The 138,791-nt window shown below is 48.0% G+C and overlaps 3 protein-coding genes across 9 annotated transcripts; 1 reads left to right on the top strand and 2 right to left on the bottom strand.

The window, feature by feature from the left end:
* Positions 1 to 18,978: 18,978 nt before the first annotated feature.
* ABCC3 (ATP binding cassette subfamily C member 3) lies at positions 18,979 to 102,565 on the bottom strand. 4 transcript variants are annotated; one of them, XM_072112759.1, is made up of 33 exons: positions 102,500 to 102,565; positions 79,809 to 79,906; positions 47,676 to 47,852; positions 47,476 to 47,601; positions 47,248 to 47,385; positions 47,035 to 47,157; positions 46,891 to 46,952; positions 45,982 to 46,110; positions 45,426 to 45,644; positions 45,154 to 45,331; positions 43,270 to 43,431; positions 43,095 to 43,187; positions 39,487 to 39,690; positions 39,267 to 39,413; positions 37,179 to 37,266; positions 37,035 to 37,101; positions 36,831 to 36,957; positions 36,568 to 36,744; positions 36,022 to 36,189; positions 33,308 to 33,491; positions 31,132 to 31,237; positions 30,905 to 31,052; positions 30,623 to 30,830; positions 30,237 to 30,547; positions 22,909 to 23,108; positions 22,444 to 22,581; positions 22,174 to 22,300; positions 21,825 to 21,926; positions 21,523 to 21,669; positions 21,291 to 21,449; positions 19,614 to 19,780; positions 19,303 to 19,497; positions 18,979 to 19,235 (listed from the first exon to the last, which is right to left on the bottom strand). In XM_072112759.1, exons 2-33 carry the CDS (start codon positions 79,827 to 79,829, stop codon positions 19,124 to 19,126), a joined length of 4,710 nt encoding a protein of 1,569 aa, XP_071968860.1. In that variant the 5' UTR covers positions 79,830 to 79,906; positions 102,500 to 102,565; the 3' UTR covers positions 18,979 to 19,123. The 4 variants fall into 4 exon arrangements, 3 of the variants coding, with proteins under 3 accessions (XP_071968860.1, XP_071968859.1, XP_071968861.1); XM_072112758.1 differs by lacking the exons at positions 79,809 to 79,906; positions 102,500 to 102,565 and adding an exon at positions 71,959 to 72,277; XM_072112760.1 differs by lacking the exons at positions 22,444 to 22,581; positions 79,809 to 79,906; positions 102,500 to 102,565 and adding an exon at positions 71,959 to 72,277.
* An 82-nt stretch (positions 102,566 to 102,647) lies between these two features.
* On the top strand, positions 102,648 to 137,565 carry DHRS7C (dehydrogenase/reductase 7C). Of its 3 annotated transcripts, XM_072112762.1 has the most exons (8): positions 102,719 to 102,740; positions 127,358 to 127,409; positions 129,714 to 129,876; positions 130,284 to 130,396; positions 130,469 to 130,679; positions 135,858 to 135,950; positions 136,023 to 136,178; positions 136,250 to 137,565. In XM_072112762.1, the coding sequence occupies exons 3-8, from the start codon at positions 129,723 to 129,725 to the stop codon at positions 136,456 to 136,458; spliced, it is 936 nt and encodes a 311-aa protein (XP_071968863.1). In that variant the 5' UTR covers positions 102,719 to 102,740; positions 127,358 to 127,409; positions 129,714 to 129,722; the 3' UTR covers positions 136,459 to 137,565. The 3 variants fall into 3 exon arrangements, with proteins under 3 accessions (XP_071968864.1, XP_071968863.1, XP_071968862.1); XM_072112763.1 differs by lacking the exon at positions 127,358 to 127,409 and having other exon boundaries at positions 102,648 to 102,744; positions 129,718 to 129,876; XM_072112761.1 differs by lacking the exons at positions 102,719 to 102,740; positions 127,358 to 127,409 and adding an exon at positions 102,774 to 102,952.
* LOC140065183 (serine/threonine-protein kinase SBK1-like) lies at positions 106,290 to 119,711 on the bottom strand. 2 transcript variants are annotated; one of them, XM_072112755.1, is made up of 4 exons: positions 119,563 to 119,711; positions 112,354 to 112,591; positions 109,346 to 109,548; positions 106,290 to 108,621 (listed from the first exon to the last, which is right to left on the bottom strand). In XM_072112755.1, exons 2-4 carry the CDS (start codon positions 112,523 to 112,525, stop codon positions 107,869 to 107,871), a joined length of 1,128 nt encoding a protein of 375 aa, XP_071968856.1. In that variant the 5' UTR covers positions 112,526 to 112,591; positions 119,563 to 119,711; the 3' UTR covers positions 106,290 to 107,868. The 2 variants fall into 2 exon arrangements, with proteins under 2 accessions (XP_071968856.1, XP_071968857.1); XM_072112756.1 differs by having other exon boundaries at positions 119,558 to 119,701.
* Positions 137,566 to 138,791: the final 1,226 nt, after the last annotated feature.

Raw genomic sequence — 138,791 nt, 5'->3', positions numbered from 1 at the left:
GTAACGAATAAAAGGTCCTACAGACACTGGTATAGAGGTCCTTCCTGGTCTTACTCTCCAATAATGTTTTGTCTCTAGATACTGGGGGAGGAAGCCAGGAGTCCATCGGCCCCTCTTGAGACTGCCGCCTCGCACCCAAGACTCTGCAAAAGGCAATATCCAGTCCCTGACACTACTTACCCACAGGAGACCATTATTTGAGTCCAGGCTTCCAAAATTAACTTTCAGAAACATGGAGTCAAAGAAAACCCTTGGATTTAACATATCCAGCCCACCCTCTCTCCTCTGCAGGTAGGTGATCCCTCTTTTTACTGGGTTCAACCTGTTCCCCCATAAAAGTTGGAAGAACAGGCTAAAGAGCCGAGCGGAGAAAGATTCTGGCAAAGGAAAGACAACAGAGACGTAGAGGAAGACAGGGACCAGGTAAGTCTTCATCAGAGTAACCCTTTCTCTATAGGTCAGCCTCCAGTTCTTCCATCGCTGAACCTTTGCATTTCCGGCTTCCAACTTCTCTTCCCAATTTAGCTTGGCATTATCTTCCCTCCCAAATTTCACCCCAAGGATCTTAATATGGGTGGAGGCCTTGGCGAATTGTGGCAGATCAAAGCCAGGAGCAGTATCCAATGTCCAGAAAGCTTGACTCTTCTCTAGGTTGACCAGAGACCCGGAGGCCTCTGAGTAGCTTCTGATGGCTGCAGATAACATCTCCACCTCACGAGGTTCAGATATCACCACAGTCACATCATCCGCGTAGGCGACTACCTTCAAAGGCAAGCAATGGGGGACCGGCACCCCCTGAAAATCGCACCGCTGCAGTAATCGCAGAAACAAGTCTATGGCAAACACATACAGCAGTGGACTCAGGGGGCAGCCCTGTCGCACCCCTGCCTCTACTTCAAAAGTGTCCCCCTGCCAACCATTGATCAGAGGAAAGCTCTTCGCCTCTCTGTACAAAGTTCTCAGCCAATCTATAAATTGTCCCGGAATACCGTACTTTGATAAAGTAGCCCATAGATAATCGTGATCAACCCTGTCAAAGGCTTTAGCCTGGTCCAGACCTACAACATATCTCCCACACCTCAGAGCTTTACATCTCTCAAACATCTCTCTAATCGAGATGACTGCTCCAGAGATGTTCCGCCCTCTTACCGTGCCGTACTGAGAGCCTGCCAACAGTGCCGGGGACAAACAGACTAATCTAGAAAACAGAATTTTTGCCAGAATTTTCCTGTCGATATTCAAGAGGGCGATCGGCCTCCAGTTCTTGATGTCACTAGGCTCCTTACCTTTAGACAGCAGAATAAGGGAGGACACTCTCATGGATGGAGGCATCAGGTGATCTTCTAGACAATTGGTAAACACATCCACAAGGATCGGGGCTAAGAGGTCTCTGAACTTCTTATAGAATTCAGCTGTAATACCATCAGGACCTGGTGCCTTCTTCAGATGTAACTTATCAATGGCCTCTTTAACCTCCTCCTCTGTTATTCCTGCCGTCAAAGGAGAAAAGTCCAAATCTTTAGTGTCAGGGCCTGGAGTTGCCTCCAAGAATTGAGCCATTTTCTCTTTATCCAAAACCTTCCTCTGAAATAACTCAGCATAGTAGGATCTCACCACCCCCAGGATACCCTCCCGAGATTCCTGCAAAACTCCCTGGGAGTCAGTGAGACCTGTGATCGATTTCTTGGCCACACGTTCCCGGCAATTTTCATACGGATCAGGAGCGCCCAGTTTTCCGTAATCTCTTTCTATAACCAGGGACGTGTAGCGGCTGTACTGATACTGCTTTATTTCAGACTTCAGTCGGTCAATTTTATGTTTGTCCCCCCCTCCCGCCGAATACAGTGACTCCAATTCTCTCCGAAGCTTGAGATACTGGCTGTACTTACTCTTACCCTTCTTCACTGACAGTCTCTTCAAGAGGGACCTGATCTCCTCCTTGACGTTCTCCCACCAGTCAGATATGTTATCATAGAAGTCCTGTCTCTGGAGCTGGTCCTGAAAAAGGGAGTGGATACAATTCTGGACATATACATCATCCAGGACGCTGGAATTAAGCCTCCATAACCCCCGACCAATATCTGAGCGGTTAGAGGCTCCCATACTAAACAATAAGGCCAGGTGATCAGAATATGGGACAACTCTCTCGCTCATCCCACTTACATTCTCTGAGGGACTCACAAAAGCCATATCTATCCTACTGCTCCTGTCAGCACATGTGTAGGTGTACTTAGGTGTCCTACCATCCAGGGTGAATACATCACATAGATCGGCCTGTGATATGATGCTCTTTAGGACTTTGGAGTCTCTGACCACTGCTCTGCCCGAGGACCGGTCACCTGATGTCATGGTAACATTAAAATCACCCGCCATTATCACAGGGATAGAGGTAAATAAATGCTGCTTCACCTCATTGAACAGCTGGATTCTCTCTGTCACTGTCTGTGGGCCATAGATGTTGATCAGCCGGAGCCGCCTACCATGGATGGTCACCTCTAGCACCAGGCACCTCCCCATAGCGACCTCCGTCAGCCTGTGCACCGTCACGTCTGTGGTGTTAAACAGTATGGCGACCCCGGCGTACGGCTCCACAGCCAGTGACCAGTAAGAAGGACCAGACCGCCACTCACGCTCAGCCTCACGGAGATGCCCCAAGGTGGTCAGACGGGTCTCCTGCAGGAAGATGACATCAGCGTTCAGATATCTTAGGTGGTCATATACAGCGTGTCTAGTCCTTCTTACTTTAATGCTGTTGACGTTGCTGGAAGCAACTTTTAGAGAGAACCCAGCCATTACAATGATAAAGAGCAGAGCAGCGACCCCCATCATCATGTGTCAGAGTCATCCTCCCCCTGTCTACCACCTGTCTCCATGTCTGACTCCACAGCGGTATCTTCAGGAGGGGGCTTCTTTTTAGTTGGGGGGTCCCCTATGTCCACCTCACACTCATTGTCAATACGTTCCAGCTCTCGCTCATAATCCCCATCTGACTCTGACAGAGCATCAAACGGGTTGCCAAGGACCATGACCCCAGTATCACCACTGGACTTCCTCCTGGTCTTAGGCTCCGCACTGTACTCCTCAGGCTTTCGGGAGTATTTATCTTTTTTCTTTCTTTTTTTCTTCTTTACCTCCTCATAATCACCAGGTGCTACAGAGGTGGCTGCCTGAGGCTGCTCCTGGGTGACAACCTCCACACTCCCCTGATTGCTGTCTGACCGCTGAGGTTCTTGAGCAGTTTTATTTGAGCCCTGCTGTACTTCCCGCCTAGTCAGAATTTGTCCTGACAGCATGGCCTCCTCCTCTAAGGCGTCTGCCTCCTGGACTATCTCATCATCTGAGAAGTCTCTAGCAATGTTATGCCAGGCCTCCGGGCAATCCTTGTGTGGGTGGCCCATCTCACCACACAGATTACACTTGACCTTCTCACAGCTGGCACTGAGATGGCCGACCTCCCCGCACAGGTTACATTTTACCACTGTACATATTTTAACCACATGCCCGATCTTACCACATCTGAAGCACTTCCGTGGTTGCCCTGGGTAGAAGCAGACGCCTTTCTCTCTACCAATGAAGAAGGAGTTAGGGAGGTGTAGGGTGATATTATTGTACTGTCTCAGCTTTACTAGAACCTTCCACCCTCCAGTCCAGATACCGTCGGCGTCTCTATTCTTGGTGAGGTCAGACACAAGATCACAATGGCGCCTGAGCCACACTAGAATGTCCTGGGGAGGAACCGACTCGTTCCAAAAGATGATATTCACCACTACAGTACCTGGCCTGGATATGGGGACAAACGTGAATTTACACCAGCCGTCCTTGTCCCTGAACCGGGGGAGTTTATCCCAGAACCTGTCCAGACTAGACATAAGCTTAAAGCTGACATCATAGCCCTGTCTGTCTGGAAGGTTTATGACCGCCAGGATGTCATCTGGGGAGAACCCCATTTGGCCGCACAGGAGATCCCGGACCACAAACCTCCTATCCGGGAGATCTTCCTTAGCGCCTCTGACCTTAAAGCGCACCACGTTCCACCTCTTAAACGCCTGCCCTGAGTATTGTGCGCCAGAGGTGAAGGAGGGAGCGCCACGGCTCCAGGCGTTTTTAGGAGGCTCCTGACGGGGCTCACTCTGGGTATTGGGGGGAGGGTCTGAAGTAGAGGGACCTGACTCATCTGGGGGGCTCGATGTTAAAGGGGGGAAGTCACACACATCATCCTGTACAACCCCCTGCCCCCCATCCACCGGTGGCTGCACTTCCCAGATAGACTGAGGGTCCCCTCCATCCCCCAACCCCTCAGCCACATCAATACGTCCAGCAATGTCCCCAGTCTCTGTCACTACAGCCCAATTCTGGGTCACCGCATCACCATGACGCATGGATGGAAGTCCACTGTCTTGCTGCACAGTCTCTGCTGGGACCTGTGGTACTACAGCATTTTTATTCAGGCCTGCTGCGGGGGTCTGCGGCTGTTCTTGTGTCTGTCCCTTCTGGAATGAGAAACTTGCAGGTTTCAATACTTGGGGTGACACTTTGTGGGGTGCATCTGGGGGGACAAGTCCTGCTTGTGCTGCAGGGGCCCGGGGTCCAGGGTTACAGCTCTGCTTCTGCTGGGCAAAGCGCTCCCTGTTCTTATAGGACTCGGCCAGGGGTCCCATCCTCTCCAGAACACAGTCCATGTCCCTGACAACCACCGCCAGCTCCTTACTTAGCGCCTGCAGCTTACTATTGTACAGGGTGCTGCTCTCTGGGTGCGCAGTCCTCAGGCTATACATACAGTCTATCTGCATCTGCAGCATCTGCTTGTGGTGACTTAGCTCCCCCATCCTCCTTACCAGTGCCGGGATCTCCTCCGCCATCAGCAGCTCAGGCGCTCGGGTGGTCTCCTTCACCTGCCGTGCTGGTTGCTGTAGTCCTCCAGGCTGCCTGGGTGTAACCATCTCCTGGCTTGGCTTCTCAGGTTTGCTGCCTGTAATGGCCGGGCCTGAGACTGAGGCTGGATCACTCTGTGCAGAGACACTCTGCGGCTTTGCTGCTGACCTGGTGCGGCCTGTGCAGGCCATGCTGGACACAACCTCTCTCTGCTGCAGGTTTTCTTGCAGGGTTTGTCTTTCCAGGGATCTTCTCCGCTGTCTGGGTGCAGGAGTGGGGGGCTGTGCACCTGCTGCCTGACCTGTACTCAGCTGCTTCATTATCTGTACTCCATGCTGTCCGGGCTGGGATCTGCCTTCACTTTCACTCACTTTCTTTTCTTCTTTCTTCATAACATTAACGTCATTCACAAACTGACTGCTGCTCTGCTGGCGGCTCACTCTGGGATTTACATCCCCATCAGAAGTAGTAAGGGAGATTTCTCCCGGTGTAGGCCTGGAAGCCTGGGGCCTTGCTTGGGGAAGTTCCCCACCCAGGGAGGCCCCGCCCTGGGCTGTCTCCAGGCATCAGGAGACTCAGGAGCACAGCTCACACACAACCTCCCAGCAAGGGGGCAGTATTATAGTAGTTATATTCCTGTACATAGGGGGCAGTATTATAGTAGTTATATTCCTGTACATAGGGGGCAGTATTATAGTAGTTATATTCCTGTACATAGGGAGCAGTATTATAGTAGTTATATTCCTGTACATAGGGGGCAGTATTATAGTAGTTATATTCTTGTACATAGGGGGCAGTATTATAGTAGTTATATTCTTGTACATAGGGGGCAGTATTATAGTAGTTATATTCCTGTACATAGGGGCAATATTATAGTAGTTATATTCCTGTACATAGGGGCCAGTATTATAGTAGTTATATTCCTGTACATAGGGGGCAGTATTATAGTAGTTATATTCTTGTACATAGGGGGCAGTATTATAGTAGTTATATTCTTGTACATAGGGGGCAGTATTATAGTAGTTATATTCCTGTACATAGGGGGCAGTATTATAGTAGTTATATTCCTGTACATAGGAGGCAGTATTATAGTAGTTATATTCCTGTACATAGGGGGCAGTATTATAGTAGTTATATCCTTGTACATAGGGGGCAGTATTATAGTAGTTATATCCTTGTACATAGGGAGCAGTATTATAGTAGTTATATTCCTGTACATAGGGGGCAGTATTATAGTAGTTATATTCTTGTACATAGGGAGCAGTATTATAGTAGTTATATTCCTGTACATAGGGGGCAATATTATAGTAGTTATATTCCTGTACATAGGGGGCAGTATTATAGTAGTTATATTCTTGTACATAGGGAGCAGTATTATAGTAGTTATATTCCTGTACATAGGGGGGCAGTATTATAGTAGTTATATCCTTGTACATAGGGGGCAGTATTATAGTAGTTATATTCCTGTACATAGGGGGCAGTATTATAGTAGTTATATTCTTGTACATAGGGAGCAGTATTATAGTAGTTATATTCCTGTACATAGGGGGCAATATTATAGTAGTTATATTCCTGTACATAGGGGGCAGTATTATAGTAGTTATATTCCTGTACACAGGGGGCAGTATTATAGTAGTTATATTCCTGTACATAGGGGGCAGTATTATAGTAGTTATATTCCTGTACATAGGGGGCAGTATTATAGTAGTTATATTCCTGTACATAGGGGGCAGTATTATAGTAGTTATATTCCTGTACATAGGGAGCAGTATTATAGTAGTTATATTCTTGTACATAGGGGGAAGTATTATAGTAGTTATATTCCTGTACATAGGGGGCAGTATTATAGTAGTTATATTCCTGTACATAGGGGGCAGTATTATAGTAGTTATATTCTTGTACATAGGGGGCAGTATTATAGTAGTTATATTTCTGTACATAGGAGGCAGTATTATAGTAGTTATATTCTTGTACATAGGGGGCAGTATTATAGTAGTTATATTCTTGTACATAGGGGGCAATATTATAGTAGTTATATTCCTGTACATAGGGGGCTGTATTATAGTAGTTATATTCCTGTACACAGGGGGCAGTATTATAGTAGTTATATTCCTGTACATAGGGGGCAGTATTATAGTAGTTATATTCCTGTACATAGGGGGCAGTATTATAGTAGTTATATTCCTGTACATAGGGGGCAGTATTATAGTAGTTATATTCTTGTACATAGGGGGAAGTATTATAGTAGTTATATTCCTGTACATAGGGGGCAGTATTATAGTAGTTATATTCCTGTACATAGGGGGCAGTATTATAGTAGTTATATTCTTGTACATAGGGGGCAGTATTATAGTAGTTATATTTCTGTACATAGGAGGCAGTATTATAGTAGTTATATTCTTGTACATAGGGGGCAGTATTATAGTAGTTATATTCTTGTACATAGGGGGCAGTATTATAGTAGTTATATTCCTGTACATAGGGGGCAGTATTATAGTAGTTATATTCTTGTACATAGGGGGCAGTATTATAGTAGTTATATTCCTGTACATAGGGGGCAGTATTATAGTAGTTATATTCTTGTACATAGGGGGCAGTATTATAGTAGGTATATTCTGGTACATAGGGGGCAGTATTATAGTAGTTATATTCCTGTACATAGGGGGCAGTATTATAGTAGTTATATTCTTGTACATAGGGGGCAGTATTATAGTAGTTATATTCCTGTACATAGGGAGCAGTATTATAGTAGTTATATTCCTGTACATAGGGGGCAGTATTATAGTAGTTATATCCCTGTACATAGGAGGCAGTATTATAGTAGTTATATTCTTGTACATAGGGGGCAGTATTATAGTAGTTATATTCTTGTACATAGGGGGCAGTATTATAGTAGTTATATTGCTGTACATAGGGGGCAGTATTATAGTAGTTATATTCTTGTACATAGGGGGCAATATTATAGTAGTTATATTCTTGTACATAGGGGGCAGTATTATAGTAGTTATATTTCTGTACATAGGGGGCAGTATTATAGTAGTTATATTCCTGTACATAGGGGGCAGTATTATAGTAGTTATATTCCTGTACATAGGGGGCAGTATTATAGTAGTTATATTCTTGTACATAGGGGGCAGTATTATAGTAGTTATATTCCTGTACATAGGGAGCAGTATTATAGTAGTTATATTCCTGTACATAGGGGGCAGTATTATAGTAGTTATATCCCTGTACATAGGAGGCAGTATTATAGTAGTTATATTCTTGTACATAGGGGGCAGTATTATAGTAGTTATATTCTTGTACATAGGGGGCAGTATTATAGTAGTTATATTGCTGTACATAGGGGGCAGTATTATAGTAGTTATATCCCTGTACATAGGGGGCAGTATTATAGTAGTTATATTCCTGTACATAGGGGGCAGTATTATAGTAGCTATATTCTTGTACATAGGAGGCAGTATTATAGTAGTTATATTCTTGTACATAGGGGGCAATATTATAGTAGTTATATTCTTGTACATAGGGGGCAGTATTATAGTAGTTATATTCCTGTACATAGGGAGCAGTATTATAGTAGTTATATTCCTGTACATAGGGGGCAGTATTATAGTAGTTATATTCCTGTACATAGGGGACAGTATTATAGTAGTTATATTCCTGTACATAGGGGGCAGTATTATAGTAGTTATATTCCTGTACATAGGGGGCAGTATTATAGTAGTTATATTCTTGTACATAGGGGGCAGTATTATAGTAGTTATATTCTTGTACATAGGGGGCAGTATTATAGTAGTTATATTGCTGTACATAGGGGGCAGTATTATAGTTGTTATATTCTTGTACATAGGGGGCAGTATTATAGTAGTTATATTCCTGTACATAGGGGGCAGTATTATAGTAGTTATATTCTTGTACATAGAGGGCAGTATTACATTCTTGTCTTTGCGGCATGGAGTTGGATTAATGGATTAGAGAACTCTTAGATACCTGCAAGCTGTTGGTGATAATCTGCACCATTTACTCATTGGGGCAGATTTACTTACTCGGCCCATTCGCGATCCAGCGGCGCGTTCTCTGCGGTGGATTCGGGTCCAGACGGGATTCACTAGGGTAGTTCCTCCGCCGTCCACCAGGTGGTGCTGCTTCACTGAAGAGCATCGGAGCGCACTGGAACACACCGAGCCGGGCTGAGTAAAGGTAAGTGCGTGCCGAGCGACAATCTTTGTTTTTAAATGTTGCGGTTTTTCTGAATCCGTCGGGTTTTCATTTGGCCACGCCCCCCCCCCCCCCCAGTTCCGTCGCGTGCATGCCGGCGCCGATGCGCCACAATCCGATCGCATGTTCCAAAAACCCGGGGCAATTCAGGGAAAATCGGCGCAAATTGGAAATATTAGGGCAACACGTCGGGAAAACACGAATCGGGCCCTTAGTAAATGACCCCCAGTATCTATAAATCCGATGTAACTGGCAGTAATGCAACCCTCTGACAGCCGGTTGTCCAGATGGAGTGGCCTCATCATCCATTGCAAGAGAAGTTGGTTTTTCCAGGTCTGCTCTCTAGAATATTACATCTTTAAGCTGTGTGCAATAAGCTAGAATTTGCTGAAACATGAATCCGCCAGGATGACTCTGCCTCCCTCGCTGCTTTGTCCTAAGGTGGATTACATTTGTCTCACTGCTCCATACCTGTCAATAGGCATGGAGGAGGGGTAAGAATACTGTTCTCTTCACAATACACTTTGTCCTCTCTCACCTTCTCATCTTTTGAGGTCTGCACCATCAGGCTTGGTCACACATCCTCCCTTCATGTGGCTGTAGTACTTGGCTCCCTCACTTTCTATCCTGTAAGATTCCAACCATCATCTCCCCTCTTATAACTCACCTCTCCAGGTCTTTCACAGCTCTCTGATTCTCCCACTTATGATGAGGGAAACATCCCGGACTTGGTCTTCTCTCGTCTTCTACTAATTCTTCCTTCCACTCTCAGACCATAAACTTCTATTTTACTGCCAATAATCTCAGAATCCTATCACCCACCACTCATACAGAACCCACGTGCAATATATACTCACCAACTCACAGACACCTTACAGTCTGCCCTGTCCCCCATCCTCTCTGTCCACTGTCCTCACCAGGCTACTAACCACTATAATCACACTGTCAGAAGCCCTAGATGAGATGGCACAGGCGCAGGCAACCTTGGCACACGAACAAAACTCATTTCCTTGGGCAGTGCTCCAGGATTGCTAAGACTGGCGACCACCTTCCATATTCAATTCAAATAAATCACCCTCATCCACCCAGCTCTGCACAGTACTGCACCTCATCCACGAAACTCTTCACAGTTCTGCACCTCATCCACAAAGCTCTGCACAGTGCTGCACCTCATCCACAAAACTCTGCACAGTGCTGCACCTCATCCACAAAGCTCTGCACAGTGCTGCACCTCATCCACACAGCTCTGCACAGTGCTGCACCTCATCCACACAGCTCTGCACAGTGCTGCACCTCATCCACACAGCTCTGCACAGTACAGCACCTAATCCACAAAGCTCTGCACAGTGCTGCACCTCATCCACACAGCTCTGCACAGTACTGCACCTTATCCACAAAACTCTTCACAGTTCTGCACCTCATCCACAAAGCTCTGCACATTGCTGCACCTCATCCACAAAGCTCTGCACAGTGCTGCACCTCATCCACAAAACTCTGCACAGTGCTGCACCTCATCCACAAAGCTCTGCACATTGCTGCACCTCATCCACAAAGCTCTGCACAGTGCTGCACCTCATCCACAAAACTCTGCACAGTGCTGCACCTCATCCACAAAGCTCTGCACAGTGTTGCACCTCATCCACACAGCTCTGCACAGTGCTGCACCTCATCCACACAGCTCTGCACAGTGCTGCACCTCATCCACACAGCTCTGCACAGTGCTGCACCTCATCCACACAGCTCTGCACAGTGCTGCACCTCATCCACACAGCTCTGCACAGTGCTACACCTCATCCACACAGCTATGCACAGTACTTCACCTCATCCACAAAGCTCTGCACAGTGCTGCACCTCATCCACACAGCTCTGCACAGTACTTCACCTCATCCACAAAGCTCTGCACAGTACTGCACCTCATCCACAGAGCTCTGCACAGTGCTGCACCTCATCCACAAAGGTCTGCACAGTGCTGCACCTCCTCCACAGAGCTCTGCACAGTACTGCACCTCCTCCACAGAGCTCTGCACATTGCTGCACCTCATCCACAAAGCTCTGCACAATGCCGCACCTCTTCAACTTAGCTTTACACAGTGCCGCACCTCATCCACACAGCTCTGCAAAGTGCTGCACCCAGCGTCCGACTCGCCTGCTGTTCCCCAGCACCCGATGCTTGCGGGGCCCCGAGGCCGCGCCTGTCCGATGCCTGCACGGCCGTGCCTGTTGAAAGCCGGGGCGGGCCGGGCCTTGCTGCTGACGGCGCTGCTGCACCTTACCAATGCTGCTAGGGCTCGACGTCTTGTGCTGCGGTGCAAGGAAATACCCCAGTCAGTGATGTGTTGGTAAGTGTAAGACCCTGTGTGTGTCTGTCTATACTGGGGTGTGGGGGGCACTGTCTCTATACTGGAGTGTGGGGGGCCCTGTCTCTATACTGGGGTGTGGGAGGCCCTGTCTCTATACTGGGGTGTGGGAGGCCCTGTCTCTATACTGGGGTGTGGGAGGCCCTGTCTCTATACTGGAGTGTGGGGGGCCCTGTCTCTATACTGGGGTGTGGGAGGCCCTGTCTCTATACTGAGGTGTGGGTGCCCTGTGTCTATACTGGGGTGTGGGGGGCCCTGTCTCTATAATGGGGTGTGTGTGGGGGAAAGCCCTGTCTCTATACTGGAGTGTGGGAAGACCCTGTTTCTATACTGGAGTGTGGGAAGACCCTGTTTCTATACTGGGGCGGGGGGGGGGGGGGCTGTCTCTATACTGGGGTGGGCGGAGGCCATGTCTCTATACTATGATGGGGTGGGTTCTGTGTCTATACTGGGGGATAAGGGGGAGGCCTTGTGTACAGCTACAGTACACATCCATACATGGAGCTACAGCCACAGTACACATTCATACAAGGAGCTACAGCCACAGTACACAGCCATACATGGAGCTACAGCCACAGTACACAGCCATACATGGAGCTACAGCCGCAATACACAGCCATACATGGAGCTACAGCCGCAGTACACAGCCATACATGGAGCTACAGCCACAGTACACAGCCATACATAGAGCTACAGCCACAGTACACAGCCGTACATGGAGCTACAGCCGCAGTACACAGCCATACATGGAGCTACAGCCACAGTACACAGCCATACATAGAGCTACAGCCACAGTACACAGCCATACATGGAGCTACAGCCGCACTACACAGCCATACATGGAGCTACTGCCGCAGTACACAGCCATACATGGAGCTACAGCCACAGTACACAGCCATACATGGAGCTACAGCCGCAGTACACAGCCATACATGGAGCTACAGCCGCAGTACACAGCCATACATGGAGCTACAGCCGCAGTACACAGCCATACATGGAGCTACAGCCGCAGTACACAGCCATACATGGAGCTACTGCCGCAGTACACAGCCATACATGGAGCTACAGACACAGTACACAGCCATACATGGAGCTACAGCCGCAGTACACAGCCATACATGGAGCTACAGCCGCAGTACACAGCCATACATGGAGCAACAGCCGCAGTACACAGCCATACATGGAGCTACAGCCACAGTACACAGCCATACATGGAGCTACAGCCGCAGTACACAGCCATACAAGGAGCTACAGCAAAGTACACAGCCATACATGGAGCTACAGCCGCAGAACACAGCCATACATGGAGCTACAGTCACAGTACACAGCCATACATGGAACTACAGGAGCAGTACACAGCCATACATGGAGCTACAGCCACAGTACACAGCCATACATGGAGCTACAAACACTGTACACAGCCATACATGGAGCTACAGCCACAGTACACAGCCATACATGGAGCTACAAACACTGTACACAGCCATACATGGAGCTACAGCCACAGTACACAGCCATACATGGAGCTACAGCCACAGTACACAGCCATACATGGAGCTACAGACACTGTACACAGCCATACATGGAGCTACAGCCACAGTACACAGCCATACATGGAGCTACAGCCACAGTACACATTCATACAAGGAGCTACAGCAAAATACACAGCCATCCATGGAGCTACAGCCACCATACACAGCCATACATGGAGCTACAGTCGCAGTACACAGCCATACATGGAGCTACAGCTGCAGTACACAGCCATACATGGAGCTACAGCCAAAGTACACAGCCATACATGGAGCCACAGCCGCAGTACACAGCCATACATGGAGCTACAGCCGCAGTACACAGCCATACATGGAGCTACAACAAGAGTACACAGCCATACATGGAGCTACAGCCACAGTACACAGCCATACATGGAGCTATCGCCACAGTACACAGCCATACATGGAGCTACAGCCACAGTACACAGCCATACATGGAGCTACAGCCGCAATACACAGCCATACATGGGGCTACAGCCGCAGAACACAGCCATACATGGAGCTACAGCCGCAGTACACAGCCATACATGGAGTTACAGCCGCAGAACACAGCCATACATGGAGCTACAGCCGCAGTACACAGCCATACATGGAGCTACAGCCAAAGTACACAGCCATACATGGAGCTACAGCCAAAGTACACAGCCATACATGGAACTACAGCCACAGTAAACGGCCATACAAGGAGCTGCAGCCGCAGTACACAGCCATACATGGAGCTACAGCCGCAGAACACAGCCATACATGGAGCTACAGCCGCAGTACACAGCCATACATGGAGCTACAGCCAAAGTACACAGCCATACATGGAGCTGCAGCCAAAGTACACAGCCATACATGGAACTACAGCCACAGTACACAGCCATACATGGAGCTGCAGCCAAAGTACACAGCCATACATGGAACTACAGCCACAGTACACAGCCACACATGGAGCTACAGTCGCAGTACACAGCCACACATGGAGCTACAGCCACAGTACACAGCCATACATGGAGCTACAGCCACAGTACACAGCCATACATGGAGCTACAGCCAAAGTACACAGCCATACATGGAGCCACAGAAGCAGTACACAGCCATACATGGAGCTACAGCCGCAGTACACAGCCATACATGGAGCTACAGCCACAGTACACAGACATACATGGAGCTACAGCCGCAGTACACTGCCATACATGGAGCTACAGCCACAGTACACAGCCATACATGGAGCTACAGCCGCAGTACACAGCCATACATGGAGCTACAGCCGCAGTACACAGCCATACATGGAGCTACTTCCGCAGTACACAGCCATACATGGATCTACAGCCACAGTACACAGCCGTACATGGAGCTACAGCCGCAGTACACAGCCATACATGGAGCTACAGCCACAGTACACAGCCATACATGGAGCTACAGCCACAGTACACAGCCATACATGGAGCTACTTCCGCAGTACACAGCCATACATGGATCTACAGCCACAGTACACAGCCGTACATGGAGCTACAGCCGCAGTACACAGCCATACATGGAGCTACAGCCACAGTACACAGCCATACATGGAGCTACAGCCACAGTACACAGCCATACATGGAGCTACAGCCGCAGTACACAGCCATACATGGAGCTACAGCCGCAGTACACTGCCATACATGGAGCTACAGCCACAGTACACAGCCATACATGGAGCTACTTCCGCAGTACACAGCCATACATGGAGCTACAGCCGCAGTACACAGCCATACATGGAGCTACAGCCGCAGTACACTGCCATACATGGAGCTACAGCCACAGTACACAGCCATACATGGAGCTACTTCCGCAGTACACAGCCATACATGGAGCTACAGCCACAGTACACAGCCGTACATGGAGCTACAGCCGCAGTACACAGCCATACATGGAGCTACAGCCGCAGTACACAGCCATACATGGAGCTACAGTCACAGTACACTGCCATACATGGAGCTACAGCCACAGTACACAGCCATACATGGAGCTACTTCCGCAGTACACAGCCATACATGGAGCTACAGCCACAGTACACAGACATACATGGAGCTACAGCCGCAATACACAGTCATACATGGAGCTACAGCCACAGTACACTGCCATACATGGAGCTACAGCCGCAGTACACAGCCATACATGGAGCTACAGCCGCAGTACACAGCCATACATGGAGCTACAGCCGCAGTACACAGCTATACATGGAGCAACAGCCGCAGTACACAGCCATACATGGAGCTACAGGCACAGCCATAGGCAACATCCCTGCCAATGCAAGGCAGAGGACCGTTACGAATAAACCCCGTATATGTGTGTTCCCCTCATAGTCTCATCAGCTCCTCTGCAGGACACTACAAATATATTCAGGTAATTGTGCAGCGGTAGATACTGCCTGGATAGGCAAGGGTTAAACATTGTCTAATGTTACTATCCAATGATGTTCCACTATTGTAACTGGAGTGTGATTGGAGGAGGAGATCATCTGACCAGGGATTAACTAAACCCTTGGTCAGGGGAGGAGTTAGGGCAGTCACAGTGTGAGTCAGTGAGAGAGAGAGAGAGTTCCAGAAACTTGAGAGAGAGCAGATCTCTCAGGCCCAGCTCTCACCACATGAGAAGCTCCTAGGCCTCAGCAACTACATACAGAGTGACACAGGACAAACAGGACAAAGCTGCAGCTTCCAGGATTGGACACAGCTACATCCCAGCCTGACCCTGCATCCAACTCCTGATGTTCCTCTCCAAGATCACTCCAGTACTGCATCTGTACAGAATCGTTTGGCCTGTTGTTACCGTTGGTTGAATAAAGAACTGTAAGTTACTTTTATGCACAACATTGCCTTTGTCTGGTCCCTGCTACAGCTGTATCACCACCCAGGACGCCCCATCCATCTACCAGGGACATATACTACAGACTCTAAGGGTTGCCCCAGGGAGAACCAGTACATCAGCCTCTCCTCCATATTTCTTGCACACACCACCTGCTGTCCCCATACCTGCCCTCCGGTCCCCATACCAAGCACCGTGACCACAGCGTGCCCTAGACCGCAACCGCCAGCCACTCTGGTATTCTGGGCCCTGGCTGCCTCCATGCCCCAAGAAAAGGCTAGGCCTCGGTGGTGGATGTTGCAAGTGGCGTCACGAACAGGATTTCTACTTCTGTGACTTATGCTGGCACTATAGACTGTCCTTTATTACAAATCTACTGTGCTGCCTAACCCTGTTGCCATCCGGGTTAAGGCCCTAGTGACTTTGTGCTTTTCCACTGTGTTACTACAATGCCACATGCTGTTGAGCTTTGCTCCAGCACTCAGGAGGTTAACCACTGCAACGGACTCTGCCAGCTCTGCTACATCTGGTGCAGCAGTGCCTGAAGTATTGACCTCAGGAGATTGTGGCGCAGCAAGTTGTTCCAGCCCGCCAAAACCTTCACTGGCGGGAAATCCAGATGACTCATCAAGCTCAACTCACACACAGATGGCACGAACCCTGCCTCCTGTGGCGCAGAAGAAAATAGATCCCGCCTCTGGCGGGAAAGACTCTGAGTCCACCCTCTGGCGCGAAGCAGACTTCCAGCCACGCCTCATCGAAGGGCCAGACGTTCTGCGGACTTGGAGCAGAGAAGTCATCATCATGTCAGGTCCTAGGCCATTCCCCTCCGCGGAGCAACCGGAGTTCCTAGAAGCCCTAGAGACCGTCATCGTGGTCTCCGCACAGCCAGTCGGGATCCCCTGTATATAATGATATATGTACAGCTGGTATAACCTGGGGATCTCCTGTATATAATGATATATGTACAGCCGGTATAACCTGGAGATCTCCTGTATATAATGATATGTGTACAGCCGGTATAACCTGGGGATCTCCTGTATATAATGATATTTGTACGGCCGGTATAACCTGGGGATCTCCTGTATATAATGATATATGTACAGCCGGTATAACCTGGGGATCTCCTGTATATAATGATATATGTACAGCCGGTATAACCTCGGGATCTCCTGTATATAATGATATATGTACAGCCGGTATAACCTGGGGATCTCCTGTATATAATGATATATGTACAGCCGGTATAACCTGGGGATCTCCTGTATATAATGATATATGTACGGCCGGTATAACCTGGGGATCTCCTGTATATAATGATATATGTACGGCCGGTATAACCTGGGGATCTCCTGTATATAATGATATATGTACAGCCGGTATAACCTGGGGATCTCCTGTATATAATGATATATGTACAGCCGGTATAACCTCGGGATCTCCTGTATATAATGATATATGTACAGCCGGTATAACCTGGGGATCTCCTGTATATAATGATATATGTACAGCCGGTATAACCTGGGGATCTCCTGTATATAATGATATATGTACGGCCGGTATAACCTGGGGATCTCCTGTATATAATGATATATGTACGGCCGGTATAACCTGGGGATCTCCTGTATATAATGATATATGTACGGCTGGTATAACCTCGGGATCTCCTGTATATAATGATATATGTACAGCCGGTATAACCTGGGGATCTCCTGTATATAATGATATATGTACAGCCGGTATAACCTGGGGATCTCCTGTATATAATGATATATGTACAGCCGGTATAACCTGGGGATCTCCTGTATATAATGATATATGTACAGCCGGTATAACCTGGAGATCTCCTGTATATAATGATATGTGTACAGCCGGTATAACCTGGGGATCTCCTGTATATAATGATATATGTACAGCCGGTATAACCTGGAGATCTCCTGTATATAATGATATATGTACAGCCGGTATAACCTGGGGATCTCCTGTATATAATGATATATGTACAGCCGGTATAACCCGGGGATCTTCTGTATATAATGATATATGTACAGCCGGTATAACCCGGGGATCTCCTGTATATAATGATATATGTACAGCCGGTATAACCTGGGGATCTCCTGTATATAATGATATATGTACAGCCGGTATAACCTGGGGATCTCCTGTATATAATGATATATGTACAGCCGGTATAACCTGGGGATCTCCTGTATATAATGATATATGTACAGCCGGTATAACCTGGGGATCTCCTGTATATAATGATATATGTACAGCTGGTATAACCTGGGGATCTCCTGTATATAGTGATATATGTACAGCCCGTATAACCCGGGGATCTCCTGTATATAATGATATATGTACAGCCGGTATAACCTGGGGATCTCCTGTATATAATGATATATGTACAGCCGGTATAACCTGGGGATCTCCTGTATATAATGATATATGTACAGCCGGTATAACCTGGGGATCTCCTGTATATAATGATATATGTACAGCCGGTATAACCTGGGGATCTCCTGTATATAATGATTTATGTACAGCTGGTATAACCTGGGGATCTCCTGTATATAATGATATATGTACAGCCGGTATAACCTGGGGATCTCCTGTATATAATGATATATGTACAGCCGGTATAACCTGGGGATCTCCTGTATATAATGATATATGTACAGCTGGTATAACCTGGGGATCTCCTGTATATAATGATATATGTACAGCCGGTATAACCTGGGGATCTCCTGTATATAATGATATATGTACAGCCGGTATAACCTGGGGATCTCCTGTATATAGTGATATATGTACAGCCGGTATAACCTGGGTATCTCCTGTATATAATGATATATGTACAGCCGGTATAACCTGGGGGTCTCCTGTATATAATGATATATGTACAGCCGGTATAACCTGGGGATCTCCTGTATATAATGATATATGTACAGCCGGTATAACCTGGGGATCTCCTGTATATAATGATATATGTACAGCTGGTATAACCTGGGGATCTCCTGTATATAATGATATATGTACAGCCGGTATAACCTGGGGATCTCCTGTATATAATGATATATGTACAGCCGGTATAACCTGGGGATCTCCTGTATTATTACATATATAAAGTTGATAAAATAATTTTAAAAAACATTAAAAAAATTGGATTTATTTCCACAGTTTTCAGTATTTTGTACAATATTTAAATAACTTTTTTCTGGTACAAATGTTTGTGGTAATAAAAGTATAAAATATCAGTTCTGTGATTTGTCGGATCGTTGAATGTTTCTTCTCCTCTTACGCTGCCAGTCCGGCGTCTTTGGCCATTCCGTAAAATATTCCCCGGGATGCGATGAGATTGGTCGGAGTGTCGAATTCGGCGATCTGCCCTTTGTCCAGCACCAGGACCCTGGAAGAGATGATGAGAGGTCAGATGATGTCCACTGGACCGGTACCAGGTCCCCCCCCTCACTTACCTGGTGTAGTCCATGATGGTGTTGAGGCGGTGAGCGATGGTCAGGACCGTGCAGTCCTCAAACTGAGTCCTGATGGTCATCTGGATGAGGTCATCGGTCTCCAGGTCAATGGCGGCGGTGGCTTCATCCAGGACCAGGATCCGTGTCTTGCGGAGCAGAGCACGAGCCAAGCAGACGAGCTGACGCTGACCGACACTGCGGGGGGGAGAGAGGAGGCCATGTAACAGAGCGCCACCACCTGGTGAAGGTCATAGAGCGCTGGTGTGACCCCTCTGAGGGTCGGAGGGTCCAGCAGACGCCCTGTCCCGTACCTGAGGTTCTCGCCGCCCTCGGAACATTCGTAGTCCAACTTCTCGGTTTGGCCGGTGACAAACTTCTTCAGATTTGACAGCTCCAGCGCCTTCCAGATCTCGTCATCGGAATATCGGTCAAAGGGGTCAAGGTTCATCCTGAGGGTCCCTGAGAAAAGAACCGGGTCCTGCAGAGACACAGATGGAATAAGACGATGTCATTCTGGAGAACATTGCACCCCGGCCATCGCCGGCCAAAACTCTGGTGGAGCTGCAGTCTAGAAGCAGCCGTGACCTGCCGGAACTTCTCCACCAAGTTCTCATCTCCTGATATCAGCCTGGATAGTAACAAAGCTTCCGCTATAGCCAATATAAAAGCAAGGCCCCCAACAACCTATAGTCACAGTGCTGCCACCGTAGCCAATAGTCACAGTTCTGCCACTATAGCCAAGATAATAACAAGGCCCCCAGCAACCCATAGTCACAGTGCTGCCACTATAGCCAAGATAATAACAAGGCCCCCAGCAACCCATAGTCACAGTGCTGCCACCGTAGCCAATAGTCACAGTGCTGCCACCATAGACAATAGTCACAGCACTGCCACTGTAGCCAATAGTCACAATGACCCAACATTAGCCAACAGTCACAGTGCTGACACCGTAGCCAATAGTCACAGTGCTGCCACTATAGCCAAGATAATAACAAGGCCCCCAGCAACCCATAGTCACAGTGCTGCCACCGTAGCCAATAGTCACAGTGCTGCCACCATAGACAATAGTCACAGCACTGCCACTGTAGCCAATAGTCACAATGACCCAACATTAGCCAACAGTCACAGTGCTGACACCGTAGCCAATAGTCACAGTGCTGCCACTATAGCCAAGATAATAGCAAGGCCCCCAGCAACCCATAGTCACAGTGCTGCCACTGTAGCCAATAGTCACAGTGCTGCCACTGTAGCCAATAGTCACAGTGCTGCCACTGTAGCCAATAGTCACAGTGCTGCTACCATAGACAATAGTCACAGTGCTGCCACTATAGCCAAGATTATAGCAAGGCCCCCAGCAGCCCATAGTCACAGTGCTGTCACTGTAGCCAATAGTCACAATGACCCAACATAAGCCAACAGTCACAGTGCTGCCACCATAGCCAATAGTCACAGTGCTGCCACCGTAGCCAATAGTCACAGTGCTGCCACCGTAGCCAATAGTCACAGTGCTGCCACCGTAGCCAATAGTCACAGTGCTGCCACTGTAGCCAATATTCACAAAGCTGCCACCATATCAAACAGTCACAATTCTTCCACCATAGCCAATAGTCACAGTGCTGCCACCATAGCCAACAGTCACAATGCTGCCACCATAGCCACTAGTCACAGTGCTGCCACCATAGCAAATAGTCACAGTGCTGCCACCATAGCTAATAGGAACAATGACACCACATTAGCCAACAGTCACAGTGCTGCCCCTGTAGCCAATAGTTACAATGACCCCACATTAGCCAATAGTCACAGTGCTCCCCACAGTAGCCAACAGTCACAGTGCTGCCCCTGTAGCCAATAGTCACAGTGCTGCCCCTGTAGCCAATAGTCACAATGACCCCACATTAGCCAATAGTCACAGTGCTGCCACTGTAGCCAATAGTCACAGTGGAGTGGTTTTCCTTTACCTCCTTCCCCATTACTAGGTGTCTACCTACCTGTGGGATGATGGTGAGCATAGACCTGAGGTTATGCAGGCCGATCTCCGAGATGTTTATTCCATCAATTTTGATAATTCCTTCTGCTGCTTCCAAAATCCTGAAGAGACAGAGAGTCATGGAGGACTTCCCTGCTCCTGTCCTCCCAACGATCCCCACCTGTCAAGAGATACAAGTTATCGACTCCTCTCCATAGAAACCAACGTGTGCAGCGTTATCATCTTCTATTGACCTTTTCTCCTCCTTTTACGGATAAACTTAAGTTCTTCAGCACCAGGTCCAGGCCGGGCCGATAGCGGACTGAGTAGTTCAGTAACTCCACTTCCCCTTTGCTTGGCCAGTCCTCTGGGGGCTTCTTATCTTCTATGGTCCATGGAGCCTGCAGACAGGAGAAGGTATCAGATTATAATCCATCGCTCCACCACACATGGTCGCCTCAGGTGAGACACAGCCTAGAGGTCACTCACAAGGTACAGAGGGAATGTTGGACTCTTCTAGGAGAAGCCTCTGGTGTGGTCTATCCTGGACACTTACCTCTGTTTCTGTCTCTGAGTATTCCTTAACACGTTCCACGGCCACAATGTTGGTCTCCAGGTCAGAGGTCATTCTCACCATCCAGTTCAATGACATTGTCACCTGAAAATTCAACAGCGGAGATGTTCTTGAGATGTTCTACAACCTTCTACAACCCAAGGTGAGCTCGGAGGAAGAGCAGAGACGCCATCCTCCATGTACTACATGTACTACAACTCCGATCCTCTCATGTCCCCAATGTGCCCACTTCTCAAGAAGGATTTAGGTCACAACCCCTCCCTCATCCTCTGGGCCGATGCCAGTCACATAGAAGGTTCTGGCATCGGAGATGTGTGTCTACTGGACCTACCTGCAAGGCATAGGACACGGAGAGACCCACAAGACCAGGACTGAGACTCTCTCGACCAATCACAGCAAAGAGAGCAGCAAAGAGGACCACGCAGTTTCCCACAAACTCAACCCGGATTCCGAGCCACCTGGAACATAGGAATAGACTCGGATCAGCGCTGCAGCACTTTCTGGTTTTTACGCATTGACCCCCCCCCAAGTCCGGAAACATGGACATGGCCACCAGACGGGGGAACAAGCGAGTGTCACAGATCAATGCGTCACGTTTTACCTGGAAACACAAAGAAGCAGCGGAGTCTGAGCGTGAGGGCGGAGTCTGAGCGTGAGGGCGGAGTCTGAGCGAGCGGCAGAGAGAGGGAAGCGGGAATGGCGGCTCCGTTCATGCAGACGGCAAGAAAGCGAGAGAAAGCTGAAGAGACGGAAGAGAGGAAAGAGAGAAAAACGCATCAGGCGGGAGGACAATGAGCGCTGGGTTTCTTAAAGGGACGGGCACTGCATGATGCATTGGGTCCCACTTCAGGATCTCTGCTTGCTGTGTGGCCCTTATATCTACAGGGAGAGGACTATGGTCTGTGTGAAATGTGGATATCGGCAGCGGGAAGACGGAGAGAGATCCAAGCTGATGGCAGAGAGAAAGGAGAGCAGCAGCCGGAGCCGAAACATCACACCCAAAACCCAACCCCGAGGGGGGGGGGGAACCGTCACTACATTCCCCGGGGCCGCGCCGCTGCCGCACCTGTTAGACGCAATTCCTGGGTAGTAGCTCTTCTGATTCTCATCCACTTTGTGGTCACTGAGAAGAACAAAACTGTTCTGCCTCCCGTAGGCCCGGATGATGCTGGCGCCGGTGATGGTCTCTGAGAAGTGAGAATAGATGGGAGACCGACTGACTGACTCCAGACGCTTCAACTGCCGAGACGTCGCCACGTAGAACCGCTGCAACACACAAGGGGAGTCACTCACATACACTGCTATACATCCTACATAATCTGTATACAGGAAGCTCCCCCTAGTGGCGGCTGTATAGTCTGTATGCAGGGAGCTCCCCCTAGTGGTGGTGTATAATCTGTATGTAGTGATCTCCTCCTAGTGGTGGTGTATAATCTGTATGTAGTGATCTCCTCCTAGTGGTGGTGTATAATCTGTATGTAGTGAGCTCCTCCTAGTGGTGGTGTATAGTCTGTATGTAGTGATCTCCTCCTAGTGGTGGTGTATAATATGTATGTAGTGATCTCCCCCTAGTGGTGGTGTATAATGTGTATGTAGTGATCTCCTCCTAGTGGTGGTGTATAATCTGTATGTAGTGATCTCCCCCTAGTGGTGGTGTATAATGTGTATGTAGTGATCTCCTCCTAGTGGTGGTGTATAATGTGTATGTAGTGATCTCCTCCTAGTGGTGGTGTATAATGTGTATGTAGTGATCTCCCCCTAGTGGTGGTGTATAATCTGTATGTAGTGATCTCCCCCTAGTGGTGGTGTATAATGTGTATGTAGTGATCTCCCCCTAGTGGTGATGTATAATCTGTATGTAGTGATCTCCCCCTAGTGGTGGTGTATAATGTGTATGTAGTGATCTCCTCCTAGTGGTGATGTATAATGTGTATGTAGTGATCTCCCCCTAGTGGTGGTGTATAATGTGTATGTAGTGATCTCCTCCTAGTGGTGGTGTATAATGTGTATGTAGTGATCTCCCCCTAGTGGTGATGTATAATCTGTATGTAGTGATCTCCCCCTAGTGGTGGTGTATAATGTGTATGTAGTGATCTCCCCCTAGTGGTGATGTATAATCTGTATGTAGTGATCTCCCCCTAGTGGTGGTGTATAATGTGTATGTAGTGATCTCCTCCTAGTGGTGATGTATAATCTGTATGTAGTGATCTCCCCCTAGTGGTGGTGTATAATCTGTATGTAGTGATCTCCCCCTAGTGGTGGTGTATAATGTGTATGTAGTGATCTCCCCCTAGTGGTGATGTATAATCTGTATGTAGTGATCTCCCCCTAGTGGTGGTGTATAATGTGTATGTAGTGATCTCCTCCTAGTGGTGGTGTATAATGTGTATGTAGTGATCTCCTCCTAGTGGTGGTGTATAATGTGTATGTAGTGATCTCCCCCTAGTGGTGGTGTATAATGTGTATGTAGTGATCTCCCCCTAGTGGTGGTGTATAATGTGTATGTAGTGAGCTCCCCCTAGTGGTGGTGTATAATGTGTATGTAGTGATCTCCCCCTAGTGGTGGTGTATATTGTGTATGTAGTGATCTCCTCCTAGTGGTGGTGTATATTGTGTATGTAGTGATCTCCCCCTAGTGGTGGTGTATAATGTGTATGTAGTGATCTCCTCCTAGTGGTGGTGTATAATGTGTATGTAGTGATCTCCCCCTAGTGGTGGTGTATAATCTGTATGTAGTGATCTCCCCCTAGTGGTGGTGTATAATCTGTATGTAGTGATCTCCTCCTAGTGGTGGTGTATAATCTGTATGTAGTGATCTCCCCCTAGTGGTGGTGTATAATCTGTATGTAGTGATCTCCCCCTAGTGGTGGTGTATAATATGTATGTAGTGATCTCCCCCTAGTGGTGGTGTATAATCTGTATGTAGTGATCTCCTCCTAGTGGTGGTGTATAATCTGTATGTAGTGAGCTCCCCCTAGTGGTGGTGTATAATGTGTATGTAGTGATCTCCCCCTAGTGGTGGTGTATAATCTGTATGTAGGGATCTCCCCCTAGTGGTGGTGTATAATGTGTATGTAGTGATCTCCTCCTAGTGGTGGTGTATAATGTGTATTTAGTGATCTCCCCCTAGTGGTGGTGTATAATCTGTATGTAGTGATCTCCTCCTAGTGGTGGTGTATAATCTGTATGTAGTGATCTCCCCCTAGTGGTGGTGTATAATCTGTATGTAGTGATCTCCTCCTAGTGGTGGTGTATAATGTGTATGTAGTGATCTCCCCCTAGTGGTGGTGTATAATCTGTATGTAGTGATCTCCCCCTAGTGGTGGTGTATAATCTGTATGTAGTGATCTCCCCCTAGTGGTGGTGTATAATCTGTATGCAGTGATCTCCCCCTAGTGGTGGTGTATAATCTGTATGTAGTGATCTCCTCCTAGTGGTGGTGTATAATCTGTATGTAGTGATCTCCCCCTAGTGGTGGTGTATAATGTGTATGTAGTGATCGCCTTCTAGTGGTGGTGTATAATGTGTATTTAGTGATCTCCCCCTAGTGGTGGTGTATAATCTGTATGTAGTGATCTCCTCCTAGTGGTGGTGTATAATCTGTATGTAGTGATCTCCTCCTAGTGGTGGTGTATAATCTGTATGTAGTGATCTCCCCCTAGTGGTGGTGTATAATGTGTATGTAGTGATCGCCTTCTAGTGGTGGTGTATAATGTGTATTTAGTGATCTCCCCCTAGTGGTGATGTATAATCTGTATGTAGTGATCTCCCCCTAGTGGTGGTGTATACTGTGTATGTAGTGATCTCCCCCTAGTGGTGGTGTATAATGTGTATGTAGTGATCGCCTTCTAGTGGTGGTGTATAATCTGTATGTAGTGATCTCCCCCTAGTGGTGGTGTATAATGTGTATGTAGTGACCTCCCCCTAGTGGTGGTGTATAATCTGTATGTAGTGATCTCCCCCTAGTGGTGATGTATAATAGGTATGTAGTGACCTCCCCCTAGTGGTGGTGTATAATCTGTATGTAGTGATCTCCCCCTAGTGGTGGTGTATAATGTGTATGTAGTGATCTCCTCCTAGTGGTGGTGTATAATCTGTATGTAGTGATCTCCTCCTAGTGGTGGTGTATAATCTGTATGTAGTGATCTCCCCCTAGTGGTGGTGTATAATCTGTATGTAGTGATCTCCTCCTAGTGGTGGTGTATAATGTGTATGTAGTGATCTCCCCCTAGTGGTGGTGTATAATCTGTATGTAGTGATCTCCTCCTAGTGGTGGTATATAATGTGTATGTAGTGATCTCCCCCTAGTGGTGGTGTATAATGTGTATGTAGTGATCTCCCCCTAGTGGTGGTGTATAATCTGTATGTAGTGAGCTCCCCCTAGTGGTGGTGTATAATCTGTATGTAGTGATCTCTCCTTAGTGGTGGTGTATAATCTGTATGTAGTGAGCTCCTCCTAGTGGTGGTGTATAATCTGTATGTAGTGATCTCCTCCTAGTGGTGGTGTATAATGTGTATGTAGTGATCTCCCCCTAGTGGTGGTGTATAATGTGTATGTAGTGATCTCCCCCTAGTGGTGGTGTATAATGTGTATGTAGTGATCTCCCCCTAGTGGTGGTGTATAATGTGTATGTAGTGAGCTCCCCCTAGTGGTGGTGTATAATCTGTATATAGTGATCTCCCCTAGTGGTGGTGTATAATCTGTATGTAGTGAGCTCCCCCTAGTGGTGGTGTATAATGTGTATGTAGTGATCTCCCCCTAGTGGTGGTGAATAATGTGTATGTAGTGATCTCCTCCTAGTGGTGGTGTATAATCTGTATGTAGTGATCTCCTCCTAGTGGTGGTGTATAATCTGTATGTAGTGATCTCCCCCTAGTGGTGGTATATAATGTGTATTTAGTGATCTCCCCCTAGTGGTGATGTATAATAGGCATGTAGTGACCTCCCCCTAGTGGTGGTGTATAATCTGTATGTAGTGATCTCCCCCTAGTGGTGGTGTATAATCTGTATGTAGTGATCTCTCCCTAGTGGTGGTGTATAATCTGTATGTAGTGATCTCCTCCTAGTGGTGGTGTATAATCTGTATGTAGTGATCTCCTCCTAGTGGTGGTGTATAATCTGTATGTAGTGATCTCCCCCTAGTGGTGGTGTATAATGTGTATGTAGTGATCTCCCCCTAGTGGTGGTGTATAATGTGTATGTAGTGAGCTCCCCCTAGTGCTGGTGTATAATCTGTATATAGTGATCTCCCCTAGTGCTGGTGTATAATCTGTATGTAGTGAGCTCCCCCTAGTGGCGGCTGTATACTCTGTATGTAGTGATCTCCCCCTAGTGGTGGTGTATAATGTGTATGTAGTGATCTCCTCCTAGTGGTGGTGTATAATCTGTATGTAGTGATCTCCTCCTAGTGGTGGTGTATAATCTGTATGTAGTGATCTCCTCCTAGTGGTGGTGTATAATCTGTATGTAGTGATCTCCTCCTAGTGGTGGTGTATAATGTGTATGTAGTGATCTCCCCCTAGTGGTGGTGTATAATGTGTATGTAGTGATCTCCTTCTAGTGGTGGTGTATAATGTGTATTTAGTGATCTCCCCCTAGTGGTGATGTATAATAGGTATGTAGTGACCTCCCCCTAGTGGTGGTGTATAATCTGTATGTAGTGATCTCCCCCTAGTGGTGGTGTATAATCTGTATGTAGTGATCTCTCCCTAGTGGTGGTGTATAATCTGTATGTAGTGAGCTCCTCCTAGTGGTGGTGTATAATCTGTATGTAGTGATCTCCTCCTAGTGGTGGTGTATAATGTGTATGTAGTGATCTCCTCCTAGTGGTGGTGTATAATCTGTATGTAGTGATCTCCCCCTAGTGGTGGTGTATAATGTGTATGTAGTGATCTCCCCCTAGTGGTGGTGTATAATGTGTATGTAGTGAGCTCCCCCTAGTGGTGGTGTATAATCTGTATATAGTGATCTCCCCTAGTGGTGGTGTATAATCTGTATGTTGTGAGCTCCCCCTAGTGGTGGTGTATAATCTGTATGTAGTGTGCTCCCCCTAGTGGTGGTGTATAGTCTGTATACAGGGAGCTCCCCCTAGTGGCGGCTGTATAGTCTGTATGCAGTGAGCTCCCCCTAGTGGTGGCTGTATAGTCTGTATACAGGGAGCTCCCCCTAGTGGCGGCTGTATAGTCTGTATACAGGGAGCTCCCCCTAGTGGCGGCTTTATAGTCTGTATACAAGGAGCTCCTTCTAGTGGTGGCTGTATAGTCTGTATGCAGGGAGCTCCCCCTAGTGGCGGCTGTATAGTCTGTATACAAGGAGCTCCTTCTAGTGGCGGCTGTATAGTCTGTATACAGGGAGCTCCCCCTAGTGGCGACTGTATAGTCTGTATACAAGGAGCTCCTTCTAGTGGCGGCTGTATAGTCTGTATGCAGGGAGCTCCTCCTAGTGGCGGCTGTATAGTCTGTATGCAGTGAGCTCCCCCTAGTAGCGGCTGTATAGTCTGTATACAGGGAGCTCCCCCTAGTGGCGGCTGTATAGTCTGTATGCAGTGAGCTCCCCCTAGTGGTGGCTGTATAGTCTGTATACAGGGAGCTCCTCCTAGTGGCGGCTGTATAGTCTGTATGCAGGGAGCTCCTCCTAGTGGCGGCTGTATAGTCTGTATACAAGGAGCTCCTCCTAGTGGCGGCTGTATAGTCTGTATGCAGGGAGCTCCTCCTAGTGACGGCTGTATAGTCTGTATGCAGAGAGCTCCTCCTAGTGGCAGCTGTATAGTCTGTATGCAGGGAGCTCCCCCTAGTGGCGGCTGTATAGTCTGTATACAAGGAGCTCCTTCTAGTGGTGGCTGTATAGTCTGTATGCAGGGAGCTCCTCTTAGTGGCGGCTGTATAGTCTGTATACAAGGAGCTCCCCCTAGTGGCGGCTGTATAGTCTGTATGCAGGGAGCTCCTCCTAGTGGCGGCTGTATAGTCTGTATGCAGGGAGCTCCTCTTAGTGGCGGCTGTATAGTCTGTATACAAGGAGCTCCCCCTAGTGGCGGCTGTATAGTCCGTATACAAGGAGCTCCTTCTAGTGGCGGCTGTATAGTCTGTATGCAGGGAGCTCCTCCTAGTAGCGGCTGTATAGTCTGTATACAAGGAGCTCCCCCTAGTGGCGGCTGTATAGTCTGTATACAAGGAGCTCCCCCTAGTGGCGGCTGTATAGTCTGTATGCAGAGAGCTCCTCCTAGTGGCAGCTGTATAGTCTGTATGCAGGGAGCTCCTCCTAGTGGCGGCTGTATAGTCTGTATACAAGGAGCTCCTCCTAGTGGCGGCTGTATAGTCCGTATACAAGGAGCTCCTTCTAGTGGCGGCTGTATAGTCTGTATGCAGGGAGCTCCTCCTAGTGGCGGCTGTATAGTCTGTATACAAGGAGCTCCTTCTAGTGGCGGCTCTATAGTCTGTATACAAGGAGCTCCTTCTAGTGGTGGCTGTATAGTCTGTATGCAGGGAGCTCCTCCTAGTGGCGGCTGTATAGTCTGTATACAAGGAGCTCCTCCTAGTGGCGGCTGTATAGTCTGTATACAAGGAGCTCCTTCTAGTGGCGGCTCTATAGTCTGTATACAAGGAGCTCCTTCTAGTGGTGGCTGTATAGTCTGTATGCAGGGAGCTCCTCCTAGTGGCGGCTGTATAGTCTGTATACAAGGAGCTCCTTCTAGTGGCGGCTGTAAATTCTGTATACAAGGAGCTCCTTCTAGTGGTGGCTGTATAGTCTGTATGCAGGGAGCTCCCCCTAGTGGCAGCTGTATAGTCTGTATACAAGGAGCTCCTCCTAGTGGCGGCTGTATAGTCCGTATACAAGGAGCTCCTTCTAGTGGCGGCTGTATAGTCTGTATGCAGGGAGCTCCTCCTAGTGGCGGCTGTATAGTCTGTATATAAGGAGCTCCCCCTAGTGGCGGCTGTATAGTCTGTATGCAGGGAGCTCCTCCTAGTGGCGGCTGTATAGTCTGTATGCAGGGAGCTCCCCCTAGTGGCGGCTGTATAGTCTGTATGCAGGGAGCTCCCCCTAGTGGTGGTGTATAATCTGTATGTAGTGATCTCCCCCTAGTGGTGGTGTATAATCTGTATGCAGGGAGCTCCCCCTAGTGGCGGCTGTATAGTCTGTATGCAGGGAGCTCCCCCTAGTGGCGGCTGTGTGTAGTGAGTTGGCATCCTGTAATTTATGCTTGATGCTGGTAAGCGGTAAGTCCTGGTAAGTGACCCTCATCTTGTCTCTCTAGGCCATGTTTGCACTGTGGCGCCTACTTTTGGTGAGAGCTGAGATTTCTATGTCTGGAGAAAGCTGCCAGGATTGGTGGAATGTATTAGGCCCCTCCTCCCGCTGTGTCGGGGTGGGTGGGGTCACACTGCGCTGGCGCTCACCTGTACGAAGAAGTAGATGAATGCGAGGGGGATGATGACGACGGCGAAGAGCGGGGTGCTGGACACGATGACGATCATGGTGGAGACGGAGGTGAAGAAGGTGGCCAGGAACATCAGGATGGTGGGTGGGATGACCTCATCGATGACGTAGATGTCCTTGGAGAAGCGGTTGATGATGCGTCCGATGGGCGTGGTATCGTAGAAGGACTGCGGGGTGTGCATCTTATTATCCAGCAGCGCGGCGTGCAGCTTCCGGGCGGCGCCAATGCCGGCCATGGCCAGGGTGAAGGAGGACGCCATCACCAGGACACCTGAGGAACAGCAGAGGAGTCACAGCACCGGACGCACACCACCTTGTAGACACATGACCCTCCCAGGCTCCTGACCTTGTAGTAACCCTAGGGCGGCATACACCCCCACCCTCTGCTGCGTGTTCTGCTGCGTCCCGTTGATGACCGGCTCATTGGTCCAGTCGCTGAGCCACACGTTGGCGCCGATGGCGGAGGCGTTCTGACAGCAGTACAGGAAGCAGATGAACAAGGAGACGGCCAGGCCCACGGCGCGCATGTACTGCCAGAAGACGTCCAGCTTCACCTGCGGGGGGACAACGCCAGGGGTCAGTGACCGGGACCGCGACTCGTTACCTGTACGCAGCTCCCTGCACCCACCCTGCCCGTCTCTGCCGTCTCCGTCTGGATCAGTTTCTCCATCTGCGGCTTCTTCACTGCCGTTTCGGACATTTTCCTTTCGCAGACTCTTCTGCGCGTGGACATGGCGTGTGCCGGCTCCGTGTCTGAGGAGAGGACACTGATCTGCCTGGGGGGAGAGGGGTACATGGGTTACGGCTATGCCAGGTGCCCTCCTCCTGGTTGTGCCTCTCCACGCTGCGCCTCACCTGATGAACTTCTTGCGCGCCTCGTTGGCGATGGGCTCATTGTCCACCAGGTCGGTGTGATTACTCAGCGTCTCCTCAGCCAGGAGCACCTCCTCCTCGTCCTGCACTGCAAGCACCACAAGGTCAGGACGCGGGAATGTACTGGACCATGGAGGGAGGAGTGCACCGGACACGCTGTACACGGGGGGAGGAGTGCACCGGACACGCTGTACACGGGGGGAGGAGTGCACCGGACACGCTGTACAAGGGAGAGGAGTGCACCGGACACGCTGTACACGGGGGGAGGAGTGCGCCGGACACGCTGTACACGGGGGGAGGAGTGCACCGGACACGCTGTACACGGGGGGAGGAGTGCGCCGGACACGCTGTACACGGGGGGAGGAGTGCATCGGACACAATGTACACGGGGGGAGGAGTGCACCGGACATGCTGTACACGGGGGGAGGAGTGCACCGGACACAATGTACATGGGGGGAGGAGTGCACCGGACATGCTGTACACGGAGGGAGGAGTGCACCGGACACTCTGTACACGGGGGGAGGAGTGCATCGGACACAATGTACACGGGGGGAGGAGTGCACCGGACATGCTGTACAGAGGAGGTGGAGTGCACCGGACACGATGTATACAGGAGGTGGAGTGCACCGGACACGCTGTACACGGGGGGAGGAGTGCGCCGGACACGCTGTACACGGAGGGAGGAGTGCACCGGACACGCTGTACACGGGGGGAGGAGTGCATCGGACACGCTGTACACGGGGGGAGGAGTGCACCGGACACGCTGTACACGGGGGGAGGAGTGCGCCGGACACGCTGTACACGGAGGGAGGAGTGCACCGGACACGCTGTACACGGGGGGAGGAGTGCACCGGACACGCTGTACACGGGGGGAGGAGTGCACCGGACACGCTGTACACGGGGGGAGGAGTGCATCGGACACAATGTACACGGGGGGAGGAGTGCACCGGACACGCTGTACACGGGGGGAGGAGTGCGCCGGACACGCTGTACACGGGGGGAGGAGTGCATCGGACACAATGTACACGGGGGGAGGAGTGCACCGGACACGCTGTACACGGGGGGAGGAGTGCGCCGGACACGCTGTACACGGGGGGAGGAGTGCATCGGACACGCTGTACACGGGGGGAGGAGTGCGCCGGACACGCTGTACACGGGGGGAAGAGTGCACTGGACACGCTGTACACAGGGGGAGGAGTGCGCCGGACACGCTGTACACGGGGGGAGGAGTGCGCCGGACACGCTGTACACGGGGGGAGGAGTGCACTGGACACGCTGTACACGGGGGGAGGAGTGCGCCGGACACGCTGTACACGGGGGGAGGAGTGCGCCGGACACGCTGTACACGGGGGGAGGAGTGCGCCGGACACGCTGTACACGGGGGGAGGAGTGCGCCGGACACGCTGTACACGGGGGGAGGAGTGCACCAGACACCATGTACACGGGGGGGAGGAGTGCGCCGGACACGCTGTACACGGGGGGAGGAGTGCGCCGGACACGCTGTACACGGGGGGAGGAGTGCGCCGGACACCATGTACACGGGGGGAGGAGTGCACCGGACATGCTGTACACGGGGGGGAGGAGTGCACCAATCACGATGTACACGGGGGGAGGAGTGCACCAATCACGATGTACACAGGAGGTGGAGTGCACCGGACACGCTGTACACGGGGGGAGGAGTGCGCCGGACACCATGTACACGGGGAGGAGGAGTGCACCAGACACCATGTACACGGGGGGAGGAGTGCACCGGACATGCTGTACACGGGGGGGAGGAGTGCGCCGGACACCATGTACACGGGGGGGAGGAGTGCGCCGGACACCATGTACACGGGGGGAGGAGTGCACCGGACACGCTGTACACGGGGGGAGGAGTGCACCGGACACGCTGTACACAGGGGGAGGAGTGCGCCGGACACGCTGTACACGGGGGGAGGAGTGCGCCGGACACGCTGTACACGGGGGGAGGAGTGCACTGGACACGCTGTACACGGGGGGAGGAGTGCACCGGACACGCCGTACACGGGGGGAGGAGTGCGCCGGACACGCTGTACACGGGGGGAGGAGTGCGCCGGACACCATGTACACGGGGGGAGGAGTGCGCCGGACACCATGTACACGGGGGGAGGAGTGCACCAGGGGGCGGGGCATCACTTACTTATCAGCTCCTCCTCTTCTATGTTGTCATCAAACGAATAGTTGCGCAGGAATTCGGCAAACGCCCCGTTCTGCGCCAGCAGCTCCTGGTACGATCCGGTCTCCGACACCTTCCCGTCCACAATCACCACAATGTGATCCACCTGCGGCAGGAAACTGATCCCGTGTGTGACCAGGAGCCGAGTCTGAGGGAGTATCACACATGGTGCAGCTTAGATACACAGCCCAGCAGACTGTATCACACATAGTGCAGCTTAGATACACAGCCCAGCAGACTGTATCACACAGGATAGGATTAGATACACAGCTCAGCAGACTGTATCACACAGGATGGGATTAGATACACCGCTCAGCAGACAGTATCACACAGGAGAGGATTAGATACACAGCTCAGCAGACAGTATCACACAGGAGGGGATGAGATACACAACTCAGCAGTCAGTATCACACAGGAGAGGATTAGATACACAGCTCAGCAGACAGTATCACATAGGATAGGATTAGATACACAGCTCAGCAGACAGTATCACACAGGGGAGGATTAGATACACAGCTCAGCAGGCAGTATCACACAGGAGGGGATGAGATACACAACTCAGCAGTCAGTATCACACAGGATGGGATTAGATACACAGCTCAGCAGACAGTATCACACAGGATGGGATTAGATACACAGCTCAGCAGGCAGTATCACACAGGATAGGATTAGATACACAGCTCAGCAGACTGTATCACACAGGAGAGGATTAGATACAACTCAGCAAACTATCAAACAGGAGAGGATTAGATACACAACTCAGCAGGCAGTATCACACAGGATAGGATTAGATACACAGCTCAGCAGACAGTATCACACAGGATAGGATTAGATACACAGCTCGGCAGACATTAGCACGGAGGAGAGGATTAGATACACAGCTCAGCAGACAGTATCACACAGGGTGGATTAGATACACAGCTCAGCAGGCAGTATCACACAGGGGAGGATTAGATACACAACTCAGCAGGCAGTATCACACAGGATAGGATTAGATACACAGCTCAGCAGACAGTATCACACAGGATAGGATTAGATACACAGCTCAGCAGACAGTATCACACAGGAGGGGATGAGATACACAGCTCAGCAGACTGTATCACACATGGTGCAGCTTAGATACACAGCCCAGCAGACAGTATCACACATTGTGCAGCTTAGATACACAGCCCAGTAGACTGTATCACACAGGATAGGATTAGATACACAGCTCAGCAGACTGTATCACACAGGAGAGGATGAGATACACAGCTCAGCAGTCAGTATCACACAGGATTAGATACACAGCTCAGCAGGCAGTATCACGCAGAAGGGGATTAGATACACAGCTCAGCAGTCAGTGTCACACAGGATTAGATACACAGCTCAGCAGGCAGTATCACACAGGAGAGGATTAGATACACAGCTCAGCAGTCAGTATCACATAGGAGGGGATTAGATACACAGCTCAGCAGGCAGTATCACACAGGAGAGGATTAGATACACAGCTCAGCAGGCAGTATCACACAGGATGGGCTTAGATACACAGCTCAGCAGGCAGTATCACACAGGAGAGGATTAGATACACAGCTCAGCAGTCAGTATCACACAGGATGGGCTTAGATACACAGCTCAGCAGGCAGTATCACACAGGAGAGGATTAGATACACAGCTCAGCAGTCAGTATCACACAGGATGGGCTTAGATACACAGCTCAGCAGGCAGTATCACACAGGAGAGGATTAGATACACAGCTCAGCAGTCAGTATCACACAGGAGAGGATTAGATACACAGCTCAGCAGTCAGTATCACACAGGATAGGATTAGATACACAGCTCAGCAGGCAGTATCACACAGGATAGGATTAGATACACAGCTCAGCAGTCAGTATCACACAGGATAGGATTAGATACACAGCTCAGCAGTCAGTATCACACAGGAGAGGATGAGATACACAGCTCAGCAGACAGTATCACACATGATAGGATTAGATACACAGCTCAGCAGGCAGTATCACACAGGATGGGATTAGATACACAGCTCAGCAGTCAGTATCACACAGGATAGGATTAGATACACAGCTCAGCAGACAGTATCACACAGGAGAGGATGAGATACACAGCTCAGCAGACAGTATCACACATGATAGGATTAGATACACAGCTCAGCAGGCAGTATCACACAGGATGGGATTAGATACACAGCTCAGCAGGCAGTAGCACCCAGGAGAGGATTAGATACACAGCTCAGCAGTCAGTATCACACAGGATGGGCTTAGATACACAGCTCAGCAGGCAGTATCACACAGGAGAGGATTAGATACACAGCTCAGCAGTCAGTATCACACAGGAGAGGATTAGATACACAGCTCAGCAGTCAGTATCACACAGGATAGGATTAGATACACAGCTCAGCAGGCAGTATCACACAGGATAGGATTAGATACACAGCTCAGCAGTCAGTATCACACAGGAGAGGATTAGATACACAGCTCAGCAGTCAGTATCACACAGGATAGGATTAGATACACAGCTCAGCAGGCAGTATCACACAGGATAGGATTAGATACACAGCTCAGCAGTCAGTATCACACAGGATTAGATACGCAGCTCAGCAGACTGTATCACACAGGATTAGATACACAGCTCAGCAGACTGTATCACACAGGATTAGATACGCAGGATCTTCCAGTACTCACTTTTCCTCGCAATAATCCGTCAGGACCAATCACATTGTCAAAGATGTGTTTGGCCACGTGAGCGTCCACGGCGGAGAGGGGGTCATCCAGGAGGTAGACGTCGGAGCTGCTGTAGACGGCGCGGGCGAGACTCACCCTCTGCTTCTGCCCTCCTGAGAGGTTAATGCCCTACAGGGTCAACCACAGAGTGATGGGAGCTATGTGATGGAAGGATCCCTAGCAGCGCAGAGTATTTCAGCAGAGCAATGGGAGCTATGTGATGAAAGGATCCCCAGCAGCACAGAGTATTTCAGCAGTGTAATGGCCACTATGTGATGAAAGGATCCCCAGCAGTGTAGTGGGCACTATGTGATGGCAGGATCCCCAGCAGTGTAGTGGGCACTATGTGATGAAAGGATCCCCAGCAGTGTAGTGGGCACTATGTGATGGCAGGATCCCCAGCAGTGTAGTGGGCACTATGTGATGAAAGGATCCCCAGCAGTGTAGTGGGCACTATGTGATGAAAGGATCCCCAGCAGAGTATTAGAGCACTGGTGCCGGCTGTACCTTCTCTCCGATCTCGGTCTGGTCTCCGCCGGGCAGGACCTCCAGGTCGGTCAGCAGGGCGCACGCTTCCAGAACCTTCTTGTAATTTTTCTCGCTTTCCGGTCGTCCGAATAGGATGTTGTCCTTCAGGGAGGAGTTCTGTATCCAGGCCTGCTGCGGGACGTAGGCCACGGAGCCCTGCGGGGACCAGACACGGGTCACGCTGCTTGTCCTGCGCTGAAGCTTCGTTACAGTGTACAAGGATGAGGTTATGCTGTACTGACCCTCACAGAGACGTCTCCTTCCAGCTTCTCCATCTCTCCCAGAAGAGCCGACACCAGAGACGACTTCCCACATCCCACGTGACCCACGATGGCCACGAGCGAGCCGGTGGGGACCACCAGGCTGATGCTGCGGGAGGGAGACACGGAGGATGATACATATATACAGCCCCGGTAGGGACCGGCCTCTGGGGGGCGCCCTCTCACCTGCTCAGAACCGGATCACTGGACCGAGCCCAACTGAACGTCCCGTTCTGAACCGCGATGGCCACGCCTGGAGGAGACACAAGAGGAAGTGACGGATAATCCGGCATCGGACACAAGAGCCGCACATCAGCTCCGGGACCTCACCGCTCAACGACTTCTCCTTATCCACCGCCCCCGGGTCCAACTCATCATTAGCCAAAAAGTTCTGGATCCTCTTGATGGAGACGCTGGCCTGCGGGGAGGTCCAAAGCACAAGGTCACAGGGATCCCATGCCGGATTATCAGATATTATCAGTATTAATAGGAGCTGATAGATGCCGGACTATCAGACGATGCTGGATTATCAGATATTATCAGTATTAATAGGAGCTGATAGATGCCGGATTATCAGATATTATCAGTATTAATAGGAGCTGATAGATGCCGGATTATCAGATATTATCAGTATTATTAGGAGCTGATAGATGCCGGATTATCAGATATTATCAGTATTAATAGGGGCTGATAGATGCCGGATTATCAGATATTATCAGTATTAATAGGAGCTGATAGATGCCGGATTATCAGATATTATCAGTATTAATAGGAGTTGATAGATGCCGGATTATCAGACGATGCCGGATTATCAGATATTATCATTATTAATAGGAGCTGATAGATGCCGGATTATCAGATATTATCAGTATTAATAGGGGCTGATAGATGCCGGATTATCAGATATTATCAGTATTAATAGGAGCTGATAGATGCCGGATTATCAGATATTATCAGTATTAATAGGAGTTGATAGATGCCGGATTATCAGACGATGCCGGATTATCAGATATTATCATTATTAATAGGAGCTGATAGATGCCGGATTATCAGATATTATCATTATTAATAGGATCTGATAGATGCCGGATTATCAGATATTATCAGTATTAATAGGAGCTGATAGATGCCGGATTATCAGATATTATCAGTATTAATAGGAGTTGATAGATGCCGGATTATCAGACGATGCCGGATTATCAGATATTATCATTATTAATAGGAGCTGATAGATGCCGGATTATCAGATATTATCATTATTAATAGGAGCTGATAGATGCCGGATTATCAGATATTATCAGTATTAATAGGAGCTGATAGATGCCGGATTATCAGATATTATCAGTATTAATAGGGGCTGATAGATGCCGGATTATCAGATATTATCAGTATTAATAGGAGCTGATAGATGCCGGATTATCAGATATTATCAGTATTAATAGGAGTTGATAGATGCCGGATTATCAGACGATGCCGGATTATCAGATATTATCATTATTAATAGGAGCTGATAGATGCCGGATTATCAGATATTATCATTATTAATAGGAGCTGATAGATGCCGGATTATCAGATATTATCAGTATTAATAGGAGCTGATAGATGCCGGATTATCAGATATTATCAGTATTAATAGGGGCTGATAGATGCCGGATTATCAGATATTATCAGTATTAATAGGAGCTGACAGATGCCGGATTATCAGATATTATCAGTATTAATAGGAGCTGACAGATGCCGGATTATCAGATATCATCAGTATTAATAGGGGCTGATAGATGCCGGATTATCAGATATTATCAGTATTAATAGGAGCTGATAGATGCCGGATTATCAGATATTATCAGTATTAATAGGAGCTGATAGATGCCGGATTATCAGACGATGCTGGATTATCAGATATTATCAGTATTAATAGGAGCTGATAGATGCCGGATTATCAGACGATGCTGGATTATCAGATATTATCAGTATTAATAGGAGCTGATAGATGCCGGATTATCAGATATTATCAGTATTAATAGGAGCTGATAGATGCCGGATTATCAGATATTATCAGTATTAATAGGAGCTGATAGATGCCGGATTATCAGACGATGCTGGATTATCAGATATTATCAGTATTAATAGGAGCTGATAGATGCCGGATTATCAGATATTATCAGTATTAATAGGGGCTGATAGATGCCGGATTATCAGATATTATCAGTATTAATAGGAGCTGATAGATGCCGGATTATCAGATATTATCAGTATTAATAGGAGCTGATAGATGCCGGATTATCAGATATTATCAGTATTAATAGGAGCTGATAGATGCCGGATTATCAGATATTATCAGTATTAATGGAGCTGATAGTTGCCGGATTATCAGACGATGCTGGATTATGAATCTCCCGGGATTAGGCCTCCCCTCACCTGGGCCAGGTTGCTGATGACCTGCGGCAGCATATTCAGGGGGAATCTCAGGATATTGAACAGGGACAGCGAGACGAAGGCTTTCTCCGCATCCAGAATGTTCTTCTCATCCACGGACACGTAGACGGCGAATGTGGTGAGCGCCACCTGGAGGGATCAGAGGGGTCAGGGGTCAGGTCTGCAGGGTTATGCTGGGGGTTGTAGTGTCACATGGACCTACCAGGAATGGAGCGCTGGTCCAGGCGAAGGTGGACAGGGCGTTGAGGTACGCGGCCTTCTTCAGGACGTTCAGCTCTTTGCTGCGGATCTCCAGGACCTTCTGCGAGAAGGACGGTTCCCAGGCGTAAAGCTTCAGCACCTTCATCCCATTCAGGATCTCATTCATCAACTTAATCCGGGAATCCTTGTACTGCATCTGCTCCACCTGCAACCAGCAAGGGAAGGGTTAAAGCAGCAGGACAGGACCTGTGACCTCCAGCAGGGGGCAGGACAGGACCTGTGACCTCCAGCAGGGGGCAGGACAGGACCAGTGACCTCCAGCAGGGGGCAGCACAGGACCTGTGACCTCCAGCAGGGGGCAGGACAGGACCAGTGACCTCCAGCAGGGGGCAGCACAGGACCTGTGACCTCCAGCAGGGGGCAGGACATGACCAGAGACCTCCAGCAGGGGGCAGTACAGGACCTGTGACCTCCAGGAGGGGGCAGGATAGGACCTGTGACCTCCAGCAGGGGGCAGGACAGGACCAATGACCTCCAGCAGGGGGCAGTACAGGACCTGTGACCTCCAGCAGGGGGCAGGACAGGACCTGTGACCTCCAGCAGGGGGCAGGACAGGACCAGTGACCTCCAGCAGGGGGCAGGACAGGACCAGTGACCTCCAGCAGGGGGCAGGACAGGACCAGTGACCTCCAGCAGGGGGCAGCACAGGACCTGTGACCTCCAGCAGGGGGCAGGACATGACCAGAGACCTCCAGCAGGGGGCAGTACAGGACCTGTGACCTCCAGCAGGGGGCAGGACAGGACCAATGACCTCCAGCAGGGGGCAGTACAGGACCTGTGACCTCCAGCAGGGGGCAGGACAGGACCTGTGACCTCCAGCAGGGGGCAGGACAGGACCAATGACCTCCAGCAGGGGGCAGGACAGGACCAGTGACTTCCAGCAGGGGGCAGCACAGGACCTGTGACCTCCAGGAGGGGACAGGACAGGACCAGTGACCTCCAGCAGGGGGCAGCACAGGACCAGAGACCTCCAGCAGGGGGCAGTACAGGACCAGTGACCTCCAGCAGGGGGCAGGACAGGACCTGTGACCTCCAGCAGGGGGCAGGACAGGACCAATGACCTCCAGCAGGGGGCAGTACAGGACCAGTGACCTCCAGCAGGGGGCAGTACAGGACCAGTGACCTCCAGCAGGGGGCAGCACAGGACCAGTGACCTCCAGCAGGGGGCAGCACAGGACCTGTGACCTCCAGCAGGGGGCAGGACAGGACCAGTGACCTCCAGCAGGGGGCAGTACAGGACCAATGACCTCCAGCAGGGGGCAGGACAGGACCAATGACCTCCAGCAGGGGGCAGGACAGGACCAATGACCTCCAGCAGGGGGCAGGACAGGACCATTGACCACCAGCAGGGGGCAGGACAGGACCAGTGACCTCCAGCAGGGGGCAGGACAGCACCAATGACCTCCAGCAGGGGGCAGGACAGGACCAGTGACCTCCAGCAGGGGGCAGGACGGGACCAGTGACCTCCAGCAGGGGGCAGCACAGGACCTGTGACCTCCAGCAGGGGGCAGGACAGGACCAGTGACCTCCAGCAGGGGGCAGGACAGGACCAATGACCTCCAGCAGGGGGCAGGACAGGACCAGTGACCTCCAGCAGGGGGCAGGACGGGACCAGTGACCTCCAGCAGGGGGCAGGACAGGACCAATGACCTCCAGCAGGGGGCAGGACAGGACCAATGACCTCCAGCAGGGGGCAGGACGGGACCAGTGACCTCCAGCAGGGGGCAGGACAGGACCAATGACCTCCAGCAGGGGGCAGGACAGGACCAATGACCTCCAGCAGGGGGCAGGACAGGACCAGTGACCACCAGCAGGGGGCAGGACAGGACCAGTGACCTCCAGCAGGGGGCAGGACAGGACCAGTGACCTCCAGCAGGGGGCAGGACAGGACCAGTGACCTCCAGCAGGGGGCAGGACAGGACCAGTGACCTCCAGCAGGGGGCAGGACAGGACCAGTAACCTCCAGCAGGGGGCAGGACAGGACCAGTGACCTCCAGCAGGGGGCAGGACAGGACCAGTGACCTCCAGCAGGGGGCAGGACAGGACCAGTGACCTCCAGCAGGGGGCAGGACAGGACCAGTGACCTCCAGCACGGGGCAGGACAGGACCAGTGACCTCCAGCAGGGGGCAGGACAGGACCAGTGACCTCCAGCAGGGGGCAGGACAGGACCTGTGACCTCCAGCAGGGGGCAGGACAGGACCAGTGACCTCCAGAAGGGGGCAGGACAGGACCAATGACCTCCAGCAGAGGGCAGGACAGGACCAATGACCTCCAGCAGGGGGCAGGACGGGACCAGTGACTTCCAGCAGGGGGCAGCACAGGACCAGTGACCTCCAGCAGGGGGCAGCACAGGACCAGTGACCTCCAGCAGGGGGCAGGACAGAACCAGTGACCTCAAGCAGGGGGCAGGACAGGACCAATGACCTCCAGCAGGGGGCAGCACAGGACTAATGACCTCCAGGAGGGGCCAGCACAGGACTAATGACCTCCAGGAGGGGCCAGCACAGGACTAATGACCTCCAGCACGGGGCAGGACAGGACCAGTGACCTCCAGCAGGGGGCAGGACAGGACCAGTGACCTCCAGCAGGGGACAAGATAGGACCTGTGACCTCCAGCAGGTGGCAGGACAGGACCTGTGACCTCCAGCAGGGGGCAAGATAGGACCTGTGACCTCCAGCAGGGGGCAAGACAGGACCAATGACCTCCAGCAGGGGGCAGGACAGAACCAGTGACCTCAAGCAGGGGGCAGGACAGCACCAATGACCTCCAGCAAGGGGCAGGACAGGACCAATGACCTCCAGCAAGGGGCAGGACAGGACCAGTGACCTCCAGCAAGGGGCAGGACAGGACCAGTGACCTCCAGCAGGGGGCAGGACAGGACCAGTGACCTCCAGCAGGGAACAGGACAGCACCAATGACCTCCAGCAGGGGGCAGGACAGGACCAATGACCTCCAGCAGGGGGCAGGACAGGACCAGTGACTTCCAGCAGGGGGCAGGACAGGACCAGTGACCTCCAGCAGGGGGCAGGACAGGACCAGTGACCTCCAGCAGGGGGCAGGACAGCACCAATGACCTCCAGCAGGGGGCAGGACAGCACCAATGACCTCCAGCAGGGGGCAGGACAGGACCAGTGACTTCCAGCAGGGGGCAGGACAGGACCAGTGACTTCCAGAAGGGGGCAGGACAGGACCAGTGACCTCCAGCAGGGGGCAGCACAGGACCAGTGACCTCCAGCAGGGGGCAGCACAGGACTAATGACCTCCAGCAGGGGGCAGGACAGGACATGTGACTTCCAGCAGGGGGCAGGACAGGACCAGTGACCTCCAGCAGGGGGTAGGACAGGACCAGTGACTTCCAGCAGGGGGCAGGACAGGACCAGTGACCACCAGCAGGGGGCAGGGCAGGACATGTGACCTCCAGCAGGGAGCGGATCAGGACTATTGACCTCCAGCAGGGGGCAGGACTATTGAGGTCTAGCAGGGGCAGGACAAGACCAGTGAAATCTAGCAGGGGGCAGGACAGGTCCACTGACCTTTGGGGACTCACCTGGAAGGCCCGGGTCTTCATGGCTATGAAGGCATTAATAGGGATGAGAAGAATCATGACAGCGACTCCGGCCAGAACTGATGGTCCCAGGGTCTGTAAGAGGAGATCTGGGTCAGATATCTGCAATGTGCCCCGGCACTCTAGGGGGCAGTAGAGGAAGAGGAGGGTCTATTACCTGCCAGAGGAAGTAGAGCGCCAGGCAGATCTGCAGAGGAGCCGACCACAGCATGTTCAGGAACGTGGTCAGGTCCTGAAACCGCTGAGCATCCACCGACATCAAGTTGACCACTTCTCCGACTGTAGACGATCGTTTTGCAGCATTTGTGATCACCAGCGACTACGGTAAATGTAAGATGGATAATTCTGGGTAAGACAAGATCTACCATCAATGCTGGAGGACCCACCATACAAGGATCAGGAATTAGGGGACAAGTGATGTCCATAGGTCCCTACCGTGGTGCATCAATATGGTGAGATGTTCTAATGGACACTACAGGGGATATCTACTGATCCTGGATGGAGACCCATCACATGGTACATGAATGTGGTGATATGTTGTAATGGACACTACAGGGGATATCTACTGATCCTGGACGGAGACCCATCACGTGGTACATCAATGTGGTGAGATCAATGGACACTACAGGGGATATCTACTGATCCTGGATGGAGACCCATCACGTGGTACACCAATATGGTGAGATGTTGTAATGGACACTACAGGGGATATCTACTGATCCTGGATGGAGACCCATCACGTGGTACATCAATATGGTGAGATGTTGTAATGGACACTACAGGGGATATCTACTGATCCTGGATGGAGACCCATCACGTGGTACATCAATATGGTGAGATGTTGTAATGGACACTACAGGGGATATCTACTGATCCTGGATGGAGACCCATCACGTGGTACACCAATATGGTGAGATGTTGTAATGGACACTACAGGGGATATCTACTGATCCTGGACGGAGACCCATCACGTGGTACATCAATATGGTGAGATGTTGTAATGGACACTACAGGGGATATCTACTGATCCTGGATGGAGACCCATCACGTGGTGCATCAATATGGTGATATGTTGTAATGGACACTACAGGGGGTATCTACTGATCCTGGATGGAGACCCATCACGTGGTACATCAATATGGTGAGATGTTGTAATGGACACTACAGGGGGTATCTACTGATCCTGGATGGAGACCCATCACGTGGTACATCAATGTGGTGAGATCAATGGACACAACAGGGGATATCTACTGATCCTGGACGGAGACCCATCACGTGGTACATCAATGTGGTGAGATCAATGGACACAACAGGGGATATCTACTGATCCTGGATGGAGACCCATCACGTGGTACATCAATGTGGTGAGATCAATGGACACTACAGGGGATATCTACTGATCCTGGACGGAGACCCATCACGTGGTACATCAATGTGGTGAGATCAATGGACACAACAGGGGATATCTACTGATCCTGGATGGAGACCCATCACGTGGTACATCAATGTGGTGAGATCAATGGACACAACAGGGGATATCTACTGATCCTGGACGGAGACCCATCACGTGGTACATCAATGTGGTGAGATCAATGGACACAACAGGGGATATCTACTGATCCTGGATGGAGACCCATCACGTGGTACATCAATGTGGTGAGATCAATGGACACTACAGGGGATATCTACTGATCCTGGATAGAGACCCATCACGTGGTACACCAATATGGTGAGATGTTGTAATGGACACTACAGGGGATATCTACTGATCCTGGACGGAGACCCATCACGTGGTACACCAATATGGTGAGATGTTGTAATGGACACTACAGGGGATATCTACTGATCCTGGATGGAGACCCATCACGTGGTACACCAATATGGTGAGATGTTGTAATGGACACTACAGGGGATATCTACTGATCCTGGATGGAGACCCATCACGTGGTACATCAATATGGTGAGATTTTCTAATGGACACTACAGGGGGTATCTACTGATCCTGGACGGAGACCCATCACTTGGTGGGTCATCATCTCACCTTCCTGTATATGATACCCGTGATGGCACTTCTCAGCCGCATCCCAGTTACAAAACAGTACTGGAAATGTTGGTGGAGGATCAGCGTTTGGGCCACGGAGGAGAGGAACATCAGAGCGGCGATGCTGAATCCCCACCAGGCTGGAGCCTCACGGTTTTTAATGAAGTCGATGAGAATGCTGGGAGATAAGAGAAGAGGTGGATTAGGGAAGAGTAGGAGATACTTGGGCCAATGTGACTCATGGGGACACATCTTCCTTTCCAGATCCCTACCTTAATAACTGAGGGTTCACAAAAGACAGGAGGTCCTGAAACAGCTTGAAAACAGATCCAATTAAGAAGAACGGGCCAAATGTCTTGAGCAGAACCTTCAGGAAGGAAGGCTCTTTCACTTTTTTGCCGTCCTCGATGAGGACATCAGACTCTGCGAGCTTCTCATCCACGTGGTTCAGCTCTATCTCCTGAGTCTTGGTAATCGGCACTTGGGTTGTCCTGTCACATCAAAGAATGGACATGAATTAGGAAATTGTGTAATCATAAGACTTACCATCGCCCTTCTGTGAGGATTCAGAGAAAGAACATCTGGACAATGGTCTGAAGATCAAACCCAACAAAATCTGGTCCTAATGCATGGATCAACGTGACCTCATACGAGTCAATACAAGAGATTGTGGGTCGTCAGGTTAGCATTCCATGTAGGAGATATTTTTTAACTCTTGGGCATTGTCTGAGAGTCCAAAACCCAAGATGTCTGTGAGAAGGTCAGTGAAGACTTTGTCGGTCCTGCACGTTGCTCCACCACATCTTGGTCACAATACAAACAACACACCTGATCCTGTTCTTCTCCTTTTCCCATTCTTTAATCAGTTTGGTGACCACTTCTTTAGATGTATCATCTTCATTCAGAGACCAAAGGTCCTTGTCCTCCAGAGGTCTTCTGTAACCCAGTATGGCCAACCTAAAGGGCAGAAAATATCAACGATATCAAGGATATCAGAATCTAATAGGATGAAACTACCATGCACAAGGATCTCCTGCTCGTGAAGACAAGGTGGTCAATGGTTGAGGGAGAACTCAAGGCTCAATCCTGACGGGAATAGGAATCCTCTCCATGGAGTCAATGTTTTACTGACACGAAGTGGATGGTCTATGGGTTTTAGTTACACCCTAAGGGGCAGATATTTTTCTAAATGTGGTCATTTAGTGATGAGCAGAGGACGTCTTTAGGGTGTCAATCACTAAAACACAGGGATGATCTAAAGGTTGACAGTCACCAACTATAGGTTGTCAATGATGGGTAGGGGAACATCTCAAAGGTCTTATCGAACACCTCATCTTGGTCACTAACAGACAGGGGATGGTCTCTAAGCTGTCCAAATTTACTGATGGGCAGGGGATGGTCTCAAGAGTTCCAATTACTAAGAAGTTGACATTGAAGGCACCTGAGGCTCTCAAACGCTCAGTGAAGGGTAGGGAGGCATCTAAAAAAACTACCAATCATTCACAAGGGGAGAGGAACATCTAATGGATATCACTAATCCATCACTAATGGATAAGCTGCCAATACTCATGGATAGGAATAGGAGGTCTCTAGACTTTCTTGGATAGGTGATGGAAGTTTCTTGGCTTATAAAGAAAGTCTCGAGCAAAGACTTGTCTCCTTGATGTGATGTCTCCAGCTAAAGAAGACAATTCTGGATTTTGGGCCACATAGGGATGACAAGTCCATACTACTTACCTCGTAAACCACCAGAATGTTAGTCTTGAGAGAAAACCTGCTTCCGCCTCTGGGCATGGGTTCTGCAGAGGAGATAATGATGACGATCAGTGTTGGTTTCTACATATTGCAGCAAATAGAAGGTGAATATGAAAATTGACTCACACAGTCCGATCTGATGGGGGAGAAGAAGGGTGGCGCCTCCTTGAAGCATGAGAGGATGAGCTCCAGCACCAGCAGAGTGAAATAAATAAAAAATGTAGTGAAACGGAATCTGTCTGAGACGCCCTATCGGAAAAATACAAGATATTGTATGGACATTGGTGAAGCGGACATGGGGGGAGAAGTCTCCGGGTGACTAGAACCCCATCCTGTTACCTCACGAAGTGAAGACATGACCTTCGAGCGGAACGGTACGATAGCGCATAGAGTGGCTAGGAACCAAAATATTATCAGGACCCCCGATGAACGGACGCCCCTCAGTCTCTCGTACTGCATGAGTATTGTGGCTGCGATCTGGAAGAGTAGGAAAAAGTGGTCATGGATTTAGCATCACAACCTAGAACCGATGACAGACCATAACATAGTGACGATCACGATACAAACCATAGTGATTCCGACTATGAGCGGAGTGACGAAGAACACGGGAGGCGGGGGGTCACTCTGTGCAAGATTATGGAAGGAATAGAAGAGGTCGGCCCAGCAAACCAACCAGAGGAGCACCCCGAAGAGCTGCGGAACAAGACAAGCTCGTTAGGACCCCCCATCTATGCTGGTACCACCACCACAACCCGAGCAGTCCTCACCGTCTTGGCCTTGCTGAGCGTGGACAGCACAATATATCCCTTCCTGTTATACTTTATATAAATTATATAAAAGGGCAGTATGGCCCAGAGGTAGATACAGGGGATCCAGGCAATGATCGTGTTCTGGAAGCATGGCGTCAGGTCCGGGTTATTGGTGTACAACGTCAGGTTGGGATCCTAAAAAAAGACAAAAACAATGACTGAGAATCCTCCAGTGTCATGAAGCTAATGAGAAGACTATAGTGATGGGTTGTGAGGGCCACAGACTCTAGATAGATGAGATGTTCCACCAGACCAAGGTTGGACCTTATAACAGGACCCTCAAAAACACCAAGGTCCAAGTGAAGAAATCTGGGGGTTGTGCCGGAGAATAATACCTTTCAGCCTATTACTAAGAACGCAAGTTGGCCGTATGACGTTCCGTATGACGTGCCGTACCACGTGCTGTATGACGTGCCGTACCACGTGCTGTATGACGTGCTGTATAACGTGCCGTACCACGTGCTGTATGACGTGCCGTACCACATGCTGTATAAAGTGCCGTATAATGTGCCGTACCACGTGCTGTATGAAGTGCCGTACCACGTGCTGTATGAAGTGCCGTACCACGTGCTGCATGAAGTGCCGTACCACGAGCCGTATATGTGCGACTTGACCCCGCAGTCCTGACCAAATATTATACACTTGTTATATACCATTCTGCATCAGATATCTGAATACTTTGTGGCTTCATCAGGTAAAACTCGTCCTCAGGTCATCTGCTTGTATATCTCAGTATAGAGATGCGGGATCTTATAGCGTATACCTGGCGACCATTACATAAACATATACCTCACGTGTAGGATTAATGGCTGCTTAACCCCTTCCTGCCGGCTCCTCTACAATGAACGATTGTGCACATGTTAGAAATCAGGTAATTATAGCGTCTCTGGACGGATACTATGTCCTGAGAGCCGGGAATCCAGCGGATCTCACATTACCAGCGTCTGCCCTCATTAAAGGGAATGAAGCGCACCGAGCCAAGGCCTGATGAATGACTGGATTGTTATATAATATAAAGCAGACCCCCGCTGCTATTAATCTCAGTCCTGACTGTGCTAAAAGCATTTTTTCTCCCAGTTTAAATGGACCAAAACCGCTAAGTAGTGGCATGTCATTGTGCCAGCCTGGGGAGTATGAAGGGTCCTGCTGCCACTACAAGGGTCCTACAGCGGCTCCTATACGCTGGTATTCCCTTTCCCACCAGACATTGGTGCCATTGCTTTGTCAAGGATGATACAAAGACAGGAACTTGCATATGTGAGGACTTGGACTAAAAATGAATGTGCCCCCTCCTCCCGTCCCATTCTGTGCATTGCCACAGCCACATCGCGAGAGAAGATCAGGCCTTGGTCTCCTGAAATGGGGTTGTGTGGCACATGTATGACAAGATTCTAGAAGAGGTTCTCGAAAAACATGAATCATCTATAGAATCTTTGGATGGAACTGCTGTTAAAAACCGATACAGTGCCACACTTCGCGGATACTGAAACTTCACATTAGAATCTAGAGATTCGCAGGAGATCTTGGGATACATGTTATCCTGGAGGTAGAAGGATTCCACAAACCTTTACGACACAAACCAATGGAATCAGCGGCGCCAAACTGACGAAACCGAGTTGTCATCTATAAGAATAAGGTCTTCGGACTGATTCCTCCAAGAGTATGGATGTACTGGAGGATGACGATAAGGAGCTGCACTAGAACTGTACTAGAAGGTCATGTTCAGAAAATGTTGGAGATCTGCCACCTCGTGAAGTCAGCAAAGGCAATGGTGCTGCCCATGTGTTGTACTGCCCATTGACATTAGAAAGTTGTGGAATAGTCGGTGGTAAAGTCCTTGTTGCTGCTATGTACACTGCACATCCATGTACCCAACCCTCCGAGAGCCGTCACACACGTTAGGTTACATCAGACAGTGGATGGCCAAATGCACGGTGGGTCTGCGGCTATCGCTGCCACCTCCTCCTCTATATGGACTTGGTGGAGCAGGACATGACCCGTGAATAAGAGAGGGGAGGAAGCCACTGCCAGACACTACGGATGGGGCAAATAACCTGCAACTTTTTGATTCTTATCTCCAGACGAGATGGAAGTTAGTAAAACCTGCAGACACATTAGCTGGTGGGTCAGTCCTGCTGAAATGATGAAGACATTGGGTCAAAGAGAGACAAAACATCGCTATGCATAACCGGACCACCACTGAAGCCCCCACATGCTGAACGTTTCTCCATTTCTTGGTGGACCTTACGTCTTTGGGGTTGGATTCTCTTGTGAAACGTTCTGGGGGAGGATCCACTTATAGGGAAGTAAAACCTCGAATGGACGCTATAAAACATTCGCTTTGCATACAAACTTCCGCAACATCTAATCTTCTCCGGAGAGTGGACGTCTTCATTACAAGGGCTCGGCTTTGTCTTTCAGAAAGATTTTAATAATATGCAAAATAACGGGAACATGGAGAACAATGGCGGCAGGAGATTCATGGCCTCGATGAGCGGCTGGGAAGATCTTGACATGCAAAACCCTCCTGGAAAATAAAATTACCTCCAAGCTTTATGACCACTATGTTTTGATTTCTCCAGAGGGGGCGCTATGTTAATGGCTTCAGTTAGTCTCCACTGTTTTGGCACCTGTGACCTTGAGTCTCAGCTGGTGGTACAGTAGGGGCTCCGTATCTAAGCTCCTCAGTTACTACATCCTGGCTATGCAATGTACAATGGCGACAGGTATTCATAGAAATAAGATATTTTTGGCGGTTCGTTCCCTCCTGGGTTTTGTCTCCAATTTGCACCTTCAATGAATTATTCTTCTCTCATACAATAACCTGGCAGGCGGCCTAGTTCAGGAGACGCGAGGTCCTTGTGAGGCTCATGTTATAAAATATCCCGATGAGCTCATAGATTTGTGGACCAGAGCCCAAAAGAAACGGAAGAGGAACATACATTATAGAGATTGTCAGGTGACCTCATGTCATGGGGAGCATCAACCGCGCCATTCAAGAGCAAGCTAAAGATAGATAAATAGAAGATATATAGAGGGACAAAAAAAACTATAGACCGTAGATTAATTGTTAAATAGACAGATCTAAAGACAGGAAATAGACAAATTATAGGAGATAGATGATAGATATATAGACAGGAGATGATGATAAGCATCTTCTCCCGGACATTCACCCAAGGGGTATTCAAAGGCGCAAAACATCCTCTGCCCACCAAACTCCACATGCAGGGGGCCCCTTTAGGACAGGGGGCCCTGCGCAAATGCCCAGTTGGCCGCCCCCTAACTCCGACCCTGTCTGTCAGACCTGAGGCTGCATGGCATCTGCAGTTTTGTTACAATGGGCCTCATTTACTAAGGGTCCGCGGAGTGCATTTTCGTTGGGTTTCCTGACGATTTCCATTTTGCTGCGAATTACCCCCGGATTTTGGCGCACCCGATCGTATTTTGGCGCATCTGCGCCGGCTTGCACGCGACAGAAATCAGGGGGCGGGCCGTCGGACAACCCGACGGATTCGTACAACATTTAGAATTGTGTCGCAAGACAATGCACTTACAAGCACCGGGAAGAAGGTGAACTCCGGCGGACCTCAGCAGGGTAGCAACGGATGCAGGAAATTGGACGCGTTACCTTAGTGAATCGCAGCAGACCCGAATCCTCGTCGGACAATGCACTGCGGGATCGCGACAGGACCGGGTAAGTAAATCTGCCCCAATGAGTCCGTGGCTCATTGTATTCAATACTGTGTAAAATGCCATATAGTGCAATACAGTGGTATTGCAGTATAGAAAAGATCAGACCATCTAGGGTTAAAGTAGAAAGTCTAAAAAATTGTGTAAAAAAAAAAGTTAAAAAAAAATCATCCCCTTTCCCTACAACTGGTATAAAACGTAATAAACAGTAAAAATCACAAACACATCAGGTATCACCGCGTCCCAAAATGCCCGATCTATCAAAATATAAAAACGGTTATTCCCGGCTGTGAACCCCATAGCGGCCAAATATCCAAAACGTCACTTTTACACCATTTGACATCACACAAGAAATGTAAGAAAAAGTGATCAAAAGGTCGCACAGTCCTCAAAATGGAAGCAATGAAAACTTCAGCTCATCTTGCAAAAAATGACCCCTCCCACAGCTCCGTACAGCGAAGCATGAGAAGGTTATGAGCGCCAGAAGATAGCGAAACACATTTTTTATACACATTCTTTTACTTTTTGAAAATGTAGTAAAATACAATGGGGGTCATTTATCTTTATTTTTCTTCCTGTTTTTTTCTGTCTTTTTCTGAGCCACTTTTTGGGGCATTGCAATTTTTGCACCTTTTTGGGGGCGTGTTTTTTATTTGCCTATTTCCCCACATTTTGAATTTTTTTTACAGCTTCCCGGTACACGGCATGGAATAATATATAACGTCACTGAGAAGTAAAATTTGTTATGCAGAAAATAAGCCTCACACAGCTCTGTACACGGAAAAATGAAAAAGTTCTAGATTGTTGAAGTTGAAGAGCGAAAAATGAACGAAAAAACGCTGCGTCCTTAAGAGGTTAAAGAGCCCTTCACACCTCAATACTGCAAATGCCCCAACTGCAGTGATGATTTAGGGCCTGTAGATAGTATAGTCCTGTATGTTTTGGTGGAGTCGCCCTTTAAGGCCGTTTGACCAGTGTTCTGAGGCTCTGCTCAGGACTGAACTGCAGAGAAGAAAACATAAGAGGACATGTGGTTGTGAGCCTCTGATATCCCTCACTGCAGCTATAAGACTTCTTCCTTCTTCTGTAGCACCCACCATCAGTAAGTTAGAGAATGACATATCCTAAAATTACTGAAAACAGCTGAGAGTACAAGACATCAGTGAGTATACATGGCTGAAAAGGGGACTGAACAGGAAACCAGTCAGATATTTGATTTCTCCACCAGGAACCATAGAGCCATAGAACCAGGAACCATATTCGATCTGCCATCAGGAACCACCAGGCACCATCAGGATACACCAAAGAACCACCATGTGGAACCACTGATAAGCCACCCATCAAAAACACTTAAGGAACCATCTAGAAACCAACAGGTATCTTCAAGGAATCACCACCAGGAACCATCTGGGAACCATCATTAGGATCCACCAAACAACCAGCACATGGAACCATTGATGAATCACCAATGAAGAAGCATTGAGACACCATCTAGAAACCACCACAAGGAATCAACAAGAAACCACCCTAAGATCTTCAAGGAATCACCACCAGAAACCATCTGGGAACCATCATTAGGATCCACCAAACAACCAGCACATGGAACCATTGATGAACCACCAATGATGAAGCATTGAGACACCATCTAGGAACCACCACAAGGAACCAACAAAAAAACCACCCCAAGATCTTCAATGAATCACCACCAGGAACCATCTGGGAACCATCATTAGGATCCACCAAACAACCAGCACATGGAACCATTGATGAACCACCAATGAAGAAGCATTGAGACACCATCTAGAAACCACCAAAAGGAACCAACTAGGAACCACCCCAAGATCTTCAAGGAATCTCCACCAGGAACCATCCGGGAACCATCATTAGGATCCACCAAACAACCAGCATATGGAACCATTGATGAACCACCAATGAAGAACCGTTGAGACACCATCTAAAAACCACCACAATGGTTGAGCTTGAGTCCTACTTGTTTATGATTCTTTGTCATAGCTAAATATGGGGCTGCGATCCGAACATGTGCCTGACTTGTAGGCTTCTCGCTCGCTTGCAATAAAGTTTATTGAACCATAAAAACCACCACAAGGAACCAACAAGGAACCACCCCAAGATTTTCAAGGAATCTCCACCAGGAACCATCATTAGGATCCACCAAACAACCAGCACATGGAACCATTGATGAACCACCAATGAAGAAGCATTGAGACACCATCTAGAAACCATCACAAGGAACCAACAAGAAACCACCCCAAGATCTTCAAGGAATCTCCACCAGGAACCATCATTAGGATCCACCAAACAACCAGCACATGGAACCATTGATGAACCACCGATGAAGAACCATTGAGACACCATCTAGGAACCACCACAAGGAACAAACAAGAAACCACCACCAGGAATCATTGAAGAAGCATACATTCATTATTGTTCATAGATTGTTCCCACACACTCCCTAGTGCAAACACATCATCAAGCCGTAAATGATAAGGCGCCAATTTGTCATTTTTGGCCATAGAATCAGATCTTTGTCATGGAAAGAACGACAGGAAGAAAGATAAAAGATTGCAAAAGCAAACACCGAGCACCAGAAGAAAATCCTAACTCTAAATACATGACTCGGTGAATCCGTGAGGTGTGCTCGTCTTAGATGTTCATTGTCCCATGTGAAAGGTGTCAACAGAATCTGATCTAGAGGGATATTCTCTAAAAGTCGTCACCACGATCTGGGTGAGAGGACACCACCTGAGCTCATCTCTCTGTGTTCTTGTAATGATGTGTACTCAGGCAATGGGGAAGACAAAGAGTCATTATATAATTTACAGTTGTAAAGTCAACAGTGGAACAAGGGTCAGGAGAACAACACCAGGTGTAGAACGCCTGGCACATCAACCTGTCCATCTGCAGACAAACTGCAATGTGAACATTGACAGATCTTATAAAGGAACCACCATTCACCTACATTTATAATGACGCTGACCTGGATGAGTGGAGACACATGCCACCATGTTCTATTGGTCTCCACCAATAAGTAGGTACCTGAAGGACGTAGCTTTGCCCTTCACTCTTTCCTGAAGTCCTCCGTAATACCGGGAAAGCTCCCCCTTATTATGTAGGTCTTCTACATTCAACAGGAGGAGGTTTCCACAGGACCATTGCCTAACAACCTCCTACCAGATGGGTCAGAGGAACGATTGATTACTACTTGCCGGTAATTAAATGATGTTGAGTTATATTGATATAGTCATGTTTCAAGGTTATTTCCCAAAAACTTGCACTCCATAGGTAGAGGTTGCACCCATTTTCTACCTTTACTTCTTGTGAGTGTCCATCTCTCAAATATTCCCAAAAGAATCTGAGTATCTGACGTCTTCCAGCGCCACCGATTTTCTGCAGTTCCTCCGTCTTGGCCGTTGCCCTAGGAACTGTCCACTGTGTTAATGTTTAATTCTGATGAATGTTTTGTTGCGGCAAAGCAGCGCCGCTCAGGGGGTAAGGAAATGTAATGGTGACATCAGCGGAGTAGTAATATATGCCGGTATAACTACAGACCAGCGGAACTAATCACAGAAGATTGCTACCAGGTCGCACGCCTGGACTCAATCCGGACTTTTCCAGATGTTTCTCATTCGGCTCCTGGTCACCGATCTTGGGTCTTCGGTGAATGAGGTTAACAACCTTCTAGGATTCACGGCATTGGGGGTGGGGGGGGGGCATATTTGATAGATCACCTGTAAATTGGTAAAATGATGTGATCCAACTCTTATACTTCCAACTGCAGATCCGATTCCTGCCGTCATATCCATCACTGATCATCATTGGATAATCATGGAGATCAGGGGGAATATCATCACATCACTCAAAAACATCCCTGGTGGAATAGTCAGGGAGGATCCTACTCGTACTATAAGCATCCACCACAAGGATCGGAGGAATCCCAGGGGAGGACACAAGGTGATGGACAATCATCCTGTGAACAAAATACGACGGAGAGGAGGAAATACTGTACAAGTTATTAATATAGTCACAACATCCTCCGAGAGATGTAATAGATATGAGACGGGTCATTATTATTCCGGAGCACCGCAGATATTACTAATCACCTCCGCTCAGTAGACTGTATCGGTCCCGCTCTGTAGACATGTTATGTATGGCCGGCTGCCAGCTCCACAAGTCTTCACCTTAGTTTTTATAGCCGGAGGTCTGTTTTACTTTATTTTTCTTGAGGAGATCTCCACTTGGTTGAACCTGACTGCACACATCCCCATCTCCTCCTCTCTACTTCTCGGAGCGGGTTTTGCCATTGTTTATCTTCCATGTCGTTGTAGTGTATATGCACATTACTGTAGGATGTAGTGCTGTACTAACCGATAGCTGGTGGAATTACCAACAAGTCCTAGTTATCTCTGTCCACCCTTACATAGTACATGGGACTCTGTGTAGGCTCTCGACACCACATTATCCGTTCCATGGTCTCATGCAGTATGGTGGACATCTTCTATTCTCCGTCCTCACTCATCCTGAGATGTTTGTTCCTCAGATCTCCTAAAGTAGACCAATTGACAAGGTCAGACCTGGTACTATTTACATGTAGGAGTCATCATCCCCGCTACCTACATCACAGCCGCTCTCTTTAGAGACACGATAATCCCATTAACCTGCTTATTTTCCACCCACGAAAAGACTAAATGTCAGCAGCAGGTACATGGAGCTGAGTGAATAGAGGTCGTGGGCGGTGGGAGCTGTACGTAACGGCCCTCTTTGCTGTCTACAGCTCCTGATCAAAGAGAACGCTAATAATAATCTTATTACTGCCAAAGGCGATGAAAGCTCTCAGGTCCACATGCGGGAGATGTGCCAGAACTTAGGAGATGCAGGACTCTATGATGACCACTGCTTGGACATCAGTCTTCTGGAATACCGCATGAATGGGCTCCATGATAAGTTATCCTCCACTGTGCCGCAGCGGCCCCAACCATGGATTATGGTATACATATACGAGATGACCTAATTGCACATCTGTAGGCCCAACACACCTCTAGATTAGAGGACCAAGTAACGACCTACATGCCCCAATGGGCCAAAGTAGACATGTCTGGGTCTTCGTGAAGCGTCCTGCATTGAGTAGCTATAGGACCCACTCTTCCAAGGATCCATCGCTCCTGATACCTGACCATGCACCTATAATGATGCCAGCTCAGCTTGGGTTGAGGGGATGTTTGTTGTCGTTGGCCATTTTTTATAGATGTTCAAAGATCTGTCGATTTTTGTTGCAGAATCATTCACAATGTCTTCCACCTCTTACAGGCGCATTGTGAGTGTGCATACAGCTTCTAGGAGGAGACCCGGGCACACCCTTGTTATAGACCTCGCCTTCGCAATTTTAACCTACAATAAGTAGGGCACCGCTGGTACAATGTAATTATTTTGGGCAGGAGTTACATGAATAAATGATGCAGGAAACTGCTAAGGAGCAATAGAAGGAACGTTAGGTGGAGATGTTTGGCCTCGGATCAGCACCAGGATCTGATGTTTATTTTTAGTAGGCTCTTAAATTACTGGGAGAAGTCTGAGCTGTAACTCCTAAAATGATATAGAGATTATCTACACGAAGATAAGTTTTTCCTGTAGATAATTTATATAGATAAGCCTCTCCTGTAGATAATCTTCTTCCATAGAAAACCTTGTGTTTTAGATAAGCTCCTCCTAAGTACAAGCTCCTCCTAGAAAACCTTGTCTTGTAAATAATCTCCTCCTTTAGATAGTCTCCACCTGTAAAAAAAAATAAAATGTTGCAGACAGCCCGGTCCTGTTGTTCGTAGGCTCCTCCTGTATTATTGAGGAAGATATGCCTCTTCTGTAGAGGCTTGAAGGTAAGTTACTCTGCTAGGAAAGTTCATCCTGCTGATAGGTTCTTCCCATGAGTAACCTCTTCCCATTGGAGACCTGGCTTTTATAGAGTAACCTCCTCCTAACCACCTCCTTCTTCTGATGATAGCTCCTCCTGTGAGTAACCTCCAACAGAGAAGCTTCTGCTGTAGGTAGCTCCACTTGTAGATACGGTCCTCCTGTGAGTAACCTTCTCCATTAGGTTAAGCTTTTTCTAAAGATAGCTCCTCCCGTGAGTAACCTCCTACTGAGAAGCTTCTGCTGAAGAAAGCTCCAATTGTAGATTATCTCCGCCTCTGACAAACCTTCTCCTCTAGGTAAGCTTCTTCTGAAAATAGATCCTCTTGCATGTAGCCTCCAACAGAGAAGCTTCTGCTGACGATCTCTCCACTTGTAGATAGGGGCCTCCCCTGAGTAACCTTCTCCTTTAGGTTGAGCTATTTCTAAAGATAGTTCTCCTCTGAGTAACCTCTTATAGAGAAGCTTGTGCTGAAGATAGCTCCACTTGTAGATAGGGTTCACCTTTGAGTAACCTTCTCCTTTAGGTTGAGCTATTTCTAAAGATAGTTCTCCTCTGAGTAACCTCCTATAGAGAAGCTTGTGCTGAAAATAGTTCCACTTGTAGATAGGGTTCACCTTTGAGTAACCTTCTCCTTTAGGTTAAGCTTTTTCTAAAGATAGCTCCTCCTGTGAGTAACCTCCTATAGAGAAGCTTCTGCTGAAGATAGCTCCACCTCTGAGTAACATCCTCCTCTAGGTAAGCTTCTTCTGAAAATAGATCCTCTTGCATGTAGCCTCCAACAGAGAAGCTTCTGCTGACGATCTCTCCACTTGTAGATAGGGGCCTCCCCTGAGTAACCTTCTCCTTTAGGTTGAGCTATTTCTAAAGATAGTTCTCCTCTGAGTAACCTCCTATAGAGAAGCTTGTGCTGAAAATAGTTCCACTTGTAGATAGGGTTCACCTTTGAGTAACCTTCTCCTTTAGGTTAAGCTTTTTCTAAAGATAGCTCCACCTCTGAGTAACCTCCTACAGAGAAGCCTGTGCTGAAGATAGCTCCACCTCTGCGTAACATCCTACAGAGAAGCTTCTTCTGAAGATAGCTCCACTTGTAGATCACCTCCGCTTCTGAGAACCCTCCTCCTTTAGGTGAGCTTCTTCTGATGATAGCTCCTCCTGCAGATAGACTCCTTTTGTGGTCCCTCACATACACCTCCACCCTCTTTATACCTAAGCAAATTATGTGCTTGGTTCTCCTGTTGTTCTACAGGACAAAAGTGACACCTTGAGATGTAAAACAACCCGCCATCACCTTCCACCTCCACAAATGTCCTTACATAACATCTTGGATGAATTTCAAGATAAATAGTCCCTGGTGCTCCACATTGTTCTTAACTTCTTGTGTCCTGAGGCAAAGTCATAGACCGAAAATATCCCTGTGACAACCAGTTATGTAACGTGGAGGCCATAGAGGAGGAGCAGGAGACGACCTGGATGTTTAAAATAAGGTCAAAGACAAATACAGAAAGGGAACAAAAGTTTTGGTCAAACGTAATGGTCTGTGAATAGGAGGACCATGTCCACTGATCAGGCGACGGACCACAGGACATTGCCACGTGCCCGCCACCGAGGATCCTCTGAATAACCAAATGGTTCTGTAATAGACAGCATCTATGGCTTTCGAGACAAGTCCCAAATGTTACACATCATCAGGATACACACTGCCAAGGCCCCGTCAGGATCTCCACCTTGTAGGCCCGGGCCCCAGAGTATTCCAGCTGATATTTTGGAGGTCGTCTTGTTTTCCTCTTACAGTTTCTGGTAATTAAGGATATTGCCTCAGGAAGATTTGGGAATGTGAGGGATTTTACATTCTGAGGAATCTGTAAACTGTGGTTTGGATGGTGCACCCCCCCCGGTTACATTAATCCTCCTGTATAACATCCTCCTCCCTGCTACGCGTTATGCCGCCAAGAAATGTTGTTTATACGTGAGAGCGGCCGACACAGATGTTTGTCTGCGGAGAAGCTCATGGAGCCGTGGTCAGACTGATGCCGACACCGGAGACGTGGTACCGGGGGAACAGTGCTGCCACATACCTGCTCATCAGCCTGTGTATCTAATGTGATACAGTCTGCTGAGCTGTGTATCTAATCCTCTCCTGTGTGATACTGCCTGCTGAGCTGTGTATCTCATCCCCTCCTGTGTGATACTGCCTGCTGAGCTGTGTATCTAATCATCTCCTGTGTGATACAGTCTGCTGAGCTGTGCATCTAATCCATTCCTGTGTGATACTGTCTGCTGAGCTGTGTATCTAATCCTCTCCTGTGTGATACAGTCTGCTGAGCTGTGTACCTAACCCTATGATGTGTGATACCGTCTGCTGAGCTGTGTATCCAATCCCATCCTGAGTGATACTGACTCCTGAGCTGTGTATCTAATCCTATGATGTGTGATACTGTCTGCTGAGCTGTGTATCTAATCCTATGATGTGTGATACTGTCTTTGGAATCCCCAGTGTTAACATACACAGGAGATGTAATTCCCGGCCGCGCCCGGCACATGGAGCGATACTGGAAGTGCAGCTCCGGTCATTAGTGAATGCGGCTGATTAACATCAACTGCTGGAACATTTAACCCTTTCACCATATTGTGTATGTGATAAATGTGAGGACCCGGCCCCAAGCGCTGCCTGGAACTAAGGTCTTGTTCATCTAATTCGTTGGAGGTCCTCGGTTCTGATCTAGGAGTCACGGTCAGCGTGTCCCTGTCCTGTCCCCCCAAGTGTCAGCGTGTCCCTGTCCTGTCCCCCCAAGTGTCAGCGTGTCCCTGTCCTGTCCCCCCAAGTGTCAGCGTGTCCCTGTCCTGTCCCCCAAGTGTCAGCGTGTCCCTGTCCTGTCCCCCCAAGTGTCAGCGTGTCCCTGTCCTGTCCCCCCCCAAGTGTCAGCGTGTCCCTGTCCTGTCCCCCAAGTGTCAGCGTGTCCCTGTCCTGTCCCCCCAAGTGTCAGCGTGTCCCTGTCCCCCCCCCAAGTGTCAGCGTGTCCCTGTCCTGTCCCCCAAGTGTCAGCGTGTCCCTGTCCTGTCCCCCAAGTGTCAGCGTGTCCCTGTCCTGTCCCCCCAAGTGTCAGCGTGTCCCTGTCCTGTACCCCCAAGTGTCAGCGCGTCCCTGTCCTGTCCCCCCAAGTGTCAGCGTGTCCCTGTCCTTTCCCCCCAAGTGTCAGCGTGTTCCTGTCCTTTCCCCCCAAGTGTCAGCGTGTCCCTGTCCTGTCCCCCCCAAGTGTCAGCGTGTCCCTGTCCTTTCCCCCCAAGTGTCAGCGTGTTCCTGTCCTGTCCCCCCAAGTGTCAGCGTGTCCCTGTCCTTTCCCCCCAAGTGTCAGCGTGTCCCTGTCCTTTCCCCCCAAGTGTCAGCGTGTTCCTGTCCTTTCCCCCCAAGTGTCAGCGTGTCCCTGTCCTGTCCCCCCAAGTGTCAGCGTGTCCCTGTCCTGTCCCCCAAGTGTCAGCGTGTTCCTGTCCTTTCCCCCCAAGTGTCAGCGTGTCCCTGTCCTGTCCCCCCAAGTGTCAGCGTGTCCCTGTCCTGTCCCCCCAAGTGTCAGCGTGTCCCTGTCCTTTCCCCCCAAGTGTCAGCGTGTTCCTGTCCTTTCCCCCCCAAGTGTCAGCGTGTCCCTGTCCTGTCCCCCCCAAGTGTCAGCGTGTTCCTGTCCTTTCCCCCCAAGTGTCAGCGTGTCCCTGTCCTGTCCCCCCAAGTGTCAGCGTGTCCCTGTCCTTTCCCCCCAAGTGTCAGCGTGTCCCTGTCCTTTCCCCCCAAGTGTCAGCGTGTCCCTGTCCTGTCCCCCAAGTGTCAGCGTGTCCCTGTCCTGTCCCCCAAGTGTCAGCGTGTCCCTGTCCTGTCCCCCCCAAGTGTCAGCGTGTTCCTGTCCTTTCCCCCCAAGTGTCAGCGTGTTCCTGTCCTTTCCCCCCAAGTGTCAGCGTGTCCCTGTCCTGTCCCCCCAAGTGTCAGCGTGTCCCTGTCCTGTCCCCCAAGTGTCAGCGTGTTCCTGTCCTTTCCCCCCAAGTGTCAGCGTGTCCCTGTCCTGTCCCCCCAAGTGTCAGCGTGTCCCTGTACTGTCCCCCCAAATGTCAGCGTGTCCCTGTCCTTTCCCCCCAAGTGTCAGCGTGTCCCTGTCCTGTCCCCCCAAGTGTCAGCGTGTCCCTGTCCTGTCCCCCCAAGTGTCAGCGTGTCCCTGTCCTGTCCCCCAAGTGTCAGCGTGTCCCTGTCCTGTCCCCCCAAGTGTCAGCGTGTTCCTGTCCTTTCCCCCCAAGTGTCAGCGTGTCCCTGTCCTGTCCCCCCCAAGTGTCAGCGTGTTCCTGTCCTTTCCCCCCAAGTGTCTGCGTGTCCCTGTCCTGTCCCCCCAAGTGTCAGCGTGTCCCTGTCCTTTCCCCCCAAGTGTCAGCGTGTTCCTGTCCTGTCCCCCCAAGTGTCAGCGTGTCCCTGTCCTTTCCCCCCAAGTGTCAGCGTGTTCCTGTCCTTTCCCCCCAAGTGTCAGCGTGTCCCTGTCCTTTCCCCCCAAGTGTCAGCGTGTTCCTGTCCTTTCCCCCCAAGTGTCAGCGTGTCCCTGTCCTGTCCCCCCCAAGTGTCAGCGTGTTCCTGTCCTTTCCCCCCAAGTGTCAGCGTGTCCCTGTCCCCCCAAGTGTCAGCGTGTCCCTGTCCCCCCAAGTGTCAGCGTGTCCCTGTCCTTTCCCCCCAAGTGTCAGCGTGTTCCTGTCCTTTCCCCCCAAGTGTCAGCGTGTCCCTGTCCTGTCCCACAAGTGTCAGCGTGTCCCTGTCCTGTCCCCCAAGTGTCAGCGTGTCCCTGTCCTGTCCCCCAAGTGTCAGCGTGTCCCTATCCTGTCCCCCAAGTGTCAGCGTGTCCCTGTCCTGTCCCCCAAGTGTCAGCGTGTCCCCGTCCTGTCCCCCAAGTGTCAGCGTGTCCCCGTCCTGTCCCCCCAAGTGTCAGCGTGTCCCTGTCCTGTACCCCCAAGTGTCAGCGTGTCCCTGTCCTTTCCCCCCAAGTGTCAGCGTGTCCCTGTCCTGTCCCCCAAGTGTCAGAGTGTCCCTGTCCTGTCCCCTGAGGTCCAGGAAGTCATTGTATGTTTTTACTACCTTTTAGGACCCCTGACCTCGGCTGTGGTAGGGTTATAGTCACTCTTCCTGTCAGTGTGATGTCACTATCTCCGTTATCTGCACATCCCAGTGATGACAATGCTAAACTGGGACCTTCCAGGAAAACCCGATCTCTCCCCTCTGCCTCATTAACTAACTGCTTACCGTACAACTGTGGCAGGAGAAGACAAGATTATGCCCCAACTGATCAACAGCGCCTCCCACAGGAATCTGGAGCCTTTATAAGCCCATATTCTGCGTCCCCTTCATGCTTTAGAGGCCCAATCAATGGAGGTCCTGGTACTGGAAGCCCCATTTCTAGAGGTTCTGGTACTACAGGCACTGACAGCAGACGCCCCATACCAGAAGTGTTGTACTGGAGGAGCCAACAGAAATGGCCCCATCACTAGAGGTCCTGGTACTACAGGCCCCATCACTAGAGGTCCTGGTACTACAAGCCCCATCACTAGAAGTCCTGGTACTAGAGGCCCCATCACTAGAGGTCCTGGTACAATAAGCACCATCACTAGAGGTCCCGGTACAAGAAGCCTCATTCCTAGAGGTTCTGGTAATAAAGGCCCAATCACTAGAGGTCCTGGTACTAGAGGACCCATCAATAGAGGTCCTGGTACTAGAAGCCCCATCACTAGAGGTCCTGGTACTAGAAGCCCCATCACTAGAGGTCCTGGTACTAGAAGCCCCATCACTAGAGGTCCTGGTACTAGAAGCCCCATCACTAGAGGTCCTGGTACTAAAGGCCCCATCACTAGAGGTCCTGGTACTAAAGGCCCCATCACTAGAGGTCCTGGTACTAAAGGCCCCATCACTAGAGGTCCTGGTACTAAAGGCCCCATCACTAGAGGTCCTGGTACTAAAGGCCCCATCACTAGAGGTCCTGGTACTAGAGGCCCCATCACTAGAGGTCCTGGTACTAGAGGCCCCATCACTAGAGGTCCTGGTACTAGAAGCCCCATCACTAGAGGTCCTGGTACTAGAAGCCCCATCACTAGAGGTCCTGGTACTAGAAGCCCCATCACTAGAGGTCCTGGTACTAGAAGCCCCATCACTAGAGGTCCTAGTACTAGAAGCCCCATCACTAGAGGTCCTGGTACTAGAGGACCCATCACTAGAGGTCCTGGTAGTAGAGGACCCATCACTAGAGGTCCTGGTACTAGAAGCACCATCACTAGAGGTCCTGGTACTAGAAGCCCCATCACTAGAGGTCCTGGTACTAGAGGCCCCATCACTAGAGGTCCTGGTACTAGAGGACCCATCAATAGAGGTCCTGGTACTAGAAGCCCCATCACTAGAGGTCCTGGTACTAGAAGCCCCATCACTAGAGGTCCTGGTACTAGAAGCCCCATCACTAGAGGTCCTGGTACTAGAAGCCCCATCACTAGAGGTCCTGGTACTAGAAGCCCCATCACTAGAGGTCCTGGTACCAAAGGCCCCATCACTAGAGGTCCTGGTACTAAAGGCCCCATCACTAGAGGTCCTGGTACTAAAGGCCCCATCACTAGAGGTCCTGGTACTAGAGGCCCCATCACTAGAGGTCCTGGTACTAGAGGCCCCATCACTAGAGGTCCTGGTACTAGAAGCCCCATCACTAGAGGTCCTGGTACTAGAAGCCCCATCACTAGAGGTCCTGGTACTAGAAGCCCCATCACTAGAGGTCCTGGTACTAGAAGCCCCATCACTAGAGGTCCTGGTACTAGAGGACCCATCACTAGAGGTCCTGGTAGTAGAGGACCCATCACTAGAGGTCCTGGTACTAGAAGCACCATCACTAGAGGTCCTGGTACTAGAAGCCCCATCACTAGAGGTCCTGGTACTAGAGGCCCCATCACTAGAGGTCCTGGTACTAGAGGCCCCATCACTAGAGGTCCTGGTACTACAAGCCCCATCACTAGAAGTCCTTGTAGTAGAAGCCTCATCATTAGAGGTCCTGGTACTAGAAGCCCCATCACTAGAGGTCCTGGTACTAGAAGCCCCATCACTATAGGTCCTGGTACTAGAAGCACCATCACTAGAGGTCCTGGTACTAGAAGCCCCATCACTAAAGGTCATGGTACTAGAGGTCCTGGTACTAGAGGCCCCATCACTAGAGGTCCTGGTACTAGAGGCCTCAACACTAGAGGTCCTTTGTACCAGAAGTCTCATCACTAGAGGTCCTGGTACTAGAGGACCCATCACTAGAGGTCCTGGTACTAGAGGCCTCAACACTAGAGGTCCTTTGTACCAGAAGTCTCATCACTAGAGGTCCTGGTACTAGAGGACCCATCACTAGAGATCCTGGAACTAGAGGCCCCATCACTAGAGGTCCTGGTACTAGAAGCCCCATCACTAGAGGTCCTGGTACTAGAGGCCCCATCACTAGAGTTCCTGGTAATAGAGGTCCCATCACTAGAGGTCCTGGTATTAAAGGCCTCATCAGTAGAGATCCTGGTACCAGAAGCCTCATCATTAGATGTCCTGGTACTAAAGGCCCAACCACTAGAGGTCCTGGTATTAGAAGCCTCATCAATAGAGGTCGTGGTACCAGAAGCCTCATCATTAGAGGTTCTGGTACTAGAAGCCCCATCACTAGAGGTCCTGGTACTAGAGGCCCCATCTCTAGAGGTCCTGGTACTAAAGGCCCAATCACTAGAGGTCCTGGTACTGGAAGCCTCATCACTAGAAGTTCAGGTACTAGAAGCCCCATCACTAGAGGTCCTGGTCCTAGAGGCCCCATCTCTAGAGGTCCTGGTACTAAAGGCCCAATCACTAGAGGTCCTGGTACCAGAAGCCTCATCACTAGAGGTCCTGGTACCAGAAGCCTCATCACTAGAGGTCCTGGTACCAGAAGCCTCATCACTAGAGGTCCTGGTACTAAAGGCCCAATCACTAGAGGTCCTGGTACTAGAAGCCTCATCACTAGAGGTCCTGGTACTAGAGGACCCATCACTAGAGGTCCTGGTACTAGAAGCACCATCACTAGAGGTCCTGGTACTAGAAGCCCCATCACTAGAGGTCCTGGTACTAGAGTCCTCAACACTAGAGATCCTGGAACTAGAGGCCCCATCACTAGAGGTCCCGGTACTAGATGCCCCATCACTAGAGGTCCTAGTACTAGGGGCCCCATCACTAGAGGTCCTGGTAATAGAGGCCCCATCACTAGAGGTTCTGGTACTAGAGGCCTCATCAGTAGAGGTCCTGGTACCAGAAGCCTCATCATTAGAGTTCCTGGTACTAAAGGCCCCATCACTAGAGGTCCTGGTAGTAGAAGCCTCATCAATAGAGGTCCTGGTACCAGAAGCCTCATCATTGGAGCTTCTGGTACTAGAAGCCCCATCTCTAGAGGCCCTGGTACTAGAAGCCCCATCACTAGAGGTCCTGGTACTAGAGGCCCCATCACTAGAGGTCCTGGTACTAGAAGCCCCATCACTAGAGGTCCTGGTACTAGAGGCCCCATCACTAGAGGTCCTGGTATAAGAAGCCTCATCCCTAGAGGACCTGGTACTAAAGGCCCAATTACTAGAGGTCCTGGTACTAGAAGCCTCATCATTGGAGGTCCTGGTACTAGAAGCCCCATCACTAGAGGTCCTGGTACTAGAGGACTCATCACTAGAGGTCCTGGTACTAGAGGACCCATCAGTAGAGGTCCTGGTACTAGAGGCCCCATCACTAGAGGTCCTGGTACTAGAGGCCTCAACACTAGAGGTCCTTTGTACCAGAAGTCTCATCACTAGAGGTCCTGGTACTAGAGGACCCATCACTAGAGGTCCTGGTACTAGAGGCCTCAACACTAGAGGTCCTTTGTACCAGAAGTCTCATCACTAGAGGTCCTGGTACTAGAGGACCCATCACTAGAGATCCTGGAACTAGAGGCCCCATCACTAGAGGTCCTGGTACTAGAAGCCCCATCACTAGAGGTCCTGGTACTAGAGGCCCCATCACTAGAGTTCCTGGTAATAGAGGTCCCATCACTAGAGGTCCTGGTATTAAAGGCCTCATCAGTAGAGATCCTGGTACCAGAAGCCTCATCATTAGATGTCCTGGTACTAAAGGCCCAATCACTAGAGGTCCTGGTATTAGAAGCCTCATCAATAGAGGTCGTGGTACCAGAAGCCTCATCATTAGAGGTTCTGGTACTAGAAGCCCCATCACTAGAGGTCCTGGTACTAGAGGCCCCATCTCTAGAGGTCCTGGTACTAAAGGCCCAATCACTAGAGGTCCTGGTACTGGAAGCCTCATCACTAGAAGTTCAGGTACTAGAAGCCCCATCACTAGAGGTCCTGGTCCTAGAGGCCCCATCTCTAGAGGTCCTGGTACTAAAGGCCCAATCACTAGAGGTCCTGGTACCAGAAGCCTCATCACTAGAGGTCCTGGTACCAGAAGCCTCATCACTAGAGGTCCTGGTACCAGAAGCCTCATCACTAGAGGTCCTGGTACTAAAGGCCCAATCACTAGAGGTCCTGGTACTAGAAGCCTCATCACTAGAGGTCCTGGTACTAGAGGACCCATCACTAGAGGTCCTGGTACTAGAAGCACCACCACTAGAGGTCCTGGTACTAGAAGCCCCATCACTAGAGGTCCTGGTACTAGAGTCCTCAACACTAGAGATCCTGGAACTAGAGGCCCCATCACTAGAGGTCCCGGTACTAGATGCCCCATCACTAGAGGTCCTAGTACTAGGGGCCCCATCACTAGAGGTCCTGGTAATAGAGGCCCCATCACTAGAGGTTCTGGTACTAGAGGCCTCATCAGTAGAGGTCCTGGTACCAGAAGCCTCATCATTAGAGTTCCTGGTACTAAAGGCCCCATCACTAGAGGTCCTGGTAGTAGAAGCCTCATCAATAGAGGTCCTGGTACCAGAAGCCTCATCATTGGAGCTTCTGGTACTAGAAGCCCCATCTCTAGAGGCCCTGGTACTAGAAGCCCCATCACTAGAGGTCCTGGTACTAGAGGCCCCATCACTAGAGGTCCTGGTACTAGAAGCCCCATCACTAGAGGTCCTGGTACTAGAGGCCCCATCACTAGAGGTCCTGGTATAAGAAGCCTCATCCCTAGAGGACCTGGTACTAAAGGCCCAATTACTAGAGGTCCTGGTACTAGAAGCCTCATCATTGGAGGTCCTGGTACTAGAAGCCCCATCACTAGAGGTCCTGGTACTAGAGGACTCATCACTAGAGGTCCTGGTACTAGAGGACCCATCACTAGAGGTCCTGGTACTAGAGGCCTCATCACTAGAGGTCCTGGTACTAGAAGCACCATCACTGGAGGTCCTGGTACTACAAGCCCCATCACTAGAGGTCCTGGTACTAGAGGCCCCATCACTAGAGGTCCTGGTACTAAAGGCCCCATCACTAGAGGTCCTGGTACTAGATGGCCCATCACTAGAGGTCCTGGTACTAGAAGCTCCATCACTAGAGGTCCTGTTACCAGAAGCCTCATCCCTAGAGGTCCTGGTACTAAAGGCCCCATCACTAGAGGTCCTGGTACTAGAAGCACCATCACTAGAGGTCCTGGTACTACAAGCCCCATCACTAGAGGTCCTGGTACTAGAGGCCCCATCACTAGAGGTCCTGGTACTAAAGGCCCCATCACTAGAGGTCGTGGTACTAGAGGGCCCATCACTAGAGGTCCTGGTACTAGAAGCTCCATCACTAGAGGTCCTGTTACCAGAAGCCTCATCCCTAGAGGTCCTGGTACTAAAGGCCCCATCACTAGAGGTCCTGGTACTAGAGGCCTCATCACTAGAGGTCCTGGTACTAGAAGCCCCATCACTAGAGGTCCTAGTACTAGAAGCCCCATCACTAGAGGTCCTGGTACTAGAAGCCCCATCACTAGAGGTCCCGGTACTAGAAGCCTCATCACTAGAGGTCCTGGTACCAGAAGCCTCATCACTAGAGGTCCTGGTACTAGAGGCCTCATCACTAGAGGTCCTGGTACCAGAAGCCTCATCACTAGAGGTCCTGGTACTAGAAGCCCCATCACTAGAGGTCCTAGCAATAAGGCGACATCATTTGAGGCCCCAACACCAGATCCTCTAGAGGCCCCGATACTACATACAAGATGCAATAATGGAAGGATCCTCAGAGCGGCTCAGTAAATGTACAGTAGATAAGGGAGATGGCTTCTGGAATGTTCTTGTTACAACATAGATGATAGAAATTCCAGCGATAACTAGATAAATACCCTCATACATACATAACATTCTCAGCCAGGGTTATAAGCCATGTGTAAAGTGGGGTTCTCTGCGCCTCTTATGGGGGGAAGTTTCTCCAGATTCTTAATCTAGGAGCTCCCTGATCATTTCTGGACTATAAGACTCTGGATGAACTTGTATTGTACCAGTATTTGAGTGAGCAACAACCAGCCAACACCAACAGAGACCTTGAAGGTGACCCGGTGGGTAGGAAGCGTTTGTTAGCGGCCGGTCTCCTCATATCACACACATGGAGCGGCCGTGTCCTCGGCTGCACCTTGTCAGTATGAAGCCAAGATGTCTCCAGAGCTTTACGTGCAGCTGTCAGACATTGTGACCAGGGATCTGCTTAGCCTGAGGAGCGGGATCTTGTTACACAATACAGGGGAATGAAATGTGTAGTTCACATATACATATTGAAGATATTTGAAGATCTCTTATACGTATTGAAGATTTTACAAGTTTTCCCACCTACAGAGAATGGAGAGGTCTGTAAGATTTATCGGAGGTCATTTTACTCCTGAGAGACATGAAAATCCAGTATTTGATATCATAGAATAGCAGAGCATGAAATTTGGTCCATTTCACTTTATTTGCGGTTCCAGATGTTGGGACGTCTACAATCCAGTTTTGAGGCTGTTGCTGGTTAACAGGTCTGCACCTCTAGAGATTTTGGATTGGATTCAGGTCTAGAGACTGGAGACTTTCAAAGGCTTCTTATAAAGGATCTCCTTAGGTGCCCTGGCTGAGTGTTTCAGGTTATTGTCAGGTCATTTTCACGACCCATCTAAATGCTGGAAGACCTAGCCACCAACCATCTTCATATTGAAAGACTCAGCCGTGACCCATCTCCATGCTGATAGACCCTAGTCATAACCCATCTTCATGCTGATAGACCCTAGTCATAACCCATCTTCATGCTGATAGACCCTAGTCATAACCCGTCTTCATGCTGGAGGACCCTAGTCATAACCCGTCTTCATGCTGGAGGACCCTAGTCATAACCCGTCTTCATGCTGGAGGACCCTAGTCATAACCCATCTTCATGCTGGTTGACCCATCTTCATAACCCATCTTTATGCTGGAGGACCCTAGTCATAACCCATCTCCATGCTGATAGACCCTAGTCATAACCCATCTCCATGCTGATAGACCCTAGTCATAACCCATCTCCATGCTGATAGACCCTAGTCATAACCCATCTCCATGCTGATAGACCCTGGTCATAACCCATCTTCATGCTGGAGGACCCTAGTCATAACCCATCTCCATGCTGATAGACCCTAGTCATAACCCATCTCCAAGCTGATAGACCCTAGTCATAACCCATCTTCATGCTGGAGGACCCTAGTCATAACCCATCTTCATGCTGGAGGACCCTATTCATAACCCATCGTCATGCTGGAGGACCCTAGTCATAACCCAACTTCATACTGGAGGACCGGCCAAGGCCTATCTTCATACTGGAAGAACGGGCCACAAGCCATCTTCAATGCTCTTATTGAGGGAAGGAGGTTGATGGCCAAAATCTGGTGATACATGGTCCGGTCCATCCTCCCTTCAATATGGTGCAGTTGTCCTTTCCCCTTTGAAGAAATGCTCCCCAAAGTATGATGCCAGCCCATCCCGGCCTTATGGTTGGGACGTGTTCTTCAGATTGTTTCATTGTATCATCATCTTCCTAGACAAGGCGAGTACAATTGCTACTGAAAAGTTCTATGTTGGACCACATGATCTTCTCCCCGACGTCCTTTGGATCATCCAGATGGTCATTGGACCTGCATTTGCTGGTGTGACCCGGAGGACCTTGTATGTCCTGCAGGATATAATCCCTAACGTTGTAGTGAGACAGTGGTCCCAGTTCTCTTCAGATCTTTGACCAGGTCCAACCGTTTAGTTCCGAGCTGATTCTTGACCTTTCTCAGAATTGTCTCAGAAGAGCAACTAACCGGTCTGAGTGGCAGAATTCTTGCTGGTTGGGCAGTGATCAAATATTTATTTCATGTAATTAAATTCAAGTTCATATTTTATATCATACAATGTTATTTCCAGATATTTTTTTAGATTCTGTCTCTCAGGGACGAAGTGACCTCCGAAAAATCTTCTCCAAGGAAAACCTTATAAAAATTGTGAGATGCTCAAATCCTTATGTTACCCACTGTGTATATACAGTATATATATATGTATATATATATATATATATATATATATATATATATATATAGTATATATATATATATATATAGTATATATATATAGTATGAATATGGCCAGTATATAACACACATATAATATATAATAATGACACTACACTGATAACAGTCACACGTTCCTCATCTATCGCTCAGTCCATGGAGCTCAGTGACGTGGAGCATTGCGTGTAGTAAAACCCACAACATAACCCACCAGGGACTTGTACACGATGAGTCAGTGACATCCTCTAACCACAGGGACTCGTCTCTACAACACAGCCTGCACCCACAGAGGAGCAAGAAAAGCCACCTATAGGGTCGGTGTAACGTGTCACGTACCACCAGTGATGGGTGAGGGAGTCAAGGTCAGGTTCATGTGGTGCCAGATTTTCCTACATCTACACTTTTGGGGGGTTACACATTTAGCATAAGGCATTGTAGTCCCCAATCTGCCGGGATGCCTAAGGACCATACTGAAGCATAGAGTTCCTCAGTCTGATGTCGTCATGTGTGGTGGGTCCTTTACCTGGGGAAGAGTTGGCACCAGGGTGGGAAGAGGACAACGATGGAGGCACGGTGATGCTCTGGGCCATCTCCTGCAGGAGACTGTCCATGTGGATGATTCTGGGACATGTACCCCCCACCAAGTGAAGTACCCCACACCATGAGTGGAGAACCCCCTAATAGTAGGTCACCTCTGCAGCAGACTAATGCCTAGCCAAGTCTCATCAGTCTTTACATGTGTACAGCTACATAAAGAGGTAGGTCTCCAAAAGTCTACGTAACAAGTGTGGAGGACATGGAGCTGGGGTGGTAGAGGTCCTGTGGTCCAGCTCCAGGCGTGCGCTACCCTTCCTCACCTTATTTTCTAGGAAATGTTGTATACATGCTCGTAGATAAGATGTACAATTATAATAGATAAAATTATCTAACTTTTCTCTCTGTATCTTATGAAAAAACCCTTTCAGCTCCAGATGCTGCACCAAAACTAAACAGGACAAGACACTAAACACCACCCAAAACAATCACAACGTCTAATAAACCAGAAATAAACCTCACGAAAAACCAGAACGTTTCATTCATATCTCAAGAACAACTCATTAAGAAGAATTCTGGATATCCCAAAAAAAATGCTGATAAATTCTTACCCAAAACTTGGAGCCCCGTTTTTGGTCGGTTCCGCAGAATGTGTCCATGTTGTTGGGGGGGTTTGTAGGAGAAGCGCAGCCGCCGGTGATCTACATAGAGCGGCGCGGAGTGTGCCCGGTGTCAGAGGATCACATCCACTGCTCCGAGGACGGGCGATGCAGTGTGACGAGTGCTCCGAGCCTCCGGGTGTACAGGGAGGGCTCCAGACTTCTGCTTTTTATGTTGCATGGATTGTTATATGTGCAGAGGGTGCGATATCTGGAAGTATTTCCTGCTTTTTTACAACCGCCCCCCCTCCTCTGCCTCCATCTCCTCCTCCTCCTCATCATCTACCTCCTCCTCCTCTCCCAGTGAATTTGTCGGTGCTCCACCCTCCGTGATGTGACCGCTTCCCCACACCCGGCTTCCTCTCCGCCTGTCTCTCTAAATATGTAACAGGACAAGTTAATGTAAGGTAAAATCGTGGAGGATCTGCGGGGAGAGCAGATGTTCGGTGTAAGACGCGGACACTGTATACAGCAGATGGTGACAGTGTTAAACTTATTTCATCTGTGTTTGGAAGGCACTTACTTATTATAACACAGCTGGAGAAAGATGGCGGAAAGATGAAGGGGTTCACTCTATATTATATTATTATATACATATATATATACAGGATATATAGAGACATCACACAAAGGTGTAACCTATATAATTATGTACAGGAGATCCCCAGGTTATACCGGCTGTACATATATCACTATATACAGGAGATCCCCAGGTTATACCGGCTGTACATATATCATTATATACAGGAGATCCCCAGGTTATACCGGCTGTACATATATCATTATATACAGGAGATCCCCAGGTTATAGCGGCTGTACATATATCATTATATACAGGAGATCCCCAGGTTATACCGGCTGTACATATATCATTATATACAGGAGGTGCCCAGGTTATACCAGCGGTACATATATCATTATATACAGGAGATCCCCAGGTTATACCGGCTGTACATATATCATTATATACAGGAGATCCCCAGGTTATACCGGCTGTACATATATCACTATATACAGGAGATCCCCAGGTTATACCGGCTGTACATATATCATTATATACAGGAGATCCCCAGGTTATACCAGCAGTACATATATAATTATATACAGGAGATCCCCAGGTTATACCAGCTGTACATATATCATTATATACAGGAGATCCCCAGGTTATACCGGCTGTACATATATCATTATTATATACAGGAGATCCCCAGGTTATAGCGGCTGTACATATATCATTATATACAGGAGATCCCCAGGTTATACCAGCTGTACATATATCATTATATACAGGAGATCCCCAGGTTATAGCGGCTGTACATATATCATTATTATATACAGGAGATCCCCAGGTTATAGCGGCTGTACAAATATCATTATATACAGGAGATCCCCAGGTTATACCAGCTGTACATATATCATTATATACAGGAGATCCCCAGGTTATACCGGCTGTACATATATCATTATATACAGGAGATCCTCAGGTTATACCGGCTGTACATATATCATTATATACAGGAGATCTCCAGGTTATACCGGCTGTACATATATCATTATATACAGGAGATTCCCAGGTTATACCGGCTGTACATATATCACTATATACAGGAGATCCCCAGGTTATACCAGCTGTACATATATCATTATATACAGGAGATCCCCAGGTTATACCGGCTGTACATATATCATTATATACAGGAGATCCTCAGGTTATACCGGCTGTACATATATCACTATATACAGGAGATCCCCAGGTTATACCGGCTGTACATATATCATTATATACAGGAGATCCCCAGGTTATACCGGCTGTACATATATCATTATATACAGGAGATCCCCAGGTTATACCGGCTGTACATATATCATTATATACAGGAGATCCCCAGGTTATACCGGCTGTACATATATCATTATATACAGGAGATCCCCAGGTTATACCGGCTGTACATATATCATTATATACAGGAGATCCCCAGGTTATACCGGCTGTACATATATCATTATATACAGGAGATCCCCAGGTTATACCGGCTGTACATATATCACTATATACAGGAGATCCCCAGGTTATACCGGCTGTACATATATCATTATATACAGGAGATCCCCAGGTTATACCGGCTGTACATATATCATTATATACAGGGGATCCCCAGGTTATACCGGCTGTACATATATCATTATATACAGGAGATCCCCAGGTTATACCGGCTGTACATATACCATTATATACAGGAGATTCCCAGGTTTTACCGGCTGTACATATATCATTATATACAGGAGATCCCCAGGTTATACCGGCTGTACATATATCATTATATACAGGAGATCCCCAGGTTATACCGGCTGTACATATATCATTATATACAGGAGATCCGCAGGTTATACCGGCTGTACATATATCATTATATACAGGAGATCCCCAGGTTATACCAGCTGTACATATATCATTATATACAGGAGATCCCCAGGTTATACCAGCTGTATATATATATGATTATATACCGGAGATCCCCAGGTTATACCAGCTGTATATATATATGATTATATACCGGTGTGCTGCATATCTCTGTACAGTATTGCTTTCTTTTCCTGTGTATATTTTCTGGGTGATTTCTCGTGTGTTCTGCTTTGTGGCAGTATTTTTTGTAAATCCGTTATAAATTCAGGAGGGGAAATGGAGCTGATGAAATCCAGTTCCTTCCTTTCTGTTTCTCTTTGGCTGCAGTTACTCGGTGTTTCCTCCTGGTTGTATGGATGGAGTGGGGTTGTGTTTGCGACCTCTGAATACAGTATATTTCCCCCATCAGTGAGATCTCACATACACGACCTTCCCCGGAGTCAGGGACATTCCTGGACTGTCTGTGGAGCTTCTCTGAAGGTCAGTTCTGCGGAGATGGTGAAGGTCGCTTTGGAGTCCGAGTCATGGTGGAATAGTCGTGGTTATTGCACAACTTTGTCATTCCTAATGATATTTTGTAGAATATATTTTGAGTAGACTATATACATATCCTACGACATGAGGCTTCTTCTGTGATGTAAAGGCTGCTGAGGAAGGCGGGGGGGGGGGGGGGGGTCGGGGTCTTAACCCTCGTAGGAAACGGAAGGATCATGTAAATACTACTCCAACCACATACATCTCACTATGTATTTGTGGTTTCAAGACACTTTTTGTTCTGTAGACATGAACTGGTCAGGAACCTTCTGAGATGTTGGAGCTTACATCTTGTGGTGGTCAGAACGTTCTCCTCAGATGTTCTCCTAGATAGAAGAGATACAGAATTGTAATAATGGTGGTCCCGGTCTGCCGGGGTGTCCCCTTCTCTGGTGTACGCAGCTACTGCCATCCTGGTGATCCAACCTGAAATAATTTAAGATGTTTATAAGAGACTGAGGTCCCTCAGGTATCAGACCAAAGTCAAACTGGTGTCTGGTGGCAGAAAGGGTCCACAAGCAACTGTCCATTATTAGACGACATCCAATAGGTCATGGTACCATAGGATAAGGACCTACCTTACTACTTATATGAGAGAAGGAGTTTAAGGTGGGTGCCGTTGGCCTGTTACCATCCCGTAACAAAAAACAGGGACAACGCAGAAACTTAGCCTTCCAACCCCAGAGATTTCCGTAGTGCATATGATTTTGTGACAATCTTGGTTATGTGGACGTGTACTGGTCAGGAACCTTCTGAGATGTTGGAGCTGACATCTTGTGGTGGTCTTGCTGGGAATCTACCTACCTTGTATGACGAGTTATCTAATGTTCATACAGAACGTTCTCCACAGATGTTCTCCTATAGAGAAGAGATACAGAATTGCAATAATGGTGGTCCAGGTTTTCCCGGGGTGTCACCTTCTCTGGTGTAGGCAACCACTGGAAGAGACTGAGGTCCCTCAGGTATCAGCCCAAAGCCAAACTTGTCTGGTGGCAGAAAGGGTCCACAAGCAACTGTCCATTATGAGATGCCTTCCAATAGGTCATGGTACCATAGGATAAGAACCTACCTTACTACTTATATGAGAGAAGGAGTTTAAGGTGGGTGCCGTTGGCCTGTTATCATCCCGTAACAAAAAACGGGGACAACGCAGAAACTTAGCCTTCCAACCACAGAGATTTCCATAGTGCATATGATTTAGTGACGATCTTGGTTATGTGGACGTGTACTGGTCAGGGACCTTGTGTTATGCTGAAGCTACCATCTTGTGGTGGCCTTCTTAGGTATGTAGTTAGATGTTGTGACCAGGTGTATAATGTAGATACAGACAATACAAAACTTCTTCACGAGCCGTCAGACCAGATTCATCTACAGAGGAGAGTTTCCAGGATTCCTATATTTAGTCTTCTTTACCGGAAGTTTCTGTCACATCCATCTATAGATTCTGTAGATATATATAGATGGACGCTGGAGAATTCAATGTATAACTCAATTACCAACTTTCCACACGATCCCGGGATGGAGAATTTTCTGAAGCCTACTATAGTGCAGATCATTAGTGACGGGACTTTCACATGGAGAAGACTTTTCTTGTATATCCGGTCATAGTGGAGGAGGTTTGCTGGGACTGTTGATGAGTTGTGGCCCTGAGGGACAGACATCTCTACTTATACAAGATTAGGGGTTTGAAGTAGGAGACACTGATCCATTTTACTGGCAGTCAGTTACCAAAACTAGATGTCATCAATCTTGATTCCTAGATAGCAAATTTCTTCAAAATCCTCGTAAACTTAAAGAATTCTTCTACTTTTCACGCTCTTCTAAGCGTCATCTGTGTGTGGTTTTTGAAATATGACTTTATGACGTGTCTGAGGACTAGTGGCGAGTCTGGTGGTAGGTAACGGACATCCTTGGAGCCATTTTCATGAAGAACTTGAAGACTCCTACTACTTTTCACGCTCTTCTAAGCGTCATCTGTGTGTGGTTTTTGAAATATGACTTTATGACGTGTCTGAGGACTAGTGGCGAGTCTGGTGGTAGGTAACGGACATCCTTGGAGCCATTTTCATGAAGAACTTGAAGACTCCTACTACTTTTCACGCTCTTCTAAGCGTCATCTGTATGTGGTTTTTGAAATATGACTTTATGACGTGTCTGAGGACTAGTGGCGAGTCTGGTGGTAGGTAACGGACATCCTTGGAGCCATTTTCATGAAGAACTTGAAGAATCCAACTACTTTTCACGCTCTTCTAAGCGTCATCTTGACTTTATGACCTGTCAGGACGAGTGGTGCTTCTGGTGGTAGATAACTGACACCCTTGGAGCCATTTTCAGATCTTATGCCGATGTAGTAGATCTTGGGTTCCTCTTTCTCCAGGACAATGCTAGGTATGTCAGCAGCTCCCGGAGGATTAGGCATTGATAGTATTGAATGGTCATCATGTTTTCCAGATCTGAATCCAGTTGAGAACTTTGGGTACATTATAAATCAGTGGGTGAGATGATGTCATAGACTGTCCAGGAGCTTGTTTGGAAGAAGGACCCCCCCCCCCAGGACATCATCCTCTATATTATCAGGGACATGCCCAGAAGTTGTTGGGAATGCATTTAGGCACACGATGGCCGGACACAGAATTGGGATACATGACGAACCACCATGATGAAATTCCGTCGTTGGCCTCTGTTTTCTTCTTTGATTTTTATGGGTGATCTGGGACAAGTTGCTGATTTTTGTTTCCTGTTCTATCTTCTGTATTATATACAAAAAGAAGGGTTTTCATAGTGAAATAGTGAGTCGTAGCCAGACACATGATGTATTATCTTATCTGGGCGAGATCTGTTCCAGAACTAATCCAGTCATTAAGCTCTATAGTCACATAGGACTGATAGGGATCGGTGGGTTTCCAGCCAAGTAAAACGCGCCGGAGCACATGAATAGAGGACTGAGAGGGGCAGTTACTTGTATCAGAGTTGCTATTTCAGCATTAAGCCTCTTGACTAAGTCATGCGATGAAAAGCACAGAGGAAACAGGAGATTATTTTGTACTGTCTGATCACTGGAGAGCTGATAGGACGTCTCGATTCCTGCTCACCATCTGACAGGCGTTCCTCCAGAGGTCCTGTCTTCTCTTTTGGTTCCTCAGTCTTCTCAGTAACGTGTTCATTATCTCTGTGCTTATCCTCCTCCATTGTGTAGAAGACTCTGGAGTGTCACTATGCATCCTATGAAGATGGGACAGCAGATGTCTCAGTATCAGTGACATCTTCATCGACCATTTATCTACACTGATTGGTCGGGACCTCATCACTTTATATGTTGCTATTGCCCAAGAGGATCTTAAAGAAGTCGGCATTTGAAAAGACCAAAGCCAAGTAAATTTGAATGATGAAACAACCAATGAGCCTCCCTATTATCATAAAAATCTGAGTATTTTGTTCAAAAAAGAACAAAAATCTTGTAGCCCGTCATGCTACGGAATATGATGGCACTGTATAAAGATTATTATTATGCAGGTAAAGGAGGCTTTGTTGTTGTTCTTTGTTTGTAATTGAAATTAAAACACAAGTTCTTGGATGATGTTCCCACATATCGGAAGCTGTTCAGCCATTGTAGCAGTGGAACGCTATTTATCAGTAACTATGATTGACCCTTACAACAATTCACCATTTTAGACATTCAGAAACCTTCCAAAACATAACATTTCTTTATGTTGACTCAACAGTTTATTTCTTGAAACATGTGGGGCGCCAATGGTGTCCAAATTTTCTCCATCTCTCACCATTCTTGTGGACGACGTGGTGCAGCCAAACATTTGGTAGAACTTCATGATGTCTTTCCCTTATAGAATCCACCTCTACACATATAGGACGCATGGATGGAGGGAGATAGGATGGAGGGAACTTTCGAAGGCAGAAACTCTGAAAAGAAAAGAAGGCACTCTAGATGGGATGTAGAGGTGCAATGCTGGGAGGGAACGGCTTTGATGGACAGAAAGAACAGACAGCTACTTTGAGCCCTGAGGCTAAACCCCCTTTCCATCTGCCCCTACCCAATAGCCCAGCCCAATAGCCCAGCTTACCCTAAGCAGTAGGTAAAAACTGGTCGACGCTCTATTTTTGCTAACTCAACTGTGTGCAACCCAGAGCAAAATCCACAGGAGAAAGACTTGGTGGTAGAAATCAATTCAAATTTATGTTACGAGAGGACTATAGATAGCAAAAAGGAGGCGTAGAAGGAAGAGAGTAAACTCTGTAAGGGAAAGTCGGACATTCTGCTTTGGGAGACTTAAAATCAGTAAGGGAAGTTACATAAGAAGTTAAAAGAAGAGCAGATAGAGGGGACATTCACCATAAAGTGTAACTGGTTTATAATCCATGATCCGGATAGTGGATTTCCTTTAATGTAATGTATGTGAACCTTTAACTGATTGTACAGCCCCATGGGATCAATGGTGCTCTATAAATTATATTATTATACAAAAAATGGCCCTTCCCTCTGGGAAAGGTGCAGGGCAGCACTACATAATGCTAGGACTATTGGAGTGGAGATCTCATAGAAGTCCAAGGGTCAAACTCCACCCTCCATTAGCCCGGCACTGGACACAGTCATTTGCAGAAATGAGTGTGATGGTAGTGCTGGGATCCTCAGGGGTGTGGCTTCATGCTCTTCAGTCCCATAAATACAAATACCGGTGCTCTTTTAGCTCTCAGCATAGGCTCTAGTATTTCGAAACTATAAATGAAAGTCAATAATGTCCTTCCCCACCCATGTCTACTGAGGTCCCTGGATAACCTTCACCTGGTGGCCTGCACCTTCCGATGCCGGCACCAATTCTCTCCCTGAAATCCATATAGGTGTACTTACAGCCACTGCAGGATACTTCATAGGAGGATCACCAGTAGGAAAGATGTAACTGTTTGCACCCAAAGCATTTCAACTCTTTCTAGTTTGGAGATGAGAGACTGTAGAGAGAATACAAAAAAACTAAAAACATTCATCAATACTGCATGAAAAATAATACATTGGGATCAGGGGAAAGGTCAGGGCTTGTATAGAACCTATGGCAGGAAGGGCATCTGCACATGACAAACCTTGGCAAATGTCAGGGTACATTGGGCATAAGGGAGGCCCCATTAATATCCATCTTCCAAACTAACTAAAGACTGTAAAGTAAGATTATTGCAATTAAGATTTATGTTACAAGAGGACTATAGAGAGAAAAATGAAGCTGTAGAAGGAAGGGAGTAAGCTTGGTAAGGGGAAGTGGGAATTCAGAATTGGGGGACTTGAATTCCGTAAGGGAAGGTGGAAACTCTAGTAAGAAAAGAGTGAACTCTCGGTGGGTAGCATGAAACTCGATAGGAAGGCAGTGACTCTAGAAGAGAAGTAGACGACTCTAGAACTCTGTAAGAGAAGCAACAATATATGGGAATGAGGAGATTCTAGATGGGAGGAAGGGTCTCTAGAAGGGAAGAAAGCAACCATCTAACTATGGGATGTAGAAGTAAAAGAGTGGAGTCTGGAAAGAAAGGTGGGAAATCTAGATGGGGAGGTCGGGCCTGTAGATGAAAAGGGGAGGTGGGGCTTTAGAAGGGAGAGATGTAGATGGGTCGGAGGGAACATCTAGCTGGAGTGGAAGTACTCTACATAGGATGCAGATTACAGATAGGAAAAAGGAGTTGAACTTTGTAAGGGAAGGTGGAAATTTGAGTATAATACAGGGAACTCTAAGTGAATAGAATGGCCCTCTAGATGGGAAGCTAGTGACTCCAGATGGAAAGTAGAGGACTCTAGAACTCTGGAAAGGAGGGGAATGAGAGGATGGGAGGAGGGAACTTTAGATGGGATAGAGGAGACTATAAAAGGCAAGGATGGAGCTCTAGAAGGGAACTCTGGATGGAAATAAGGGGAACTCTAAATTGGAACCGGGAGTGATAGAGTGGAGGGAATGAACTGTAGATTGGATAGAAGTGACTATAGATGGGAAGGATTGGGACTCTAGTAGGGTTTAGTAGTGGATTGCACTAGTGTATATATGCCCCTGGCATAGACTATACAGATCTCAGGATGATCCTCCTGCCCCTGGCATAGACTATACAGATCTCAGGGCGATCCTCCTGCCTCTGGCATAGACTATACAGATCTCAGGGCGATCCTCCTGCCTCTGGCATAGACTATACAGATCTCAGGGCGATCCTCCTGCCCCTGGCATAAACTATACAGATCTCAGGGCGATCCTTCTGCCCCTGGCATAGATTATACAGATCTCAGGGTGATCCTCCTGCCCCTGGCATAGATTATACAGATCTCAGGGCGGTCCTCCTGCCCCTGGCATAGACTATACAGATCTCAGGGCGATCCTCCTGCCCCTGGCATAGACTATACAGATCTCAGGGCAATCCTTCTGCCTCTGGCATAGACTATACAGATCTCAGGGCGATCCTCCTGCCCCTGACATAGATTATACAGATCTCAGGGTGATCCTCCTGCCTCTGGCATAGACTATACAGATCTCAGGGTGATCCTCCTGCCTCTGGCATAGATTATACAGATCTCAGGGCAATCCTCCTGCCCCTGGCATAGACTATACAGATCTCAGGGCGATCCTCCTGCCTCTGGCATAGACTATACAGATCTCAGGGCGATCCTCCTGCCCCTGGCATAGACTATACAGATCTCAGGGCGATCCTCCTGCCCCTGGCATAAACTATACAGATCTCAGGGCGATCCTTCTGCCCCTGGCATAGATTATACAGATCTCAGGGTGATCCTCCTGCCCCTGGCATAGATTATACAGATCTCAGGGCGGTCCTCCTGCCCCTGGCATAGACTATACAGATCTCAGGGCGATCCTCCTGCCCCTGGCATAGACTATTCAGATCTCAGGGTGATCCTCCTGCCCCTGGCATAGACTATACAGATCTCAGGGCGATCCTCCTGCCCCTGGCATAGACTATACAGATCTCAGGGTGATCCTCCTGCCCCTGGCATAGACTATACAGATCTCAGGGCGATCCTCCGGCCCCTGGCATAGACTATACAGATCTCAGGGCGATCCTCCTGCCCCTGGCATAGACTATACAGATCTCAGGGCGATCCTCCTGCCTCTGGCATAGATTATACAGATCTCAGGGCGATCCTCCTGCCCCTGGCATAGACTATACAGATCTCAGGGCGATCCTCCTGCCTCTGGCATAGATTATACAGATCTCAGGGCGGTCCTCCTGCCTCTGGCATAGACTATACAGATCTCAGGGCGGTCCTCCTGCCCCTGGCATAGACTATACAGATCTCAGGGCGATCCTCCTGCCTCTGGCATAGATTATACAGATCTCAGGGAGCTCCTCCTGCCTCTGGCATAGACTATACAGATCTCAGGGCGATCCTCCTGCCTCTGGCATAGATTATACAGATCTCAGGGAGCTCCTCCTGCCTCTGGCATAGACTATACAGATCTCAGGATGATCCTCCTGCCCCTGGTATAGACTATACAGATCTCATTGCCTTTTGGTAACAATGACTCCTCTTATTCCTGGTACATGATATATTGGGACGGCACAATCACCATTACTCATCACAATTTCGAGTAGCCGAGCTTTCCAGGTAGTGACCTCAGTATGGTCCTTTATCACACACCAGTGTGAGTATGCACTCAGCGAAAAGTTTCTTCCTTTGACAACACTCCGTGTGACCCAAGGTGAACCTTCACTTATATCCGAGAGGAAACGTTTCATACTTTGTGCTGAGTCATTCATATTCATCAATAGAGCGGACACTCGCTAATCCTGGAGAAGACGACTCTGCAGCCTCACTCACTGGTTTGTAGAGAATAGTAACCACATTGTCCTTCCTGCTACAATCTCTAGCTGCCCATGTGATGATGTACTGGAGCATCAGGAAATTGGTAGCAGATTGGGGGGAGATTAATCTAAAAGCCATAATGATGTCTGATCAGAGCAGACAGGAGAGGGGCTTGTAGAGAATGAGGGTCTCTCACTTCTATTATGTAAATGATAATCAGATCAGTCATGTAGGGTGCGGGGGCTTCTAATATTATCATGAAAGGTAGCCAAAAGTTGTATCCGCTACTACTACTCCTACTGCTGCTACTACTACCACTACTACTACTGCTACTACCACTGTTACTACTACCACTACTGCTGCTGCTACTACTACCACTACTACTACTACTGCTGCTACTACCACTACTAGTACTGCTGCTGCTACTACTACTGCTACTACTACCACTACTGCTACTATCACTACTACTACTGCTGCTGCTGCTGCTACCACCACTACTGCTACTACTACTTCAGCAAAGGTCATATAAATAAAACCAGTGAGGTAATCATTGGGTCTATTATGGAAATGGGATAAAGGTAACATGAGGCGTGGACGTGTGGGTGGGAGAAGGGCTGTGCATTGTGGAAATACAGGTTAATATCGCAATCGGGTTAAGGAATGTGTCTGTGTACACAGTAACGATAACATTGGTCTATAGAGCGCCACTCCCTGCTGCTACTAACCGGCTCCTGAGAACCCACAGCTCAGCACATGGCAGATACGTGTAGGACATCCAGGTGCTTACACATTAAAGGGGACATGCTATATTCCTTTTTATTAGGGTATTTTATAATGGGCTACCAGTGTAATATAGCAGAAATAAACAATGGGACACATTTACTAAGAACACTGCAGTGTATACTATGTGCAGTGTCCACTATGTGCAGAGTCCTGTGTACTATGTGCAGAGTCCTGTGTACTATCTGCAGTGTCCACTATGTGCAGTGTCCTGTGTGTACTATGTGCAGGGTCCACTATGTGCAGTGTCCTGTGTGTACGATGTGCAGTGTGTACGATGTGCAGTGTGTACGATGTGCAGTGTGTACGATGTGCAGTGTGTACGATGTGCAGTGTGTACGATGTGCAGTGTGTACGATGTGCAGTGTGTACGATGTGCAGTGTGTACGATGTGCAGTGTGTACTATGTGCAGTGTGTACTATGTGCAGTGTCCACTATGTGCAGTGTGTACGATGTGCAGTGTGTACGATGTGCAGTGTGTACGATGTGCAGTGTGTACTATGTGCAGTGTGTACGATGTGCAGTGTGTACTATGTGCAGTGTGTACGATGTGCAGTGTGTACGATGTGCAGTGTGTACGATGTGCAGTGTGTACTATGTGCAGTGTGTACGATGTGCAGTGTGTACGATCTGCAGTGTGTACTATCTGCAGTGTGTACTATGTGCAGTGTCCACTATATGCAGGGTCCACTATGTGCAGGGTCCACTATGTGCAGTGTGTACGATGTGCAGTGTGTACTATGTGCAGTGTCCACTATGTGCAGGGTCCTGTGCAGTGTGTGTACGATGTGCAGTGTGTGTACGATGTGCAGTGTGTGTACTATGTGCAGTGTGTGTACTATGTGCAGTGTGTGTACTATGTGCAGTGTGTGTACTATGTGCAGTGTGTGTACTAGGTGCAGTGTGTGTACTAGGTGCAGTGTGTATACTATGTGCAGTGTGTATACTATGTGCAGTGTGTACTATGTGCAGTGTGTACTATGTGCAGTGTGTACGATGTGCAGTGTGTGTACGATGTGCAGTGTGTGTACGATGTGCAGTGTGTGTACTATGTGCAGTGTGTGTACTATGTGCAGTGTATACTATGTGCAGTGTGTACTATGTGCAGTGTGTACTATGTGCAGTGTCCTGTGTGTACGATGTGCAGTGTCCACTATGTGCAGTGTCCACTATGTGTACTATGTGCAGTGTCCTGTGTACTATGTGCAGGGGGTGTACTATGTGCAGTGTGTACTATGTGCAGGGTCCTGTGTACTATGTGCAGTGTCCTGTGTACTATGTGCAGGGTGTACTATGTGCAGTGTCCTGTGTACTATGTGCAGGGTGTACTATGTGCAGTGTCCTGTGTACTATGTGCAGTGTCCTGTGTACTATGTGCAGGGTGTACTATGTGCAGGGTGTACTATGTGCAGGGTGTACTATGTGCAGTGTCCTGTGTACTATGTGCAGGGTCCTGTGTACTATGTGCAGTGTGTACTATGTGCAGTGTCCTGTGTACTATGTGCAGGGTGTACTATGTGCAGTGTCCTGTGTACTATGTGCAGGGTGTACTATGTGCAGTGTCCTGTGTACTATATGCAGTGTGTACGATGTGCAGTGTCCTGTGTAGTTTGCAGGGCCTGCACTGCTCCAGAGGGCACCACTTTTATTTTGGTGCACCTTTAACATAGGGCGTGCAACACATTTCTGTCGGACTTTGTATGTTAAATGTGTCCGACTGAGCAGCGGAACGTCCCCTTCAGTGCAGAAATTTGTGTCTCATGGAGACACTTGCAGCCGCGTCACAAAAGGATCACATTGAACACATATGAGATGGAGACACTTCTTATAGACATGTACAAGCAGTTTGCAGATGAATGAAAGTCCAACAGAATACTGGCACAAGAAGCTCAGTGAATGTGCCCAATGCTCTTTTTTTTACTTTGCCACTTGGACCTGGGAATGGGAGAAGTCTATTGTAAAAAACAGTAACATAAAACCCACAACATGAAAAGACAGAACCCTAGTAGCACAAAAGCCGTAGGAACAGGGAAGTTCTTCAAGTATTAAATCACCCTGGCACAGCAAGGTTTATCGAGCGCAGCGGGGCCACAGTGTTGGCTGTTCTCCCACATTGACCTCAATGGTAAAAAGATTTTCCACAAAAATAGTGACGCGACATCCGGGGTTTGTGATTTGTCACCGAGGTCATTCTGGAGAGCAACATTGTGATACAACGTAGAAGAATAGGAAATGTATGCTTTGATGTGTAGGATTGGGTCATGTATGACCAATGTAAGGCATGCGTGTAGTGACTGTGCATATTCCTGGGAGAGGACGCATATTGTCTATTAATGTGTACTGCCCTCTTCTCTCGACGCGCACCGTCCTCTTCTTCTCTCGACGCGCACCGTCCTCTTCTTCTCTCGACGCGCACCGTCCTCTTCTTCTCTCGACGCGCACCGTCCTCTTCTTCTCTCGACGCGCACCGTCCTCTTCTTCTCTCGACGCGCACCGTCCTCTTCTTCTCTCGACGCGCACCGTCCTCTTCTTCTCTCGACGCGCACCGTCCTCCTCTCTCGAAGCGCACCGTCCTCCTCTCTCGAAGCGCACCGTCCGCCTATCTCGAAGCGTACCGGCGCACATTTACAAAACAGTTCAGTTTGATTGTGTAGTAGTGTGCACCAACATTCTTTTGGTGCAACTGTTAGATGGGCCAACTCCAATTGTCGGACTTTGTATGATAAATGTGCTGCACGGTCCGGACGTGCGCCAAAACGTCCATTTCAGTGAAGAAACTTGTGATGCATAAAGAATAGTACAGCCGCCACACAAAAGGGTCACATGCGCCACATATGTGGCGTGGACACTTAAATACCTGTGAAAGCGGTGCGCACCTAAAAGAATGTGCAAAGTCAAACAGAAAAGTGGCGCAGAGGCGTTAGTAAATCTACTTACATCTTACAAGTCAAATAATAACAAATAATTCCCATTTTCTATGTTATACCATTGTTTTTATACAGACCCTCCGCAGCGGTCACCTCGAGTGTCCAGTCTTCTCCAGACAAGTCATTTTTCTTGTTACTAAGACTGAGAATGTGCAAAGTTGTCAGATGGAGAATTATGTTTTTGAAAAAATTAAAGCAACCGTGCCGAGATGGTGAAATGATGATGGACCTCCTTGAGCCCAGAGGAGCAGATGCATAATCTATTTCCAGGGCTCTTGACCTGTAGGTGACCCAATTCATTCTATGTAGAGCCCTGTAAATGAATTAGAAGGATGCCTGGCGGAGCTCGGTGGCTCATCTGCAGACAGAGCGCTGAGCTGGAATGATGCAGCTGAGTAACTCAATATCTCAGTCTAAGAAAATTAAACATATTCTGAGATGTTACCTGGTTGCCTATTCAGAGTGCCCTCCACAACAATGACTAATATGTTCTCTAAAACCAGAACTTCAGAGTCCTTTGGTCCTGTGGAGTCGATGGTGCCCCAAAATTCATAATATTCATGGCACTGAAAACAAACCAATGGCAACCAAACTAGAAGGTATAAGAGAATGAATAAACCAGCTGGAGAATATGGCTAAATACCTAAGTAATAACTCAGAAATAAATGAGTCAAGTCCTAGAAAATTTACATGAAGTCAGAGAGATAGGGGTTAACCAGAAGACAGGCCATCTACAGAATATCAGGCAAATCATAGGAGTAAACAGGGTGAGGCTCAGGTTCCCGGAGTTCACCTTCTTCCTGGTACATGTAAGTGCATTGTCCATGTATAATGCGCTGTGCGGGGAGTCACTAAGATCCTGTGTCCGATATCCTGCATGTGTTGCTTCCCCGCTCAGGTCCCTGGAGTTCACCTTCTTCCTGGTACATGTAAGTGCATTGTCCATGTATAATGCGCTGTGCGGGGAGTCACTAAGATCCTGCGCCCGATATCCTGCATGTGTCGCTTCCCCGCTCAGGTCCCCGGAGTTCACCTTCTTCTTCCTGGTGCATGTAAGTGTGTCCGTGTATAATGTGCTGTGCGGGGAGTCACTAAGATCCTGCGCCTGATATCCTGCATGTGTCGCTTCCCCGCTCAGGCCCCTGGAGTTCACCTTCTTCTTCCTGGTGCATGTAAGTGCATTGTCCATGTATAATGCGCTGTGTGGGGAGTCACTAAGATCCTGTGCCCGATATCCTGCATGTCGCTTCCCCGCTCAGGTCCACGGAGTTCACCTTCTTCTTCCTGGTGCATGTAAGTGCATTGTCCGTGTATAATGCGCTGTGCGGGGAGTCACTAAGATCCTGCGCCCGATATCCTGCATGTGTCGCTTCCCCGCTCAGGTCCCTGGAGTTCACCTTCTTCTTCCTGGTGCATGTAAGTGCATTGTCCGTGTATAATGCGCTGTGCGGGGAGTCACTAAGATCCTGTGCCCGATATCCTGCATGTGTCGCTTCTCCACTCAGGTCCCTGAAGTTCACTTTCTTCTTCCTGGTGCATGTAAGTGCATTGTCCGTGTATAATGCGCTGTGCGGGGAGTCACTAAGATCGTGCGCCCGATATCCTACGTGTGTCGCTTCCCCGCTCAGGTCCCCGGAGTTCACGTTCTTCTTCCTGGTGCATATAAGTGCATTGTCCGTGTATAATGCGCTGTGCGGGGGTCACTAAGATCCTGTGTCCGATATCCTGCATGTGTCGCTTCCCCGCTCAGGTCCCCGGAGTTCACCTTCTTCTTCCTGGTGCATGTAAGTGCATTGTCCGTGTATAATGCGCTGTGCGGGGAGTCACTAAGATCCTGCGCCCGATATCCTGCATGTGTCGCTTCCCCGCTCAGGTCCCCGGAGTTCACCTTCTTCTTCCTGGTGCATGTAAGTGCATTGTCCGTGTATAATGCGCTGTGCGGGGAGTCACTAAGATCCTGCGCCCGATATCCTGCATGTGTCACTTCCCCGCTGAGGTCCCCGGAGTTCACCTTCTTCTTCCTGGTGCATGTAAGTGCATTGTCTGTGTATAATGCGCTGTGCGGGGAGTCACTAAGATCCTGCACCCGATGTCCTGCATGTGTCGCTTCCCCGCTCAGGTCCCCGGATTTCACCTTCCTCTTCCTGGTGCATGTAAGTGCATTGTCCATGAATAATGCGCTGTGCGGGGAGTCACTAAGATCCTGCGCCCGATATCCTGCATGTGTCGCTTCCCCGCTCAGGTCCCCGGTGTTCTCCTTTTTCCTGGTGCATGTAAGTGCATTGTCCGTGTATAATGCGCTGTGCGGGGAGTCACTAAGATCGTGCGCCCGATATCCTGCATGTGGTGCTTCCCCACTCAGGTCCCCGGAGTTCACCTTCTTCTTCCTGGTGCATGTAAGTGCATTGTCCGTGTATAATGCGCTGTGCGGGAGTCACTAAGATCGTGCATCCGATATCCTGCATGTGTCGCTTCCCTGCTCAGGTCCCCGGAGTTCACCTTCTTCTTCATGGTGCATGTAAGTGCATTGTCCGTGTATAATGCGCTGTGCGGGGAGTCACTAAGATCGTGCGCCCGATATCCTGCATGTGGTGCTTCCCCACTCAGGTCCCCGGAGTTCACCTTCTTCTTCCTGGTGCATGTAAGTGCATTGTCCGTGTATAATGCGCTGTGCGGGAGTCACTAAGATCGTGCATCCGATATCCTGCATGTGTCGCTTCCCTGCTCAGGTCCCCGGAGTTCACCTTCTTCTTCATGGTGCATGTAAGTGCATTGTCCGTGTATAATGCGCTGTGCGAGGAGTCACTAAGATCCTGCACCCGATATCCTGCATGTGTCGCTTCCCCTCTCAGGTCCCCGGAGTTCACCTTCTTCTTCCTGGTGCATGTAAGTGCATTGTCCGTGTATAATGCGCTGTGCGGGAGTCACTAAGATCGTGCATCCGATATCCTGCATGTGTCGCTTCCCCGCTCAGGTCCCCGGAGTTCCCATTCTTCTTCCTGGTGCATGTAAGTGCATTGTCCGTGTATAATGTGCTGTGCGGGGAGTCACTAAGATCCTGTACCCAATATCCTGCATGTGTCCCTTCCCGGCTCAGGTCCCTGGAGTTCCCATTCTTCTTCCTGGTGCATGTAAGTGCATTGTCTTGCGATACAATTTGAAAGCAAAATCCTGTGCTCAGTCCGAATCAGTCGTATCATCCAACTGCACGCCCCTGGATTCGTCGCTTGGAAGCAGTGCAGCTGCCCCAAAAAAGGATTACGTGTGACACAATCCCAGCACACACCTGTTAAATACCTGTAAAAACCGTGCAAACACGATGAGCCCCATAGGATGGATAGTGGATGCGGGTCCCACCTGAGAACAGGGGTAATCTCTAGAAAGTGGATTAAAGGGGATCTCTCACCAGAATTGCACCCCTCAGATCAGTAGTACCTGCTTTAAAGGGTTAAATGTCCTTCCAATATCACGTAAAATTATCTGCCAACGAGAATCTGTAACTAATTACAGACGTTTTTCTGATATGTAAGTAGAGATGAGTCAACTTCTGAAAAGAAGAGTCAAATTTTCTGTAGGCTGCCAGTTGACAGCTCTTCTCTCTGTCCCTACCATAATGCGGTCCTTCTCACTGCATGGCGAATATAGCAGTAAGCACTTAGCGTGAAACTGCAGATCTTCTCACCATTTCACGCACCTTGCAATGGGCAGGGACAACTTAGACAAATGGTGGGAAATGCTTTGGAAAGGATCTTACCGGTGGGAGGAGACGTTGGCATTGCAATTACAGTCAGGGAGGTGAATAGGGTTTATTGTGCCTGTTCTTGATAATGGCTTCCCGTTAAGGAAGGACTCTAGGAGGCCCCACATCATGTAGACCTTTCTGTGGATCACAAAAGTCCTCTAGGCTTTGCAGGACTTAGTTGTGTGGATTGTAGAGTAACCCACACGAAGTAGTAGCGTTATTTCTATACGTCTGACCCTCCACCGGAGTCACTGGGAAATCACCCGACTCTCCAAACAATAACCTCATTCCTGACGTCTGTGTTGGCTCGGAGTCAATGACAACTTTAACCTTTAGTTTCCGGATTTTGGCGGCACAGAGGTTTCTCGACAGAGAAAAAAATCACAATGGCGCTCAGCTTGGAGCGAAATGATGGAAAGTGATCTCAGCAATTAGCAAGGATCTTCTCAATTCTGGACGTTGTGTAATGAGCCGGCTTCCTGCTACTAATTATTAGCACAAAACCACCCCCACAGGTGGACAAAAGCCACCCCCCCAGGTGGACAAAAGCCACCCCCCCAGGTGGACAAAAGCCACACCCCCAGGTGGACAAAAGCCACACCCCCAGGTGGACAAAAGCCACACCCCCAGGTGGACAAAAGTCACATCCCCAGGTGGACAAAAGCCACACCCACAGGTGGACAAAAGCCACACCCACAGGTGGACAAAAGCCACACCCACAGGTGGACAAAAGCCACACCCACAGGTGGACAAAAGCCACCCCCACAGGTGGACAAAAGCCACCCCCACAGGTGGACAAAAGCCACACCCCCAGGTGGACAAAAGCCACACCCCCAGGTGGACAAAAGCCACACCCACAGGTGGACAAAAGTCACATCCCCAGGTGGACAAAAGCCACACCCCCAGGTGGACAAAAGTCACACCCACAGGTGGACAAAAGTCACCCCCACAGGTGGACAAAAGTCACCCCCACAGGTGGACAAAAGTCACCCCCACAGGTGGACAAAAGCCACACCCCCAGGTGGACAAAAGCCACAACCACAGGTGGACAAAAGCCAAAAAGTCGGATTTTGGTTTCATCTGAGCAGAGCCCCTTCTTCCACATGTTTGGTGTCTCCCCAGTGGCTTGTGGCAAACTTTAAGGCTACATTCACACGGACGTATGAAAACAGCCGTATCCGTACCGTACCGTACCGTTTTTTTACGGATTACATACGGCCACATTCATTTCAATGGACAATACATCTGACCATTTATATTGCCGTTGTTAACTCCGTTCCGTACCGTACCGTATAATAGCCGTATAAAAATATAGAGCATGTCCTATTTTCTCCCGTATTTCAGTTCCGTATGCCCTCGAAGTCTATGGGGACGTATAAAATACGGGTTACATACGTGCTGCATACGGATGAAAAACGTCACGTATATACGGCCTTTAAATACGGGACTGGAGAAATCATACGGTCGTGTGAATGTAGCCTAAATCAGACTTTTTATGGATATCTTTGAGAAATGGATTTCTTTTTCCCACTCTTCCCTAACGGGCAGATTTGTGCAGCGTACGAATGATTGTTGTCTTTTGTACGGGCTCTCCCACCTCAGATGTACATCTCCGCGGTTTATCCAGAGTGATCATGGGCTTCTTGGCTGCATTTCTGATCAGCCTTTTCCTGGTATAAGATGAAAGTTCAGAGGGACGTCCGGATCTGGGTAGATTTGCAGTGGTCTAATGCTCCTTCCATTTCAATATGGTCGCTTGCACATGGCTCCCTTGTGAAATATTTTCGTCTCCAAATCCGGCTTTAAACTTCCCCAAAAACAGAATCACTGGCCTGCCTGGTGTGATCCTTCATGATGCAGAACCCTGAGTCTATTATAGAGCAGGTGTATTTATACTGAGACTTGGTTACACAATGGTGGATTATATGTATAACATTGGATCATTCAGAGATCTTCACTGAACTTCCGGAGTAAGTTTGATGGATTCAAAATAAAGGGGCCGAATAATATTGCACTGCAAGAAATTACAATTTTATATCTTTATGTTTGAAGCCCAAAATGTGGTAAAAGGTAGAAAAGGTCAAGGAAGCCGAATACTTTCGCAAGGCTTTGTATGTTCATTTTGAGTAAACTTTGTTGCTTTGTTTCATTATGGACTTGTTTTTTGCAGGATGGGATTTAGTCATTTTAGTTTTGGGAACAGATGAGTCTGGAAGAAGGACAGAGGGTTCTGGAAGTGGAAATAATGCCCTGTAGGTGGGATGAAGATTCTGGATGGAAACTGAAGGGTCCAGAAAGAGGAGTCTGGAGAGGACAGAGGATTTAGGATGTAACAGAGGATTTTGGAAGGGCTTGGAATGAATAGAAAGTCAGCGACAATTGACTGTTCACCTGAGCAAAGCATTTGGGACAGATGAGAAACAAAGCTGTCAGGAAACCGAGCATATGCCCACAGCTACACGGTATAGTCTCCAGGTGGCTCCTCATTCACATGAAGGACACAATAGCTTCTGTTCCGGAAAAACTACTAGGGGTTAATTAGGCCATCATAGACTCGTAGAGTCTATAGCCCAAGGGCGGGTGTCATCACTGTGTGTAAATTACACAATATACTATGTAGAGATCTCTCCTCAGGGCATGGATTATGAAGCCACCAGAGATCTGCTGCTGCTGCCGTAACCTTAGTCAAATCCCTCCAAGTGCTGAGATACCTATCGAATCAGCACACATGGTACATAAACATGTGATATTGGGGCAAATTTACTTACCTGGTCCTGTCGCGATCCCCGATTCGGACAGTCCGACGAAGATGAAGTCCGGCGCGATTCACTAAGCTCGTGTGCCCGAGTTCCTGCATCCGTCACTTCCCCGCCGAGGTCCGCCGGAGTTCAACTTCATCTTCCCAGTGCTTGTAAGTGTGTGTCTTGCGACACAATTCGAAATGTTAAATCTCGCGCATAGTCCGAATCCATCGGGGTATCCGGCGGCCCACCCCCCGATTTGTGTCGAATGCAAGGCAGCGTGATTGTGCCAAAATCCAATCCCGTGCGCCAAAATCCCGTTAAATGCGGCCCACAATGGAAATCGGCGCTCCGCGGACCCTTAGTAAATGAGCCCCATTGTCTTGATTGTGGTTTTATCTTAACTTCCAGTTCTGCATTGAATTTTAGTTTTCATGTTACCGTACAAATTACACCTCCCTTATTTCGATTTCCATTTTTAGTTGCTTTATGTAGGGGAAACAGGTGGGAAAAATCTGAATCCTATGGCGGGAGACTACTCTTTAACCTTTGCGATGGAAACCTTGAATGTGCCCCTTTCTTGCATGCAAATCGCTGCCACAGAAACTGTCCAAAAATAGCCGTTCCCTGCCATGGAATCGCTGCGGAATGTCAGCTGCGGACATTCCAGGGAGATTCTGTAGTGTGTATCCCCGACCTATATGTGACATGTCCAATCCAGAGAGAATCTGAGCATACCCAAGAGTCTGGATGAAGTTTGCTGTTACAATATGACCATACTTGCCAATATCCATGGTGGGAGACTGGCATGAACAATATCTGCTGGGCTTCCACCCCCCTCAACCTACATTGTCCAATTTTTATGCTGTGACATGAAACTGACCCTCAAATAGTTTACTAACAGGACTATGCCTCTCTCTCCAAAATCTTAACATAATGTAACTAGTAATAGTAAGGCCATCTATGGCAAGAAAATCAATGTTCCCATGGTGTTCAATAATACTACCTCCAAACACTCCGGATGCTATACATAGTCTTCTGGATGTTCTGGATATTGCAAACAGGCCACATGTCATTACATGTGACACATGCGAATGAGTCAGACCCCGTCTACCTCAGATTAATAACTTATTCTAATGACTCAGTGACCTGGTACATGACACAATGATCCTTGGCTGCAGCAATAGGACAAGTCTCATCCAGTTGCAAACTCCCAAACAATAAAGTAAAGTTTATTGAACAATACATTAGAATTATAATCTGGCAGGTTTGGGCATGTGTTATATAATATCACTATCTAGTCTGCACAATGTACCTGGCAGGGCTCGGTCCGGAGTGGATTTTCCTGGTTCCTTCCCTCCTTTTTGGATTATTTTTAGCTGTCTTTCTCCACGGCCTTAAGTAATAATTATGCATTTAAGATAATGAAGGCCTTCAAAGAGATTGTCCATTGCAATACTCTCTATGTGCTATATGTAGAAACCTCGCAGTCATCCCATGTTTACACTCGTTTACTCGGCAGCGACCCTGCAGGAGGCTACATCCATGTCAGGATTCGGGATCAGTGAACCCCCTGAACCACCGCGGGAGATGGTACTAGCCGACACCTGGGATCGGAGTCTAAGTGGCACCTGGTCTTCACCATAGCCCGCCGCAAAGTGGGATGGGCTTGCTGCGGCGGGGACCACCAGGTCATTCCACAGGTGCCACTAGCCCGCGGTGGCAGTCGAGGTCAAGTTACCTTAACAGGAGACAGTCTCATGGTCAGGTTCAGGCACAGGGTCAGGCCAGAGAGATGCAAGGTCAAGTTTAATCCAGGGTCAGCAACAGGAGGTCCAGACAGATGGGAATGGAAGCAAAGAAACACACAGGAACGCAGGAATATCGCTGGGGAGCTTTCTCTAAGGCGGAGGCACATAGATCCGGCATGGAGCACAGAAAGGGGCTGGGAATTTATGGTATGTTTCAATAATCAAGGAAGCAATAGTTGTTGACACTATCCAAAATGTACATAATCCCATTCAGACCAGGGTGTTATGGAGATAGGGACCAATTCTAATTGGACGATGTGGCATGATGCATACAGGTTCTCATACCATACATGCGCCATAGGAATGCATTAAAAGTGGGTCTGGAGTGGTCTGTGCGTGTGCACCGAGCAAACGATCCAAATCTGAGGAATGATCCCATGTGAGGACTTCATTCAGTCTGTGGGGTGTTACACATGCCTCCATTGTGATACTTTGGATTTGGCTTTTGACATTCCCTCAAAATTTCCGATCCCTTAGGAAGGTCTCAGGTGACAAATTGACCATAATGTCACTTTACAACATGGCAAAATGTGAGATAAGAAAACTTGTACGTCCTCAGCCGAATACGATGAATACGCCTCAGATCCTGGCTCTATTCCAACCTGTCTCCTCTATCAACACCTCATTCAAATATTCGTAGACTTTCATCTTGGAATAAGTTGACTTTGCACATTCTTACTTTCTTTGAATTCACAATCTTCTCGCTAATGTATTTTCACTGGCTTAATTCTGACTTATAGTAAGTGTGGTTATCTTGGCAAGAAATGTATGGAAAGAGGAAAATTTACAGCAAAGGTTTCTATAGCACAAGAACCTGGAAAGCTTCAACTCTGGCAGATAGGACCCGGAGCATTAATCAATGACAAAGCCGAGCACCGAGAGATCTAGAGAGGACTGAGATACACACATACCGCACATGACTCCTGATATGTTCCAGCAATGCAGGAAAACATGATTTATTACCTCCCTGTTACCTGTCCTGCACCAAATGTCAACTCTGAAATTCCATAGAGTAAAATATAATAATATAGACTAAGAGCAGATCCTGAGGAAGAAACAAGGAGGGGATTTATCACACGCTACCACCTGACATATCTGTAAGACGGATGCGCAGGTTAGAACTAGTGCGCAGGAGCACCCAGCTCCACCCCACTCACCACTCAGTACGGCCCCCTTCACACCCCAGGGGGAAAATGTATATCCTTGTACATAGGAGCAATAGAGGGGTCAGTCATCAAGGTAGACAGTGGGGACCTCAGACACAGGTATTATGCCTTACACATGTTGATCATATGTCTGAATTAAGACTATAGGGTCTGATCCCATCAAGTTTTGTTAGCTGTCCATTACTGGATATGTTATGAGCTGCAATACTTACCTTACTCATTAACTCCTTACTATTAATGAACTTAAGCATTGTATGCTGTTTATTACTGGACATTATATGAATTGCAAACCCTCTCTACTAACTTATTAGATTTATAATACTGCCCCCCATGTACAAGAATATAACTACTATAATACTGCCCCCTATGTACAGGAATATAACTACTATAATACTGCCCCCTATGTACAAGAATATAACTACTATAATACTGCCCCCTATGTACAGGAATATAACTACTATAATACTGCCCCCTATGTACAGGAATATAACTACTATAATACTGCCCCCTATGTACAGGGATATAACTACTATAATACTGCTCCCTATGTACAGGAATATAACTACTAAATGTACAGGAATATAACTACTATAATACTGCCCCCCATATACAGGAATTTAACTACTATAATACTGCCCCCCTATGTACAGGAATATAACTCCTATAATACTGCCCCCTATGTACAGGAATATAACTCCTATAATACTGCCCCCTATGTACAGGAATATAACTCCTATAATACTGCCCCCTATGTACAAGAATATAACTACTATAATACTGCCCCCTATGTACAGGGATATAACTACTATAATACTGCCCCCTATGTACAAGAATATAACTACTATAATACTGCCCCCTATGTACAAGAATATAACTACTATAATACTGCCCCCTATGTACAGGAATATAACTACTATAATACTGCCCCCTATGTACAAGAATATAACTACTATAATACTGCCCCCTATGTACAAGAATATAACTACTATAATACTGCCCCCTATGTACAAGAATATAACTACTATAATACTGCTTCTTATGTACAGGAATATAACTACTATAATACTGCCCCCTATGTACAAGAATATAACTACTATAATACTGCCCCCTATGTACAAGAATATAACTACTATAATACTGCCCCCTATGTACAAGAATATAACTACTATAATACTGCTCCCTATGTACAGGAATATAACTACTATAATACTGCCCCCTATGTACAGGAATATAACTACTATAATACTGCCCCCTATGTACAGGAATATAACTACTATAATACTGCCCCCTATGTACAAGAATATAACTACTATAATACTGCTCCCTATGTACAGGAATATAACTACTATAATACTGCTCCCTATGTACAGGAATATAACTACTATAATACTGCTCCCTATGTACAAGAATATAACTACTATAATACTGCTCCCTATGTACAGGAATATAACTACTATAATACTGCCCCCTATGTACAAGAATATAACTACTATAATACTGCCCCTATGTACAAGAATATAACTACTATAATACTGCCCCTATGTACAAGAATATAACTACTATAATACTGCCCCCTATGTACAGGAATATAACTACTATAATACTGCCCCCTATGTACATGAATATAACTACTATAATACTGCCCCCTATGTACAGGAATATAACTACTATAATACTGCTCCCTATGTACAGGAATATAACTACTATAATATTGCCCCCTATGTACAAGGATATAACTACTATAATACTGCCCCCTATGTACAAGAATATAACTACTATAATACTGCCCCCTATGTACAGGAATATAACTACTATAATACTGCCCCCTATGTACAAGAATATAACTACTATAATACTGCCCCCTATGTACAGGAATATAACTACTATAATACTGCCCCCTATGTTCCAGAATAATATTACTAGTCCCATTTCTGACTTGCCCTTACTACTCTGCTCTCATGGTGACATCTTCCGTGCTGTAGTGTCACATCCTGACTTGTGGTTGGGGAGGGGAGTAAAAGAATGTGATAATTTCAGTTGAAACACAGAAACAAAACTGAATCTATAATTCTCATCTCCCTGGTGTTGAATAATGAGTCAGGATCTCTGAAAACATAACATGCAAACTAAGCTGTAATTGGTGTATACCTTGGGCACCCTCATGCAGTGTACAATGCATTGTCATGGTCACGGGACCTAATGAAGAGTATTTCAAGTAGAATCCCTTTCCCATTGTGTAGTACACTGCGTTACAATGCGCCACCTGGTGTTCAAGACTAGACACAAAATGAAAACTATATAACATAAAAAAAATTTATATCCATATTCCCCATTTCCCCCCAAAAAAATTATAAACAAAAAGTATTATCGCACTGATGCATCAGTGATGACCTATTATATAAAAATGGTGCGTTATTTAATACCTGGAAAACCAGCTTAAAATCTGATGATGGGCTTTCCGACTCAGATTTTGGTCTGATAGCCCTGTGTTCGCAGAAACGTTGACACGGGTTCGAGGAAATGACACTTCTCTTTATTTCAAGTGGAAATGTCAATAATCTAGAGGCCTCAGAGAGAGAGATATGTATTACAGGGACATAATCCATAATGTGGATGCTAGGAGCCTAGCATGATGTGAGGGGGCACTAAGAGAGCCTGGCATGATGTGAGGGGGCACTAAGAGAGCCTGGAATGATGTGAGGGGGTACTAAGAGAGCCGGGCATGATGTGAGGGGGCACTAAGAGAGCCGGGCATGATGTGAGGGTGCACTAAGAGAGCCTGGCATGATGTGAGGGGGCACTAAGAGAGCCTGGCATGATGTGAGGGGGCACTAAGAGAGCCTGGCATGATGTGAGGGGGCACTAAGAGAGCCTGGCATAATGTGAGGGGGCACTAAGAGAGCCTGGCATAATGTGAGGTGGCACTAAGAGAGCCTGGCATGATGTGAGGGGGCACTAAGAGAGCCTGGCATGATGTGAGGGGGCACTAAGAGAGCCTGGCATGATGTGAGGGGGAACTAAGAGAGCCTGGCATAATGTGAGGGGGCACTAAGAGAGCCTGGCATGATGTGAGGGGGCACTAAGAGAGCCTGGCATGATGTGAGGGGACACTAAGAGAGCCTGGCATGATGTGAGGGGGCACTAAGAGAGCCTGGCATGATGTGAGCGGGTACTAGGAGAGCCTGGCATGATGTGAGCGGGTACTAGGAGAGCCTGGCATGATGTGAGCGGGCACTAAGAGAGCCTGGCATGATGTGAGTGGGCACTAAGAGAGCCTGGCATGATGTGAGGGGGCACTAAGAGAGCCTGGCATGATGTGAGGGGGCACTAAGAGAGCCTGGCATGATGTGAGGGGGCACTAAGAGAGCCTGGCATGATGTGAGGGGGCACTAAGAGAGCCTAGCATGATGTGAGGGGGCACTAAGAGAGCCTGGCATGAGGTAAGGGGGCACTAAGAGAGCCTGGCATGATGGAGGGGGCACTAAGAGAGCCTGGCATGATGGAGGGGGCACTAAGAGAGCCTGGCATGATGGAGGGGGCACTAAGAGAGCCTGGCATGATGGAGGGGGCACTAAGAGAGCCTGGCATGATGGAGGGGGCACTAAGAGAGCCTGGCATGATGGAAGGGGCACTAAGAGAGCCTGGCATGATGGAGGGGGGCACTAAGAGAGCCTGGCATGATGGAGGGGGCACTAAGAGAGCCTGGCATGAGGTGAGGGGGTACAAAGAGAGCCTGGCATGATGTGAGGGAGCACTAAGAGAGCCTGGCATGATGTGAGGGAGCACTAAGAGAGCCTGGCATGATGTGAGCGGGTACTAAGAGAGCCTGGCATGATGGAGGTGGCACTAAGAGAGCCTGGCATGATGGAGGGGGCACTAAGAGAGCCTGGCGTGATGGAGGGTGCACTAAGAGAGCCTGGCATGATGGAGCGGGCACTAAGAGAGCCTGGCATGATGGAGTGGGCACTAAGAGAGCCTGGCATGATGGAGGGGGCACTAAGAGAGCCTGGCATGAAGGAGGGGGCACTAAGAGAGCCTGGCATGAGGTGAGGGGGTACAAAGAGAGCCTGGCATGATGTGAGGGAGCACTAAGAGAGCCTGGCATGATGTGAGGGAGCACTAAGAGAGCCTGGCATGATGTGAGCGGGTACTAAGAGAGCCTGGCATGATGTGAGGGGGCACTAAGAGAGCCTGGCATGAGGTGAGGGGGTACAAAGAGAGCCTGGCATGGTGTGAGGGGGTACAAAGAGAGCCTGGCATGAGGTGAGGGGGCACTAAGAGAGCCTGGCATGATGGAGGGGGCACTAAGAGAGCCTGGCATGATGGAGGGGGCACTAAGAGAGCCTGGCATGATGGGGGGGGCACTAAGAGAGCCTGGCATGATGGGGGGGGCACTAAGAGAGCCTGGCATGATGGGGGGGGCACTAAGAGAGCCTGGCATGATGGGGGGGGCACTAAGAGAGCCTGACATGATGGGGGGGGGGGCACTAAGAGAGCCTGGCATGATGGAGGGGGCACTAAGAGAGCCTGGCATGATGGAGGGGGCACTAAGAGAGCCTGGCATGATGGAGGGGGCACAAAGAGAGCCTGGCATGAGGTGAGGGGGTACAAAGAGAGCCTGGCATGAGGTGAGGGGGTACAAAGAGAGCCTGGCATGATGTGAGGGAGCACTAAGAGAGCCTGGCATGATGTGAGGGAGCACTAAGAGAGCCTAGCATGATGTGAGCGGGTACTAAGAGAGCCTGGCATGATGGAGGTGGCACTAAGAGAGCCTGGCATGATGGAGGGGGCACTAAGAGAGCCTGGCGTGATGGAGGGTGCACTAAGAGAGCCTGGCATGATGGAGCGGGCACTAAGGGAGCCTGGCATGATGGAGTGGGCACTAAGAGAGCCTGGCATGATGGAGGGGGCACTAAGAGAGCCTGGCATGAGGTGAGGGGGTACAAAGAGAGCCTGGCATGATGTGAGGGAGCACTAAGAGAGCCTGGCATGATGTGAGGGAGCACTAAGAGAGCCTGGCATGATGTGAGCGGGTACTAAGAGAGCCTGGCATGATGTGAGGGGGCACTAAGAGAGCCTGGCATGAGGTGAGGGGGTACAAAGAGAGCCTGGCATGGTGTGAGGGGGTACAAAGAGAGCCTGGCATGAGGTGAGGGGGCACTAAGAGAGCCTGGCATGATGGAGGGGGCACTAAGAGAGCCTGGCATGATGGAGGGGGCACTAAGAGAGCCTGGCATGATGGGGGGGGCACTAAGAGAGCCTGGCATGATGGGGGGGGCACTAAGAGAGCCTGGCATGATGGGGGGGGGCACTAAGAGAGCCTGGCATGATGGGGGGGGGGCACTAAGAGAGCCTGACATGATGGGGGGGGGCACTAAGAGAGCCTGGCATGATGGAGGGGGCACTAAGAGAGCCTGGCATGATGGAGGGGGCACTAAGAGAGCCTGGCATGATGGAGGGGGCACTAAGAGAGCCTGGCATGATGGAGGGGGCACTAAGAGAGCCTGGCATGATGGAGGGGGCACTAAGAGAGCCTGGCATGATGGAGGGGGCACTAAGAGAGCCTGGCATGAGGTGAGGGGGTACAAAGAGAGCCTGGCATGAGGTGAGGGGGTACAAAGAGAGCCTGGCATGATGTGAGGGAGCACTAAGAGAGCCTGGCATGATGTGAGGGAGCACTAAGAGAGCCTGGCATGATGTGAGGGAGCACTAAGAGAGCCTGGCATGATGTGAGGGAGCACTAAGAGAGCCTGGCATGATGTGAGTGGGCACTAAGAGAGCCTGGCATGAGGTGAGGGGGCACTAAGAGAGCCTGGCATGAGGTGAGGGGGCACTAAGAGAGCCTGGCATGAGGTGAGGGGGCACTAAGAGAGCCTGGCATGAGGTGAGGGGGCACTAAGAGAGCCTGGCATGATGTGAGGGGGCACTAAGAGAGCCTGGCATGATGTGAGGGGGCACTAAGAGAGCCTGGCATGATGTGAGGGGGCACTAAGAGAGCCTGGCATGATGTGAGGGGGCACTAAGAGAGCCTGGCATGATGGAGGGGGCACTAAGAGAGCCTGGCATGATGGAGGGGGCACTAAGAGAGCCTGGCATGATGGAGGGGCCACTAAGAGAGCCTGGCATGATGGAGGGGGCACTAAGAGAGCCTGGCATGATGGAGGGGGCACTAAGAGAGCCTGGCATGATGGAGGGGGCACTAAGAGAGCCTGGCATGATGGAGGGGGCACTAAGAGAGCCTGGCATGATGGAGGGGGCACTAAGAGAGCCTGGCATGATGGAGGGGGCACTAAGAGAGCCTGGCATGATGGAGGGGGCACTAAGAGAGCCTGGCATGAGGTGAGGGGGCACTAAGAGAGCCTGGCATGAGGTGAGGGGGCACTAAGAGAGCCTGGCATGAGGTGAGGGGGCACTAAGAGAGCCTGGCATGATGTGAGGGGGCACTAAGAGAGCCTGGCATGATGTGAGGGGGCACTAAGAGAGCCTGGCATGGTGTGAGGAGGTACTAAGAGAACCTGGCATGATGTGAGGTGGTACTAAGAGAGCCTGGCATGATGTGAGGGAGCACCACCTAATTGTAAGTCACCTCATTGTCAATATCTGTCCTGGATTCCGTCCACACAGTTTCATGTCTGCACTGCAGCTTAGCACATCACCACAGACCTGACTACAAAGCGCGACCTTAGTCAGGACCTCCGCCGCTCCACTGCGCAGGCGTTCAAACTCCCGCGCCGGCTGGGGCGGGAAGGGATCGGCGAGCCCTGATTGGTCGCAGCATTGGCGGGAAGCGCAGGTCTGAGGAGAAAAGCGAAGCAACGGCAGTGGAGGTAACTTCTTAGATGAAGGGGAAGGAGAGGACCGGCGGCGGCCATTAGTGTAGAAGTCTCACCCGTCACTGACTGTTACACGGGGTGGACGTCACCCTGATTTCCTGTTACTTGTAGTCGGGCGCCATCTGTTGTCTGTAGGGGACACAATGGCGCGAGAGGGAGTGAGCGCCCCCCAGTGTCCTGAGGGCAGACTGCAGGGAGACCATGAGGTAAATGTCTGTCATAACCTGTGTCTGCACATTATTCAGGACAGATGGGAGATAAAAATGGATCTACACGGGAGAAGAAGTACCACAAGCCCCCGACAACATGGTGTATGAGCCTATTCCACTCCATCTTCTTCATGTTTATTATAAGTGGGGCCTGGTGATGTACCTGACATGGCGGCTCAGCGGGGTAGCCCTCAGCCAGGTGAATCGCCCCTCCCTGTAGGGAACTGGGCAGTTGCGCTGCAAATCCGGGTGCGTCTGCGTGGTTTGGACATGTTGTGGTGAGACTCTGTGTTCTTAGCGGTCGGTGCCCGTACATAATACAAGTCTATGGGGACCCACAACCACCATTTTCTTATGTATGAATGGGGTCTACACCAGGGACTGGTGCACAGATGTGAGGGACCACTCACGCCTACATTCACTGTCCGCTCCACCTTCACGCCTACATGGCGCAAAGGGGGGGGGGGGGGGGGCAATTACTGACGTTTTCTAAGGCATTGTGATTATTTAAGGGCGTGTACACCAAAGAACAGAAATGTCCCCCATAGGATTTTTTTTTTTTAAAAACTACTGGGTCAATTGTAAGAAAATCTGCGGTTTCACGAGCACCTTTCCCCGAAACCTCCTTTAAGAGTTTGTCCCAGAAAACCAACTTACGTCCAGGATACAGAATAAGATGAGGACCGGACTACGAGTATTCCCAGTGCCCTGCCTAGTGTATGATGCGCATGCGTGACCAGCTCCCCCTCCATTCGTATGATTTCAGGTAGCATCAAGGACCGGAGTCCCATAATCCAGAATTTTACCCACTAAAAAAACTGCTCGAGTTTTACCTGATAATTTGACAACAGAGTTCATGGCGTAGCCTCAGAAATCTCCTATACAGACAGTCCCTGGGTTACGTACAAGATGGGGTCCGTAGTTTTGTTCTTAAGTTGAATTTGTATGTAAGTCGAAACTGTATATTTTATAATTTGTAGATCCAGACAAAAATTTTTGGCCCCAGTGACAATTGGAGTTTAAACATTTTTTGCTGTAATGGGACCCAGGATTATCAATAAAGCTTCATTACAGACACCCTACAGCTGATCATTGCAGTCTGGGACTATAGTAACTTCCAGAGAGGTCACCAGAGGTCAGAGAGGTCTGTCTAACTATGGGTTGTCTGTAAGTCGGTTGTCCTTAAGTAGGGGAACGCCTGTAATAGGTTTTACAAGCGCAATATTGGGGAGTTAGATGTATCGGCCATGTATGAACACCAGGCTTATACAGGACTACCATGTAGGGCGGCATTAATGAGGTGCGGCCCCAGGACTCAGCATGGACATTAACTGAGATGTATGGATAGTCATGTATGAGAGGACAGTCACCATCCAAAAGGTAAGTGTATGTATATGGGTGACTTACTACTTAGGATAGATGCTCAATGTTGGCCCGACATGGATCTGGCCACAAGGGGCCCTGTTACTCCCATGAACTTTGCTTCTGCTTCACAGACCAGTCACATTACCCATTACATCTCCTAGACAAGTGCATAGAGCTGCAATACCAAGCCCAACCACTATATAATGGATGGGGCTGTGCTTGGTAAGGAATGAAGAGGAAATAGCTTGACAAAACTCTTGGTTATTGGTTAACTATTTTTGAGAAAAAAAACTGTAATAACTCTTTGACTTCCCGTGATTCATAATTCCAGCACATTCCAGGTTATTATTATTATATATAAATATTATATACGATATGTTTTTTTTAATAATATATTTCTTAAGTATCTTAACTTTTCTCAAGCCTGTGTCACAGATTTTCAGTCACATCCATTGCCATAAGGAATCTTTAGCTAAATTAAGATATTTGAATCTTACGAAATTTCTGATAGCACATTGTAATGAATGAGGAGGAAAATCCCCTTATACTGCCATACTGTAGTATGGCAGTATATGGTAGGATCGATCAGACAACCTAGGGTTAAAGTACCCTAGGGAGTCTGAAAAATAGTAAAAATAAAAATTGAAAAAAATTATAATAAAAAAACCTAAAATTTCAAATCACCCCCCTTTCCCTAGAACTGACATAAATATAAATAAACAGTAAAAATCATAAACACACCAGGTATCGACGCGTCTGAAAATGCCCGATCTATCAAAATATGATAACGGTTTTTCAATGCGTTTAACCCCGTAACGGAAAATAGCGCCCAAAGTCGAAAATGGCACTTTTTTGCCATTTTGAAAAATGTAAAAAAAATCTATAAAAAGTGATCAAAAGGTCGTACAGTCCTAAAAATGATAACATTGAAAATATCAAATTTCGCAAAAAATGACATTACCCACACCTCCGTAAACCAAAGTATAAAAAAGTTATTAGCGCCAGAAGTTGGCAAAATCAAAAAAATAATTATTGTACAGGAGGTTTTAATTTTTGTAAATGTATGAAAACATAAAACCTATACAAATTTGGTATCCCCGTAATCGCACAGACCCAAAGAATAAAGTAGACCTGTCATTTGGGGCGCTCAGTGAAAGGCCAAGCCCACAAGAAAATGGCGCAAATGCGTTTTTTCACCATTTTCACTGCATTTGGAATTTTTTTTCCCCGCTTACGACTTTCCCATTTTTCATGATTCATTGGATGCAGACAAAATATCGTATCTTGACCTTATCATGATATGATACGCTTAAGAGTACATGGCATGAAATATTTAATACCGTCACTATGAAGTGTAATTTGTAACGCAGAAAACAAGCCGTCACACAGCTCTTTACATGTAAAAATCAAAAAGTTATAGATTTTTGAAGGTGGGGAGTGAAAAAAGGACATGAAAAAACAGGAAAGGGCCCGGTCCTTAACCGGTTAAAAAAAAAAAAAAGGTTGCTTGTCACGCGCTTACCTGCACCCAGGATAGTAAGGCGAACTCCAGCAGACTTCAGTGCAACAGTGACACCTGGTGGACATCGGGCGCACTACCTTAGTAAATCGCCGGAAGACCCAAATCCTCGACGGAGAACGTGCCGCTGGAACGTGACTGGATCGGGTAAGTAAATCTGCCCCATTGAAGCTGATCATTGCAGTCTGGGAATATACTAAAGAATCTAGAGAGCTTCACCAGAGGTCACCGTGGGCATAGGGGTCCGTCTGTAACTAGGGGGTCGTCTGTAAGTCGGGTGTCCTTAAGTAGGGGACCACCTGTATATTCGAATAACCAATGTAAACTAAGATTGGTGATCACATTCTGTAGGTCTAACAGTAACATCCGTCCCTCATCCATTATAATATAAAGCTGTGACTTCCTTCCCCGCTAATATAAACCGCAGATAAACAATTGAAAGATGCTGAGTTTTAATGATTACTGTTTCTTTTATTGTTATTTTGGGCCTTGTGATGTGACGTTACTTGGGTATCATTTTTGCAGTAGCTCTTATACACAGGAATGTTTTCAAGCTTCGCTCGATGTGTAAAAAGAAAAAAAAAAAGCAGAACCCGGCGTTGCCTCGTTCACACTGTTATATTGTATTGCATTTTTAATCTTCAAAAAATTGTACCATTCTGTGGAAATAAAAAGCATAAAGCGGCGCACAGTCATATGGATAGCGTTACGTAAGGGCGATCATTTGTCAATGTTATTCTAAATCTACAGGTGATTGGTCAGCACAAAGATGGGATGACAATACCACGACAACACATAGAGAACATTCAACTTCTTGGCTCATGGCTATGATATATAATACCTGTAATGCTCACTCACAGACAGAGTCCCCTTTATTTGGACTCCTAAGATGTGCTTTCTGTTCCCACCAAATGATGAAATCAAATATAAAGGGCTATAATCACCTGAATCGTCCCACAAATAAAGCCTATGAAACTGATCCTCTCGGGGAATCAGGACCATCACAATAGTGACAGTAGAAAGAAGAAAATGAGTGCACTAGGAAGAGAGGCCCCGCCCCTTGTGCACTGAGCAGCTTATTTATATAACAGATAACAGAAAGAAACCAAGAGAACAGAGATCTTTCTGATGAATTTTCTCTAGAGGAAAGACATTGTCATAGACAGGATACTTTACTGTAGCAACTCTATGGAACTCTGATGGCTGATACAATGTTCATACCCACTGGGGGCCTAGGTGAGTTTTTGGAAAGTAATGATAAAATATTATAAACTAGATTGTTGGAACATTCATCCATGGATTTATTCTTACTGCCATATTCGGAATTGGAAAGGAATTTTTTTCCCGGGATGGGCCCAATGCTAGGAGGACCTTTTATTGCTTATTCTGGATCAACAATGTAGGATTATGGTTTAATATGGTTGGTCCTCTGTCTTGAATCGGCCTAATCTACTTAGTGATTGGTGACTGGCTACTAGAGTAAGTATCACCAGGTCTTCAATGTAGCTCTATCAACCGATGATGAAGGGACCTCGAGTAATGATGAATATGGACATGTTTTAGCCAATATGCAGGTAACAGATAACTTTTTGAGTAACCACTATGATGCAATCAAAAAAAACCCTAACCCCAAAAAAGGTGAATTCCAAGATTATTATTATTATAAATAATAAATTATAATAGAATAAATACAGAATTATTTTAATTTTGTGAATTCATAATTTTAAGTATTGGAAGTAATTTTGTATTGGGGATGTGACTGGTCTTCTGACGATCATGGATGGGCCTGGGACATCACCATCAGTTAGGTCACTGGTTTCCATCACGTAATAACATCCAGCATTTTTGATAATTTGGCATGCTCCCCCACATGGCTCAATTGTCTTACTGGCCATTTAATTTGACTATATATGGCCAATTGATGTATGGACGACATGTCTGATGGGCTGGGTGACATATGCTAGATCATGCCAGTAGTCCAGAAGAAGGTTTCTCTGTCTGTTTATAGTACATGGTCAGGAAAATAATTTCATACACAGATCTCAATGGGCGCAGACACTAAGATGGTATTGGCGTTGCTTTCCTTAGGGACATCCTCGTAGCTGCTGCACGAGGAAAAGGATAGACTGGGGCTGGTGTCACTTTTATTGCTCTCGAAAGTGTTGCCATTGAGATACGGAAGACCTTGCGGTTTGATGTGGACGAAGACGTCGCCATTGGTTTTTACATCGTTAGGATGAGATTCTTCCTTAGTGATCATCCACGTCTTCCCAAAATACCAGAGGATATCCTTAATAGCACATCTCTTCTCTGGCTCAATGGAAAGCAATTTGCTGAACATTTTAAGCGCGTGAGAGGTGAACCTTCGCCATTGTGACGGCACATTGGCATTCTTGTATTTTTGCCACTGATAAAATTCATAGTAAAAGGAGTCTGAATGTAAAGCTTTCTCCCACGGAAAGTTCCCAGTCATCATGCAGAACAGAAGAACGCCAAACGCCCAGACATCGATGCTATATTCCACCAAAAAGCCACTGTGCTTAGAAGTTTCACAGAGTTCTGGGGCCGTGTAAGGGATGGTTCCACTCACACGTTTCTCTGTGGTTCCGGCAATCCTGGTCATGCCGAAATCTGATAGTTTAATTTTTCGGCATTCCTTGTCAAAAATAAGAATATTTTCTGGTTTTATATCGCGGTGGACAAGCTTTCTGCTGTGGAGATAATCCAGGGCTAGTGCTACTTGGTAAATGCAGCGTTTGGTGATATGCTCGGAAAGACCAACCTGGAATGAGACAGAGATAGAAATCAATCAAAAGATGGATACAATTTTTTGTAAAATTAAAGAAAACTGTATTTTGAACGGGGCAGACTGGGAACATAAAGATGGAAACAGACTATGAGCCCTAAAACTGAACCCACCAGACTTTCCCTACCTACTTATACAAAACCACCCTATGCAGTCACCAGTAACTGGGCGACAGTTCCTGCTTAACTCTAAGTGACGAAACAAACAAATCAATGAAGTCACCAGAGCTGAAGACAACGAAGTTTAAAATCGATAGACAATAACCAGAAAGACCAGCTAAAGAATCAGAAGAAACAATATTTAAGTGGACAACAACTGCAAGCTTGGTCAATGTGAACTATAGCAAGCAATGAGGAATCATTCCCAGGACCTCTTCTGTGGTGTCAGAAACCTGGTTCCATCGCAGATAGAATAATGATTCAGGTTAACTTTTAATGAACCAGACAGGAGACTACTGGGTGTGGTTTGTAATTAATACTGCTGGAAAGTAATAGACCAGTGTTTAGACTGAACATTGTAATCCACGCCTCTCAGCCACACCTTGTTAATGGAGGATGATGCGGGAAAGATATTGCAGTAATATTGCTCTTGTAGGTGGGGAATGACTACTGTGTCACTTTAAACTTCCCCTGGTGTAAACGGGCCCCAAAACTGAGGCATTCTGAAGGCCTCAATGAAGCGTGTGATTGTCCTCACTTACCTGTGGAGGGATGATGTCAAAAAGGTCCCCAGCGACGGCGTATTCTTGTGCAAACACATAGTATTCATCCGTCTCAAATGCAATGTCGTACATGCCAATAATATAGGGACAGGACGACAAGTATCGTGAAATGCAGTATTCCTGCAGAAAGCTCTTCTGTTTCGTTGTTTTCTTTCTCAAAAATTTTAGGGCCATCTTTGTACCTATATTAAAAAGAAGATAAAAGATCAACTAGACTGAACCCTCTTAATAATGACTTGTGACAATTCTATCTTTAGGAAAGGTACAAGCATCTCCTGAATTACTCAGTGCTGCTGGTGGACCCTTTTGTTAAAGCAGTTTGTGATCTTCAACAAAATGATAATTTATTTCATTCTGGAACACTGGGTATGTGAGGGGAGCAAAGGTTTCTACATCGGATGCTAAAGAGATATAAATGGCACATAGTGGGCCACCTTTATCAAAAGCAGTGCAAACTGTACCAGATGCAATTTGCCTGTGAAGTGTGCAGGGGATGCCAGATGTATGACTTGTGGTGCACGTTCTTCATGAATCTGGCGCCTCCTGCACTGCTCCGGCAAAATAAACTTTTTTTTTTTTTTTTTGCTGCAGAATTGTGGTGCACCGTCCCGCTAAGCAGTAACACACCCTTTTATGTGCACATTTTTCTGTCTTGTTGGACAATACAGGCCAGGACCCAAAACTGGCGCAGGCACTTTATAAATACACGGGAAAGAGGGGGGCTGGTCAGCACAACCTGATACGATGTGATATATGATATAGGGCTGGCCTTGAGCATCATGCATGAACATGAAGAAACAAAGAGAAAAGCGATGCCCAAATCAGGCCAATACATAAAGAAACAAGATATGATCCAACAATAATCTCTTTATTAATGTAAACAACGGACAAAATTACCATGCACAGACATCTAAAAGCATTTAAAACACAAATATACAAAGAGTGACCAATGTGGAGATCCCGGTCTGGATCATCCACAAGAACCTCCAAGACCAGACACAAAGTACTGTCTGTAAACCTCTACCCAATTAGTATAAACTTGTAGTGGATGTTATATAAAATGCTCCTTATCAACTGGTGGTGAATCATGGACAACATACAGCCCCAAGGCAATCCTTGAATAAAGATCAGACAAATTCTAAAGTGCCAGTGCTACCAATATGACAACTCTGTCTGCCCCACTGATGGATGGAGAAATGGACAAATGTGGAAAAAGCATAAGAAAAAGTGCTGAGTGCAAGTGGGATCAAATAAGGGATCTTACAGTATGTAAGGTGAGGAGATACACTCCTATAGAGTGAGTAGAGCATTGGGAACGTGTACCTCCAGCCCCGCCTCGTTCCCAATGCTCTACTCACTCTATAGGAGTGTATCTCCTCACCTTACATACTGTAAGATCCCTTATTTGATCCCACTTGCACTCAGCACTTTTTCTTATGCTTTTTCCACATTTGTCCATTTCTCCATCCATCAGTGGGGCAGACAGAGTTGTCATATTGGTAGCACTGGCACTTTAGAATTTGTCTGATCTTTATTCAAGGATTGCCTTGGGGCTGTATGTTGTCCATGATTCACCACCAGTTGATAAGGAGCATTTTATATAACATCCACTACAAGTTTATACTAATTGGGTAGAGGTTTACAGACAGTACTTTGTGTCTGGTCTTGGAGGTTCTTGTGGATGATCCAGACCGGGATCTCCACATTGGTCACTCTTTGTATATTTGTGTTTTAAATGCTTTTAGATGTCTGTGCATGGTAATTTTGTCCGTTGTTTACATTAATAAAGAGATTATTGTTGGATCATATCTTGTTTCTTTATGTATTGGCCTGATTTGGGCATCGCTTTTCTCTTTGTTACTTTATAAATACATGTACAAGCAGTTTACATTTTCTTTCTAGTGCAAAATCAGACAGAAACGTGTGTAAACACTTTAAGAAATGTAGGCCGGAGCGTGGTGTCCCTGTTACAAAGTTTTGATTTGCGTGTTAAAGGACATCTACCACCAGATTTACTGCTGGTAGACTGTCCCCACCGTCATGCTCGTTACCTTAGGGGGTCTTCTGCATTGGTTTTCAGCTCCTTTTGTAAGGTCCTTTTTTAGTCTGCAAGCCTCACGCATGCTCGGTAGCACCATGCACAAGACTTGCAGACAGCCGGGTGACGTAACAGGCTGTCTGCTGCGCTTGCGGGTGGGACATAATATGAATTTTTATTCAGGGGGGGGGGGGTGCATAATTATCAGCTGGAGCCAGGAGGCGCTTGGCTGACGTGTGCTTCAGTGCCTCCGGCTCATTACCGTATTTTTATAAAGTCATTTTCCTGGACAAATGGACTTTACAATGGAGCAGAAAACCGATGCAGAAGACCCCCTAAGGCAGTGATGGAGAACCTTTTAGAAGCCAAGTGCCCAAACTGCAACCCAAAACCCTGCTTCTTTATCTCTTGGTGCCAACCAAAAATTAAAGAAGTATCTTATTGCTCCCTGTTCAACTTCCAATCATATTGGCTTCCTGAGGACAGCATCACAGCAGAAAGATGAAAAAATTTAATCATTTTAGCTTCTTTCCAGTTTCCCTCTGGGGCCAGCAGAAGGTCCTCCAATAATAATTCGACCCTGTATAATTCTCCCTCTTCCTACAGTCCCAAGTAAGAAGTAAGTATCAAAATATGACTGAAAGCCGCATCTTTTAAGTTGCTGGGGACTGCAGGAAGATTCTTTGAGTCTTGTCTGGTGTGCTGGGGCGATGGCTGGGTGCCCAAAAAAAGGGCTCTGAGTACCGCCTCCTGCACCCGTGCCACAGGTTCGCCACCACTGCCCTAAGGTAACGTGCATGACAGTGGGGACAGACTACCATTAGTAAATCTGGTGGTAGATGTCCTTTAAGAGCTTTCAGGTAGGTGAATTGTTTTTCATAAAAGTTTATTTTCAGGTCCAGTGTAAATGATCTTATATAGACTCTATTTCGTGTAGACTACATCTTACCTCTGGCCTTATGGATCACCAGGTCGACTCTTCCGTATGTCCCCTTCCCAAGCTCCCTGATGACCTCATATTGTTTATTGATTTCCACTTTCTCCATTGTCTTTGCTGTCAATATCTGTAGCTCCTCCAGAATATCCACTGCTCCTCGGGACAGTAGTGATGAGACGCTCATGGTTGTTCTCTTTGTGAAGTAATTCAGACGTTAGAAATGTTTCACTTTCATTAGATTCACTGAGATCTGTAATAAACAGAAAGAATAACGGTAATTCACCAAATAGTGGTGGAAGGTCACCATCGCCCTCATCGTTATCCATCAACGACAATCATCCCCTACTTCCTCATCAAGAATCACTGTCATCGTGTGGTATCAGTCATGATTGCCCCTTAAACTTTGTTGGTTGTTGTCCTGATCAATCACTTTCTCATCAACTTTCGTCATCACCAACCACTGTTTTTGTCATCGCACATATGCACGATCCAGTGTTTTAGCCACTGATTGGATGCAGTGTCCCTACCTGAACATGCCGCATAAGCTGACTTCCCCCACCGGCCGTACATCCCCCCCCCACCTTGGCGAGGAGGTGGAAAATAATCTCAAGTGCTATCAATAAGCTAGTATCTGTGATTATTTGACGTATTGGAGCACATTTACTTACCTGTCTTTGTTGTGATCCCCAATCCGGAATGACTGACGAACATGGATTGTGCCGTGATTCACTACGAGTGTGCGCCCGATATCCTGCATGGAGTTCACCTTCTTCCTGGTGCATGTAAGTGCATTGTCCGTGTATAATGTGCTGTGCGGGGAGTCGCTAAGATCCTGCGCCCGATATCCTGCATGTGTCGCTCCCCGCTCAGGTCCCTGGAGTTCACCTTCTTCTTCCTGGTGCATGTAAGTGCATTGTCCGTGTATAATGCCACGTCCGTGTATAGTGACACAATTTTAAAGTTAAATCCTGCGGGTTTGTCTGAATTCTTTGGATCGTCCGACGGCCCTGCCACTGATTGTGTTGCATGAAAGCCGACGCGATTGTGCCAAAATCCGATCGTGCGTGACATAATGCCCTTCTAACTCCCTGTCCCGGCAGTGTGATCCCCAAAAAGTCGGAAAACCTGATGGAGATTGCAGTTGAATAAGCCACCCGTTTCCCAAAAGATACTTTGTAAAAGATGCTGACTATCATTGATGGCATAGAGTAGGGAAACATGAAACCAAAATCAGGTTGAGATCATAAAGTAAGAGGACATGGTCATGTGCTACAAAGCAGGCCCTGACAATAAAAAATAGTGTCTCTTTCCACTTGTCAGCACTGTGAGACACTGCACGGAGAACCCGCATATTAAAAAAAATAACATGATAAATTACCCCCCCCCCCATCCCAGTAATTTATAGGGTTTTTTTTTTCTTTCTTTTTTCTTATAAAGTGTTATTGACTTTTGAACAAGACACAGCAACTGATACAGTGTAACACGCGGGCCGGCTTTTACTAATCCCCTCAGATAATAAGGATAGGACAACACGTGCGAGCCCTGGTGCGTATATATATCTCTAAGGGGCTTTACATTTAAGTGCTGCGCGTCATGAGAGATTAAAGAGCAAAACCATAAAATAATTGCCAATTAACAAAAAAATTAAATCACAAACTGCGACTACTATATGTGTTCATTTATATGGACTCCTATCTAGGCCAGGGTGTATACCCCTAAACAAGATTAAATCACAGAAACCAGGACCTGCCATGGAAGCATTTTAGACACGGATTATCAATGGGAGGCCAATTGTTCTGGCATTCCATATATTCCGAGGGTCAACATCTAGGATAGAAACCCAGTGTATGGATTTTGTTTGAAAACTACAAAGTCTCAAGCACTAGACCCTTATTCTCTGGAGTTCCATGACGTCAGGATCAGCATGGTTATAGAGAACTTACCCCATCTTAACGCCGTATGGATAATAGTAAACTATAATCTCTTGTTGCACAAATTTCATGTTTACATGCGTCAGATCTATAAAGGAAACATCCAAGCGACTCAAGAAACATTCTACATGCTGCTTAAATTATATGCAATGTCTCATCAAGAGAAGGTCACATGGACTGCAGTGGGTGACGCAAAGGTGGCTGCGTATGGTCTAGAGACCCACTAAGATAGAACAAAAGAAGATCTGATGGACATTTACACTTTGGCAAGTTAATATCTATAGTGTATGAATATCTAATGAAGATGGAGAAGTGTATCCAGGCCTCCAGGTGGTGGACTCCCTGTTACATATGCTGGGACTGATACCAGAAACGTTTACTCTGTGGCACAGAGCGTCCATGGCTGTTTTTATGGTCTATTGGGCTTTTGTTGATCATCATGAGCAGAGATGACAGAGCGTAGAGGAGCCATCAGGATAAACAACGCTTGTCGGGGGCTGGAGACGCCACGTGTTCCCATTACTGAACAGGAGGACACAGAACGAGCAGCTGGCCCCATTACCACACGCCTGCCTGCTCTGTAATCCCTTAGAGAGGATGAGGACAAGACCCCGGAGTACCACCGCTGCTCTCACAACATTGCAATACACAAATGGAGAACTAAGCAGAAAGTAAAAAAGATTTTACCAAGGCTCTGGCCCCTTATATATCACACAGCCAATCATATAGGGGCACATTTACTTAACCGGTTCCTCAGAGTTCCCGAAAGTGCATTGTCTGTCCGGAATGCACTGTGCTGCGATTCAGATTGTGTCGCTTCCCTGCTCAGGTCCGCCGGAGGTCACCATCTTCCTCCCAGTGCATGTAAGTGCTTGGCTTGCAGTTTGTCCGAATCCATTGGATTGTTCGACGGCCCGCCCCCCGATTACTGTTGCATGAAAGCCGGAGCGATTGAGCCAAAACACAATCGCGCGCGCCAAGAACCCCTTTTACATCACTGTCTTAGCAGGGCAAAATGGAAATCGTCGGGATGTCCGACGAAAGTGCAGTCCTTAGTAAATGAGCCCCGTTGTGTCCAGCTCATTCTAATATAACATTCCATTATGTTGCACCCATCTTGGCATAATGCTCATCATTTGTCTGTTATTGATCCCAGAGACTATAATGCCTCCTGGGAGGACAGTGTGATTATCTTTCTCATATATTTGTTTTTAAAAAGTCACACAAGACCATAAGTATACAGTAAGGAAGGCTCAGTGTCATCTTCCACATCATAACTGTGTGTCGGGGGCCTGTGCCATCAGTAGCAGTACCTGTAAGAGTATGTGCTCCCCCTGTGGTGAGTCCAGGAAGTAGCATCGTCCATCAGGGTGGTGCCTTAAATGGAGAACCCCATGATACAACAAGTAGGCATTTGATAAAAATCGCATGACCCAGTGGTAGAGAAGGATTCCTGGAATTGTGGATTCAAGCATTGGTGAGGAGAGGCCACTGATTCACAACCATGAAGGAGCCTGATTGCTCGGAGCACTGGGGAAGCCTTACGAAGGGCCGCTATCTATCTGATTTAGGAGTGGGACTTGTGATCGGCCACATCCTTGTGTGTAGGAAGCTGCACTTTTTTATGCACCTGGGGGTAAAACGGTACAATCTGAGGCTTTCCCTGAAATCCTTGTATCCTGCTCATCATATTATAATTTCTATTCCTCTAAGAATAGACATTTTTAATTATTATTATTTTTTTTTTTTTTTTAAGATGACCAAAGGCAAAGAATCTCACATAGACTTAAAGGGAACCTGTCATCAGAAATTGACCTTGTAAACCACTACCAGAATGTTACCAATCAGCTGAACACCTTTCAGTGCGGTGGCATCTTTCAGAAAATCAACTTTGAATGTAAACTGATTGTATAAAGTCAAGGAGGAGGAGACTTTTACTCTGAAGTCAAGCTCTCCCTGCCTCAGCCCCTTCACTGCCATTGATGGTCCTGCATCCAGAGACATCACTACCCAGATCTCCAGAAGTCCGATGAACAATGTCCTATCACAGAGGAGGTGGAGTCGTTCAGAGGTCGCCACCTTGACTTCAGTGTTAAACTCTCCTCCTCCTTGACTTTATAAAACAAATTTACATCTCAATTCAAAGTTGATTTTCTGGATGATGCCACCGCTCTGGGACACGAAAGAAACCAAAACTAGAAGGTGTAACGCTACCTGACGATATACTAGTATTGGTTTATAAGGCCAATTGCTGATGACAGGTTTCCTTTAACTTCTAAAAATTGCATAAAATGTATTACAACCCTGCAAGAGGGACATCTGTCAGTGCACTCCTCTCCTTAAAGGAGTTTTCCCATGAAAGAAAATTCTCAAATTTCAATCCCCTGGTGATGTTACACAATTAAGATAATTTTTAACCCTTTACTGTTTTAGCTCCTATCACCCAGTGATAGTCAGTGCAAAATTACAGAGTGTGAGTGGGGACTCTCTGAGCAGACACTTCATGATGCCTCTGTGCTATAAGATGCTGTGTGCTGACAATGTGCTTAGATTATCAGGGTACAAGGTTTATATACACTTTCATTTACCTCCTGAACATTGCACTAGTATCTATATACAGGAGATCCCCAGGTTATACCGGCTGTACATATATCACTATATACAGGAGATCCCCAGGTTATACCGGCTGTACATATATCACTATATACAGGAGATCCCCAGCTTATACCGGCTGTACATATATCATTATATACAGGAGATCCCCAGGTTATACCGGCTGTACATATATCATTATATACAGGAGATCCCCAGGTTATACCGGCTGTACATATATCATTATATACAGGAGATCCCCAGGTTATACCGGCTGTACATATATCATTATATACAGGAGATCCCCAGGTTATACCGGCTGTACATATATCACTATATACAGGAGATCCCCAGGTTATACCGGCTGTACATATATCATTATATACAGGAGATCCCCAGGTTATACCGGCTGTACATATATCACTATATACAGGAGATCCCCAGGTTATACCGGCTGTACATATATCACTATATACAGGAGATCCCCAGGTTATACCGGCTGTACATATATCACTATATACAGGAGATCCCCAGGTTATATCGGCTGTACATATATCATTATATACAGGAGATCCCCAGGTTATACCGGCTGTACATATATCATTATATACAGGAGATCCCCAGGTTATACCGGCTGTACATATATCATTATATATAGGAGATCCCCAGGTTATACCGGCTGTACATATATCACTATATACAGGAGATCCCCAGGTTATACCGGCTGTACATATATCACTATATACAGGAGATCCCCAGGTTATACCGGCTGTACATATATCACTATATACAGGAGATCCCCAGGTTATACCGGCTGTACATATATCACTATATACAGGAGATCCCCAGGTTATACCGGCTGTACGTATATAATAACAGGGGACATCACTGGCCGCCAGGTTTGGTGCCTATATTTGAGGCTTAGATACAGCAGGGATAGGTGAGGTCAGAGGTGAGTGCTGGTTACAGTCATCCCATAATTCCGGGCTTTCCCCTGCCCCATCGTTGGACAGCGATCATGCTCCGTGCTCTCATCCGGAATAAGATGGAAATCTCTGCAGTCATTCAGGGACAAGACTCAATCTCAGGGCTAATAGAAATGAGTATCTACTCCCCAGGAAGCCTATAGGCTGCACCAGACTGATGGGAAACTGCAGGGTAATAACAGCAGGTGTGAACTGTTACGTAACAGCAGAGCTGCGGCCAGAGGTTATTATATACTGGATATAGAATGAAGAGTACAGAGGGAAATATGTAACTGGTGATATATAAGAGATAGATTGTAACATGAGCCCAGATAGATACATATGGAATAGATAAATATAAGAGAGATACATATGGGATAGATCTAAGAGAGATATATATGGGATAGATATAAGATACATAGGATATAGATAGATGGATATATAGGATATAGATCGGTGTGGGATAGATGGATACATAGGATATAGATAGATGGATACATAGGATATAGATAGATGGATACATAGGATATAGATAGATGGATACATAGGATATAGATAGATGGATACATAGGATATAGATAGGTGGATACATAGGATATAGATAGGTGGATACATAGGATATAGATCGGTGTGGAATAGATGGATACATAGGATATAGATCGGTGTGGGATAGATGGATATATAGGATATAGATCGGTGTGGGATAGATGGATATATAGGATATAGATCGGTGTGGGATAGATGGATATATAGGATATAGATCGGTGTGGGATAGATGGATACATAGGATATAGATCGGTGTGGGATAGATGGATACATAGGATATAGATCGGTGTGGGATAGATGGATATATAGGATATAGATTGGTGTGGAATAGATGGATATATAGGATATAGATCGGTGTGGGATAGATGGATATATAGGATATAGATCGGTGTGCGATAGATGGATACATAGGATATAGATAGATGGATACATAGGATATAGATCGGTGTGGGATGGATGTATACAATGGGATATAGATAGATGGATACATTGGATATAGATAGATGGATACATTGGGTATAGATAGATGGATACATTGGGTATAGATAGATGGATACATAGGATATAGATCGGTAAAGGATAGATGGTATTAGGTATGTAAATGAATCCTAGACGGATGGGAGATACAATGACGGATACATGGGAGTTACAGATGGATGTGGAATAGATAGAAGGTGGGATGTATAGAGAGAGGATAGATATGAGGAAGGTGGATGTATAGACAGAGGATAGATATGGGGAAGGTGGGATGTATAGAGAGAGGATAGATATGAGGAAGGTGGATGTATAGACAGAGGATAGATATGGGGAAGGTGGGATGTATAGAGAGAGGATAGATATGAGGAAGGTGGATGTATAGACAGAGGATAGATATGGGGAAGGTGGGATGTATAGAGAGAGGATAGATATGAGGAAGGTGGATGTATAGACAGAGGATAGATATGGGGAAGGTGGGATGTATAGACAGAGGATAGATATGAGGAAGGTGGGATGTATAGACAGAGGATAGATATGAGGAAGGTGGTGATTATATCATTGATACATTTTCTGTATTTATGATAATAATGAGATGTTCTAGATATTAGGTGGATGGATAATACAAGGCCCAGTCACTGTATATTTCCTCTCCCAGGGCGGTGCATATATATGTATGTAGTGTATACGAGCAGTGCCCCTCCTCACCTCACCTGGAAGCCCTGTAGGTTGTGTCCATATCACAGCTGGGTGTCGTGCCTTTGTGTCATTGTAGTCGCCCGCAGTGTCTGCAGCAGATGGATAATCAGGCTGAGCGCTGTAGTTTGGTAGTGACTATAGACCCTCCCACCAGTGCTAGCCCTCCCTGCTCCGCACAATGCAGCTGTGACGCATCAGCTATACCTTCTACATCATGTATATTCCACAATGTCCCCAGGCCGTGCTCATCCTGAGCCTGCTGCTTCTCACTAGCCTCAGCTGCTGCAGGAGAATGGTTGTGGTTGTCACATGTAATGTTCACACACCACTGATTTCTTCCTCTGAATGGGACATGCAGATATCCATGCACCTGCTGCCAAACTACCCATGTACATAACACCTGCTGCAGAGAGCTCAGAGCACAGCAGTGTGAGGACACATCCCGGTGCACTTGGGAAAGCTACAATCCTGGAATATAAATCTATATTTTACAGCCATTTTGCTATTAAAAACTTATGAATATAAATCCATGTTTTACAGTTCTGCTTCTGCTAATATACACATGGGTACCTAACACTGGTTACAGAGACCATAGAGCACAGCAGTGTGAGGACACACCACTAGTGCATATGGAGAAACTACAATCCTGAAATACAAATCCATATTTTAGAATTCTTCTGCTACTGAAAACGTATCTCCTACTAACAATGTACACAAAGATATAATATCACATCTCTCCATGGACAATACATAACACTGGCTGCACAGAGCACAGCAGTGTGAGGACACACCTCCAGTGCATGTGAAGAAGCTGCAATCCTGGAATATAAATCCATGTTTAAGAATCTTACTGCTACTGAAAACATATACAAATTTGTGATCCTGTATCTCTCCAGGGATAATGCATGACACTTGCTGCAGAGAGCTCAGTGTACAGCAGTGTGAGGACACAACCCAGTGCACTTGGCAAAGCTACAATCCTTGAATATAAATCCATATTTTAGGATCTTACTGCTACTGACAAGATATACAAAGGTCTGATCACATATCTCTCCGGGAATAATGCATAACACTGGCTGCAGAGAGCTCAGAGCACAGCAGTGTGAGGACACGCCCTCAGTATACTTGGAGAATCTACAATCCTGGAATATAAATCCATATTTCACAGTCCTGCTGCTACTAGGCCAGTTCAGTAATGGCTTCACTCAAAAGAGCTATACAGAAGCTCAGGTTTTGGGCTTCCATGTGGAAGTACTAATTAACCATTGTGACGCATCGTATAATCTATGATATATCCATATCCAGGCCATGTTGGGGGGAGGAGGGATATGATGCATGGTCCTGATCCGGCACAGTCCTTTATCCATTGTTCTGGCTCATTCACCAAGAAAACCCATGAGGACATTTGTCTCTTCCCATCACACATTCCCTTAAATCATGAAGGCGGCAAAGGCCGTTCTCCTCAATAACACAGCTGAGCAGTGAAGGATAGCCTGCAGTGACCCGGGGAAGGGTGTCAGTCTATGCTGCAGGCTTGGTGACCATGCATGTAGACCCCCTAAGGACAGCAATAGACGTAGTCACCATATGTCTATTACCTGTACCATGGCTATCAGCTAGTCGACATAGATCCGGGTAGCCTCCAAATGCAGTTGTCTTCTGCTGGACCTCTAGTTCCCAGTATGGGGTTAAAGTCTAGGCCCAATGGAGGATCCTCTGGTAGACTGGTGGGCTAGTCCAACCATCCTACTGCTCAGAAAGTCAAGGATCTCCTCTAAAGTATCTCATTCCACTGCAGGACTCCACTCCGAGAGGAACAATCAGGTACTATCAGGCCCTCCAATCCATAGGGAATATGCAAATAGGGTTTCTTAACCCCCTTTAAGACATCTGATAATGTCCCATTGTTATGGGGGAGCTCTCCAGCTATAAAGACAATAACATAACTCATCTCTCCGGTGATTCTTAGGGAGAAGGTTATAAATAAGATCTGGATTGTCCAGACATTTCTGGATACATTAGTGGTACAGAACATTCAGCTCATAAAGACTTGCGCTCTGTACTCCTCCACTTTCTGCTGCGGAGCTATTTCGGGGTTGAGTGGGTGTCCTCAGTGATGAGATGCCTCAGGAAAATATTATGTGTAATCTCGGGTACAATTATTCAGCACTTGGATCCTTGGATATTGAATGTAGTGGAAAAAGACCTCGGTGCGTTGTGTCCCAGTCCCAGACGTGGAAGTGATTGACTGTTTGTGGCAGGACAAATCCGTGTCATCTCCCTGACCAAACACAACCCCATTTCACTGTTATTTTGAGGGCAGTAATCTGGGCTCTGTAGAAGCTTTGGAGGAGCTCTATGGCACATTGTCACGGGGGTTCCCACATCGCGGGTCTCTGGCTCATCCGTGCCCCTCCCTCCCGGCACCGCCAGTGCCACTCGTCTGTCCCCGCCCCGGAGTCCTGGCCTTGCTCCGTGCGCGTCCCCGTGTTCCAGGGCGCGTGTGTCGGCTTCAGGAAATTTAAATGGCCAGAGCACCATTAATTGGTGCTGACGATTTCCCCAGAAGGCTCTCCCATCACACCCTGCCGGATCTATGTGCCTCACAGCTCCTTAGCGATTCTCCTGTGTCTCCTGCGTTTCTGCTCCCGTGTGTTACTGCTCCTGAGTTCCCGTGTCCCGTGTGCCTGTGTTCCCGTTCCCATCTGCCTGGACCTCCCGTTGCTGACCCCGGATTGGACTTGACCCGGCATCTCTGCCGCCTGCCCTGACCCTGTGCCTGGACCTGACCATGAGACTGTCTCCTGCTAAGGTACCTCCACCTCAGCTGCCTCCGTGGGCTAGTCACACCTGTGGAACGACCTGGTGGTACTCTCCTGCAGCAAGACCATCCCGATTCGCGGCGGGCTCCAGGTGTCGGCTAGTAGCACCTCTCGCGGTGGTCCAGTGGATCCACGCATCCCGAATCCGGACACACAGCTTTATGAGGGCACTGTGTGGCAAGTGTGGGGCAAGTATCTCATTAAGAGGGTTATTGCTGGAAACATTGATATTGTCAGCATTAGTTTTGGGAACAATGTGTGTGCCATCACTTCCAGTCAGGAGCAATACTTGTATAGAAATAATTTTGGGGGCAAATTGAGGAACAAAATATGTCTGGAAAACAAACCCTGCAGAGACAAGGTATGGGTAGAAGGAGAAGAATCAAGGTGATCCGGGCTGAATGGAGAAGATAAGGAAAGAGAATGAATACAATCAGAGAGGACATCGCCTGCAGGTCACTGGATATAATTGTTATCTCATGATCTCCCGCATACTGTAAGTACCACCTGTCCTGTCTTCTGCTGGCAGCGCTGGGCTGAGAGGGTTTAACACTTGAGTGGTTTTGCTGAGCTGCCTCTCAGTTAGTTAATTAACCATCGGTAAAGCTTCCTTGAGACTGGGATTTACTGCCAGTTATTTCATGACCTGATTATCTGGATTCTGGTGGAAACGTTGCATAGTTTTGGGCCTTACTTAAGGTCCGTTGTCACTCACCTGACGCTATCATTTGGGTCAGGTGCTCTTTACTGAAAAGATGCTGTCAGGTGGGTAACAACCGCCCTAAATTGAGGGACAAAACTGTTTACAATATTTTCACCAGAAACCACATCAGACAGAGTAGCACGCAGACGGGCAGTCAAATAACTGACAGTAATTGCCAGTCTCATGGATTCTTGATTGCCGCTTAATGACCTGACTGAGAGGCAGCTGAGCAAAACCACTCATGCCTTAAACCTTTGTCTACCTCTCGACCCAGCAAAGAAGATCTCATACGTATCCATCAGTACAACCAAATTACATAAATTACACATGTATATAATGTTTATAGACAGGTTTCACAGCATAGCCCCATTTACTGTAAAAACCCTCCAGATAGTGATTGTATCATAGCTTCCTGCAATGGTTACATGGATCTGGGGATATGATATGAGATCAGGCCTCATACACTGTACATAGTAATAGGATGCGCTCGCTGTCAGCGTTCCAGGTACATCTCAGACCTTGCACATCCCTGGTAATGAGATTATGGCTTCTCCTTGGATGCCGTAGTAAAGAGGTTAAGATGAAGCAAGGAGATTAGAGGTCAGCTCTGCAGGACGGCGCCTGTCACACTGTGGGCCTGATGATACTATAGGTGCTTTTTGATAAAAAAAACCTCTGGGGCTTATTTACTAAGCGATATTTAGCAAGCGAATCGGGGCGCGTGCCTTCAGACAATCCGACGGATTCAGACAAACCGTGGGATTAAAGGGGTTATCCGGGTTTAAAAAAATTTTTATGTCCGGGCTGGGGAGGGCTATTTAAACACAATAAACATCTACTTACCTCCTCCGGTGCTGTTGATGTCCCGCGCCGCGGCCCGTCTTCTCCGTGCGCCGGTTTCAGTACAAGGACGCACAGGGAGCTTCCGGCCGGCCGGATGCTCCCATGCGCACCATCTCCCAGCGCTTACAACGCTGAGAGATAGGGACGGATAGGAGGAGCCGGCCACATCCCGGACCGGAAGCTCCCTGTGCGCGGCTTCTGTGCCCCTGTAAACAAACAGGGGCACGGATCGAAGGGACCGCGGCGCGGGACATCAGCGGCACCGGAGGAGGTAAGTACAGGTTTATTATGTTTAAATATATTTTGGAGTTCTGGAAGCTGAAGCTGCCAAGTCGGCCAACCGAGCGACCACCATCTCAAATCTCCCACCATTCCTCCTGCTGTGACTTGAAATTAACTATAAAATAAATACAAAGCTAAAACATTACAAAATCACACAACATCTTAATAACATAGGGAGGGAGGGACAGCTTGAGTGTCGCCTCAAAGAGGGAGTTATCCTTGAGTGATCAGTCATATATATACCCTCAGCTCCTGTAGGAGGGGAGGACGTCACGAGGTAACAGGGGAGGAGTGAGAACACATCTTAAAGGCACAGATCACCAACCCTATTAAAGTGCAATAGTAACCAAACGTTTACCCCTTTGCATCTAATAACGCCAGCCCCCAGTCTAGGGGTACCTTCCTTAAACAGCCAGGTGTACCCCACAAATACTTAATTACACCGAGAGGAAGATGGTGAACTCCGGCGGACCTGATGGAGGAAGCGACACATTTAGCAAATCCGGCGCAAGATCTTCTAGAATCGCGGCAGACCGTAGGAGGACGTATGTAAGTCTGCAAGCTTGTGGCCGTACATACATCCCCCATAGATTGTCAGTGGGCGCACGGAGCGATACGGTCCTATCTTTCCCCATGTTACGGACCTTACGTTTTGCATTGCTATGGAGAGGGGAGGGGTCACTCCTCCTTCTTCTCCATCGTGGCTCACGTGGCCCGGGTATACGTCAGTGTGAATCCAGCCTTATACTGTACATATCCAACAATGATACTCTGCTGCCATCTCCTGCCCAAACTGAGTGTCTACATCCACATCACACCCTGCCTGCCACAAGGAGTTACACATTTTACATTAGTGATGCCAATTCCAGCTCTTAGTGATCCGGCTTATTAGGCTCAGCTCACTAAGAAGAGCCGGCTCTTCTGGCTCCTGAATGGCTCCCTATAAAATATATAATATGGAGCCGCAGGCAAGTCAGTCACCCCACACCACTCCACTCTTCACCCGATTATATTGGGTTAAAGGGGGCGTGGTGATCCAGTTAGGGGCGGGGTTAGTTCACATCAAAACAGCAGCTCTGAGAGGCGATTCGGACACCATGCAAAGAAATTCCAGCAGATATCACAGAAGGTCCTGTGTTACGTGTACCGTGGCCTGTTAGGACCTTTTGGAGTGAAAAAGCTTTTGATTTCGGTGAATGTGTCCTCCTAATGCTCCAAATTCAACAAATGACCATTTTCAGTTCTTAACAACCTATAAAATGCTTTGAAAGCTCTGCAGAATAATAACTGTGCATCCAAGGTTTTTTTTTTTTTAATTTTTGTAGAATATCCTGTTATCATTGGGAGGTTTGTTCAATGATATTTACACTCTTATGGGTGATGACTTTTATTATACTGACTGTCATTTGCATCGAAAATCAGAGATAAATGTAATTTTGATAATAACTCTAGGCTTTGTCTAAGGCTGTGGGTCAGGCTCACCCTTGAGTTTGCTCCATAGAGATGCACACAGTTTTCTGCCCAGGCAGCAGAGTCAACCTGGCTCCTCCTGTCAGCCATCTGACTATTGGATCAGGGCTGAAGTTCTCCTAAATTCCTCTACAATGGATTCATACCCAAAGCCAACCAATCCCCCACCCTGTGTGTGCCTGCAGGAAGGATACAGTATATACCATATTTTTCGGACTATAAGACGCACTAAAAATCCTTTGATTCTCTCAGAAATCAATGGTGCGCCTTATATATGAACCTTACTTACAGACAACAGCTGCCTCGAGCTGTGCACAGGTCTGCCACCTGCTGGTCATTCATCTTATACTCCGGTGCGCCTTATATATGAACCTAGACGTTTTAGCAGGCACTTATTGATGGTGCGCCTTATAATCCGGTGCACCTTATAGTTCAAAAAATACGGTACTCGTGTATAAGCCAAGTTTTTCAGCACAAAAAATGTGCTGAAAAACCCATCTCGTGTTATACATGAGTGTATAAAAGAATAAACTTACATACTCACCTTTCTCCACTCGCCGATGCTCCTCTTCTCTTCCCTTGTAGCAGAGCTGCATCCATGCGCTCTGCCCGTCTGTGCACACTATGATGTCATCAGCGACGACTCCTCCTAGTTATAGCTGGGGGGCAGAGCACATGGACGTATCTCTGCCCGCTCTGCGATGAGGGAATAGAAGAAGCGAGAGGAACCGCAGGGAGCATCAGAAGTGTGTAAGCTGATTTCTTCATGAACCGCTGTGCTGCAGGACAATTCATCAGGGGGGGCTGCAGAGCATTACATTATTTGGAGGACTGCAGGACATTTTGTTAATAGGTGGCTGCGGGGCATTTCATTGTTTGAGGGGCTACATTGGGCATTATTTTTTATTTGGGTGGGTTTCTGCAGGACATTTCATTACTAGGGGGGGCTGCTGGGGATTACAATACTAGGAGAGGCTGTGACCAATGCATTTACCAATACCAAGTTTTCCCAGTTTTTACCATTTGTGGTAAAATTAGGGGACTTGGCTTATACTCGGGTCGCGTTATACTCGGGTATATACGGTAGTTTACAATCTGTCGCTTTGTTGAACTGTTTGCCATTAAAGAGAGTGAATTATTTTTGGATTCCCATTATCCAGTGTGACATTGTCTAGTCTGGCTGCTGCCGCTAACATCGTGGGCCTCCCCTTCACCATCTGCCCAGGGATCCGTTATCACACACACACGGGGAGCACCGTAGGGGGATCCCTCATCTATATCGTGGCTTCCCCCTCTTCTTGCTCTTCCCCGCTGGCCCTGTCGGGTGTGGATGAGGCTTGTTCACCTGGACTAAGTCACCTGGGGGGTGCACGTTGTAAAGATATTTGCCCCCTACATGTATAAAGTAAATCCCACACCAGGCAGATACGGCTGAGCAGTGCAGCTCCTGGTGAGAGACTTTACCCTGAAGATATGGGGGGGGGATCTGTCGTGAATATATGGGGGGATGTATACTCCATGATGGGTGGGTTAGTGGGTACCTGAGGCCGGGGGCTGCACACTGAGGCCCAGGCCCTGCACAAGGTCCTGTGAAACTCGATGCCGCTGCCCCCTCTCAGGATTATACCCAGGGGCTTAAATTATCTCCTCCAACTTCTGCACAGCTGACTCCTATTTATATCCCCCCAGTGGTCGCTCAAGGACTGAGTGATCTCTAGTGCAGCACCGGAGCCCGTATACCGTAAGTAACATATAGGATCTTATTATACGCTGTATATTATATGTGTCCTGTAATATAATGATCGGGGCTAAGGATCACATGATCACCGGGGGGGGGGGGGAAGGGGGGATCTGCTGAACCTCCAAATACTCCCGGGCTCACGTATGTCTGCTATTCAGTATATAGACCCTTATAGTGATAGTATAGGTGATACTACCTCATTACCACCGCCATATAGTGCACACATAGTATTACACCCATTGTCATTACCACCGCCATATAGTGCACTGATAGTATTACACCCATTGTCATTACCACCGCCATATAGTGCACACATAGTATTACACCCATTGTCATTACCACCGCCATATAGTGCACAGATAGTATCACACCCATTGTCATTACCACCGCCATATAGTGCACAGATAGTATCACACCCATTGTCATTACCACCGCCATATAGTGCACAGATAGTATCACACCCATTGTCATTACCACCGCCATATAGTGCACAGATAGTATCACACCCATTGTCATTACCACCGCCATATAGTGCACAGATAGTATTACACCCATTGTCATTACCACCGCCATATAGTGCACAGATAGTATCACACCCATTGTCATTACCACCGCCATATAGTGCACAGATAGTATTACACCCATTGTCATTACCACCGCCATATAGTGCACAGATAGTATCACACCGCTCCTCGGGGCACATTGTGTCAGTGCAGCTCCTATATTTTGTGGTGATAATCCCAATATGTGATTAATAGACCCCAATATCACCCAATATACAGGCAGTGGGGTCTGTCATGGGATCGCTCTGTCAATAATAATAATAATAATAATAATAATAAGAGTTGTCTGAATAATGACAATGATAATCTGTGAGAAGATGTATCTGTATACACCAGTGCCTGGAGCCTGTGTCACAGTGTAATCCCCCCATAGACAACCACAAAGCCCAGAGCCTAGTGGAGAGAGGCTGTGTCTATGGCAGGGGGATTGTGGAGCTTCTGGGTTCAGATCCCGGGCTGGGCATGAATTGTTTTAATATTATTATTATGATATTATGTTAAAAGTTTGGGGCGTGATTAGGGGTGTGGCTTAGGGGGGATTGCCGACATTTTGTGTCCCTCTTGCCCTTGTGGGTATGATGTAGTATACAGGGACCGTTTTAGACAAAGTGGGGCTCTGGGCAAAACTAAAAGTGGGGCCCCAAAATAAAACTTTTATGAACAGTCACATTCAGTACAGTATATCAGGAGGGGCCCTGGACAGGACAGGGGGCCCTGAGCAAATGCCCAGTTTGCAGCCCTTTAGCGCCGGCCCTGGTAGTATACAGTGTAAGGCTACATTCAGACGACTGTATAGGGGACGCGGTATGCATTTTATACTACATGGCAGCACGCTGTATGCATTTTATACTACATGGCGATATGCTGTACGCATCTTATACTACATGGCGATATGCTGTATGCATTATATACTACATGGCGGCACGCTGTATGCATTTTATACTACATGGCGATATGCTGTACGCATCTTATACTACATGGCGATATGCTGTATGCATTATATACTACATGGTGTTACGCTGTATGCATTTTATACTACATGGCAGCACGCTGTATGCATTTTATACTACATGGTGTTATGCTGTATGCATTTTATACTACATGGCGGCACGCTGTATGCATTTTATACTACATGGTGTTACGCTGTATGTATTTTATACTACATGGTGTTATGCTGTATGCTGTTATGCTGTATGCATTTTATACTACATGGCGGCACGCTGTATGTATTTTATACTACATGGTGTTATGCTGTATGCATTTTATACTACATGGTGTTATGCTGTATGCATTTTATACTACATGGCGGCACGCTGTATGCATTTTATACTACATGGTGTTATGCTGTACGCATCTTATACTACATGGCGATACGCTGTATGCATTTTATACTACATGGCGGTACGCTGTATGCATTATATACTACATGGCGATACGCTGTATGCATTTTATACTACATGGCGGTACAATGTATGCATTATATACTACATGGCGGCACACTGTATGCATTATATACTACATGACAGTACGCTGTATGCATTTTATACTACATGGCGCCACGCTGTATGCATTTTATACTACATGGCGGTACGCTGTATATATTTTCGACATTATTTACAGTTATAAAAATCAATCAAAAACACTTTCGCCTCCGCCTAGTCGAAAAAAAAGCAAACCAAAAAGGACCAAAAAGCCCCGTAGTGACGACTCTGTGTGATCTTTTCCTTTCACCTGTCTGCAGGTACGAGCCATGGGCCTCCTCACGTTTATGATCCTCCCGCTGCTCGTCCTGGGGATAAGCGGCGTCATCTACATCTACCGGGAGGTCGTGCGCCTCATGTCCCGATCTGCCGTCAAAAATAAAGTAGTGGTGATTACAGACGCCGTGTCCGGGCTGGGGAAAGGTGAGAGGGTCTCTGACCTGGTGTGGGGAAGGGGGGGAGCGATGTACCCTGGTGTGGGGGGCGTTGTACCCTGGTGTGGGGGGGCGTTGTACCATGGTGTGGGGGGCGTTGTACCCTGGTGTGGGGGGCGTTGTACCCTGGTGTGGGGGGGCGTTGTACCCTGGTGTGGGGGGCGTTGTACCCTGGTGTGGGGGGGCGTTGTACCCTGGTGTGGGGGGGCCTTGTACCCTGGTGTGGGGGGGCCTTGTACCCTGGTGTGGGGGTGTTGTACCCTGGTGTGGGGGGTCTTATACCCTGGTGTGGGGGGGTTGTACCCTGGTGTGGGGGGCCTTGTTCCCATAATATACAGTCATGATTGGGAGGTCGGTAGGAGCTCAAAACAATTCTAAAAACCCTTTTTGTTGCAGAATGTTCCCGGGTTTTCCACTCTGCCGGAGCGCGTTTGGTCCTATGCGGAAAAACATGGGAGAAACTGGAAGCGCTCCATGACGCCCTGATCAGCGTGGCCGACCCCAGTGTGGTAGGTGCTGCCGGGTCACAGGTCATAGGGAGGCCACAGAATACACCCTGACCCCGATTATCTCTACCCCAGACCTTCACCCCGAAGCTGGTGCTCCTGGACATCAGCGACGTCAGCAACATTGAGGCCGTGGGCAAAGAGATCCAGGATTGTTACGGCTGCGTCGACGTCCTGATCAATAACGCCAGCATGAAGACCAAGGGCCCCGCGCACAGCGTCACCCTGGAGCTCGACAAGAAGATCATGGACGCCAATTATTTCGGCCCCATCACCTTAATCAAAAGTATGTTTATTGTGCTAGGTATTGTCCCTGGAGAGATGTGTAATCAGACCTCACACTGCTGTGCTCTGTGCTCTCTGCAGCCAGTGCTATGTATTGTCCCTGGAGAGATGTGTAATCAGACCTCACACTGCTGTGCTCTGTGCTCTCTGCAGCCAGTGTTATGTATTGTCCCTGGAGAGATGTGTAATCAGACCTCACACTGCTGTGCTCTGTGCTCTCTGCAGCCAGTGCTATGTATTGTCCCTGGAGAGATGTGTAATCAGACCTCACACTGCTGTGCTCTGTGCTCTCTGCAGCCAGTGTTATGTCTCTGGAGAGATGTGTAATCAGACCTCACACTGCTGTGCCCTGTGCTCTCTGCAGCCAGTGTTATGTACTGTCCCTAGAGAGATGTGTGATACCTCACACTGCTGTGCTCTGTGCTCTCTGCAGCCAGTGTTATGTATAGTCCCTGGAGAGATGTGTAATCAGACCTCACACTGCTGTGCTCTGTGCTCTCTGCAGCCAGTGTTATGTATTGTCCCTGGAGAGATGTCTAATCAGACCCCACACTGCTGTGCTCTGTGCTCTCTGCAGCCAGTGTTATGTACTGTCCCTGGAGGGATGTGTAATCAGACCTCACAATGCTGTGCTCTGTCCTCTCTGCAGCCAGTGTTATGTATTGTCCCTGGAGAGATGTGTAATCAGACCTCAAACTGCTGTGCTCTGTGCTCTCTGCAGCCAGTGTTATGTATTGTCCCTGGAGAGATGTGTAATCAGACCTCACACTGCTGTGCTCTGTGCTCTCTGCAGCCAGTGTTATGTATTGTCCCTGGAGAGATGTGTAATTATACCTCACACTGCTGTACTCTGTGCTCTCTGCAGCCAGTGTTATGTATTGTCCCTGGAGAGATGTGTAATCAGACCTCACACTGCTGTGCTCTGAGCTCTCTGCAGCCAGTGTTATGTATTGTCCCTGGAGAGATGTGTAATCAGACCTCACACTGCTGTGCTCTGTGCTCCCTGCAGCCAGTGTTATGTATTGTCCCTGGAGAGATGTGTAATCAGACCTCACACTGCTGGGCTCTGTGCTCTCTGCAGCCAGTGTTATGTACTGTCCCTGGAGAGATGTGTAATCAGACCTCACACTGCTGTGCTCTGTGCTCTCTGCAGCCAGTGTTATGTATTGTTACTGGAGAGATGTGTAATCAGACCTCACACTGCTGTGCTCTGTGCTCTCTGCAGCCAGTGTTATGTCCCTGGGGAGATGTGTAATCAGACCTCACACTGCTGTGCTCTGTGCTCTCTGCAGCCAGTGTTATGTACTGTCCCTGGAGAGATGTGTAATCAGACCTCACACTGCTGTGCTCTGTGCTCTCTGCAGCCAGTGTTATGTATTGTCCCTAGAGAGATGTGTAATCAGACCTCACACTGCTGTGCTCTGTGCTCTCTGCAGCCAGTGTTATGTATAGTCCCTGGAGAGATGTGTAATCAGACCTCACACTGCTGTGCTCTGTGCTCTCTGCAGCCAGTGTTATGTATTGTCCCTGGAGAGATGTGTAATCAGACCTCACACTGCTGTCCTATGTGCTCTCTGCAGCCAGTGTTATGTATAGTCCCTGGAGAGATGTGTAATCAGACCTCACACTGCTGTGCTCTGTGCTCTCTGCAGCCAGTGTTATGTCCCTGGAGAGATGTGTAATCAGACCTCACACTGCTGTGCTCTGTGCTCTCTGCAGCCAGTGTTATGTATTGTCCCCAGAGAGATGTGTAATCAGACCTCACACTGCTGTGCTCTGTGCTCTCTGCAGCCAGTGTTATGTATTGTCCCTGGAGAGATGTGTAATCAGACCTCACACTGCTGTGCTCTGTGCTCTCTGCAGCCAGTGTTATGTACTGTCCCTGGAGTGATATGTAATCAGACCTCACACTGCTGTGCTCTGTGCTCTCTGCAGCCAGTGTTATGTATTGTCCCTGGAGAGATGTGTAATCAGACCTCACAATGCTGTGCTCTGTGCTCTCTGCAGCCAGTGTTATGTATTGTCCCTGGAGAGATGTGTAATCATACCTCACACTGCTGTGCTCTGTGCTCTCTGCAGCCAGTGTTATGTATTGTCCCTGGAGAGATGTGTAATCAGACCTCACACTGCTGTGCTCTGTGCTCTCTGCAGCCAGTGTTATGTATTGTCCCTGGAGAGATGTGTAATCAGACCTCACACTGCTGTGCTCTGTGCTCTCTGCATCCAGTGTTATGTATTGTCCCTGGAGAGATGTGTAATCAGAGCTCACACTGCTGTGCTCTGTGCTCCCTGCAGCCAGTGTTATGTATTGTCCCTGGAGAGATGTGTAATCAGACCTCACACTGCTGTGCTCTGTGCTCTCTGCAGCCAGTGTTATGTATTGTCCCTGGAGAGATGTGTAATCAGACCTCACACTGCTGTGCTCTGTGCTCTCTGCAGCCAGTGTTATGTATTGTCCCTGGAGAGATGTGTAATCAGACCTCACACTGCTGTGCTCTGTGCTCTCTGCAGCCAGTGTTATGTATTGTCCCTGGAGAGATGTGTAATCAGACCTCACACTGCTGTGCTCTGTGCTCTCTGCAGCCAGTGTTATGTATTGTCCCTGGAGAGATGTGTAATCAGACCTCACACTGCTGTGCTCTGTGCACTCTGCAGCCAGTGTTATGTATTGTCTCTGGGGAGATGTGTAATCAGACCATGTATATGTTAGTAGCAGCAGGACTGTGAAGAATGGATAAGTTTTCCAGAGATTGTAGCTTCTACTCTGGCTGTCCTCACACTGCTGTTCTCCTTGCTCTCTACAGACAGTGTTAGTGCAGTTCTGTGCTGTGTGCAGTCAGTGTTTATGTATTGTCCCTTGAAATATGTGTAAACATAACTTTGTGTATGGGAGTAGCAGCAGGACTGAGAAATATGGATTTATATTCCAGGATTGTAGCTTCTTTAAGTGCACTGGGGGTGTGTCCTCTCACTGCTGTGCTCTGTGCAGACTGGGATATTTGTTGGCCCTGGAGATTGTCAGTACTGGGAAATATGTGGCAGCATTTTGTAGAGAAATTCCCTCTGATTTGCAGCAGAGCTTTATTATTTTTGTGCATTATGTATTATCCGAGATATTCCCAGTTTTTTCCATATGCTAATTAGGCAGTTGGTGCGCCTGAGCCGCGCCCTCAGCACCCGGAGCTCTGCTATTCCTCACTGAATCTGTTCTTCTTCCAATGTAGCCTCCTGGATGTCAGATGGAGAGGGTAGTAGTCCAGTCAGGGATAGTAGTGCTCCGAGGGCTGAGGACACGACCCAGGTGCATGACCGACCTAATTAGCATATGGATTAAATGGCTCAATGCAGAGAGCTAATGGCACAGCAGTGTGAGGACACATCCCGGTGCACTTGGAGAAGCTACAAACCTGGAATATAAATCCATATTTCACAGTCCTGCTGCTACTAACAACATACACAAAAGAGAGCACAGAGCACAGCAGTGTGAGGTCTGATTACACATCTCTCCAGGAACAATACATGACAATGGCTGCACAGAGCACAGAGCACAGCAGTGTGAGGTCTGATTACACATCTCTACAGGGACAGTACATAACACTGGCTGCAGAGAGCACAGAGCACAGCAGTGTGAGGTCTGATCACACATCTCTACAGGGACAATACATAACACTGGCTGCAGAGAGCACAGAGCACAGCAGTGTGAGGTCTGATTACACATCTCTCCAGGGACAGTACCTAACACTGGCTGCAGAGAGCACAGAGCACAGCAGTGTGAGGTCTGATTACACATCTCTCCAGGGACAATACATAACACTCGCTGCAGAGAGCACAGAGCACAGCAGTGTGAGGTCTGATTACACATCTCTCCGGGGACAATACATAACACTGGCTGCAGAGAGCACAGAGCACAGCAGTGTGAGGTCTGATTACACATCTCTCCAGGGACAATACATAACACTGGCTGCAGAGAGCACAGAGCACAGCAGTGTGAGGTCTGATTACACATCTCTCCAGGGACAGTACATAACACTGGCTACAGAGAGCACAGAGCACAGCAGTGTGAGGTCTGATTACATATCTCTCCAGGGACAATACAAAACACTGGCTGCAGAGAGCACAGAGCACAGCAGTGTGAGGTCTGATTACACATCTCTACAGGGACAGTACATAACACTGGCTGCAGAGAGCACAGAGCACAGCAGTGTGAGGTCTGATCACACATCTCTACAGGGACAGTACATAACACTCGCTACAGAGAGCACAGAGCACAGCAGTGTGAGGTCTGATTACACATCTCTCCGGGGACAATACATAACACTGGCTGCAGAGAGCACAGAGCACAGCAGTGTGAGGTCTGATTACACATCTCTCCAGGGACAATACATAACACTGGCTGCAGAGAGCACAGAGCACAGCAGTGTGAGGTCTGATTACACATCTCTCCAGGGACAGTACATAACACTGGCTACAGAGAGCACAGAGCACAGCAGTGTGAGGTCTGATTACATATCTCTCCAGGGACAATACAAAACACTGGCTGCAGAGAGCACAGAGCACAGCAGTGTGACGTCTGATTACACATCTCTACAGGGACAGTACATAACACTGGCTGCAGAGAGCACAGAGCACAGCAGTGTGAGGTCTGATCACACATCTCTACAGGGACAATACATAACACTCGCTGCAGAGAGCACAGAGCACAGCAGTGTGAGGTCTGATTACACATCTTTCCGGGGACAATACATAACACTGGCTGCAGAGAGCACAGAGCACAGCAGTGTGAGGTCTGATTACACATCTCTCCAGGGACAATACATAACACTGGCTGCAGAGAGCACAGAGCACAGCAGTGTGAGGTCTGATTACACATCTCTCCAGGGACAGTACATAACACTGGCTGCAGAGAGCACAGAGCACAGCAGTGTGAGGTCTGATTACATATCTCTCCAGGGACAATACATAGCACTGGCTGCAGAGAGCACAGAGCACAGCAGTGTGAGGTCTGATTACACATCTCTCCAGGGACAATACATAACACTGGCTGCAGAGAGCACAGAGCACAGCAGTGTGAGGACACACACCCAGTAAACTCCTGGAATATAAATCCTTATTTCACAGTCCTGCTTTTACTAATGTGCTGTGCTATGTGATGAATGTGATCCGCTCTCTTTCCCGGCAGCTCTTCTTCCTCACATGATTTCTCGGAGGACGGGTCAGATCGTTCTAGTGAACAACATCCAGGGAAAGCTGGGTGTCCCCTTCCGTGCGGCCTGTGAGTACACGTATCACCTGCGGGGGGCTCTGGTTACTGAGTGTGTGTGACAGCTGTGACTGTTGTGTGCAGACGCGGCCTCCAAGCACGCCATCCAGGGATTCTTCGACTGCCTGCGGGCCGAGGTGGAGGAGTTCGATGTCTTCGTCAGCACCGTCAGTCCTACGTTCATCCGGTCCTACCACGTCCAACCCGAGCCCGGGAACTGGGAAGCCTCCATCTGGAAATGTAAGGGGGCGGGAGGGGGCGGGGCTGTGACTACCTGGACTGATACATTGTTACATTGTATCATCTCGCAGTCTTTTTCAGGAAACTCTCTTACGGGGTGCACCCGGTGGAGGTGGCCGACGAGGTCCTGCGCACCGTCAGCCGCAGGAAACAGGAGGTCTTCATGGCCAACCCCGTCCCCAAGGCCGCGCTCTACGTCAGGACCTTCCTCCCGGAGCTCTTCTTCGCTGTGGTGGCCACCGGGGTGAAGGAAAAACACTTTGTAGAAGAGGAGAAATAAACCAAATCCTAGAAAATCCCTTCCCCTCTCCCTGCAGCCTCCGATTTATTACCCTGCTCCAGAATTATCCTAAAATATCTCTGATACAAAGCTCCAAACCCTCTGCGGGGCCTTTGTAGGTCGGTGCATACAGGTCTTCCATTGACTTCAATGATAAACCTGTATGCAGTGAGCTCCCTCTAGAGGCCACATCAGGCACAGGATTTGGTGATCTGTATCAGAAAACAGATCTTATGGTGTGAACAGATTCCTAGCTTTCCACCATCCAGACCTCACACTGCTGTGCTCTGTGCTCCTAGTGAGGGACACTATAGGAGGCTCCTGGGTAGGTGCAAAGCACAGAGTTACTATAATGAACATAGTTTGCACCAGATTTAGAAACCTGCTGCATTTTCTTACACTTCTGGAGTTGACGCCCCTTCCTACATCGCCCCCTACTGGCGAGAGATTGGGACAATTTTTGGCGTAGAAAACCACGCCCACTTTCCCCGCCCACCAAGCAAACATTGAGTGATGTGGAATGTCGCAAAATAAGCCCAAAAAAGTTACAGTAACTTTTCGGAATTTAATGACTAAGCCCCTCCTCCCTCAATCCGCTGTGTACACCCCCTTCCTTTCCTGCCCTACCTGCCCCAGTAGAGGGCGGGTCTCCCCATTACCTGCCCCTATATGAGAATGGGGTAGTAAGAGCTGAAATATGGGACGTGTGGGCTATGAGAGTGATGCATGATGGGATGTTAGAGCCTGTATAATGTACAGAGGTGATATAAAGGGGATGAATAGAATGTGACTGGTGTGACCCATACGTGGCCGGCGCCACCTGCTGGTACCTGACAGGGTGTATCGGGTCCGGGGCTTATTATACTGGATGTGACTAGAAGTGTAAATGGGGGGACCCCCACCACAATGGACCCCAGAACAAGCAGCCGCTTCTACATGTGGCTCGTCCAGTCCCTCTGATAAGTGGGGCCACTGCTGATTTTGGGGTTCCCTTTCCAGACTGAGGGGGAGGTCGGCTACACGGGGGATGGGGCTGGATATTATATATGACATCACTCGCTGTAATATAAGCAGACGCCTTAGAGAAATAAAACATTGACAAACCTCGGGTCCTTGCATCTTTATTCTGTGGGAGGAGGTGTCAGGGGGTCACAGCATCGGGGGTTGTGCTACTTCTTTCCACCTTTAGTCCTTGATGCCGAAGCAAATTATCAGCTGGGGGCCCTCTTCTGATTTCACTCTGAGGGATGGATTTATACTCCAGGATTGTAGCTTATCCAAGTTCAAGGGGGTGTATCCTCACACTGCTGTTCCCTGTGCTCTCTGCAGCCAGTGTTATGTATTGTCCCTGGAGAGATGTGTAATCAGACATCACACTGCTGTGCTCTGTGCTCTCTGCAGCCAGTGTTATGTATTGTCCCTGGAGAGATGTGTAATTATACTTCACACTGCTGTGCTCTGTGCTCTCTGCAGCCAGTGTTATGTATTGTCCCTGGAGAGATGTGTAATCAGACCTCACACTGCTGTGCTCTGTGCTCTCTGCAGCCAGTGTTATGTATTGTCCCTGGAGAGATGTGTAATCATACCTCACACTGCTGTGCTCTGTGCTCTCTGCAGCCAGTGTTATGTATTGTCCCTGGAGAGATGTGTAATCAGACCTCACACTGCTGTGCTCTGTGCTCTCTGCAGCAAGTGTTATGTATTGTCCCTGGAGAGATGTGTAATCAGACCTAACACTGCTGTGCTCTGTGCTCTCTGCAGAGTGTTATGTATTGTCCCTGGAGAGATGTGTAATCAGACCTCACACTGCTGTGCTCTGTGCTCTCTGCAGCCAGTGTTATGTATTGTCCCTGGAGAGATGCGTAATCAGACCTCACACTGCTGTGGTCTGTGCTCTCTGCAGCCAGTGTTATGTATTGTCCCTGGAGAGATGTGTAATTATACCTCACACTGCTGTGCTCTGTGCTCTCTGCAGCCAATGTTATGTATTGTCCCTGGAGAGATGTGTAATCAGACCTCACACTGCTGTGCTCTGTGCTCTCTGCAGCCAGTGTTATGTATTGTCCCTGGAGATATGTGTAATCAGACCTCACACTGCTGTGCTCTGTGCTCTCTGCAGCCAGTGTTATGTATTGTCCCTGGAGAGATGTGTAATCAGACCTCACACTGCTGTGCTCTGTGCTCTCTGCAGCAAGTGTTATGTATTGTCCCTGGAGAGATGTGTAATCAGACCTCACACTGCTGTGCTCTGTGCTCTCTGCAGCCAGTGTTATGTACTGTCCCTGGAGAGATGTGTAGTCAGACCTCACACTGCTGTGCTCTGTGCTCTCTGC

Source organism: Engystomops pustulosus, chromosome 6 (assembly GCF_040894005.1).
Source record: "Engystomops pustulosus chromosome 6, aEngPut4.maternal, whole genome shotgun sequence".
Taxonomy (NCBI): Eukaryota; Metazoa; Chordata; class Amphibia; order Anura; family Leptodactylidae; genus Engystomops; species Engystomops pustulosus.
The sequence above is the reverse complement of the archived record's forward strand: the minus strand, read 5'-3'. Positions and strand labels throughout refer to the sequence as shown.

Coding starts and splice junctions, on each gene's coding strand:
- DHRS7C (XM_072112761.1), top strand. CDS start 102,890: ATGGCGCGAGAGGGAGTGAGCGCCCCCCAGTGTCCTGAGGGCAGACTG. Junction 102,953..129,713: donor GACTGCAGGGAGACCATGAG/GTAAATGTCTGT, acceptor ACCTGTCTGCAG/GTACGAGCCATGGGCCTCCT. Junction 130,680..135,857: donor CCCCATCACCTTAATCAAAA/GTATGTTTATTG, acceptor CTTTCCCGGCAG/CTCTTCTTCCTCACATGATT.
- ABCC3 (XM_072112758.1), bottom strand. CDS start 72,006: ATGGACACATTCTGCGGAACCGACCAAAAACGGGGCTCCAAGTTTTGG. Junction 33,492..36,021: donor ACGGATTATTGCGAGGAAAA/GTGAGTACTGGA, acceptor ATACTCCCTCAG/ACTCGGCTCCTGGTCACACA. Junction 19,781..21,290: donor TGCTCACCATCATCCCACAG/GTAGGTAGACAC, acceptor GTGTCTCTGCAG/GACCCGGTTCTTTTCTCAGG.
- LOC140065183 (XM_072112755.1), bottom strand. CDS start 112,525: ATGAGCGTCTCATCACTACTGTCCCGAGGAGCAGTGGATATTCTGGAG. Junction 109,549..112,353: donor GGTGATCCATAAGGCCAGAG/GTAAGATGTAGT, acceptor TTTTTAATATAG/GTACAAAGATGGCCCTAAAA. Junction 108,622..109,345: donor TTGACATCATCCCTCCACAG/GTAAGTGAGGAC, acceptor GTCTCATTCCAG/GTTGGTCTTTCCGAGCATAT.